The 127,355-nt window shown below is 47.1% G+C and overlaps 1 protein-coding gene and 1 long non-coding RNA gene across 4 annotated transcripts; one reads left to right on the forward strand and one right to left on the reverse strand.

The window, feature by feature from the left end:
* Window positions 1–1,127: 1,127 nt before the first annotated feature.
* On the reverse strand, window positions 1,128–115,731 carry LOC138762281 (anion exchange protein 3-like). Of its 3 annotated transcripts, XM_069935985.1 has the most exons (23): window positions 115,584–115,727; window positions 110,738–110,885; window positions 106,939–107,192; window positions 98,175–98,278; window positions 97,471–97,694; window positions 75,261–75,397; window positions 63,050–63,230; window positions 54,575–54,710; window positions 48,045–48,207; window positions 44,685–44,834; window positions 40,492–40,597; window positions 37,987–38,171; window positions 34,723–34,942; window positions 34,091–34,300; window positions 25,155–25,303; window positions 18,555–18,749; window positions 16,650–16,838; window positions 15,405–15,494; window positions 14,114–14,280; window positions 7,949–8,202; window positions 5,447–5,616; window positions 4,100–4,273; window positions 1,128–1,477 (listed from the first exon to the last, which is right to left on the reverse strand). In XM_069935985.1, exons 1-23 carry the CDS (start codon window positions 115,635–115,637, stop codon window positions 1,400–1,402), a joined length of 3,738 nt encoding a protein of 1,245 aa, XP_069792086.1. In that variant the 5' UTR covers window positions 115,638–115,727; the 3' UTR covers window positions 1,128–1,399. The 3 variants fall into 3 exon arrangements, with proteins under 3 accessions (XP_069792086.1, XP_069792088.1, XP_069792087.1); XM_069935987.1 differs by lacking the exon at window positions 4,100–4,273 and having other exon boundaries at window positions 115,584–115,731; XM_069935986.1 differs by lacking the exon at window positions 44,685–44,834 and having other exon boundaries at window positions 115,584–115,724.
* On the forward strand, window positions 81,485–93,436 carry LOC138762282 (uncharacterized). The gene is made up of 2 exons (XR_011356870.1): window positions 81,485–81,599; window positions 92,965–93,436. It is a non-coding gene; the product is annotated as an uncharacterized lncRNA (long non-coding RNA).
* Window positions 115,732–127,355: the final 11,624 nt, after the last annotated feature.

The following is a 127,355-nucleotide window of genomic DNA, read 5'->3' on the forward strand; positions in this document are numbered from 1 at the left end:
CGGAGACTGAGCTCCTGCTGGGTCCAACCGCCAGCCTGACTGCTGTCAGCTCCATACAGGCACTGAACGGCCCGTTAAAGGAGCCGACTGTGGCTTTATTTAAAATCCCGCGACTGCGTGGTCTGTGCCCAGGATGGCAACGCCTATGAGGGGATTGCAGACTCTGAGGGAGTGAAGGATGCCAGAAAATGGGGACGCCACTCCCCATCTGAGAAGGAGAAGCAGAGGAGACGGCCCATGGGGCAGTGACCACGGCGGCAGACCAGTGAGGGGGCTCAGAGGCTGAGGAACACACAGGCAGTGGGGCTGCTGCTGGGCAGGAACCCACGCAGGCACTGAAGGGTTCTTGACTGTGTCAGAGGTTGGGATCTGGAGCTCGGGTGGCCAATGGTTTGGACTGGACTCTGTGCAGACACTTGGGGAGGAGCTCTAATTTGCTTCTCTCTCTCTGAGTGTAAGAGGCACCCGGCAATTTCTGCTCATGGCGAATCTGTCTGCCTTACAGCAGACAAAAGGCAGTTTCGTGTAATATGACACTGTTCTATAACATGACAATAAAGTGAACTTGAATTCTCTGGAAGGAGAGGGAAGGGAAGGGATTGGTGGAGATGGAAGAAAGGAAACAGAGGTAGAATGACTCGGGGGGGGGGGGGGTGGGGGGTTTAATGGAATCCGGAAGTTGATATTGATGCCGCTTGGTAAGTGTGTGCCCAGGCGGTGGTGTTCCTCCAACTTGCAGGTGGCCTCGGTACAGCACTGCACTCGACCCCAGCATCTGCAGGCCTTCTTATATAAACTCTCCTTGAATCCCCCCCGTCCAACTCCCCACCATCTTTTACAGATTTGCTGTTGATTTTTTTTGCGAAGCGCAGACGTTGATTTTTCTTAATTACATGAAAGGTGCTAGAATTGTAAAGTTATTGTTGTCCAAACAATGGAGTCAGAGATGCAAGAATCTCCTTGTGAATGTACTGCTCCCAAATTCACAGTCATCTGAGGAGTCAAACTCCCAGACAATTATTTAAATCTTCACATTAAGTTTGTGTTTTGGGGGGGGGGGGGGGAGGCAGGGAATTCTCTATTTGACCAACCCAAAAAGTTGCACTTGTATAAAAAAACCATTAGGATACATCAGGAAAATACCATCTTGGTTTTGAGATCTTGGTGTATCTTCCACCAAACAGTGAAATCTCCTGTTGCCTCTTCCAAATCAGGGCGCACCCCTCCCCTCCAAGGCTCCTGCAAAATCTCCTCCTCCCCGGCTCCCAATGTATAGCAGGGACTTGGCTGCCACATCCGCCTCATGCAGGGAAGGGGTGGGAAGAAAAGAGGAGAAGGTAGAGAGCGAAGGGGGAAATGGGGCTGCGGAGGAGGAGAAGGGGGCCGCCTCTGGCTCCTATCACAGGGGCATGTGCATCTCACTGTATTCGTCATGTCCGTCTTCATCAAAGTTTGGGTGCACCTCGTCTGAATCCAGCTGTGGGGAAAGGAAGATTTCAGTCAGTCTGTAAGCCACATTGGAACGGGGTTGCAGTGTTGGGCGGAAAAGAGGCAGTGGGAGTTCAACCTGGATAAGTGCGAAGTGATGTACTTTGGAAGGATGAACTTAAAGGTGGAGACAGATTGTTAACAGTGTGGAGGAACTGAGGGATCCTGGGTAAAACACAGGATTCTGTTGACACTGTGGCTAAGTGAAAAAACACACAAATGCAGGAGAAACTCAGCAGGTCAAACAGGGTCTTTATGTAGCAACGGCAAAGATGCAGAACCAAGGTTTCAGGTTGGAGCCTTTCATCAGGGAGGCATATTGGGGTTCAGGTTCATAGATCCCTCAAGGTTACCACACAGGTTGATAGGCTATTTAAGAAGGCATATGGTATGCTGGCCTTCAGTAATCTGGGGATCGAGTTCAAGAGCCGTGAGGTAATGCTGCAGCTCTATAAAACTCTGGTTAGACTATAGTTCGAGTATGGTGTTTAGTTCTGGTCACCTCATTATACAGGAAGGATGTGGAGAGGGCGCAGAGAAGATTTACCAGGATGTTGCCTGGATTGGAGAATGTGTCTTAGGAGGCAAGTTTAGCAGAGCTGGGACTTTTCTCTTTGGAGCCAAGGAGGACAAGAGGTGATTTAATACCCCTCCCCTACACATAGACATAGACATAGAAGATAGGAGCAGGAGTAGGTCATTCGACCCTTCGAGCCTGCTCCGCCATTCAACGAGATCATGGCTGATCTTAAAGTTCAGTACCCCGTCCCCGCCTTCTCTCCGTAACCTTTAATACCCTTATACTGAAGAAATAGATCTAATTCCCTCTTAAATATATTTCATGAACCTGCCTCTACTGCCCTCTGTGGCAATGAATTCCACAGATTCACCACCCTCTGGGTCAAGAAATTCCTCCTCATCTCGGTCCTAAAGGGTTTGCCTATTATCCTCAAACCATGGCCCCGGGTTCTGGATTTTCCCATCCTTGGAAACATCCCATCTGCATCCATTCTGTCCAGTCCTGCCAGAATTTTATACGTCTCTATGAGATCCCCTCTCAATCTTCTAAACTCCAGCGAGTACAATCCCAATTTGCGCAATCTTTCCTCCTAAGTCATTCCTGCCATTCCAGGTATCAGCCTGGTGAATTGCCTCTGCACTCCCTCCATTGCAAGAACATCCTTCCTTAGATAAGGTGACCAAAACTGCACACAATACTCCAGGTGGGGTCTCACCAAGGCCCTGTACAGCTGCAGTAAGGTATCCTTGTTCCTAGACTCAAACCCTCTTGATATGAAGGCCAACATACCATTTGCCTTTTTAACCGCCTGCTGTACCTGCATGCTCGCCTTCAGAGACTGGTGTACAAGTACCCCTAGGTCTCTCTGCACTTCCCCATCTCTTAATCTATTGCCATTCGAATAGTAATCTGCCCTCCGGTTTGTATTACCAAAGTGGATAACCTCACATTTATCCACATTGTAGTGCATTTGCCATGGATCTGCCCAGTCCCTCAATTTATCCAAATCACACTGGAGCTTCCTGACCCCCTCTTCCACGCACATAACCCCTCCTAGCTTAGTGTCATCTGCAAATTTGGAGATATGACATCCAATCCCCTCATCCAGATCATTAATGTAAATTGTGAACAGCTGGGGTCCCAGTACAGATCCCTGTGGTACCCCACTGGTGACCGCCTGCCACTCAGAAAATGAGCCATTTATCCCAACTCTCTGTCTTTTACCTGCCAGCCAGTTCTCAATCCACATCAATACCTTGCCCCCAATCCCATGAGCCTTGATTTTGGAAGCCAGTCGTTTATGCGGGACCTTATTGAAGGCCTTTTGGAAGTCCAGGTACACCACATCCACTGGCTCTCCCCCATCTATTTTACCTGTCACCATCTCAAAGAATTCCAATAGATTTGTCAAGCACGATTTACCTTTTGTAAATCCATGTTGACTCCGTCCGATCCCTTCTCTGCTAGTCATATGCTCCGCTATTACATCCTTAATAATGGATTCCATCATTTTGCCCACTCCTGATGTAAGGCTCACCGGCTGCTAATTCCCCACTTTTTCTCTACCCCCCTTTTTAAAGAGTGGGGTAACATTAGCTACCCTCCAATCCATGGGTACTGATCCACCCCCCTCTCCTCCATCAACTCTATCACACACACACACCCCTCCCCTCCATACACACCCACCACCCCTCCATTGTCTACATCACTTACACCCCCCTCCCCTCCATCGCTCCATCATACACACCCCCCTCCCCTCCAAGGTCTCCGTCTGTAACTATCACTGCCTTGGAAAAGCAGCCAGCATATTAATAGACCCTCCCAACCCTGGCTACACTCTCTTCCCCCTACCTCCCGTCAGGAAGAGTCTCGAGAACTGTTCCTTTCCCACCGATATCAGAGTGTGGAATGAACTGGATACGGTGAAATTATTCTGCCTTTGATCTGTCCAAAATGATCTCTCTCCGGACCTCCACATTTCTGTCTTGCCTGCGCCATGCATGAGATGACCGGCTGGACTGATCTCAAAACAACCTCTATCTCTGCATCTTGGTGTGGGTGACAATGAGCTGGAAACTGATTCCCACTCACCGCTCTCAGCTCCCCCTCGTGGAAAATCTTCGGAAACAGGTAGCGGCGGGTTGGCACGGTCAAGATGAGGAAAAACGGGAATGCCAGGGAGACGATGGTGGACTTGATAGTCCAGAGGATTATGATATAGATCAGCTGGATGCAGGTGAACAGGTGCATTTTCCACGTCCTCACCTGCAGTGAACCAAGGGGGATGATCAGTGACTTTAGGAGAAGGGGGCAGGGTCCACTCTCTTGTCCACATTCATACTATTGAAGTCAAAAGAGTAGATAACTTCTAGAGCAGTGGTTCTCAACCTTTTTCTTCCCACTCACATCCCCCTTTAAGTAATCCCTATGCCATCAGTGCTCTGTGATGAGTAAGGGATTACTTAAGGTGGGATGTGGATGGGAAGGGAAGGTTGAGAATCGCTGCTCTGGACCCAATTGTTGCTGAAATATTTTGCTCGAGAAAAATTGTCATTGGCCCATTTCCTTTGGAGTTATGAAACCGTGCACATAACGAGTCAATGAGAGACGATTAAAACAGTGGCTTTCAAACATTTTCTTCCCACCCACATCCCATCTTAAACAATCCCTTACTCATCACAGAGCACTGATGGCATAGGGATGACTTAAAGGGGGATGTGAGTGGGGAGAAAATCCATGTGCACCACATGCTCCATCTCAACCTCTTTGTCACCACCTCCAGAAACTCATTTGGCTTCTGCCCTTCACAAAGCTGTGCCTGATGGCCCATAAATGTGATGTTCTTACTCCTGCACTCAGAGCCCTGACCGATGAGGGCAAGTATTCCAAAACCCCACTTCGCCACTCTTGGAACAAAGTACCTGTGCCCCACCCCCCCCCCACCCACTACCCACCCCCAGTCTCTCTGTACTACAACACTTCCCAGGGTCCTGCCATTCACTGTGCAGGTCCTGGCCTGGCTTAACTTTCCAAAATGCAGAACCTCACCCTCGTCAAAGTTCAATTCCCTCTGCCACCCCTTCATCAGCGTTCTTCCTGATTGTGTCCGAGGTTCGGATCTGGAGCTCGGGATGCTGTGAGGCTGTGGGAGAGCTGGAGGCAAGTCCACAGACACACAGAGACTCATTTTGCTTCTCTATGTCTGTCTGTAAGGGGCGCTGGGCAATTTCTGCTTATGGCAAATCTTTGTGTGCCTTACAGCAGATTAAAGTCAATCCTGTGTAATATTACACCTGTTTCATTACATGACAGTAAATGAATCTTCAATGTTCACCGTCCATTTCGCTGTCGTCAGCAACATGGAGGGCCAGTGGTCGGTCGCGTTTAAGGTTTGTGGACCGGCGTGCGGGGAAGACCACTGGCCAGATGTCGGCTCACCTTGGTCACGTAGACGTGGTCCGGGTGGAGCTTTGATGGGATGAACATCAGTAGCAGACGCTCGTACAGCTGGATTCCTGTCAGCGACGTCACCCCCATGTACAGGAAGATCCCGAACAGGACCGCCATCGGGATCAGCCGCAGGATTGTGCTCATGACCACTGAGAGCCCTGCTCGGCAAGGAGAGAGGCACAGGCCAGGTCAACATGGGGCACAGCCGCAGCTCGACCATCCTCGCTACACCCTTTCCCACTCCCCCTCCCCTTCCCTGGGTTGGCCCAGCCCATCAGGGATCGATCACACTGAACAACATCATGGGATCCAGTGGTCTACCTCTTACGTTCTCCCCCCCAGTGGTGAGAGAACTCTCTCTCTCTCTCCAATTCCTTCTCTTTTTCTCTCTTGTTCATCCTCAATCCCTCCCTCTCCCTCTCCTCTCTTTATATCTCCCCTCTCTCGCTCTCTCTCTCTCAATTCCTCCCTCTCCCTCTCCTATCTTTCTCTCTCTGTCACTCTCTCTCCCCGTCTCTCTCCCTGTCTCTCTCTCTCTCTCAATTGCCCCAGTGGGCAACCCCCTCCCCAATGCTGGAGAATCCCCGCGCTCCACCTGATGACATTGGGACCTCTGGCCTTCCTCACAACCTGGAGGCGTGAATTAGAGGGTGAAGCATTGTTGGCTCAGTCAGTCCTGAGATGTGAGTTCACATCCCAGCACGAATGGTGCTGAAACCCATTGCAACAACAAAGGAGGAGCTGGCACCACCCAGACAGGCTCAGTGAATGGGGGTCCCCTATAATTGTTTGGGATTGAGGGTCATCATGAGGGTGGGGGTTGGGAGTTAGTGATGAGAAGTGTGATTGGCGGTCAACTCAGGAGCTGGTCATTCTGAGAAGCTGGCAGATTTTAACATCCAAGTCTTGCCAATGCCGGGAAACCAGCCCTAAGATGGCTGCGGTTGGAGTTTTTGTAACATCTAAATGGAACTGCGACCGGGCCTATTTGTGTTCACAGCTTGTTCTTTAAATTCTGGTGTTTGTAACACTGTTGTTCATTTGAAATTGGGGAGTTGTTCATTGCTGCGATCGGGAGGAACGGGTTTAGGGTTGAAATAATTAATCTTCTAGGTGGGATAGCCTCTGTAGAAAGATGGCCATGCCAGTGTATTTTGGCTGCCTGTCATCGTTTAGATAGTAAGCAATTTATTCCTCATTGTATGCTCAATGCCTTGGATCAACGTGTGTTATGTTCAGTGTGCTGTAGAAATGAACTATGACAACTACTGCCATCCTGCCTGCTGCCTTGGCGTTTCTAAGGTCCAAACTTCTACCAACCCCCTCCCCCTCCCACATCCCCTCCTCCACAGATCTCTGGGGAATCGTGGTGTAAAGATTCGGGGTTTCACAAGAAAATCTGCAGATGCTAGAGTCAAGTGCAACACACAAACGTGCAGGAGAAACTCAGCAGATCGCGCCAAGGGGGGCACCCGTGGGCATTTCCCCCCCAAATGAGGTGCTGTGCCCTCCCCCCCATGCGGTCTTGCCACCAGACCCGCGCCACTCCCTCCCGCGACAGTAGTGTCTAGGTTGACGCACACTAGCGACTCTCCACCCAACCCTCGGCCGCATCACTAGCTTGTGTGATGGAATATTTGGAGATGTATTTGGGAGATAAATTGGTAAAATTAGAGTAGGTTACATATATGCATACACACACTTTAAAACAGATCTTATTTGAAATACTGAAGAATTCATATTCAGTGACTTTACAGAAACTATGGAGAATGCTATGCACATTTCACAAATAGGTGCTAACTGAAATGATGTCATGAAATGAATAGCCCATTGACTTGGATTGAAGTCAGGTCGGCTGTGTTGGATATTTCTGACCTCTTTGCAAAGTGCTCACTCAAAGGTCAATGAGAGGTTTGTTTACCTAAAACAACAGATCGGAGTAGAAGACTAACTCCTATTGTTTTGCTGGAGAAGAAGGGGGGAGGTTTGCAAGTGAAAGAGAGAGAGAGAGACTGCTGAACAGTGTCAGCCAGAAGAAGCTTGTTGGAACTGAAACAGAAGCTCCAGAGTGGCGGATGGCTGGAAGTGCTACCTGTCTGATGTTTCTCTTGGAATAAGAAGAACAGAAAGGTGGTCTGAAAGAAAGAGGTGACCATCTGGAGAACCCTGATGGGGCAAGTTTCATCAGTGAGACATTGAGGTGACTAAAGGTGGTACCTCAGTTGTGGAAATCCTGGAACAACAAATCTCTCTCTGGAAATCTACAAAGAACCTTCCTGAGCAATAAACATTTACCTTTTGAGCACCAAAGCCTGGTGAACTTTATACATTCTGTGCTCAATATAAGAATTGCCTGCAACCAGAGAACTTGGAAGAATGAGAAGTGAGATTGAACTGTGAACATTGGATAAGGAAAGTACAAATTCAAAGGATTATAGTGAAATGGGAAGGCGGACAGAGAGGGAGGTCAGAACCTTGGGGGACACTCACCCACCAGCAGGGACACCACGATTCCTGTGATCCTCTGCTCCTTCACTTCCTCGATCTTAACCTTCTCCCCCGGGGCAGTGCTGTTGCTCATCACCGTCAGAGCGTTGACGTGGGCGATGGTCCTCACCGTGGCTGCCGTTTGCCAGGGGAGACCGAAGATGCCGCAGAAACCACCCCCCACCCCGATGAGGAGCAGGTCCAGGTGGAAGCCTGAGCCTTTGACCAGACACCTCTCCTTCTTGCTCACGATCAGTCTGTTGGGGGGGAGGAGGGGGGGAATTCAACAGCACAGTCAGATATGAGGCTCAACCATAGAAACATAGAACATCGCAGCACAAGAACAGGCCCCTTTGGCCCTTCTTGTCTGCGCCAAACCAATTTTTTGCCTAGTCCCAATGCCCTGCACCCAGTCTATAGCCCTCCATACCCCTCCCATCCATATACCTGTTCAAATTCTTCTCAAATGTTAAAATTGAGCCCACATTCATCATTTCAACTGGCAGCTCATTCCACACCCCCACCGCTCTCTGTGTAAAGAAGTTTCCTCTTTTTCCCCTTTCACCCTTAGCCCATGTCCTCTGGTTTGTATCTCACTGACCCTCAGTGGAAAAAGCCGACCTACATTTACTCTGTCTGTCCCCCTCATAATTTTAAATACCTCGATCAACTCTCCCCTCATTCTTCTACTCTCCAGGGAATAAAGCCCAAACTGTTTAACCTTTGCCTGTGTGATACTACAGATTCTATCACCAATGTGTACATGTACATATGTACAGATGGTCGTGTAGGATGACTGTGATTAGCTGAGAGTGTAGCCACATCTACTGGCAGGTCTTAAAGGATTGCTCCTAGCCAGACCAGGTCATTCTGGACTGGTCAACCCACATGTGATATGCTCCAGTCTTTTAGTTAATAAAAGCCTTGGTTTGGATCAACAAGTCTTTGGTTCTTTCGACGCGCTCTACAATTTTATTAACTAAAAAAAAATTTTGAAGGGATGGAGCATAGGCTACGGCTGGAACGCCTTGACATCGACCCACAGTCAGCTACAGCTTCGAATGACGTCAAGTACTGGGTGAGATGCTTCAATTTTTTTTTAGTTAATAAAATTGTAGAGCGTGTTGAAAGAACCAAAGACAAAGCTCTCTGACCCTGCCGTGATAGAGGACAACCATCGACTACTAATATTGATGACTATGGTGTCCCCGAGAGTCTACCAGAGTCTCAAGGACGTGACCACTTACGCCACAGCCATGAAGGTGCTGAAAGGGCTCTAGGAGCGACCGGTGAACAGGGTCTATGCTTGGTTCAAACTTGTTACAAGGAGGCCACAGCCCGGTGAGTCCTGTGGAGCTTATATTCAGGCATTAAGGGCAATGGGCAGGAACTATGCCTGCGCAGACAGAACTGCTGCGGAGACCACAGACGATCTGATTCAGGATGACTACGTGGCCGGGGTCCGTTCGAATGAGGTGAGGCAGCGCCTGCTAGAGCACGGGGGAAGAAAACCTAGAGGACATGATCCGGATCGCAGAGACGATGGAGGCTGCAGTCATAAGTATGGACATGTACTCTCGGGGCTGGACCCCACACTCTGATGTGAGTAGGATGCCCTCCCTCTACCTTACTACTGCTGCTACGCTGCTTGATGCAACCCAAAAGTGTTATTTCTGTGGGAGGAACAAGCACAGCAGGTCCCAGTGCCCAACGAGAAAAACCATGTGCCAGAAGTGCCTTAAAAACGGCCACTTTGCTATAGTCTGTCACTCCAAAATGGCCGCCGTCAAACACAGTGCCCCGTGTGAAGCCCAATCACCACTCTCCATTTCAAACACATCTTCCTCAGAGCTCTTGTCCAATGAGAGCGAGGATTCAACCACGCGGCAAAGCCTGACATCACGGGACAGAGACAGACGCTGAGCGCGCAAGGTATAGCCCACCCTCGCCGCAATGACGTTCACCCTACCTCATGAAGCAATGGTCGACCAGGCCCCAGCCCCGACTTTAACGGCCGCCGCCGCTGCTGACTGGTGACACGCCACCGCGACCGTCTCTGCCGACCCGGTACCCACTGACACTGCCGACCGGGGACCCGACGCTGCCGACCAGGGACCCGCCACCGCTGACCGCCCCACCGCCAACGGCAAGCAGTGACCCCCCAACACTTACCGTTGGCTGCAGGCAGCAACACCAACTCCTCGACACTGTCTTTTCAGGCCCAACTGTTTGCGTGACGTCATCACACAGAACTCCACTGTCTACATTACAAGTCTCTGCATCAATAACCCTCGACCAGGACTTCCCCCAACCCCTCACAAAAGCAATGGAACTGATTAAAGTGCATGGACACTAAACCAATTGCTTATTTGACTCGGGATCAACTGACAGTTTTATCTGCCCAGACCTGGCCCACCGTTGCGGTCTGGCTATGCTCCCCACTGCACAGAGAATTTCATTGGCGACCAGATCTCTCTCGACTGGGGTAAAGGGGTACTGCGTGGTGACCCTGAAAGTCCAGGGCATCACGTTCACAGACTTCAAACTATTAGTCCTTCCCCATTGTGCGCCCCTGCACTGCTGGGACTGGATTTTTAGTGCCAATTTCAAACCGTTTCCCTGCACTTTGGAGGGCCTCACGCTCCACTCTCTGTCTGTAACCACTCCACCCCGGAAACCTCCTGCCAGTGGCAGCCCGAGCCACCCTCCCCGCGCCCCAGAGCCTCACCTGTAATCTCTCCACCCTCGAGTTGCTCCACCAGCGCTTTTCACAAATCTCACCCCTGGCTGGAAGCCTGTGGCCACCAAAACCCAGCAATATAGTTATGAACACAGGAAATTTATCACAAGTGGGGTGCGTAGACTGCTGGATGAAGGCATTATCGAGTCCATGGAGGGCCCAGGTGGTGGTTGTTAAAACAGGGAGAAGCCGCGGATGGTGGTTGACTACAGCCAGACAATCAACCGCTTCACGCTCCTGGATGCATACCCCCTTCCACAGATCACGGATGTGGTGAATCAGATCGCCCAATACCATGTATTTTCCACTATTGACCTACGTTCGCCCTACCATCAGCTCCCGATCTGCCGAGAAGACCGACCTTTAACGGCCTTCGAGGCGAATGGGCAGCTGTATCAATTCCTCAGGGTACCCTTTGGGGTCACAAACGGTGTCGCGGTCTTCCAGCGGGAAATGGACTGGATGATGGACCAGAACGGGCTGACTGCTACTTTCCTGTATCTGCACAATGTCACCATCTGCAGCCACGACACGGAGGATCATGATGTCAACCTCGAGAAATTTTTTCAGACTGCAACTTGGCTGCACTTGACTTACAATTTCGACAAGTGTGTCTTCCAGACCACTCGGCTCACAATTCTGGGCTGTGTGGTGGAGAACGGGGTGGTCATGCCGGACCCTGAGCACATGCGTCCCCTCATGGACTTGCCCCCCCCCCACACCCAGAAGGCACTCAGATGCTGCCTGGGCTTTTTCACATGGGTTTCACCAATGGGTTCCACACTATGCCAACAAGGCACGGCCACTCATCAAGACCTCCTTCCCCCTGTCAACCAAAGCCAGAGTGGCCTTCGACCGCATCAAATCAGACATCGCTGCTGCAATGCTGCACGCCATCGACGAGTCCATTCCGTTCCAAGTCGAGAGCAATGCGTCTGACTTTACACTGGCAGCCACCGGTAGCCTTCTTCTCCAGAACCCTCCAGGGACCTGAGAGCCTGCACTCCTCTGTCGAGAAGGAGGCCCAGGTCATAGTCGAAGCAGTATGTCGTTGGAGACACTACCTCACTGGCAGGTCCTTTACGCTGCTGACCGACCAACGCATGGTCTCCTTCATGTTTAGCAATACCCAGCAAAGAAAGATCAAGAATGACAAAATCGCCAGGTGGAGAATCAAGCTCTCCACCTTTAATTATGACATACTGTATCGGCCAGTTAAACTCAACCATCCATCCTGGGGTCGGTTCTCAAAGAAGAAGTGAATGTGATAGAACAGATTCTATCACCAATGTGTATATGTACAGATGTACAGCTGGTCGTGTAGGATGACTGTGATTGGCTGACAGTGTAGCCACACCTATTGGCAGGTCTTAAAGGAATGCTCCTAGCCAGACCAGGTCATTCTGGACTGGTCGACCTACATGTGATATGCTCCAGTCTTTTAGTTGATAAAAGCCTTGGTTTGGATCAACAAGTCTTTGGTTCTTTTGACGCGCTTTACAACCTGTAACTCAGTTCCTGAAACCCAGGTAACATCCTAGTCAATCTTCTCTACACTCTTTCTATCTTATTATATCTTTCCTGTAGTTCGGTGACCAAAACTGCACACAATATTCCAAATTTGGCCTCATCAATGTCTTGTACAATTTTACCATAACATCCCAACTCCTGGACTCAATACTTTGATTTATGAAGGCCAATATGCCAAAATCTCTCTTTACAACCCCGTCCACCTGTGATGCCACTTTCAGGGAATTGTGTCTCTGTATCCCCAGATTCCTCTGTTCTACCGCACTCCTCAGGGCCTGACCATTCACCGTGCCCGTCCTTTCTTGGTTTGTCCTTCCAAACTGCAACACCTCACACTTGTCTGCATTAGATTCCATCGGCCATTTTTCAGCCCATTTTTCCAGCTGGTCCAGATCCCTCTGCAACCTTTAAAAACCTTCCTCACTCTCCACAAAGTCTCCAATCTTAGTGTCATCTGCAAACTTGCTGATCCAGTTTACCACATTATTCAGATCATTGATACGGACAACAAACAATAATGGTCCCAGCACCGATCCCTGAGGCACCTCTAGTCACAGGCCTCCAGTCTGAGAAGCATCATCCACCACTACCCTCTGGCTTCTCCTGCCCAGACATTGTCAAATTTAGATAATCACTTCACCAAAAATACCTAGTGTCTGAATCTAATCTCCCATGCAGGACCTTGCCAAAGTACTTACTAAAATCCACATAAACAACATCCATAGCCTTTCCTTCATCAACTTTCCTGGTAACCTCCTTGAAAAACTCTGTAAGATTGGTTAAAAGTGTCTTAGTGCATTTTCACATTACAATTGCTACAGTCTCTCCAACAGCTTATTCCACACACCCACCATCCTCTGTGTTAAGAAGGAGCACATCAAGTATCTTTTAAATCTTTCCCTTCTCCCCTTAAATTTATACTGCCTAATTATGGCCAGTACTCTGGGAAAACGACTGAATTTTCACCTTAACCATGCCCCTCGTGATTTTATAAAGTTCAGCATTCAGAGAGAAGAGTCCCAGTCTTTCCTTAAAACACCTGCCCCCACTCCTGGTAACATTCAGGGAATGTTACTACATAGAGTGTCCAAGTATGGTCTCATCAACATCTGGGTACATCAGTGTCCAAGTGTGTTCTCACCAGTGTCTTTCACATCAGTGTCCATGTGTGGTCTCATCAACATCTGTGTGTCTCACAATGTGTAAATCAGTGTCCACGTATGGTCTCACCAATATGTACATCAGTGTTCACGTGTGGTCTCATCAACATCCGTGTGTCTCACCAATGTGTAAATCAGTGTCCATGTGTGGTTTCACCAATGTCTTGTACATTAGTGTCCACATGTGATATCACCAACATCTTGTACGTTGGTGTCCACATGTGGTATCACCAACGTGTACATCAGTATCCAAGTGAAGTCTCACCAACATCTTGTACCTCAGTGTCCAAATATTTGGAGCGAAGAGGGATGAGAGGAGACTTAATAAAGGTCTACAAGATTATGAGAGGCATCGAAAGGGTGGCCAGCCAGCCCCTGTTTCCCAGGACAGGATCAGCAAACACCAGAGGACATGAGTACAAAGTGAAGGGAGGGAAGTTTAGGGGAGATGTCAGGGGTAAAGGTTTTTACATAAAGAGCTTTGAGTGCCTGCAATGGTTTTCCAGTGGTGGTGGTGGAGGCTGGTATACTAGGGGCATTTAAAGACAGGCATATGGGTGAAGGAAAAATAGAGGGATATGAGGAAGAAAGGGCTTAGCTTTTTTTTTGGTAGAACATTGAGTGCAGTACAGTGCTGTAGTGTTCTATGTTCTAAGTGGTGTGTGATTATTACTGTCAAGATTCTCCTTGAGATGCCAGGGTACGACGACATGGTAATGGAGGAGGTGTAGTACTCACGTGGTGATGTTGGTCTCCATGAAGATAAGGATAAAGAGGAGCAGGGCTGGAATCACCGCTCCAATGATCATCCACAGCGGGAAGTTGTTGTCCACCCCCAGGGGGTGAATGAACCAGCTACGCTTGCTGGGGGAGGTGACGGAAAAATGCAGGGGCACGTTCAGCTTCTGTGGAGGGAGAAACAAGCCAGGCGTCAGGTCCAGGAGCAGGAGGCCACCCCGCCCTTCCTCTCCACATGAATAAAGAGACGCTGGTGGTGCTCAGCAGGTCAGCGGCCATCCGCGGAGAGAGGCGCTCACTCAACGCTACGGCCATGGTCTTCTCTACACTGGTGAGGCCTGTGGCAGGTTGGATGACCATTTCTGTAGGCCCAAGATGGATATCCCAGTCACCAGGCATTTCAATCCCTCTCCACTTCCTCAAAGACTGGTCTATCCTCAGACATATCCATTTCCAGGTTGAGATGAAATCCAATAAGAACAACTCCTGGACAATTTAAATCCAAGGTCATAATAATTGAATTTTCCAATTTTAGGTACCCCTCCCACTGCTCTCTGGTTCCATTTCTCCTCAGGTTTCTCTCTAAAAACCCAGCTCCCGAGGATTTCCCCCCTCTATCTACTTCCCTTACTTTCTGTCCCCTCCAAGCCCCCTCCCTTTACTTTCCCCCGCCCCTTCGTGCACTTCCATAGCACCCCTTCCCTCTTTGGTCTTGACAAAGGGTCCTGTCCCAAGACGTTGACTGACCATCCCTCCCCACGGATACTGCCTGACCAGCTGAGTCCCCCCAGCTCGTCCGTTCACTCCAGCTTCTAGGGTCCGCAGCCCTTCCCTGCCTGTCCTGTGAGAACCTGGCCACATCGCCTCCCATTGCAAAGCAGCCGTTTCGAGGGTCTCGACCCTGGAAGTGGATGCATTCTACTGATATTCGGAGTCTTCTGACTGAGGCCTCAGATTTACCAACATTTACCATCAAGGGCGGCATGGTTAACGTGGAGGTTAGTGCGACGCTGTTACAGGGCCAGTGACCGGAGTTCAAATCTGGCGCTGTCTGTAAGGAGTTCGTATGTGCTCCCCGTGTCTGCTGGGATTTCCTCCGGGTACTCTGGTTTCCTCCCACCATTCCTCCCACCAGTTTGTAGGTGAATTAACTGGGTGTAATTGGGCGGCACAGGTTCGTGTGTCAGAAGGGCATGTCTTAATTAAAGCATTTAAATTATTGAATGGCAGAGCAAGCTCGACAGACCAGATGGCCAACTCCTGCTCCAATTCCTCTGTTATGCCCCTTTACCTCTGTGTAGGTGTCTGGGACTGACGTGTCCACGATTAACATCACCAGGATCGCAATAGGAACCCCAAAATCTCCGATAATCCGTCGTACCTGGAACAGAGGGAAGGCAAGCTCTAGTCACTGTTGTGACACCAAGGACCCTCTTTATTCTTCTCAGCCACAACATTAAATCTTCCTCCCAGCAAACACCATCCATCCGCCCCCCCCCACCCCCCCCACCCCATGACTCATGACCTACTCATTAGCTCTCCACCATGCAGGTGATCTCGACCTCCTGGGAGAGAGGAGAGATCCATCTCAGGAAGATGAAATCTCATCCAGCAGAGGTCGGGAAGGGACTGGGAAATAGATCCTAAGGAATGTTCTGACTTTGTAGAGTCAGTGATGGAGAAAGGCACATAACTAGAATTCAAAATTCCAAGATTCAAGATTCCTTCACAACCATTTAGAGCAGTGGTTCTCAACCTTCCCTTCCCAATCACATCCCACCTTAAGTAATCCCTTACTCATCACAGAGCACCGATGGCAAAGGGATTACTTAGAGTGGAAAGAAAAAGGTTGAGAACCACTGCTCTAAATGGTTGTGAAGGAATCTTGAATCTTGGAATTTTGAATTCTAGTTATGTGCCTTTCTCCATCACTGACTCTACAAAGTCAGAGCATTCCTTAGGATCTATTTCCCTGTCCCTTCCCGACCTCTGCTGGATGAGATTTCATCTTCCTGGGATGGATCTCTTCTCTCCCAGGATCTAATTTATGTCTGAGAAAAGGTAGGGGCAGGAGAGAGGGGAGAGAAGGTGCAGTGTTAAGATTCAAGATTTAATTTATTGCCGTGTAATAAAGCCAGGGCAATATTACACGGAATTTGGTTTCAACTGCCTTAGGAAGACAGATTCACCATTGGCAGAAATTGCCTGAAGCAACTCTTACAGTCAGAGAAAGAGAAGCAAAAGGGAGTCCCCCAGAGTCACCAGCGGTCCGACATCCCCCGCAGCCGCACGGGGTCCAGACCAAACCATCAGCAGCCGAGCTCCAGACTGGAAGTTCCGACACGATCGTGAACCCTTCCTCTCCCTCGCATCCCGGTTCCAACCCCTGGAGCCCCTTCAACCAGTTCTTGAGCCAGTTTCCAGCCATCCGCAGCCTGGTGCGAATCCCTTGACCGAGGTCGGCCGCGCCCCTTAGCCCATGCAGGTTCCTCGCCTCGAGTCGCCCCGCTGCCTGTCATTCCCCACCCATACTTACACTCCCTCCGAGGAAGCGGCTGTTCCTGAACTTCCTTAGGAAGTATGCCATGAGGAAGGTGCTGACCATCAGGACCAGGGATAACAGGGCGGTGTTGGGTTGCATCTGCTTCATCAGCTCCCTCGTGTAATTGGCTGCCATCTCCGAACTGGGTGGGTAGGACTTTAGGAGCGGGTGCTCTGAGAAGACCTAGCGAAAGGGAGGAGAAAGTCACCCATGCACGAAGGCCCACAGCAATCACAGTAAGCTGCAACCCGTGAGGGCACTCCATCCATCTCCCTTGTGCTGGCACGCTAATCAATCAGAACCCACGTTGCCAACCCAGGTTGACAGAATGGTTAAGAGGGTGCACGGTGTGTTGGCTTTCATTAGTCGAGGGGTGGAATTCAGGAGCCGAGAGTGGGGGAGGAAGGAGCAGGAGGAGGAGCGCAGAAATCTGGGTGGACCACACTCGGAGCATCCCGTTCAGTTCTGGTCGCCTCATTACAGGAAGGATGTGGTAAAATACGAAAGACAGCAGACACCGTAAAAACACGGTGCTGGAGAAACTCAGCAGGTCAAACAGTGTCCGTTATGCAGCAAAGATATTCTTTGTAGTATATTTTATTTTCTATTATAATATTCTTTACTGTATAATGGACACTGTTTGACCTGCTGAATTTCTCCAGCGCCAGGATGAAGATGCTTTGGAGAGGGTGCATGGCAGATTTACCAGGACGTTGCCTGGATCGGAGAACATGCCTTATGAAGCAAGGGCGACAGAGCTGGGGCTTTTCTCTGCAGAGTGACAAAGGATGAGAGGGGACTGATGCAGGTGTATAAAATTATGAAGGGCTTAGATCAGGCGGACGGCCAGCATCTTTTTCCCAGGGTGACAATACCGGAGGACATCTGTTGAAGATGAGAGGAGGAAAGTTTAAGGGAGATGTCAGAGCTAAGTTTTTCACACAGAGAACGGTGGGTGCCTGGAATGCATTGCCAGGGTTGGTGGCAGAGGCTGGTACAATAGGGGCATTTAAAAGACTCTGAGACAGGCACATGGGTGGGTGCAGAGAATTCCATAGATTCACTACTCACTGGGAGAAGCAATTCCTCCTCACCTCCATCCTAATTCTACTCCCTGAATCTTGACGCAATGTCTCCTAGTTTTGGTCTCGCCTGCCTGCAGAAACAATATTCCTACCCTGATCTTGTCCATACTTCTCATGTTTTTGCTTGTTTCTTTAAGATTCCCCGTCATCCCTTGAAGCTTCAATCTCTCCTAACTTCTAATCCCATCAGCTCCGGAATCAACCTGGTGAACCTCCTCTCCGAAGCCAGTCAATCCTTGCTCAAGTCAGGAGACCAGAACCGCACGCAGTTTTCCAGATGCGGCCTCACCAGGACCTTGTAGAGTTGCAGCAGAATCTCCCTGTTCCTAAATCCAACCCCTCCAGCAATAAAGGCCAACGTCCCATTTGCCTTCTTGTCGCCAACTGCACCTACAAACCAACCTTTTGTGATTCATGCACAAGCACACCCAGGTCTCTCCACGCAACAGCATGCTGTTCATCATTCACCATTTAAATAATAGTCTCGTTTACAATTTTTCCTTCCAAAGTGGATGACCTCATACTTTCTGAGATTGTACTCCACCTGCCAAACCCTTGCCCACTCACTTAACCTATCTATATTCCTCTACAGACGCTCTGTGTCCTCTACAGGCATCCCTACCTTGTGCAGAATTTGCCCCAACATGATTGCTTTTGTCTAAGCTCTCATTGATGGTGAATGCCTCCACTAAATCTTTCCTGGTCCAGATTCTCTGAGTCTGTTCCTGTACATCTCCCTGTCCATGGCTTCATCATCCTGTAGTGCGGTGTCAATAGCCAAGCCCCCTTTCACTGTAGTTAGGTAGCCACTTACCACGTAGAGGTTTTTCAGGGTCTCGTATATGAAGATGGCGGAAATGAGGAAGGCGAAGATCTCTTGGGTGAAGCGGTAGATGTATCGGACCAGTAGGCTGCCCTCAAAGGCCACCGTGATAAGCACAATGAAGACGAGCCAAAACCCAATCCACACGCGGCCAGTGAGATAGTCAATGTTCTGGTTCTTGCTGAACTGGTGATGGGGTTTGTGTTGTAGGTGGTTGGGAAAGGAGAGGGGGAGGGGTTCAGGATAACGAGAGGAAAAGGTGAAGAGTTAACTTTTATCAGCTGCTAATTTCAAACTCCTCTGCCAACTAATCAAGGCATTTATTGAACAAAAAAAATCCAAGCGCTGGAGGAAGCAGTGGGTCAGGTAGCATCCACAGGGGGAAATGTACAGGCAACATTTCTGGTTGAAACCCTCTGAGCTTCACATGAAGAAGCATAGAATAGCAATGCTGGGGTTCGAATCCCACGCTGTGTGAAAAGAGTTTGTGCGTTCTCCCCGTGTCTGCATGGGTTTTCCCCGGGGGCTCCGGTTTCCCCCCACCCTCCAAAATGTACGGGGGTTGTAGTTCAATGGGATGTAAATTGGGCGGCATGGGGCTCGTGGTCCAGAAGGTTCTTTTCCCCTTGAAGGTAGGAGAGATTGGAACGAGGGGTCATAAGTTAAGGGTTAGGGGGCAAAAGTTGAGAAGTAACATGAGGGGAAACCTCTTCACTCAGAGAGCGGTGGCTGAGTGGAATGACCTTCTGGAAGAGGTGGTTGCAGTAGGGTCAATTTTGTCATTTAAGAGGAGGTTAGATGAGTACATGGATGTGAGGGGGTTGGAGGGTTATGGGCAGGAAGGTGGGACTAGTGGAGTTTCACTTAAATCAGTGCGGACTAGAAGGGCTAATATGGCCTGTTTCCGTACTGTAATTGTTATATGGTTATACGGTTACCATACTGTATGCAGCCCAGAACAGGCCCTTCGGCCAACGATGTTGTGCTGACCAATGTAAATCTACTCCACAACAATCTAACCCTTCCCTCCCTCACACCCATAACCCTCAATTTTTCTTCTATCCATGTCCTTTTGAATGTCACTGTTGTACCAGCCTCCACCACCACCCCCGGTGATTCATTCCAAGCACCCACTCCTCTCTGTGTAAAAAATCCTACCTGACATCTCCTCTAAACTTTCTTCCCTTCACTTTAAACAGATGTCCTCTGGTATTTGCTATTGTTGCCCTGGGTAAAAGTAGCTAGCTGTCCACCCTATCTATTCCCCTCATGGTCTTATATTCCTCCGTCCAAAGAGAAAAGCCCAAGATTAGTCAACCTTTCTCCAATCCAGGCCACATCTAAGTAAATCCAAAAACACAATGCTGGAGAAACTTAGCAGGTTGAACAGTGTCCTTTAAAACGTTTCGGGCTTGAGCCTTTCACCAAGATATGAAAAAACGTCACCAGGCATCTGAACAAAATGGTAAGGGGGAGGGGTGGGGGGAAGACCACAGCCCCAAAGGCAGGAGGTAATAGGTGGAGAAAGGAGGGAGGGCACAGCAGCGAGCAGGGGGAGGAGGGATGGTGAGGTGAAATAGAAAGGGAAGGGGGTGGAGAGCTGATAGAGGAAGGGAAGGGAAAGGGGAAAAAGAGAGCAGGTAAGCAGAAAATGGAGAGGCCAATGTTAATGTCGTGTGACTGGAGTGTTTCGCAAATCTCCTCTCTAAAGCTTCCACGTTCTTTCTGCAATGAGGCGACCAGAACTAAATGCAACTTTCGAAGGAAGAATCGCTCCCAAGTATAGACCAACCATCTGAGAATCCTACTGGGCCAAAACAGGTTTATTTACCCTATCGGATGGCAGAGACCAAGTTCCAGATCCAGGTGACATCTTTTGAAAGATCACGCCAGGTCACGTCCAGATGTGCTTCTCCACACAAAGGGGGAAAGAGCAAAAGAGAAACAGGAGCTGGTTCCGATAATCGAGGCCACTTCCCCTGTAATCTGCCCTTCCCTTCATTTGGTTAGCCTGTGTTCCTCCCCCTGCCAAAATCCTCCCTCCCCTCCCACTCAGACGCCTGCCTTCTCTTTGCTCACACCTTGACGAAGGGCCCAAGCCCAAACCATTGGTCACCCTTTGCTCACACCTTGATGAAGGGCCCAGGCCCAAACCGTTGGTCACCCTTTACTTCCCTTGCAGGCTGCCTGGCCTGCTGAGCTTCTCCACCACATTTCTGTTCTCCTTGGCAATGTTTAAAAGGCATGGAGAAACGCTCACAAACAGGCAGGGAACAGAGAGTATGTAGGCAGAAGTGTGGTTTAAATTGGCCATGTGGTCAACACAGAGCTCGTGGGCCGAAGGGCCTGTCCTTGTGTAACCTTATGTTTCTGTTTTATCACATGACAATGAAAGAATCTTTAATCTGCATTGTTCTGATATCTCAGTTTCTACTCCAAACATCAAACTTCAGCTCCATCCCCAAAATTAACCATGACCCAACCATGTCTGTGTTTGGTCCATTGCCCGCTACATTTTCATAAGAACATGAAATAGGAGCTGGAGTCGGCCATCCGGCCCATCGAGCCTGCTCCGCTATCCAATGTGATCATGGCTGATCCGATGATTGGCTCATCGCCACCCATCTGCCTTTCCCCCATGTCCCTTAATTCCCTGACTATGTAAAAATCTATCCAACCTTGCCTTAAATATATTTACTGAGGTCTCCTCCATTGCTTCAACGGGCAGCGAATTCCACGGAATCACCACCCTCTGGGAAAAGCAGTTCCTCCTCATCTCCGTCCTAAATCTACTGCCGTGAATCTTGAGACAACGTCCCCTCGTTCTGGACTCCCCCACCAATGGGAACAACTTACCTACCATATGTGCTGGTGTATAGGTCAACTCTGTAAGGCACTGACCACTGACCAGCAGAGTGATACTGTCACAATATTTTAATACCAAATTACCCTTTAAAGGTTTTAATTTTACTACCATTGGCTCCTGTTACTGCCCCATTTGAGACCTGTACAGACCCAACAGCGATCGGACTGGGCGGATGGACCCCGTGGGGGAGCGCTGAGACTTTGTTGGACACCCGCAGATTTGTCCCAATGAATGGGGAATACCCCTCAATGTGCACGCATTCTTCCCACTGTCGCCACTTGTGTGGAGGCAAGTCGGGGTGTCAGTGCGAAGAAGGTGGTAAGGTGGGCACAAGGTCTGACCGGGATACTTGGGTTGGAGCTGGGGGGATGGGGATAGGATATGGAAGGGAGGGGAAGATGGCAGCAGTGTTGAGACTTCACTGTCAAGGTTCGGATTTTAGACCCTGGAGTATAAGACGATCCTAATTTTGAGGAGATGTTTTAAAGTTTCGGATCGATCATGTTCTACACCGGCCTATACTGTACCTCCATGGACCTGTCTAAATGACTCCAAAACATTGTGATTATCTCTATTTTGACCACTTCCTTTGGGAGCTCTTTCCACACACCGAGCACCCTCTGTGTGAAAATGTTGCCCCTCAGATCCCCCTTTACATGGTGACAGGATCTGGAAGACATTTCCTACCATGCAAGCAATCACTGCCTGGTATTATTTAGAAGCATTGCCTCAAAACTTTTGTTGAGAAATAACTAACTGGATAATCATTTTGGGTCTGCAATTTTCCCAGGGAAAATTCTTTACCAGAATCCAGCATTGTGGCAAGGAAGCATGGTGGTGGGGATCGAACCCGGGGCTCAGGAGATGGAGCTGCCATAACACCTTCAGGGCCCCGGGATTCAATTGCCACCTCCGGAGTTCGCATATTCTCCCTGTGAGATTCCCCGGTTTCCTCTTGCATCCCAAAGACGGGAGGGAGTCACAGTCCGTGGTAAATTGCCCCGGAGTGTGGGTGAGGGGTGGAATGACATTTGGTTTAGTTTAGTTTATTTATAGAGCACAATTTAAAACAACTCACATTGACCAAAGTGCTGTACAGATCATAAATGACAACTTAACTTAACCAGCTATTCAAAGTGCAGAATAAAACAGGTCCCTGAGGTTTACAATTGAACCTACAACGTGGTAACAATCGCCTCCAAACACATGTGAGTGAAAATACAACTTCAGCCTGGATTTAACGGAGTTAAAGGAAGGGGCTGATTTGATGGAAGGAGGAATATTGTTCCACAGTTTTGGGGGGCCACTATCCCAAAGGCGCGATCTCCCCTGAATTTGCAATTTGAACGCAGAACAGCCAAGCGCTCTAAATTGGCCGATCTGAGGGGTCTTGAGGTGGAGTAGGGCGTTAGGAGATCAGTGATGTAGGAGGGGGCTAGTCCATTGAGGGCTTTGTAAACAAACTGGAGAACTTTAAAATCTATCCTGAGCATACAAGAAGTCGGTGGAGGGAGGGGAGAATAGGGGGGATCTGGTCCCCTTTATTGGCTCCTGTCAGGAGCCTGGCTACCACATTCTGAACCATTTGCAGCCGAGGTAATGATGACCAAATAATTCCTGTGTAAAGAGAGTTATAGTAGTCTAAATGGAAGAAAATGAGGGTGCGGAGAACTTTCTCGAGGTCTTTCGGTGACAGGAACGGTTTGATTTTAGCCATTGTGCGGAGCTGGATAAAACTGGCTTTTATTCTGCATTGACTTGAAGGTGGAATTGAATATCAGACCAAGGGATCTGACGTGTGGTTTAATGAGGGTGGGTAAGTTGCCAAGGGTATTGGTGATAATTTTGGTGGAGGTGGGGGGGCCAAATAGGATGATCTAAGATTTGACTTTGTTTAGCTGCAGGATGTTTCGAACCATCCAGCACTTTGTCCACCAGTCGATGAGGCTGATTATCTTTGCTTGATTGTTGGGTTTCAGGGGTAGACAGCGCTGGGTGCCATCAGCATAGCAGTGGAAGGGGATGCCATGTTTCTGGATGATATGGCCGAGGGGAAGAAGAGAATGGGGCCCAGAATAAACCCCACAGGAAAGGGTAGCAGAGGAGGATGAAAATTTCCCCATGTTGACTGAGAAAGTCCTATCACTGGGGTAAGATTTAAACCAGTTCAGGCTTGTGCCACCTTCTGCCGGAAGCGGAAAAAAGTGGTGTGGGTTGCGGTTTAGGTCCAATTGGCAGTTGATTGTTGGCAGCTACTAGTTGGGAAGGGATAACTTCAAGAATAACTGGGGCAGCACAGTTAGCGTAGGAGGGGACATGGTTAGTGTAGGGGGGATGGTTAGTGTAGAGCGCACAGTTAGTGTAGGGGGTGGTACACTTAGTATAGTGGTTAGTGCAACGCCTTTATAGAGCCGGTGATCAGGACCATGGTTCGAATCCCACGCTGTCTGTAAGGTCTTTGTATGTTGTACTGGGGGTCGTAGGTTAATTGGGTTATTTGGGCAGCACAGACTTGAGGGTCAGAAGAGCATGTTACTGTATGTCTAAATTTAAAAAAAACAGTCCAAAAGACTCCATCCATTAGATTAAATTTTTAACAAGATTCTGTTAGCAATATTCATGGAAATGAGCTGAGTTTTAATTTCACCTGTCTGTCCATGTTACATCTTCTGTTATACCATATGATATAGGAGTAGATGTAGGCCATTCTGTCCCTCCATTCCATCATGAGCTGTTCTATTCTCTTTCTCAGCCCCACTCTCCTGCCTTCTCACTATAACCTTTGATCCTTTGACTCTTCAGATACTTACCAATCTCTGAATTAAATACACCCAATGACCTGGCCTCCACAGCCACCTGTGGTAGCAAATTCCAGAGGTTCACCACTCTCTGTTTTAAATGAGCGTCCTTCAATCCTGAAGTTATCCTAGGCTCCCCTAACACTTTGCCGCATCTACTCTGTCCACACCTTTCAACATTCAAATTGTTTCTCTGAGGTCCCCCTCAGTCTTCTCAGTCCAAGAGCCTTTAAACATTCGTTATACGTTAATCCTTTCATTTCAGGAATCATCCTTGTGAATCATCTCTGAACCCTCTCCAATGCCAGCACATTCTTTCGTAAATAAGGCACGTAAAACTGTACCCTGTATCCACATGAGGTCTCACCAGAGCCTTATAAAGCCGCAAAATCACATCCCTGTTCTTGTATCCTTTCCCTCTACATATGATGCCAACACTGCATTCGCCTTCTTCACCACCGACTCAACCTGGAGGTTCACCTTCAGGGGATCCTGCACAAGGGCTCCCAAGTCCCTTTGCACCTCTGAATTTTGAATTTTCCACACAGACAGCCTTTTTATTCCTTCTACCAAAGTGCACGACCGGACACTTTCCAACACTGCCCCTTCTCCCAATCTATCAAAGTTTCTCTGCAGCCTCTCTGTTCCCTCCTCTCTACCTGCCCCTCCAACTGTCTCTGGACCATCTGTAAACTTAGCCACAAAGCTATTTACTCCACAATATATATGTGTATGACACTCTCCCAGCCAGCACCATGTGGTCTCCGTCCAATCATGGACTGTTGTTCCCTCTGCTCCCACTCCCTTTTTCTCTAACACTTCCCAGTCCAGGAGCGTCCTCTACTCCTCTCTCCACGGATGCTGCCTGGCCATCAGGATATTTCCAGCACACTCTGTGAACGGAGTCGAGTCCGGTGTCACTCTTACGTTGTAAAATGCTTCCTCGAAGACCAGCAGAGGTCCTGTGAAGCCAATTACCAGGAGGGGTTGAGCGCCCAGGAGGGAGAAGAAGATGCCCATCGCTGACGTGGAGACGATCAGCTCTGACACCCCGATCATTCCCTCCGTCTTTGTACCTGAAAAAGATGCAAGTCCCATCATTTGGAAGGATCGAATGCTCTAAAACCTGTACCTCATGGAGACCTAGCCCAGACCCCCATTCTGTCTCTTCCCCAATCCCTCTGTTTCATAAAAACACAAAAAAAGAGGAGCAGGAGTAGCCATTCAGTCTGTTGAGCCTGCTCCGCCATTCAATGTGATCATGGCTGATCTCCACGTACCTGCCTTTTCCCCATATCCCTTAACTCTTCTTCTGTGTAAAAATCTATCCAACGTTATCTTAAATCTATTTACTGAGTTCACCTCCACTGCTTCAATGGGCAGCGAATTCCATAGATTCACCCTCCTCTGAGAAAAGCAGTTCCTCTCATCTCCGCCCTAAATCTAATAACCTGAATTTTGAGGCTACATCCCCTAGTTCCGGTCTCCCCCACCAACGGGAACAACTTACCTACCTCCATCTTATCGCCAAAACACAGAAAGCTGAAGAAGCTTAGCAGGTCAAACAGTGTCCCTTATGTAGCAAAGGTAAGGATACAGAACTGACGTTTCGGGCTTGAGCCCCTCATCAAAGTATCAGAAAATGCCGGCAGGTGTACGAAACAAAAGTTTCGGGGTGGGGTGGCTGGCAAAGGCAGGAGATGATATGTGGAGAAAGGAGGGAGGGGACAGCAACAATGGGGGATGGTGGGGCTCTGTGGGTAAAAGAACTGGAAAGGCAAGAAAGGTGGGGAGGGAAGAGAAGGCGAGCTGGAGGGGGCCCAGCCAGAAAATAAGGTGGTGTTCCTCCAATCTGCAGGTGATCAGGGTGGGACAGTGCACAAGGCCATGGACAGACATGTGAGCACGGGAGTCAAAACGGTTAGCCACTGGGAGGTCGCTGTGGTTGCGAATGGAGTGGAGATGCTGAGCGAAGCGATCTCCTAGCCTGCCTCCGGAGAACGTCTTATGAAGCAGGTTGATAGAGCTACGGCTTTTCTCTTCGGTGCGACGAAGGATGAGAGGTGACTTAACGGAGGTGTATAAGATTATGAGGGCCTTAGATCGGGTGGACAGCCAGCAACTTTATCCCAAGGCGATGACAGCAAATACCAGAGGACATCTAAGAGGAGGAAAGTTTAGGGGACAAGTCAGGGGTAAATTTATTCACACAGAGAGGGGTGGGTGCCTGGAATGCATGGCCAGGGGTGGTGGTGGAGGCTGGTACAATTGGGACATTCAAAAGAATCTTAGAGGGACATGGATGCAAGAAAAATTGAAGGTTATGGGTGTGAGGGAGGGAAGGGTTAGATTGTTGTGGAGTAGGTTTACATGGGTCGGCATAAGATCATGGGCTGAAGGGCCTGTACTGTTCTGGAATCTTCTATGTTCTATGCAACCATGTGGTCATAAAATATATGGATCGGGGGGGGGGGGGCTGACCTTTTGTGAACTGCTGAAGTCAGGGGAGTGGGCTAGAAGGGTTGAACTGCCTCCTTCCCTTCTTCAGAGATATGCCCGCATCAGCTCTTGGTGTCAGCTGATAGTCAGGCAGAGGGTGTCAAATCCTCTCCTTACATACACTGCAATTGCTTCTCTCTCTTGTGTCTCCCCTCGAACAAAGGGTCTGCAACGAAAATCTCTTCACATTTGTTTTGTTATTGTACGCCCTGTGGTATGGGTTGACCTGCCTGGATAGCATGCAAACCAAATGTCTCATGTGAGTTGGCGCATGTGACAAAAGGCAATTCACTTGATTATATCCGCATTGGATGAAAGAGGCCCCAGAAATTAATTCCTTGTAATGTAAGAAGCTGTTCAGCCCATCAAATCCATGCTGGCTTTTAAAGCAGTCCTGTCAATCCCTCTCCTCCACATATTTCCCAAAAATCGATCCTCTTTCGCATGCCCATCGACTTTTCCCAATTGTCCAACCTCCCAGGGGTGGTGTTCAGGAGACAGCCTGGTGTCTCTCTGTACCTGCCTCCTTGGTAGTGTAAGGTAAAAACATCATGAGTTGGGACCGGAGAAGGAGTCACCCAGTACTAAGGAGTAACAGGATGCAGGTGTGACCTTGTACGCTCAAGATAAGTGTGGCAATAACAAGATGATGTGCAGCAGACTAACAGAGAAGGGTAGCAACAGCTTATTCATTGGACAATGTAATGGTATGATAATTTACTAAGTGCGTGTCCTGAGGTATAAAAAAACATCACTTGCTGATATCAGGAGAATGCGCCTTCTCCAACTAACACTGTTAGTTGCAAGTGTTACAATCCGGTAATAAAGAAACTTGATTTCAACTCAGTCTGGTGTCTGACTCACTCATTCTCGAACAAAGCAGACCTAACAGTAGTCACACCCAAACACAAAGGATCTTTCCTCTCTCTCACCATCTTGGATGTAGCCTGCTTCCACCTCCAATATTTCCTGGGATGACAAGTTGAAAGACTGCTTCTGTAGGATTGGATACGGATGGCCACTGATGCAGTCTTCGTTCACAGAATCGTGGAAAGGTTACAAGGCACAAGGCGTTGTGGTCTCCTCAACTTCAGAGAGACGGGACACAGGCTGGGAGATCACTTGGTTGAGCACCTCGGCACTGTCTGCCACAATAGCGTGGATCTCCCAGTGGGCACCCATTTCAATTCCCCATCCCATTCCCTTGACGATATGTCTGTCCATGGTCTCATGTACAGCCAGACTAAGACCACCTACAAATTGGAGAAGCAATGCCTCATCTTCCACTTGGGCACCTTCCAACCAGATGGCATTGACATTGACCTCCAGTTTCAATAAAACATCCTTCCCCTCTTCTTTCTCCTCTCACCTTTCTCCCAGGTCTCTCCCTCTCTCCTTTCAGAGCCAAAATTAATTCTCACCTATCTTCAATTAACCCATTTGTTGGTCTGGATTCCTCCCCCTGCCCATTCTTCAGTCCTTATTCTGACACCTTCTTGTTCTTTGCTTATACCTCAAGGAAAGGCTCCAGCCTGAAATGTCCAACGATATATCTTGATCTCCTGTGGACACTATGAGACCGGATGAGTTTATCCAGCATTTCTGTAGACAAGGAGACCATTTGGCCCATTGTCTGCAGGCTAGTTGGGAAAGAGCTCCCCTGCCTAGCCCCCTCCTTGAGGCATTGGGATCATAATCCTGCAGTTCGATGCTCTTCACGTTCACCCAAGTACTTCAGACATGACAAGGATGTTGCCAAGATGATGTCCCAAACCTCCTGTGAAAACATCTTTCCTCATCTACCCTTTGATCTTCTGCCAACTCTGTCCTGTTGTTTCTGGTCCCTCAAGTTAAACTTCAAGTTTATTGACACATGCACCATGATGCAGTGATGGAGGTTGATTTGCGACCAGTCCAGCTAGATATGCCATGCATAGAACAAAAAGTGAGATACCATACCAAGTGCAGAGTTACAGAGAATAGTCAGTCAGGAAAGAGCAAAGGCAACATATTTTTCACTGGTGTGGGGTTCATTCAGGAGCCTGATAACAGCTGGAACAGGAACTGTCTTTGAATCAGGTAGTGCCTGATTTCACACTCATGAAGCTTCTACCCGATGCGAGGGGAATAGTGTGTGACCTTTATATGGCTTGTATAAATAGAACATGGAACATAGAACACTACAGCACAGTACAGGCCCTTCAGCCCTCAATGTTGTGCCAACCCGTATATTCCTTTTAAAAAAGTACTAAATCCTCCCTACCCCATAACCCTCTATTTTTCTTCCATCTATTTCCCTGTCTAAGAGTCTCTTAAATGCCTCTAGTGTTTCAGCTTCCACCACCACCCCTGGCAAAGTATTCCAGGCACCCACAACTCTCAGTGTAAAAAACTTACCCCTGATGTCTCCCCTAAACTTCCCTCCCTTCACTTTGTACACAAGGATGTTGGGAAACATAGAGACTAATGCAAGGGAGGAACTGAAAGAAATCAGTATCTCTAAAGACATGGTCTTGGGGAAATTGATTGGATTGAAGGCAGATAAATCCCAAGGTCCTGATAATCTACATCCTAGGGTACTCAAGGAAGTGGCCATTCAGATAGCAGATGCTTTAAGAATTATTTTCCAGAACTCGATAGACTCAGGATCAATACCCATGGATTGGAGGGTAGCTAATGTTACCCCACTATTTAAAAAGGGGGGTAGAGAAAAAGCGGGGAATTATAGGCCGGTGAGCCTTACATCAGTAATGGGCAAATTGATGGAATCCATTATTAAGGATGTAATAGCGGAGCATATGACTAGCAGAGAAGGGATCGGACGGAGTCAACATTGATTTACAAAAGGTAAATCGTGCTTGACAAATCTATTGGAATTCTTTGAGATGGTGACAGGTAAAATAGATGGGGGAGAGCCAGTGGATGTGGTGTACCTGGACTTCCAAAAGGCCTTCAATAAGGTCCCGCATAAACGACTGGCTTCCAAAATCAAGGCTCATGGGATTGGGGGCAAGGTATTGATGTGGATTGAGAACTGGCTGGCAGGTAAAAGACAGAGAGTTGGGATAAATGGCTCGTTTTCTGAGTGGCAGGCGGTGACCAGTGGGGTATCACAGGGATCTGTACTGGGACCCCAGCTGTTCACAATTTACATTAATGATCTGATGAGGGGATTGGATGTAATATCTCCAAATTTGCAGATGACACTAAGCTAGGAGGGGTTGTGTGCACGGAAGAGGGGGTCAAGAAGCTCCAGTGTGATTTGGATAAATTGAGGGACTGGGCAGATCCATGGCAAATGCACTACAATGTGGATAAATGTGAGGCTATCCACTTTGGTAATACAAACTGGAGGGCAGATTACTATTTGAATGGCAATAGATTAAGAGATGGGGAAGTGCAGAGAGACCTAGGGGTACTTGTACACCAGTCTCTGAAGGCGAGCATGCAGGTACAGCAGGCGGTTAAAAAGGCAAATAGTATGTTGGCCTTCATATCAAGAGGGTTTGAGTATAGGAACAAGGATACCTTACTGCAGCTGGTGAGACCCCACCTGGAGGATTGTGTGCAGTTTTGGTCACCTTATCTAAGGAAGGATGTTCTTGCAATGGAGGGAGTGCAGAGGCGATTCACCAGGCTGATACCTGGAATGGCAGGAATGACTTAGGAGGAAAGATTGCGCAAATTGGGATTGTACTCGCTGGAGTTTAGAAGATTGAGAGTGGATCTCATAGAGACGTATAAAATTCTGGCAGGATTGGACAGAATGGATGCGGAAGGGATGTTTCCAATGGTGGGGGAGTCCAGAACCCAGAGCCATGGTTTGAGGATAATAGGCAAACCATTTAGGACCGAGATGAGGAGGAATTTCTTGACCCAGAGGGTGGTGAATCTGTGGAATTTATTGCCACAGAGGGCAGTAGAGGCAGGTTCATTAAATATATTTAAGAGGGAATTAGATCTATTTCTTCAGTATAAGGGTATTAAAGGTTACAGAGAGAAGGCGGGCCGGGGTACTGAACTTTAAGATCAGCCATGATCTCGTTGAATGGCGGAGCAGGCTCGAAGGGTCGAATGACCTACTCCTGCTCCTATCTTCTATGTTTCTATGTTTCTAAATCCCCTGGGGTTTGCTGATCCTACCCTGAGAAATAGACACTGCTGTTCACCTTATCAATACCTCTCATCATCTTGTCGACCTCTATCAAGTCTCCTCTCATTCTTCTACGCTCCAAGAAGAAAAGTCCCAGCTCTGTTAACCCTGCCTCATAAGACTTGTTTCCCAATCGAGGCAACATCCTGGTAAATCTCCTCTGCCCCTTCTCCATAGCTTCCACATCCTCCCTGTAATGAGGTGACCAGAACTGAACACAATATTGCAAATGTGGTCTCACCAGAGATTTGTAGAGTTGCATCGTGACCCCTCGACTCCTGAACTCAATCCCTCGACTAATGAAACCCAGCATTCCATAGACCTTCTTAACTATCCTGTCAACCTGTGCAGCAACCTTGAGGGATGTATGGATTTGGACCCCAAGGTCCCTCTGTTCATTCACACTCTGAAATAACTGACCATTAGCCCTGTACTCAGTCTTCTGGCTTGTCCTTTCAGACACTAGGTATCATGAAGAGGTTGTAAAATGGATTCGAAATTGGGTGAATGGGAGAAGCCAGAGAGTAGTGGTGGATGATGTTTCTCAGACTGGAGGGCTATGACTAGTGGTGCCTCAGGGATCGGTGCCGGGACCATTGTTGTTTGTCATCTATATCAATGATCTGGATGATAATGTGGGAAATTGGATCAGGAAGTTTGCAGATGACACTAAGATTGGAGACATTGTGGACAGTGAGGAAGGTTTTCAAAGCTTGTAAAGGGATCTGGACCAACTGGAAAAATGAGCCAAAAAGTGGCAGATGGAATTTAATACAGACAAGTTTGAAAGGACAAACCAAGGTAGAACATACACAGTAAATGGTCGGGTATTGAGGGGTGTGGTAGAATAGAGGGATCTGGAAATACAGGTACACAATTCCCTGAAAGTGGTGTCACAGGTAGACAGGGTTGTAAAGAGAGCTTTTGGCATCTTGGCCTTCATAAATCAAAGTATTGAATACAGGAAATGGAATGTTATGGTGAGGTTGTATTAGACATTGGTGAGGCCAAATTTGGAGTATTGTGTACAGTTCTGGTCATCAAACTACAGGAAAGATATCAATAAGATAGAAAGAGTGCAGAGAGGGTTTACTAGGATGTTGCTGGGTCTTCAGGAACTGAATAACAGGGAAAGGTTAAACAAATTGGGACTTTATTCCTTGAAGCGAAGAAGATTGAGGGGAGATTTGATGAAAGTTTACAAAATTAGGAGGGGTATAGACAGAGTAAATGCTCTTTCCATTTTGATTAGGAGAGATAAATCCGAGAGGACATAGCTTTAGGGTGAAAGGGTAAAGGTTTAGGGGGAACATTAGGGGGATCTTCTTCACTCAGAGAGTGGTGGGAGTGTGGAATGAGTGCCATCTGACGTGGTAAATGCGACTCACTCTTAAGTTTTAAAATAATCTGTATAGATACATGGATGGGAGAGGTCTGGAGGTTATGGAATGGGTCCAGGTCAGTGGGACTAGTGGTATGATCTTTTTGGCTCAGACTCGAAGGGCCAAAGGGCCTGTTTTCTATGTTGTAATGTTCTATGGTTCTAATGTTAGGGTTGACATAAAAACCTTGCAGAAGAACCCTCATCACTGTGGCAGCTATAATGAGGCAATAAACTTGAAATAAAACATTGAGCTGGATTCAAATTCATGATTATTGTCGCATGTACCAAGGCGCAGTGATAGAGGTTGTTTTGCGAGGAGACCATTTCACCATCTCATACATAGTACAGCTGGTTTGTCTCAATACAGAGTGCAGAGTTACAGAGAGGGAAAAGCTGGTGCAGAGCAAAGACAACATAGTTTTAGATAAATCCCTTCAACTTAATCTCTCTGGGTCCTTCATAATTTTATGCACCTCGCCAGTAACAGTCAAGCCAAAGAAACTCTCTGTAACTCTGCACTTTCTTGCTGTACCATGTATGACATGTCATAAGACCATAAGATATAGGAGCAGGAAGGCATTTGGTCCATCGGATCTGCCCCACCCATTCCATCATAAGCTGATCCATTCTCCCACTTAACCACATTTCCTGGCCTTTCCTCATATCCTTTGATACCCTGACTATTTGGGTACCTATCAATCTCTGCCTTAAATGCACCCAACGACCTGGCCTCCATAGCCGCCCGTGGCAGCAAATTCCAGAGGTTCTCTGGCTAAAGAAGTTCCTCCGTTCTTCAATCCTGAAGTTGTGCCCTCTTGTCCTTGACTCCCCCGCCCCCCTACTGTGAGAAACAACTTTGCTGCTGTGCAGGCCGTTCAACATTCAAGATGCTTCTATGAGGATTCCCCCCTCATTCTTCTGAACTCCAAGGAGTCCAGTCCAAGAGCCGTCAAATGTTCCTCATATGCTAATCCCTTCATTCTTGTGAATCTTCTCTGAACCCTCTCCAATGCCACCACATCCTTTCTTAAATAAGGACCCCAAAACTGTACCCTGTACTCTAAGGGAGGCCTCACTAATGCCTTATAAAGCCTCAGCATCACAACCCTGCTCTTACGTCCCACTTCCCATGATATTAAACTTGAACAAGCCCTGCTTATCCAACCTTACAAGGTGGTGACCAGAACTGTACAGCTGTGTGGTGTCTGGATGGAGGGAGTCAGGAAAATGGCCCCAAACCTTCTGGACAAAGAATCCTGACCCAAAACATTTCTCTCCACAGATACTGCCTGGCCTGCTGAGACCTCAAACCTCTGGTTGCTCATGTCTTTCCCCAAACAAATCGTGCTTTCCAAAGTCTTGAGTGAGGGAGGGAAGAGAGAGGGAGAAGGAGAGGGTAAAGGGAGGATTGAGAAGGCTGAGAGGAGGTAGTGAGGAAGAAGACATAAGAGAGAGGATATAGGAAAGGAGTGATGTCTGAGGAAGGGAGGGTATTGGTGGAAGAGAAGGAAGAATCGTCTAGTCTCAGGGAAGGGTGATAATGAGAAAAAGTGAGAGGGGAGAGAAGGGAAATGGGAGGCAGAGACAAGAGTAAGGAGAGGAAGGACGGGGAGCAAGGGAGGGGAGAGGGAGAGTGGGGAGAGAGGAGAGTGGGGGGGGAGAGGGAAGGAAGAGGAAGGGAGAGGGGAAGAGTGGGGGGAGAGAGGGAAGGAAGGGGAAGGGAGATGGGAGAGTGGGGGGAGAGAGGAGGGAAGGAAGAGGGAGAGGGAGGAGAGAGGAGGGCTGGAGAGACATTAATCTGCTGCGATGGGGGGAGGGGGAGGTTACCTAGCAAGCCCCCGAAGGTGATGGCGGGAGAGAGTGCAGCGAAGTAGATGAAGATGGTGGCGGCCAGGCACTGGCAGTTGAAGGCGTCGCGGATGTCACTCAGGTACTTGGGGTACCTCCGCTTGACATCTTGTATCAGGCCCCCAAAGAGAAGGTGGGTCCTTTCCAGAGGGTCATCCTCTTCGTGCCCCGTCACCTCCCTGCACAGATCTGGGGAGGAAAGCAAAGAATGGCTCAAGGCATTTCACAGGCTAACTAACAAGAGTATTGTAAGATAACGGGTCATTCATGGGATAAACCGGTGCAACAGGGGAAAAAATCAGGGGGTAACGATAATTGATTGAATACAGCTGTGGTAACTCTCGGGGTAACTTGGGGTAACAGGGTAGGTCAGGGGCTAACAATAGAGTAATAGTGGGGGAACGTGAAGTAATAGTGGAGTCATTCATCAGGTAAAAGTGGAGAGGAGCTTCACTCTGTCTCTGACCCCAGGAGTGTGTGATGGGATGGTGTGGAGGGAGCTTCACTCTGTGTCTGTCCCTGAGAGTGCGTGACGGGTCACTCTACACATAAGGTGCCAGTTTGGAGGGTCGGTACATCAAGGGTCAACTGCCAGATGTGCTACATCTCACCTTTGATGTCCAACAGGGATTCCTCCTTCTTCAGAGCCTTCTTCTGCTCTCTCTCCCTCCTCTTCCTCAGCATCTCCTTCTGAAAGGTGGCAACGGATCTGAGCAGGTCCTTGCCTTCCAGTTCCAGGGGTGGAATGACAATGCTGCAGTCCAGGAACTCATTGATGGCATTCAGGAGGTCCTGCCGGTCATCAGCCAGGTAGGCAGCCTCGTTGAAATCCTGCACCATGGACAACCTTGAGATCAGCGGGCGCGGAACGGTTGGCAAAAGGCTGTTACAGCGCCAGAGACCCGGTTTCAAATCCTGCACTGCCTGCAAGAGTTTGAATGTTCTCTCCGTGTTTGTGTGGGTTTCCTCTGGATGCTACGGTTTCCTCCCACCGTTCGAAAGTTGCCCAGGTTTAGAAGGTTACTGGCCCACATGTAATTGGGCAGCATGGTCTCATGGGGCGGAAGGGCTTTTCACTGTGCAGTAAGACTATATTTAAAAGAATAATAATAATTGAACATTAAGGGGAGGCTGGACTTGGTTTTAAGATAGAGTTGACGAATGAAGAAAAGATGAGGGGCTTTTCCCAGGGTGGGGTGTTTAATGGGCCTTTTACACAGACAATTAAAACCAGGTATTATCCTCCTTTCGAACATTTCACCTCGCTGCGTAAACACATCAAAGGCAGATCGGGGGGTCTGAACTTACCTGGATTTAATCCTCCAAGGTAGGTAGTCAGAGGTGGAACGTATTGATGTGGGGCCAGTCTAAAAGGGGCAACCCGTTGAACGGGACGGGAAGATGTTGGGTCCAGATAAAGTATTGTTTAACGTTTTCCCACGCTGTTTTAGAAACTGTGCATGTTTTATTCCCATAACATTTTCCCATGCTCCTTTATAAATTGGACAGAGGGTTTGCGATCACACGTAGCTTTTATTCACACACAACTTGTAGAAGAGCATGGGGATGAAGCCAAAAGATTGGGGCACTGCTGGAGCCGCTATAGCAGCAGCCCTGCCGCTGGTGCGGACCCGCAGGGAGTGTGGGAGCGGAGATGCAGCGCTCCTGCAGGGTCCAGCCGACTACTGTCCGCTCTGCACGGGCTTTGAATGGTCCATTGGGGGAACCGACGGTGGTTTTAGTTGAAATCCTGGGACCGCGGGGTCTGCGCCCAAGATGGCAATGCCTATTAATCGGCCATAGCCACGAGGGCTGCAGACCCCAGGGAAGTGGAGAACTGGAGCAGGGCACCAGTAGACGGGAAGATCATGCACTAACTGAGAAGGAGAAGCAGAAGAGGCAACCTGCAGGGATGGTGACCACGGCGGTGAACCAGTGAGGGGGCTCTGGAGCTAAGGGACCAGTGCGTGCAGTGGGCTGCTGGCAACTCAAGGCGAGGAACCCATAGAAGCTGTGGGCTACTGGAAACCGCTGTCAGGAGACTCGCGCCAGGCTGCGGACTGCTGGGGACTGGTTCGAACAGGCTGGAGGGGTACCAGGTATCAGAACTGTAATACAAGAGGGTGCTGAGGGCACTGGAGGGTCCCTGATTGTGTTGGAGGTTTGGATCTGGAGTTCGGGTTGCCAGTGATTTGGACTGGACTCTGTGGGGGCTGCAGAAGCCCTGGAGGTGAATCTACGGACTCGGTGACTCTGGGGCGACGACTATCTCCGACTACAAGTCTGACTGTAAAGAGCACTTGGGTAATTCCTACCAGTGGCGAATCTGTCTGCCTTGGATCAGGCAAAAGGAAATTTCATGTAATATGACATAAATTTCATGTTATATTTACTATGATAACAAATTGAATCCTGAAAATGTTAACGGGTATGAAACCCGTGCGCACACAGTCCGAATCAGATTCTTTCTCAACACAACATCACACTAGGTGCCGACGCTACTGTTCTACACGTCCCGCCTCTTTTGCTTCGGGAAGCTGGCTTGCTTTGTAAAAGGACTCACTGTGCCGGGTTTTCTTCTGTTCTGTGTGAACAAGCAAGCCGGCTTCCAGAGATGGGTCATTTATAAGGCACTAATGTGGCTTTTCAGTGTAAAATGGGCTTAAAACTCATGGGCATAGGTTTAAGGTGGGAGCCTTAACCTGAGGGGTGATATTTTCACCCAGAGGAAGGTGAATGTGTGTAGTGAACTGGGGTTCACTAGAAATGTACTGTACTGACGACTAGTCCCACCTCCCAGCTCTTCCCCTGGGACCCCTTATATAACCCTGGTTTCCCGCCTAAACCCAGAACCCCTCTGAAGCCTGTTCGTGAACCCTACCTGTGTTGTAAGCTAATAAAAGCGTTAGTTCTCCCTCCAATCGAGTGTGAGCTTTTATCTATGCTACAGTGTGAGGAATGAGCCTGCTGGAGGAAGTGGTAGAGGAGGGGACAGTTACATTTAGAAAACTTTGGGACAGGTTGATGGGTCTCGGATCAACACGGCATTTAAATTTAAAATTTCTATTTAGATATACTGCACGGTAACAGGCCATTTCAGCCCATGATTCCGTGCCGCCCAATTACACCCAATTTATCTATAACTCCCAGTAGGTTTCAAACGGTGGGAGGAATCGAGAGCCCTCAGGGAAAACACACACAGACATGGGGAGAACGTGCAAATTCCTTACTGATTGCTGGTGGTGTAACAGCATTGCGCTAACTGCTACGCCAAGCCTGAGCCACCCTTAATTTTTACTGTCGGTATGGTTAGCGTAGCGGTCACCCATCAAAAACTCAGCAGGTCATGCAGTATCCATAGGAAGTACAAGGCAGTCAAGGTTTCAGGCCTGAGCCCTTCATCAGGAGTGTCGAAAATCAGGTCGATGTCTGAATAAAAAGGTGGAGGAGGTGGGAGGAGGAGAGGAGGGGAAGAAGGGGCGGGGGAGGTGACAGATGGGAAGATGGATGAGAACGTGATAGCGAGGGCAAAGGGCTAAGAAGTCCAGCTCTCTGATAGAAGGAAGGGAAGGGGAGGGGAGCTGGAGGAGAAGAGACTGACCGAAGGAAATGGACAGAGCCCCTGGGGAACAATTCAGTATTTGTCAGTGCCGAGATGGAAGATCCCTTCCAATTTGCCGGTGGCCTCAGTTTGGCAGTGCGTGGGTACAAGTGTAATGCTTCCTGCGGTCACAGGGATAGGTACCGAGGGGGCGATTGGTGGAAATGGATGAGTGGACGAGGGAGTCCCGGAGGGACAGGTCCCTGCGGAAAGTGGGGAGGGGAGGGTGCTGGGACCAGCACTTTGTTGAACGCAGGGGCAGCGAGGACTGTACCTTGTCGGACATGAGGGTGGAGACACTGCGGCCGATCTCATGGTAGTCCATGCTGCACTGCGGTGGGCCGAGCAGCACAAAGAGGAAGCGCACGGGGACCGACACCTCCAGCACCGACTCCAGCAGCACGCTCTCACTCAGCCGAACAAAGGCCATCGTCGGCTGCTCCAGAAAAGCCAGGGTCCCTGAGAAAATGAGGAACAGAGGACTTCTGAGAGAGCTCAGGATCGTTAAAGATTTAGTCCCTTCTCCGCACGTCCATTCTCCCTAACATTTATTCCCTGAATGCTTCCAGAGTGGTCTCAGACCTTCAAGGGCTTTTTTCAGTGATCAGAATAAGCCCCCCCACCCCAACCATCAGCTCTAACTTGGCCCCTCTGAGTTCACATACTTTTGAAAATTCCCCTCAGAATCTCAGCTCTTCAGACAATGCGTTTCTCGACGAGCCTGATGAACGTTGGTTACCCTTTGCTTCCTACCCTTTGCTGTGTGACCTGCTGATTAAATTTTAATTTTAGACATACAGCACAGTACAAGGTCATTGCAGCCCACAAGCCAATTGACCTACAACCCCATTTTGTTTTAAAACTGGAACACCCAGAGGAAACCCATGCAGGGAGAACATGCAAACTCCATACAGACAGCACCGGATTCGAACCTAGGTTGCTAACGCTGTAGCAGCATTGCACTAACTGCTACACCGGTAATTTTCAAACATTTTCTTTCCACTCACATCCCACTTGAAGTAATCCCTATGCCATCGGTGCTCTGTGATGAGTAAGGGATTACTTCAGGTGAGATGTGAGTGGGAAGGGAAGGTTGAGAACCACTGCTCTAGACTCAATTGTTACTGAAATATTTGGCTTGAGAAAAATTGTCACTGGCCCATTTCCTTTGGAGTTCTGAAACCGTGCACATAACGAGTCAATGAGGTACGATTAAAACAGTGGTTCTCAACCTTCCCTTCCCACCCACATCCCACCTTAAACAATCCCTTACTCATCACAGAGCACTGATGGTGTAGGGAATACTAAAAGTGGTCTGTGAAAGAAAAGAAAAAGGTTGAGAACCACTGATCTACGCCAACTGTGCCACCACTTTTTAACTGCTTCCGGTCTTCACCATCCCCCTTGCCAATCCTCATTGCCTGTTAGCTTTTCTGAAGGATCTTTGGTCATTGGACCTGGAAGTGTGAGATGGGGGACAGTGCCGAATCAAGATCCTTCAGTCCACCCATCCATGCTGACCCTTTTGCCATGCGTTACTTTAGCCTTTATGTCTCCAGCATAGTGGCCGAATCTGATTCCACCACCTCTTATTTATTGTCATGTAATGAAACAGAAATGTAATATTACACAAAACTGCCTTTAGTCTGCCATGAGGCAGATAAAGATTTGCCCGGCACTCTTTGCAGTCAAAGAAAAAGAAACAAAAGAGAGACCCTTCAGAGTCACTGAGTGTCCGTGGATTCGCCTCCAGCCGCTCCTGCAGCCACACAGATTCCTGTTCAATCCGACAGCAACTCGAGCTCCAGATCCGAACCTCCGACACAATCAGGAGGCTTTCAGCGCCCGAGGCCCTTCAGGAGCCTTTCTTGCCCTCAGCGCACCTCTCACATCCCGGGTCCAAAACCTGGTTCTCACAAGCCGATCCCCGGCAGCCTGCAGCACGTGTGGGTTCCTCACACTGAAGACGCCAATAGCTCGCCATCTGTGTGCATCCTCAGCCATGCAGCTCCTCACTGGTCCGCCACCATGGACACCGTCACGAGGGTTGTTTCCTCTGCTTCTCTTTCCTAACATGGTGGTGGGGTGTGGCGGTTTGATCTCCCCGTTTTTTGGTGATCTGCATCCGTCTGCTCATCCCCTGGAGTCTGCAACCCTTCCAGGTCGCTGCCAAACATAGGTGCTGGCATCTTGGGCCCAGACCCCATGGCCACAGGATTTTAAATAAAACACTGTTGCCCCCTTTAACAAGCCTGTATGGAGTTGTGTTTAGTTGGTCCAGGCGGTTGGACACGCTGTGTCTCCACTCCCCACTCTTCCAGGGTCCACACCTACGGCAGTACTATTGTTACAACAGCTCCGGGAGCGCCACCATTTTATCTCGATGTGTCTGCTTCTAGTTTTATATTTTAGTTTTAATGATACAGCACGGTAGAAGAGCAATGAAACCAGTGCAAACCTAATTATTCCCAATTTACCTGCCAATCATATATGTTTTGGAACGTGGGAGGAAACCAGAGCATCCGCAGGAAACCCACGCAGGTCAAGGAGAGAACGTACAAACGCCTTACAGACAGTGCCAGATTCGAACCTGGGTTGCTGGCGCTGTAATAGTGTCACGCTAACCGCTAAAGCTCACCGTTGCGGCCTGTACTCACTCCCCTGACCGATGAAGGCAAGCGTGCCAGACACCTCAGTCACCACCCCCTCTACCTGAGTCGCGAGGAGGAGCGGAAGGGACCACGCTTGCCGGCTCTCCTGCACAACGGGCGAGACGTACCAACGAGGACGACTGTGGCCTCTGCATTGTCAGGGATCTGCTTTAGTAGTTTCAGCTCGGACCTTGATTTGTGCCTCTCGCTGGTGTGCGCTGCTTCCTGCTGGTTCTGGAGAACAGATTTCAGACACATCACAAGGAAGAAAAGTACCTGACCATACACCGCCTTAACCACCACACACGACAGAACTGTCCAGCACAGGAAAGGGCCTTACAGCCGACATGTCTGTCCTGAACTTAACACCCGACTTAAACTAAAACTTTCTGCCTGCACATGATCCCTGTCCCTCTTTTCTCTGTATGTTCATGTGTCTGTAATCTGGCAGCCCGTTGCAGGCACCCCCCACTCTCTGTGTAAATAAACATGACCTGTACATCTCCTTTAAATTCCTCTCCTCCACCTCCTTAAATGCATGACATTTTAACTTTGTGGGAAAAAAAATCTGTCTACCCTATCCTCATCCCCCTCCCCTCTATCGACTCCTACTTCCTTGGACTCACCTCACCCCGGCCACACTCTCTTCACCACCCACTCCCCCTTCCCATCTGGAAGAAGATTCAAGAGGGTGAGATCACGCACCGCCAGGTTCAAGGACAGTTTCGTTCACGTTGTTATCAGGCTCCTGAATGAACCCCACACTGGTGAAATAATGCTGCCTTTGCTCCGTCTCAACAGGTCTCTCATTGTAATTGGGTCTCATTTGTACTATGTATGAGATTCTAATTATTCTGCATGGCAGTGTCTTACTTTTTAAATTTTAAATTTTATTTACAGGTAGTCCTTGACTTACGACCTTAATTGGGACCCAAAGATTGGTCGGAACTTGAATTTGTTGTAAATGGGGTTCACCCCTCCGCACTTGTCCAAAACAGGTCCTGAGGTAATGTTTCACACAACATTTTAAACAAATGAAACTTTAATGGTAATTTACAGAACATTTAATAAAGGTACACCACGTATGAACTTCAAGTAATTAATAAAGAATCTCAACATATATTCAGAACATTTAATACTAGTAAACATGTACGGTACCCATACTGTACAGTGGTTTTAATAAAGATTCTCAGTATTTCAACTTTAATCAGAAGTCTCTTCATCTGAACCTGATCCCATCGCTGCACTTGTACAGGTGTGGTTCCTCACACATTTCTTCATGGGTTAGGTGGGTAAAACACAGGATTCCGTTGACACTGGTGGGTAAGTGAAAAAACACACAAATGCTGGAAAAACTCAGCAGGTCAAACAGGGCCTTTATGTAGCAAAGGTCAAGAGACAGAACCAACGTTTCAGGCTTGAGCCCTTCATCAAGGTGTGGGGGAATATGAGAGATGTCCGAGCAAAAGGGGGAGGGAGGGGTGGTGAGGGTGGGAGATGATAGGTAGAGGGTGGGCGGACTGCAAGAAGTGGAGGGGGGAATGGAGTCTAGGCTGGGTGGAGAGAGAAAGGTAGGAACTAGAATGACTAGTTAAAGGTGGGGTGGGGAGGGAGAGAGCTGATTAGTGGAATACAGTGAACTCAATGTTCATGCCCTGGGTTGGAGGGGGCCCAGATGAAAAATGAGGTCTTGTTCCTCCAATCTGCGGGTGGTCAGGGTGGGGTAGTGTGAAAGGCACGTGAACTTGAGAGATGGGAAAGGGGTTGATGAAGGACATTTGAAGAACATGCCTAAATTTGTTTCTTTTATTCGTCATAAATTCAACTATAAGAGCTTAAAGCACCCTGAACTTGGCGATCAATCTTGGTGAATCTTTCAACATTCTGGTCCATGCTTTCAAACATTGAGATGGCCTTATTCATTTGTGAAAACACAGTGGATAGCCCCTTAACGGTGAACCTCTTCCGTGGCTCCTCAACATCTTTCTCTTCTTCTTCCCTCTTTCCATCCTCCGCAATGCGTTATTCTAATTCGAGTAAGTCTTCATTGGTCAATTCCTTTGATTCAAGATCTAGTAACTCTTCCACATCTTCAACGTCGACTACCAAATCAAGATCCACGGCAAGCGTCATGATGTTCTCTCTCATCTTGTCAAGCACATCCTCCTCATTCAAGCTTGTGTGAACATAGCGTTTGAAACGTTTCTTTCCAAATTCCACTCATGTATCTTCCTGTAACATTCTTCCGTGCTGCCACGATGTTCTTGATGCAATTAAGAATGCTGTCACCTTTCCAAAAGTCACGTAACAATGTGTGATCATTGTTGCTTGCTGCTATGGCCTGGGCAAATGTTGGGTGATGGTATAATGAGCTTTAAAAGTTGCAATCACCCCTTGGTCCATAGCCTGAACGATGGAAGTTGTGTTTGGTGACAGAAATATCAGATTAACATTGGGATTAAGGTCCAATAAATGAGGGGGCTCTCCAGGCGCGTTATAAGATTAATAGAATCTTGAAAGTGAAACTATTTTCTAAACATTTGGAATGTAATAGTTAGCGAACTGGTCTTCAAACAAGGGCCTAGTCCTCCAGAATTTGGGGTTAAATCTGTAGTGGACAGGCAGGGTGTGCTTGCTAACATTTTAGAATGAACGTGGGTTCTCAGAGCAGTAAATCAGGAAAGGCTTCAGCTTAAAACTAGCAACGTTACCTCCCAGTAACAAGGGACTTAACTTCTATAAATCCTGGCATCACACAAGCTTCTTTATGGATGTACGTTCGTTCTGGCATCCTCTTCCAAAAAAGTCCCGTTTCGTCTACATTGAAGACATGCTCTGGTTGATAACTGCCATCACGGATCAACTCATCCAGACGTTCAATGAACATTTTGGCATCTCCTCCATCAGCATTTGCTGCTTCAACTGAGACTTGTACGTTGTGCAAGCTGTACCTTCTTTTAAATCAGTGGTTCTCAACCTTTTTCTTCCCACTCACATCCCACTTTAAGTAATCCCTAGGCCATCGGTGCTCTGTGATTGGTAAGGGGATGCTTAAGGGTGGTACATGAGTGGGAAGGGAAGGTTGAGAATCACTGCTCTCGACCCAATTGTTACGGAAATATTTTGGAGTAGTGAAACTGTGCACATAACGAGTCAATGAGGGACGATTAAAACAGTGGTTTTCAAACTTTTTCTTTCCACCCGCAATCCCTTACTAATCACAGGGCACCGATGGCATAGGGAATACCTAAAGTGGGATGTGAGTGGAAAGAGAAAGGTTGAGAACCACTGTTTTAAATCTACTAAAACGGCCATTACTTGCAGTGAAGCTCCCACTGTACTCCTCTCTCGCTCGCTCCTACAATGCCTCGAAAAGACTTCTAGCCTTTGTCTGAATCATCCTTAAATTCATTGGCATGTGCTTCTAAATCAGGTCTTCCAACCACACCATTAATATTGCCTCCATCTCGGGAATGGGCCCTTGCTTTTGCTTAGTTAAAACTCTGCTCTTCAAATGTACAGGTCTTCTTACGGCCTCGTGTTTTCTCTCTGGCATCCTTTGAGATCATTGATACAGTGGAATGAGACAACTGTAGACTGCGTGCAACATCATTTCTACCTTGGCTTTCATTTTACCTAGAGAATGGCAACTGTGCACATGGCCCTATATAGTATAGCGCTATGTTGAGCATGTGCAGATGCGTTTTTTTTAAAATTCGGTCATATGTACGGGTGGTCGTAACTCGCGTAGGTTGGAAGTCGAGGACTACCTGTACAGCACAATAAAAGCCATTTCTTTACACACGTGTTGCCCAATTACACCTAAATGTACCTACAACGTTTTGAACAGTGGGAGGAAACCGGAGCTCCTGGGGAAAACCTTCACAGACACAAGGAGAACGTACAAACTCCTTACGGACAGCGCGGGATTTGATCCTGGGTCACTGGCGCTGTAACAGCGTTGCGCTGACTGTGTCCCCAATTTGTACTTCACCTTGGTAGATGTGACAATGAACTTGAACTTGGAAAGTTCCTTGGAATTCACTTAACTAGTGGCCTATCCTGGACATGCAACATCTCCTCACTTGTCAGGAAGGCAAAACAGCGACCACACTTCCTGAGGAGACTTAAGGTGACCGGCCACCATTGTGTCAACTTTCTACAGGAGCTCTATCGAGAGCGCCCTGGCCAACCTCATCACAGTGTGGGTACGGTTGCTGCAGAGAAATGGATTGGAGGTCAATCCACAGGACCATGAGTGGCAGGTAGGATCACTGGACTCTCCCTCCCCACCTTGCTCCACCCCATTAATGTGACCTACCAGTATTGTTGTCTGAAGAGGGCGCGCAAAATCATTGAGGACCCCTTCCACCCCACACACGGCATCTTTCAGCTGCTCCCATAGGGGAAGAGATACAGGAGAATCAGAGCCAGCGCCACCAGGCTGAGGAGCAGCTTCTTCCCACGGGCCCTGAAAATACCAAACAACCAAAGGAACTGCTCACTCTAACCACACAAAACCACTTTATTTATTTTTATAGATCTAATGCTTGTCTCCTCCATATATATTGTGTGTCTTTATGTGTGTTATGTCTGGTTGTGTGTCTGCGTGTTTTGCACCGAGGACCGGAGAACGCTGTTTTGTCAGGTTGTACTTGTACAATCAGATGACAATAAACTTGATGTGACTTAATTACTACATGCAGAGGCATATCTAGGTAAAGTGGTGCCCGAGGGTAAAGCACTAACATTGTCCCCCCCCACCCCCGTTAAAATAACTGCACAAAGAACCCACTGCGCACCAACCATGCCTCCCGACATATGATCAGGTACTGTCACAGGGTGGCTGGTGGGGCTGTCAGTGGGCAGCCGGCGAGCCCGTCATCGTGCGGCCAGGACGGGCTGTGACAGCCCTGCCGGCCGCCCAGCATCTAGCACCTCACTGGGCCACTTCAGCCTTTGGGGCCGCCCGTCGGCACCAGCAGCATAAGGCTGGGCAAAATGGCCATCTTCCCTATCCGTAATTATCCCCCCCGCCCCCACGCAGCTGGAACCGCTCTGCATTTCCTTGGCTGGTGCTGCCATTGCCAAACTGGTTCCAGCTGCGTGGGGGGATTAATGGGCAGGGAAGATGGTCATTTTGCCCATTGGTCCCGCATTGAGCCACCACCAGGTGGCGCTGGTATGCTGGAACGACCCCAGAACGGCGCTTGAGTAAGTGGGATGGAAACAGTTTTGGGCTAGCCCGGCTAGAGACTCGGATATTGGGTGAGCAAGGTGAGGACGGGGCGCCCCCTCCCCTGCAAGTGGTGCCCAGGGTATATGCCCTAGTTGCCATACCCCAGATCTGCCTACATGAAGCACTGAGAGCATCCACATGAACAACAAGGAGCAAGGTTAAAAACTTCTTAGCCTAAAACATTAACTCTCTCTCCCAATAGTTGGGTATTTTCTGTCTTTTCTGTTTTAAATATACAGGGAGCTTCTCTAAAATATGAACCTTCAAATGGCAGGGAGCGTCTCCTTTGGGGCAGTTTGATCTCTGAACAAAATATTGCAGATCAGGGAACATCTCTAAATTGACTAAGCAGTTCAGATCTAGGAGTGAATCCTGAAGCGGAAGATTGCCAGGGAAGGGAGAAAGTTTTAGGGGGAGCCTGGGGGGGATCTTCTTCACACAGAGAGCGGTGGGAGTGTGGAACGAGCTGCCAGCTGGAGAGGCGAATGAAGGCTCAATTTTAACTTTTAAGAGGAATTTGAACGGGTACATGGATGGGAGGAGTGTGGGCTGGGTGCAGGTGAGTGGGACTGGGCAGAAAAATGGTTCGGCACAGACTAGAAGGGCCAAAGGGGCCTGTTCTTGTGCTGCGATGTTCTATGTTTCTATGGATGAGCCTCATATCTGACTGTGCTGTTGAATTTCCCCCCTCCTCCCCCCCAACAGACTGATCGTGAACAAGAAGGAGAGGTGTCTGGTCAAAGGCTCGGGCTTCCATCTGGACCTGCTCCTCATCGAGGTGGGGGATGGTTTCTGAGGCTCTTCGGCCTCAGCTACGGTGAGGAACATCACCCACGTTAATGCTCTGAGCTGTAATGTTCTATGGTTTTATGGGAGTGTCTCCACAGAAATAAAATTTTCCTTAAATCAGCAACTGTCTCCAAAACAAAGACTGGAGACAAAGGATTGTCTCTAAACAACACAAACTTGTAAAGAAGGGTGTCTCACCAAGCAATGTCAACCATATGGCCAAGAAGGGACCAAGAAATGGTCATAATGAGCTTGTTATCTAGACACTATTACAAGAGTCAGATACTTTCTTGCTCAAGCAGATAAAATCTCCTTAACAACTTCACCATCGAGAGCAGACTTGCTGGGGGCACTACGGCATGGGGCGGGAGCTGTTCTGCTCGAGGTCGGGAGAAGCTGTAGAGGGTGGTGGCCGCAGCTCAGAACTTCACACAAACGCCCCTCTCCCTCCACGGACTCCGCCTACACCTCCCGCCGCCTAGGAAAAGCAGCCAACCCACCGAAGGACCCTTTGCACCCAAGACTCATCCTATTCTCCCTCCTCCCATCGGGAAGAAGGCTCAAGTGTGCAAAAGCATGCACCGACAGGATAAAGGCAGTTTCTTCCCCGCAGCCATCAGGCTCCTGAATGAACCCCACAACAGTGTTCCCATCCCTCCCTTGCTTGGGGCGCAAGTCAAGTTTATTGTCATCTGATTGTACAAATACAACTTGACGAAACTGCGTTCTGCGGTCCTCAATGCAAAACACTCAGACACACAACACGTACGGACAAACAATACACATGAAGGACAAGTATTTAATCTATACCAATAAATAAATATTGTTTTGTGAATATGAGACTCTCGGAGGGTGAGTGTGAGCAGTTCCTTTGGTCGTTTACCGTTCTCACTGCCCATGGGAAGAAGCTGCTCCTCAGCCTGGTGGTGCTGGCTCTGAACCTCCTAGATCTCTTCCCCAACAGGAGCAGCTGAAAGATGCTGTGCGTGGGGTGGAAGGGGGTCCTCAATGTACAGAAAGATGTCCTCAGAGTTACAATTTCATTATAACTCTTTACTTGGCTGCATGGATGTTGGAGATAACATACTCAACCCTCTCAGGGCAGCACAGATTGACATAGTGGTTAGTGCAAAACTGTTACATTTGTCTGTGACAAAGACCGAGTTTCGAATCCCGCGCTGTCTGTAAGGAGTTTGTACGTTCTCCTCGTGTCCATGTGAGTTTTCCTCTGGAGGGCTCCAGTTTCCTCCCACCATTCAAAGCGTACAGCGGGTTGTAGGACAATTGGGTGTAATTGGGCACCATGGGCTTGTGGGCCGAATGGCCTGTTACCGTGCTATATGTCTAACTTTAAAAGAAGAGAACCCTTCTCATTGTATCGTGTGGTAAATAAGCAAATTAAAATGAAAATCTCCCATTTCCTGGTAAGTGTGGTCTGTGTGTCATCTTGGGAGGAACAGCAATGAAGAGGGGCATTCAGTCCCGCTCAGTCCAGACCACTACACCACAACCTTGGCCAAGGTTGGCCAGTCATTCAGGATCGGACATTAACAGACCTCCAATCTCTGTGGATTTTAAAGGCCAGCTTCTCCCCCTTCCTGCTCACTGCGAGAAGTCCACCCCAGGGACCGACTCATGGAAAGGTTGGCTCACCTGGACCTCGGGCTCCATGGTAACGGGGACCTGAGGCTCGATGCTCTCCTCTCCATTTGGTGGCTTGTTCTCATGTAGAAGGTGGTGGCCGAGCAGAACAGAGGACACGCTGGAGCTTCCAGAGCGAGGGAAGAAACCTCCTTCCTTCCCGTCGTTTGGGTGGCTGGAACAGAAGTGGTAACTTAGGCAGCAGTTACTGACCCCGCTGAGCAGTCTCACCCTCCCTCCCTTCGCTGACATTCTACCCCAGCACCGTTTTCCATTACCCCCAACCCTTGATTCCCTGATATCCAGAACCCCATTCCCCTAGATCTTTGACTTCCTCATCGGAAGACCACAGTGCGTACGAATTGGAAACAACATCTCCTCCTCACTGACGATCAACACAAGCGCACCTCAAAGATGCGTGCTCAGCCCCACTGCTCTACTCATTATACACCCATGACTGTGTGGCTAGTGTTGTGAGCAAGAGAACAGATTCGATGGGTCTTAAAAGCAAGGACTCTGAACACAATCTGGCAGGAAATTACTTTATTTACAGAAGATGCATGTGGGAAGATCACAACAGGGATAAGGCACACGTGCACCCGCACACACACGCGCACACACACTCACACCCACACCCACACAGAGACACACACAGACACACACCCATACAGACATACCCACACCCACACAGAGACATACCCACACAGAGACACACCCACACACACACACACACACGCGCACACACACACACACACGTGTGCGCACACACACTCACACCCACACCCACACAGAGACACACACAGACACACACCCATACAGACATACCCACACCCACACAGAGACATACCCACACAGAGACACACCCACACACACACACACACACACGCACACACACACACACACACACACACACACACGTGTGCGCACACACACTCACACCCACACCCACACAGAGATACACACATACACACACCCATACAGACATACCCATACACACACATCCACACCTACACACACCCAGACCACACACACACACACACACACACACACACACACACACACACACACACACACACACACACACACTTGACTCAGTGCAGGCACGGCTCTACACTACAAGGGACACTAAGACACTCCCAACCCTATAACAGTGCACACCTCACCAAACAATTTCTCCAGTCCCGTTCCACGGTACTCGGCCTGGAATGAAGCAGGGCAATCCTTCAAAGATGGCAAAGAGGGAGAGCACGTTGCACCCTTTATAGTACTGGAGGGCTGGAGGGTCCAGGCCAGGTCATTTACAGGTGTAAAACGGCTTGGTGCCAGCAAGGTCTAATTGATTACAAAGACCAATGGTGGCCTGAGGCCAAGAGCACTTAAAGGGGCCAATGGTCAGGTATGCACTGATGGGTGGGGCAGGGCCAAACCTTGATTGGCAGGTGGTGTATCTTCTGACCAGGTAATGGACAATGCTGTCATGTGACATCCACGGCCCTCCACAATACACCTAGGCACAAATAAAATGCTATCTACAAATTTGCCGATTACACCACAATTGTGGCAGAATCATAAATGGAAATGAAGAAGCGAACAGGAGGGACATAGATCAGCTTGTTGAGTGGTGTCATAAAAGAACCTTTCACTCAACGTCAGCAAGACTAAGGAGCAGGTTGGGACTTCAGGATGGAGAAATCAGGAGAACTCGAACCAATCCTCTTCCAGGGGTCAGCAGTGGAAACTGTTAAGAACTTCAAATTCCTGGGAGTCAACATCTCTAAAAATCTATCAAGATTCAATTTATTATCATAATAAAATGGTTCATATTACAAGAAATTCGTTTTGCCTGCTGTAAGGCAGATGGATTCACCCCCAGCTGAAATTGCCTGAAGAGCCTCTTACAGTCAGAGAGAGAGAAGCAAAAGGGAGTCCCCCAGAGTCACCGAGTGTCTGTAGATTCACCTCCAGCACTCCGCAGCCACACACAGTCAATCCAAACCATTAGCCACCCGAGCTCCAGATCCCAACCTCCGGCAGGGTCAGGAACCCTTCAGCGCCCTCGGCCTCCTCTCACATCCCAGTTCCAATCCCTTGTACCCCTCCAGCCAGTTCGAGCCAGTCTCCAGCAGTCCGCAGCCTGGCGTGAGTCTCCTGACACCAGTCTCCCACAGGCCACAGCCTCAGTGAGTTCCTCACCTTGAGTCGCCAGCAGCCCCGCCGCATGCATTGATCTTTCAGCCGCAGAGCCCCCTCACTGGACCGCCGCCATGGTCACCGTCCCATGGGTCGTCTCTCTGTTTCCCAGATGGGGGATGGTCTCCCTGTTTTATGGTGCCCTGCTCCAGCCCTCCGCTCCCCCTGGAGTCTGCAACCCCTCGTGACTGCTGCCGATCAGAGGCTCCGCCATCTTGGGCGCAGACCCTGAGGCTCCTTTATTGAGCTGTTCAAAGCCTGTGTAGAGCTAACGGAAGTTGAATGGGCGGTTGGACACTGCGGGAGCACTGTGTCTCTGCTCCTCGCTCCCTTCTGGCAGCACCACCATTTTTTTTCCAGGGGCCTCTATGTCAACACAGTCATGAAGAAGGCTCATCAGTGTCCATACTTGATGAGGAGTTTGGGGCGCCACCAAAAACCAGCCAAATCTCTCAGGTGCACCGTGGAGAGCATTCTGACTGGTCGTATCACTATCTGGTACGGAGGTGCCAATGCACAGAACTGGGAAAGACTGCAGTGTTGTGAACTCGGCCAGCACCATCACGGGCACTGGTCTCCACTCCATTGAGGACATCTACAAGAGGGGGTGTCTCAAGAAAGCAGCCTCTATCCTCAAGGACCCCCTCCACCCAGGTCATATCCTCTTCTCACTGCTGCCATCAGGAAGGAGGTCCAGGAGCCTGAAGACGAGCACCCAGCGGCACAAGGACAGCTTCTTCCCCTCCGCCGTCAGATTTCTGAATGGACAATGATCCACAGACACGGCCTCACTCTCCCTTCTTTTCCATTCATTGATTTATTTTTAAATGTAATTTATAGCAACATTTGCACCTTTAATTACTGTTGCAAAACAACGGATTTCGTGTCATGTTTGTGACGATAAATTCTGATTCTCAGCCTCCACACCATGGGGAAAGAATTCCAAACATTCACTATCCTCGGAATCAAAACAAAGATATTCTTCCCCCTCCCCCCACCGCCCCCCCCCCCCACCCCCGCCTGCTCATCACAGATCTAGAAAGCATGCCCTTCATTCTGGGACCTCAAACCAAGTTCTAAACTCCTCAGACAGAGGAAAATGCCCTCCCTTCATCCAGTCCCTGTTGTATATTTCACAGAGTCATACAGTGTGGAAACAGGCCCTTCAGCCCAACACGTCCACGCAGACCAAAATGTCCCACCCACACTAGATCCCCCCCACCCTGTGTTTGTCTCATATCCCTCTAAACCCATCCAGTCCATGTATCTGCCCAAATGTTTTCAGCTTCAACCTCATCCTCTGGCAGCCCATTCCATACTCCCACCACCCTCTGAGTAAAACGTTACAGTGAGAAGGCTCATTCTCCTGAACCCCTCGATTTGATCCCAGCCCATAACTCTCCCAGGGATCTGAGGTTCCAAAGATAAACCCCCTTCCTTGATTAAATTTAGAACCCTAGAACATTACAGCAAAGAAACAGGCCCCTTCGGCACTTCTAATCTGTGCTGAACCATTTGTTTTTTTTCTGCCTCGCCCCACTGACCTGCACCCAGTACCTCTCCGATCCACGTACCTTTTCAAATTCTTCTTAAATGTTAAAATTGAGCCCACATTCACCACTTCAGCTGGCAGCTCATTCTCAATCTCCCATGGATTTGTTGTTCTCAGAAGAAACCCCCTGAATTCCTGGATTAGATCCCAGCCTGCAACTCTCTCAGGGATCTGGTAATATAAAAACTCCTTCAACTCTTGAATCTGATCCCAGCCTGCAGTCACTCCCAGGGATCTGTTATTCAATCTATAAACCCCTGAACCTCCCAATTAGATCCCAGCCTCTAACTCAGTCACAATGATCTTCTATTCTACACAGAAAGCCCCTGAATTAGATTCTAGAATGAATTTACACTTGGGGATCTGCTGTTTTGATCCCAGCTTGTAAGTCAGTCCCAGGTATCTGTAACTCTGTATATAAACCCCCTGAACCCCATGATTAGATGCTAGTCGGTAACTTAGTCCCAGGTATCTGCAACTCTGTATATAAACCCCCTGAACTCCATGATTAGATGCCAGTTGGTAACTTAGTGCCAGGTATCTGTAACTCTGTATATAAACCCCCTGAACCCCATGATTAGATGCTAGTCGGTAACTTAGTCCCAGGTATCTGCAACTCTGTATATAAACCCCCTGAACCCCATGATTAGATGCCAGTCAGTAACTCAGTCTCAAGTATCTGTAACTCTGTATATAAACCCCCTGAACCCCATGATTAGATGCCAGTCAGTAACTCAGTCTCAAGTATCTGTAACTCTGTATATAAACCCCCTGAACCCCATGATTAGATGCCAGTTGGTAACTCAGTGCCAGGTATCTGTAACTCTGTATATAAACCCCCTGAACCCCATGATTAGATGCCAGTTGGTAACTCAGTGCCAGGTATCTGTAACTCTGTATATAAACCCCCTGAACTCCATGATTAGATGCCAGTTGGTAACTTAGTGCCAGGTATCTGTAACTCTGTGTATAAACCCCCTGAACTCCATGATTAGACGCCAGTTGGTAACTCAGACCCAGGTATCTGTAACTCTGTATATAGAAACAAACCGTGGCCTTCTCTACATCAGAGAGACTGGGCGCAGACTAGGAGATCGCTTCACTGAGCATCTTCGCTCTGTCCGCATCAGTGACACAGATTTCCTAGTGGCCCACCACTTCAATTCCACGCACCACTCCTGTGATCATATCTGTCCAGTGCCTCATGTACTATCCCACCAAGACCACCCGTAAATTGGAGGAACAACACCTGATTTCCCAACTGGGCACTCGCCAGCCGAATGGCATCAACACCGACTTCTCTTTTCAGTTATCTGTTTCTCTAACTCCTGACTTTCTGCCAAATACTTCTTTTTTTCTTTCGCTGAATAACTAATAATTTGGCCTCGTAAATATGCCTTCAATGCATCCCATAAAATAAATTACTCTGTACTGAATTTTTATTTGTACTCAAAAAAGAAACAATTTTCTCTTTAACAAAACTAACAAACTCAGGTTTCTTCAATAACATTACATTAAATCTCCAACAATAAGTTGATTTCAACTTCAGATCCAGCATAAGAAATAATTAACATAGAATGATCAGACACAATTCTACTCTTGTATTCAGCTGAGTATTTCGAGCTTGAAGATGGGCTGATACCAAAAATAAATCTATTGTGGAAAATGAATCGTGTCGAGAAGAATAAAAAGAACAATCTTTTTCTGTAGGATTTAGTCTTCTCCAAATCTCAACTAAATTCAGATCTCTCATCATACATAGATGCCATTTGTACAGCCACCTTCGATTTTTTTATACTTTTCAGAGGTTTGTCCAATAATGGATCTAAAAGACAATTGAAGTCTCCCCCAATTAAAATGTTTTCCTTAGACTGATTTAACGTCAGAAAAGTTTCAGATATAAATCGTTCGTCATCTACATTACGCGCATATACATTCAACAATGTCCATGATACTGTAAAAATTTACAATTCACTATTATAATTCGACCAACTGTTTCAAAAAATGATTCCAATTCAAATGGTATTTTCTTATGGACCAAAATCGCCACTCCTCATGCTTTAGAATTAAAGGAGGATCAAATTACATGTCCAACCCAATCTCTTTCCCCCTTGTCTTCTTTTGTCCAGCTCTGCAACCCCTTGCTTCTCTATTCACAGAGCAATCTCCTCCCTTCCCCTGTTGGCTGGTGTGTCCTCCCTTATCCACCTATTACCTCCTGCCCCCTCACCTCTTGGATTCCCTCAATGCTAGGGTAGCCATCTCTGAGAGGAATGCAAGCTCAGTCTCACCTCTACAAACAAGAGGACAAGAGCTGAGAGTTGGGGGCAAAAGTTTAGGTGCAACACAAGGGGAAGTCTCTTCATTCAGAGAGCGGTGTCTGTGTGGAACGAGCTTCTTGTGGAGACAGGTACAATATTATTCTTTAAGAAAAATGCGGCGATGGATTAAAATGTGGGATCCATATTTAAAATATATGGGTCTTAATATATGTTAATTATGTTATTTTGATTATTTTTATGAACTAATATTTATATATGCTGTTTTAAGATATTTTAATCTTTATACAGGCTCCAATAGTTGTAGAAATAGGATAGTTTAGGATTTTTTTTTTGTTAGGGGGGTTGGGTGGGTTATATTGAGGGATTAATGTATTGAAAAAAATAATTTAAAAAAATGTGGAGAGGTATCTGGATGTAAAGGGTTTGGAGGATTATGGGCAGAATGCAGGTCAGTGTAAGTGTTTTGACACGGACTAGAAAGGCCATGATGTTGTTTCCCTGTTATAATTGTTATATACCTGTGTTTGACCAGTAGTGCTCTCAGTACATGAGCTCTGTCCTCAGCTTTGATCTGGTCTGTGATGACCATGGTTTCCACCACCAGATGGGCAATTCCAGGTAAAGTCTTCTGCTCGAGGTCCAGTAACACCGCACCTGGGAGAGACATGCACACACAGTTAGTACACTCTCATCCAGCGATGGTGTCAACAGTGGATCCCTCGCTCTCAGCCTTCCTCTTTCACCCTCCCCTGTCCGCAGAAAAAAAGAGGCCACGGGAAGATCTAATATCGCCATGGACAAGATGGGGCATTGCTGGCAAGACCAGCTTTTGTCACAAACCCCTGCAGTACCTTCTGGTCAGGTTCCTCTCGCAGATCGTTGGGAAGGGGAGGTGCAGGATTTATCCCCAGTGAGGAGGAAGGAAGGGGAGAGTTAGGATGGAGTGTGACCTTCAGGAGAACCAAGAAGATGGTGTCCCCCCTGCTCCATTCACCCGGATCCCATTTGTCCGTGGCCTCATGCACTGCCAAACCGAGGTCACCTGTACTGAGGAACAACAACTTTTAGGACTGAGATGAGAAAAAAAATTCTCTCAGAGATTGGTGAATCTGTGGAATTCTTTGCCACAGGAGGAAAGCTAGAGACAAAATTGGTCCCTTAGAAAATCAGAGTGGAATACTGTGTGTGGAACCTAGAGAAATGGGGGAGATATTGAACAGTTTCTTTTCTTCGGTATTCACTAAGGAGAAGGATATTGGGAGATGTGGGATAAAAAAAGCAAATTGGGTAAATATGGGGAATATAGAGATTACAAAAGGTGTAGTTTTAAGGCTTTTGAAGAATATAAAGGTGGATAAGTCTCCGGGACCAGACGGGATCTTCCCCAGGACATTGAGAGAAGTGAAGGAGGAAATAGCAGAGGCTCTGGCGGTAATTTTTCAAATGTCATTAGATATGGGGATAGTGCCGGAGGATTGGCGCATTGCGCATGTGGTTCTGTTATTTAAAAAGGGTTCAAGGAGGAAGCCTGGCAACTATCGGCCTGTAAGTTTGACGTCTGTGGTAGGTAAATTAATGGAGAAAATTCTTAGAGATAGTACTTATAAACATCTGGATAGACAGGGTCTGATCAGGAGCACTCAACATGGATTTATGGGAGGAAGGTCATGTTTGACCAATCTGATTGAATTTTTTGAAGAGGTGACTAGGAATGTGGATGAGGGTAGCGCAGTGGATGTTGTCTATATGGACTTCAGTAAGGCCTTCGATAAGGTACCACATGGAAGGTTAGTTAGGAAGGTGCAGTCTTTAGGTATAAATTTTGAGATAGTCAAATGGATTGAACATTGGCTGAAAGGGAGAGGCCAGAGAGTGGTAGTGGATAATTGTCTGTCAGGTTGGAGGCCGGTGACCAGTGGTGTGCCTCAAGGATCTGTATTGGGCCCATTGTTGTTCGTTATATATATTAATGATCTAGATGATGGGGTGGTGAATTGGATTAGTAAATATGCAGACGATACTAAGATAGGTGGAATAGTGGATAATGAAGAAGGTTTTCAAGGATTGCAGAGGGATTTGGGCTGCTTAGAAAAGTGGGCTGAAAAATGGCAGATGGAATTTAATGCTGATAAGTGTGAGGTGCTTCATTTTGGTAAGAAGAATCAGAATAGGACATATGTGGTAAATGGGAGAGCATTGAGGAATACAGAAGAGCAGAAAGATTTAGGAGTGACGGTACATCGTTCCCTGAAGGTAGAAACTCACGTGAATAGGGTGGTGAAGAAGGCTTTTAGTATGCTGGCCTTTATCAATCATTGCATGGAATATAGGAGTTGGGAGGTGATGTTGAGATTGTATAAGACGTTGGTGCGGCCTAATTTGGAGTTCTGTGTGCAGTTCTGGTCGCCTAATTATAGGAAGGATATAAACAGAGTGGAGAGAGTGCAGAGAAGGTTTACCAGAATGTTGCCTGGGTTTAAGCATCTGGAGTATGGGGAGAGATTGGACAGATTGGGTCTTTATTCTTTGGAGTGTAGAAGGTTGAGAGGGGATTTGATAGAAGTATTTAAGATTATGAAAGGGATAGACAGAATGGATGTGGGTAGACTATTTCCGTTAAGAGGAGGAAGGTTTAAAACAAGAGGACATGAGTTAAGAATTAAGGGGCAGAGGTTTAGAGGTAACATGAGGGGGAACTTCTTTACTCAGAGAGTGGTAGCTGTGTGGAATGATCTTCCGGGAGAAATAGTGGCGGCGGAGTCAATTGTATTATTTAAGAAAAGGTTGGACAGGTATATGGATGAGAGGAAGATGGAGGGTTATGGGCATTGTGCAGGGAGGTGGGATTAGAAAGGGGTGTTTGGTTCGGTGCGGACTAGAAGGGCCTAATGGCCTGTTTCCGTGCTGTAATTGTTATGTTATGGTGTGAGGAAGTAGTTGAAGCTGGTTCCTTATCTATATTTAAGAGGGAGTTAGATTTGGCCCTTGTGGCAAAGGGGATCGGTGGTATGGGGAGAAGGCAGGTACTGAGTAGATGATCAGCCATGATCAAAATGAATGGCAGTGTAGGCCAAATGGCCTCCTCCTACACCTATTTTCTATGCTTCTATGTATCACCTCAGCTTCTTTCGCTTCTACCCTCCCATCTACCACATTTACTTGAACAAAAATCAAAATTTTTAGACCAGTTCTTAATGTTAAATTTATGGGTTCGACTATTACATGGGATGAAATTCACTCCAATGCATTTCAGCCGAATCGGCCTAGCTGCTATCCAGACCTGTGTTTACACCTGTGTTCGTCAGCAATTCAACTGCTGTGTTTAAGTATCGTAATTTTCAGTTAATTAATTACCCATTCAGATATACAGTATTTACGGTGAAGTAAGTATCAGTGTACCCTTCCGTATATAAGCGATGGTAGTGTGATACACACAGTAGTGGCTCAGTAATAGGGTAATAGAATAACAGTGAAACACAAAAGTCTGAAGACACCGGGGAAACTCAGCAGGTCAGTGTACTTCGTGTAGCAAAGATAAACCAATGATTTGAGCTTGAGCCCTTCAAGTCTTTCAACTGAAGCAACACTTTGCTTGTGTATCTGTGGGAGTGATCTACTGCATCCGGTGCTCCCGCTGTGGCCTTCTCTACATCGGAGAGACTGAGAGGGGACTCAGAGATCGCTTCGCTGAGCACCTTTGCTCTGTCCACATTAGTGATAGGGGTCTCCAAGTGGCCAATCACTTCAGTTCCACGCCCCACTCACTTGATCACATGTCTGTCTGTCCATGGCCTTGTCTACTATCCCACCAAGACCACCCGTAAAATGGGAGGTGCAAAACTTGATTTTACGTCTGGGCCCTGTCCAGCTGGATGGCATTAACATCAACTTCTCCAGTTTCTGCTAGCCCACACCCTGTTCTCCCACCCTTCCCCAATTCCTGTCTTCTTTCCTCCAGCTCTCCACCCTCTTCCCTCCCCATTCACAGAGCCGTGTTCCCCCCCCCACCACTGTTTGCTGCTGTGCCCTCCCTCCCTTATCCACCTATTACCTCCTGCCTGTGGAACCATGCTCCTCCCCTGCCCCTCCCCCCCCACCCTATTGTTTGGGCACCTGCCGACATTTTGTCCACACCTTTATGAAGGGATCAAGCTTGAAACATTGGTTCTGTATCTTTATCTTTGCTACATAAAGGACACCGTTGGACCCACTGAGTTTCTCCAGCTTTGTTCTACTACAGGGTAATATAATGTTAATTTCAACTGAGTTGCATTCTAACCCGTGACCGTTTACATCTGCAAGCAGCAAACGGACAAAGTGTTGTATAGACAATAGACAATAGGAGCTGGAGTAGGCCATTTGGCCCGTCGGGCCAGCACCGCCATTTTAGATCATGGCTGATCATTACCATCAGTACCCCTTTCCAGCCTTATCCCCATAACCCTTAACTCCGTTACCCATAAGAGTCTTATCTAACTCTCTTTTGAACATAGTCAGCGAATCTGCCTCTACCACCCTCTGTGGCAGAGCATTCCACAGATTCACACTTCTCTGGGTAAAAAAATGCTTTCTCATCTCCGTCCTAAAGGGCCTACCCTGTATTCTTAAACTATGCCCTCTAGTCCTTGTCTCCCCCATCATTGGGAACAAGTAATCAGACTTCACCCTGTCTATCCCCCTGATGATTTTGTAGACCTCAATCATGTCCCCCCTCATCCTTCTAAACTCCAATGGATACAAGTCCAGTTTTCCTAGCCTTGCTGCATATGTCAACCCTGCCATCCCTGGAACTAACCTTGTAAATCTGCGCTGCACACCCTCTATAGCTAGTATGTCCTTCCACAAGTTTGGAGACCAGAACTGGACGCAATACTCCAGGTGGGGTCTCACCAGGGCCCTGTATAACTGCAGAAGGGCATCTCTGTTTCTATACTCCAATCCCCTCTTTATGAAAGCCAACATTCCATTTGCCTTCTTCACAGCTTTCTGAACCAGCCATGATCTGAACCTTCAGTGACGGGTGAACAAGTACACCCAGATCTATTTGCTCCTCCCCACTCCCTAGCTTGTCTCCATTTAAATAATACTCAGCTTTCCTATTACTTCCCCCAAAATGAATAACCTCACATTTGTTCACATTGAAATTCATCTTCCATTTAGCCGCCCACTCCTCCAGCCTGTCCAAGTCCCTCTGCATTTTCCTTACATCCTCCTCACACCCCACACCGCCACCCAGTTTAGTGTCATCTGCAAATTTGCTCATGTTATTTATAATCCCCTCATCCAAATCATTTACATAAATTACAAACAACTGAGGACCCAATAACGATCCCTGCGGCACTCCACTCGTCACATCCTGCCATACTGAAAAAGACCCATTTACTCCAACCCTTTGTTTCCTATCTCTTAACCAATTTCCTATCCATGTCAGCACCTTACCTCCAATACCATGCTCCCTGATCTTGCCCACTAGACTCCCGTGCAGTACCTTATCAAAGGCCTTCTGGAAGTCCAAATACACCACATCCACTGGCTCTCCCGAGTCCACCCTCTTTGTCACATCCTCAAAAAATTCCAGAAGGTTAGTCAAGCATGACTTACCCTTAAGGAATCCATGCTGACTAGCCCTTATACTATTATTTCTGACTAAGTGTTCTGCTATTACTCCTTTTATGATGGACTCCAATATCTTCCCCACCACTGACGTCAGGCTAACCGGTCTATAATTTCCCGTTTTCTCCCTCCCTCCTTTCTTAAAAAGTGGCACCACATCAGCCACTCTCCAATCCTCAGGGACCTCCCCGGAATCTATGGAACTTTGGAAAATGTCGACCAGTGCCTCCACAATTTCCATAGCCACCTCTTTAAGCACCCTGTGATGCAGCCCATCAGGCCCTGGGGATTTATCAGCCCTCAGTCCCAACAATTTACTCATAACCTCCTGCTTCTGGATCCGGATGTCCATTAGATTCCCTACCTCCCCAGTAAAGTTCCCCAAGTCTCTTGGTACCGCATGACCACTACCCCCTAACTGACTATAACCTATATCCTCCTTGGTGAAGACAGTTGCAAAGTATTTGTTAAATTCCTCTGCCATCTCCTTGTTTCCGGTAATAATTTCACCCTTGCCCATTTTCAAAGGGCCAATTTTAGACCGAACCAATTTCTTCCTCTTCACATACTTAAAAAAGCTTTTGCTATCCTCCGCAATATTATCTGCTAATTTCCTCTCGTACTTTATTTTCCCGTCTCTTATGGCTTTCTTAGTTACCCTCTGATGTTCTTTGAAGGTTTCCCAATCCTCTAATTTCCCACTCCGCTTCGCTATCTTATAATTACTCCCTTTGGACTTGATAATGCACTTGATTTCCTTAGTTAGCCAGGGCTGCCATTTGCATCTCCTAGAGCCTTTCCTCCACTTTGGAATAAATTTGTCCTGAATCCTGTGAAAAATGTCCATAAAAACCTGCCATTTTTCCCCAGTTGTCCTCCCAGCTAGTGTATCTTCCCATTTTATTTTGGATAGCTCCTCCCTCATAGCTGCAAAATTCCCTTTATTTAACTGAAGTACAGATGCTTCCGACTTCCTTTCCATTTCCCTTTCTAATTGCAGCTTAAAAGTAACCATACCATGGTCATTATTCCCTAATGGCTCCCCTACATCAAGGTCACTTATTAAGTCTGCGTCGCTGCACAGCACCCAGTCCAGAATCGACTTCCCCCTGGTAGGTTCCTCCACTAGTGCTCCAAGAAAGTATCTCGTAGACATTCTATAAACTCGCTCTCTTGTGTTCCTGCCCCCGTCTGATTATCCCAGTCCACCTTCATGTTGAAGTCCCCCATAACTACCGTATTGCTACCACTTTGACATGCCACTCTTAATTCCTGATTTATACTACTACCGATATCTGAGCTACTTTTCGGAGGCCTGTAAATGACCCTCATTATATTCCTCTTGCCCTTGCAATTTCTTAATTCAATCCAAACAGACTCTACCTCACCTGTTTCAATGTCCTTCCTTTCAAACGCCTGAATCTCATTTCTTACCAACAGAGCTACCCCACCTACTCTTCTTAACTTTCTGTCCTTTCTAAAGGACGTGCACCCTGGAACATTTATTTCCCAATCCTGCCCTTCCCGCAGCCATGTCTCCGTTATTCCGACAATGTCATAACCTCCCATCGCCATTTGCGCCTAGAGCTCATCCATTTTATTTGTAATTTATGGTATTTATGGTATTAAATACCCATTCAGGGATACAGTAATTATAGTGAAGAAAATTCCAGATTTTTTTGGCCAAAAATGAGTGGTTGATTTTCCAAGAAATAACTTTTACACGGGTATATACGGTATTTATCACCTCTTACCTGTCGGCCTGTGATTCTCCCCCCTGCCCCTTCCTCTCTCCTCCCCTCCCTCCTCTCGGTCTGTGCTTCTACCCCCACCCCTTCCTCTCTCGTCCCCTCTTACCTGTTGGCCTGTGATTCTCCCCCCTGCCCCTTCCTCTCTCCTCCCCTCCTACCTGTCAGCCTGTGCTTCTCCTCACTGCCCCTTCCTCTCTCCTCCCCTCCTACCTCTCGGTCTGTGCTTCTCCCCCCGCCCCTTCCTCTCTCGTCCCCTCTTACCTGTTGGCCTGTGATTCTCCCCCCTGCCCCTTCCTCTCTCCTCCCCTCCTCACCTCTTACCTGTCGGCTTGTGCTTCTCCCCCCCGCCCCTTCCTCTCTCCTCCCCTCTCCTCACCTCTTACCTGTCGGCCTGTGCTTCTCCCCGCTGCCCCTTCCTCTCTCCTCACCTTTTACCTGTTGGCCTGTGATTCTCCCCCTGGCCCCTTCCTCTCTCCTCCCCTCCTACTTGTTGGCCTGTGCTTCTCCCCCCCTGCCTCTTCCTCTCTCCTCCCCTCCTACCTGTCTGCCTGTGCATCTCCCCTGGCCCTTCCTCTCTCCTCCCCTCCTACCTGTTGGCCTGTGCTTCTCCCCCCTGCCCCTTCCTCTCTCCTCCCCTCCTATCTGTTGGCCTGTGCTTCTCCCTCCTGCCCCTTCCTCTCTCCTCCCCTCTTCACTCAGGTGCCTGTCTGCTTTTCCTGATTCCATGCCTTCCTTCCTCCAGCTCCCCACCCCCTTCCTTTCCTTGCCCCTATCACAGAGCATCTTTCTCAGCCCTCTGCCCTCTCCCCCATCACCTCTCAGCTCCTCCTGCTGCCAGCGGCATTCACTTATCACCTGTAAGCCTGTGCTTCTTCTCAGCTCCCAACCTCCTTCTCCAGCCGTTTGCCCAATGTTCAGCACTCCTGCTACAGCCCGAAACATTGACTGCCCTTGGCTCTCCGTGGCGGTTCCTGCAGAACTTTGTGCAGGGTGTGGGTTAGCAAATGCCCAGCCGATGCCAGTCACCAGCATGAGGATGGAGAGTGGAGGATCAGGCACTCACCAGCCAGAATGGATTTCTGTGGACGGGAAATCCATGGGGGACTGCGCAGGTTGTCAAGTGTTGTAACTGGACCAGAACAGCTGGACCCTCAGTAATGCACCTGTGATGTTGTCTGGGCTCATCGCCAGGGCTCTCAGCCACATCTTATCGAACATAGAACATTCCAGTACAGTACAGGCCCTTCAGCCCAGTTTATGTAAACCTACACCACAATAATCTAACCCAGTAGTTTTTAAACTTTTTCCTTCCACTCACATACCACCTTAAGCAATCCCAATGTCATTGGGGCTCTGTGATTAGTCAGACAACTGTTGTACTATGTATGAGATGTCTAACTGGTCTGCTCATAAAATAACTGTTGTACTACTACATGTAATGTCTACTTGGATTGCTCATAAGACAATAGTTGTACTATGTATGAGGTGTTTAGCTGTTCTGCTCACCAGACAACCTCTATCAGTGCATGTGACAATAAGCCTCACCTTGGCGAGAGAGTGACCCTGGGTTAGAGGGTCAGCCCTGATGATAGGGGCTGGTGCAAACAGGCGGCTGTTACTGATCCTTACCTTGGGCAATGGTCTTCCTGAGCTCCAGCAGACTGCGGAAGGTCAACGAGGCCACGTGTGGTTTCCCCCACCTGTCTGTCTCAGACTCCACGTCCTCCTCAAACTTGATCCAGCGTGCTGTCTCCTGCCAGGTCATCTCATTGTTCTTGTCTACCACCAGCTCGTTCAGCTCGACGAAAACCTGTGCACAGCAGGGAATCAGCGACGGGGCAGGGGGCACGAGTCAATGAACAAAATCCCTCCCTCCTCACGCTCACTGAAACAAACAGAGACTGCTGGAGGAAGAAAACAGGAGCCAAGGGAGAACAGAATGATCAATGTTTCAGGCTGGACCCCTTTTATATATCTTACATAGGGTGGTCTCGGGAAAACAATAGCAAATACCAGAGAAAATCGGTTAAGGCGAGTGGAAGAAAGTTTAGGGAGATGTCAGAGAGTGGTGGGTGCCTGGAATGTGTTGCCAGGGATGGTGGTGGAGGCTGGTTCATTTAAATCTCATGAGCCCTTCATGACTTTTGCTTCCTGAAGCTTATGTAACGTTCTTTGAAAGACTCTTGAAATGTTTTAAATGCAGACATACAGCACGGTAACAGGCCCATCTAGCCCACGAACCCGTGCTTCCAAATTTGCACCCAATTATCCGACAATCCTTGTACGTTTTGAAGAGTGGGAGGAAACCAGAGCCCCCAGAGGAAACCAATTCGGACACGGGGAAAACGTACAAACTCCTTGCAGACGGTGCGGGATTTGAACCTGGGTTGCTGGTACCATAATAGTTGCGTTAACTGCTACACTAACCATACTGCCCCAATGGATGGAAGAAAAATAGAGGGGTATGTGAGGGAAAGAAGAGGTAGATTGATGGTGGAGTAGGTTTACATAAGTCGGCACAATATTGTGGGCCAAAGGGCCTGAACTGTGCTATGTATCTGTGTAGAAAAGCTCATGGAATGTTATGGAATCACTCAGCAGGCCGGTAAGCCAACCATCTACATGCTATCAAGTAGCCACCTATACTAATCTCATTTGTTTTGTAGCCTGGGCAATTCATGTGCTCATTTGGATTCAACACCTTGGTCCCAACTTGTCCCCCAACTTGTCCCCATTAACCAAGCTGCCACCTCCTTTCTCCGCCACCCCCTCAAGGAGTTCTGTTCCTGATACCAACCACCCTCCAGGTGAAAAAACTCCTTCCTCAAATCCCCTTCAGGTCTCTTCCCTCCTCACCATAAGTCAGTGGTTTTCAAGGTTTCTCTTCCCACTCACATCCCCCTTTAAGTAATCCCTCTTCCATCGGTGCTCTGTGATGAGTAAGGGATTGCTTAAGGTGGGATGTGGGTGGGAAGGGAAGGTTGAGAATCACTGCTCTGGACCCAATTGTTACTGAAATATTTTGCTTGAGAAAAATTGTCATTGGCCCATTTCCTTTGGAGCTCTGAAACCGTCCACATAACGAGTCAATGAGGGACGATTAAAACAGTGGTTTTCAAACTTTTTCTTTCCAACCACATACCAAGCTATCTCTTACTCATCACAGAGCACCTACACATAGGGATTACTCCAGTAAAAACACAGAGATACTGGAGGAATTCAGCAGGTCTTGCGACATCCATAGAGGTAAAGGTATCTTGAAGAAGGGCTCAGGCCCGAAACGTCAGTAATATGTCTTAGGCTTTTATTAGCAAAAGACAGGAGCTCTTCACAGGTGGCCGACCAGTCCGGAATGATCCGACCTGGCTAAGGACACAACCCTTTAAGGCCCAGACCGTAGGCGTGGCTAAGCTCTCAGCCAATCGCTGTAAGCACAGTCTAGATACTGTAACTATATACACTATATACATTGGTGATAGATCTGTACTATCACATATGTCTTTACCTCCTGTGGATGCTTTGAGACCGTCTGAGTTCTTCCAGAATTTCTGTGTTTTTATTACATTCGCGGCATCTGCAGACTTCTGTGTTTTGCTACATCTACTCTGTCCATGTCTTTCAGCATTCGAAAAGTTTCAGTGAGATCCCCCCTCATTATCCTAAATTTCTATAATTACAGCCCAAGAGCCGTCAAAAGCTCCTCATATGATAACATTGCCAGTGAAGAGTTTGCACCCTGAACACTGTTGGGCGTATTTTATGGATTTTGGGCTGCTCGTCATAATTTTCCTATCACGTACCGTTTTTTACATATAGCCTATTTTTGTGATTTCCTAAGATATTTAAAGTGCACTAGTATATTGCCCACAAAACAGACTGTTTTGGTCAGTTCAAGCATGCCTGGGGATGCACTCAGTGCAGGTGCTATACAAATATTGTCTTGGACCTAGGCATGTTTATTCAGGATAGATGCAGACAGGCTATAAAAGCAGCTCACATATACAGATGCTATGCATTACATTGATTATAGATTGAACGTATGTTGATGCACATGTTCCTCAGGCAATAGCAAAGTGAGTATATTTAACAATAGCATTTATTGTCTTCAGGAAGATTCAATACAGCAGAAATGTCTCATCCATGTCACAACAGGTGGGATATATCCTGTTACATTTGTGGCGAGTATACGATTAAGGCTCAAAGATGCAGCATGACTGCACTGATTAAAAAAGCCTATGAGCTCTACTTCGGTTGTAAAATTGGTGATCAAGACAAACCCTGGGCTCCTCACATTTGTTGTGCAACATGTGCAGTGTGACATGCTCCCATTTTTCAGTTCATTTTCATTTTTGTGGGTATGCCACTTTAAAAGAACAGATTTAACAAAAGCCTGCAGGTTTTGGAAAATGACTGTGAAATGGCAGCAGGCTTTGAACAGCATGTTCCTACAAAAGCGCACAACTGCGCATGCGCGAGGAGTCGCGCAGTGCATTCACTAAGGAAAAAGAGAACACCGACGGGAGGGGAGCCTAGCTGAGGAGCGAGCAAACACAGCACAACCAGCTGAGGGATGCCCGACACAAGGGCTCTCAGCTGGAAGGAGAGGAAAGCGACAGGAAAGGGAGTGATAGGAAAGAAGAGCAGCAGCAGGAGGCCCAACAGATGAATAGCCCAGAAGAAGAGGAGCAGCAGCAAGAAGCCAAGCAAGAAGAAGCCCAGCAAAGTGAGGCACGCAGCTCAATAAGAAAGTCAGAAGAGACACAGATACAAGGAAGAGATGTAGAAGACACAAACACAGATGCAGACACAGAAGAAGAGGAAGAAGAAGACCAAGCTCTGCACAGAGAAATAGAAGGTAAAATAGATGGACAGAATATAGATTTTAAAAAATTTCAAGAACAAATGAAAGCATTAAAAGAATGGTTGACATTAGAATTTAGTGAAATGAAAAGAAAAATGAAAAGGTGAGTAGAATAGAGCTGGTCATGACAGAAATAGGGAAAAGATTAGAAAATGTGGAAGAATGAGAAACGGCTATAGAAATGGAAGTGAACGACTTAAGAAGAAAATTGGAAGAAAGTGACAAAAAAGTTAAAGAGTCACAGGAGTTGTTAGCTCAGAAGATGGATAGAATGGAAAACTATAGTAGGCGAAACAACATAAAGATCGTGGGCCTAAAGGAAGATGAAGAAGGCACAGACATGAAGGAATTTATAAAAGAATGGATCCCAAAGCTCCTGGGAATGCCGGAAATGCAGGAAGGAATGGAAATAGAAATGGCACACAGAACACTAGCCCCGAAACCACAGTCATATCAAAAACCAAGATCTGTTTTGGTAAAATTTCTGAGATACACGACAAGAGAAAATATACTGGAGCGGGCAAGAAATAAAATTAGAGAAGACGAAAAACCATTGGAATACAAGGGTCAAAAAATATTTTTTTACCCAGACATGAGTTTTGAATTCTTAAGGAAGAGAAAGGAGTTTAATATCCTATGGAAAAAAGCTTATAAATTTATGTTAAGATATCCATCTGTGCTTAAAATATTTATCCCGGGGGAGCAAAACAGAGTGTTCTCGAATTTGCAGAATCCCTGCAGGACATAAGGAGAGATAAAGAGATGTAACAAGAATGAAGAATGACGATAAAATACATATAAAGATGTAAAAATAATGTATAAGTAAATAACTAAAGAAGGGAAAGAAAAGGGAAGAAAGGAAATATGGGGGGAGGGAAAGAGGGTAAGCTTTGTTATATATGAAGATAAAAGTCTTTTCTGGAGGGGGTTGGGTGGGACAGAATAACAGTCAATGCGAAATCAGTTGACGCTTGCGAACGGGTTCGCAATCCAAATGGAGAGGGAAGTTGTGGTTGCCCAGCAAGGGACAAGGGGCAACTCAGAGGGGGGAGGGACATTTGGGGTTAAGGGAATTTTAGATGTGGGAGTTGTTGAAGTATTTAATGTTTTAAAAATGTTGTCATACATTGAGTTCAAAAAGGGAAAACTGAGAGATGAAAATGGGGAACAGGGGGATGGTGGTGGTGAGGAAGCGGAAATGAGGTATAAACAGAATATGAGATGGCCATGTTGAACTATATGACTATAAATATTAATGGAATACAAAACCAAATTAAATGAAAAAGGTTATTAAATTTCCTGAAAAAAGAAAAAATAGACACAGAATTTGTGCAGGAAATGCATCTAACTGATGTGGAACATAATAAATTGAGGAGAGACTGGGTAGGACACGTAACGGCAGCATCATATAATTCAAAAACTAGATGTGAAGCTATATTAATAAATAAAAATGTACCAATCAAAATAGAGGAGGAAATAATAGATCCAGCAGGGAGGCATGTAATGATAAAGTGTCAGATATATTCAGAATTCTGGAATTTGATCAATATATATGCACCTAATGAAGACAGGAATTTAGAGAATTTATTGAACGCCAAATTAAAATGTACTTTGAAATAAATACGGAATCAGTGAAAGACAAATTTATATTATGGGACGCAATGAAAGCGTTCATCAGAGGGCAGATAATAAGTTATGTAACTAAGATGAAAAAGGATTACAATCAGGAAATAGAACAGTTGGAAAGGGAGATAGTAAATACAGAAAAAGAACTAGTAAAAAGGGATGATATAACAAAAAGGAGAGAATTGGCGGACAAAAAAATAAAATACGAAACATTACAAACGTATAAGGTGGAGAAGAACATAATGAAAATAAGACAAAAGTATTATGACCTAGGAGAAAAAATACACAAAATATTAGCCTGACAACTTAAAACAGAACAAGCTAAAAGAATTGTATTGGCATCAAGGAAAAAAGACAAACAAATTACATATAATCCAATGGAGATTAATGAGAACTTTAAGGAATTTTATGAACAATTTATACCAAACTGAGAACGAGGGGAAAGATAATAAAATAGAAGAGTTTTTAGCTAAAATTGAACTGCCGAAATTGCAAGAGGAACAAAACAAAATAATAAAACCATTTGAAATAGAGGAAGTACAGGATATATTAAAAAAGCTGCCAAACAATAAAACGCCTGGAGAGGATGGATTCCCAATAGAATTCTATAAAACATTTTAAAGAGTTATTAATTCCTCCCCTCCTGGAAGTAATAAACCAGATAGAAGAAACATAAAACCTCCCAGATTCATGTAAAACAGCAATAATTACAGTAATACCAAAGATGGGGAAAGATCCACTAACACCAGCATCGTATAGACAAATATCTCCACTTAATTCAGATTATAAGTTAATAGCAAAACTATTAGCAAACAGATTGGCCGACTATGTACCAAAAATAGTAAAACTAGATCAAACTGGATTTATTAAGAAAAGACGAACAGCGGATAATATCTGTAAATTTATTAATTTAATTCATGCAGTTCAAGGAAATAAGATACCAACAGTGGCTGTTGCTTTAGATGCAGAAAATGCCTTTGACAGGGTAGAATGGAATTATTTATTCAAAGTATCACAGAGGTTCAAGCTATCAGAAAAATATATTAATTGGATTAAAGCATTATATAATGGACCATTGGTGAAGGTGACAGTAAATGGATATGTATCGAACCAATTTAACTTAAGTAGGTCAACTAGGCAGGGATGTCCACTATCTCCCTCACTGTTCGCTTTAGCTATAGAACCATTGGCAGAACTGATAAGAACAGAAAATAAAACAAAAGGGATTAAAAATAAAGGAGAAGGAGTATAAAATCAGTTTATTTGCAGAAGACATCATAGTATATTTAACAGAACCAGAAATATCAATAAAAGAACTACATAAGAAATTGAAGGAGTATGGAGAAATATCAGGGTACAAGATCAACGCAAATAAAAGTGAAGCGATGCCAATGAGTAACGCGGATTATACAGAATTTAAAATAGAATCACCATTTAAATGGCAAAACCAAGCAATCTGATACCTAGGAATTAGATTAGATAATAATTTAAACCACCTATACAAATTAAATTATCAGCCATTAATGAAGAAATTACAGGAAGACTTAGAACATTGGAAAGAATTACCACTAACGTTGATAGGGAGGGTAAATTGCATTAAAATGAACGTCTTCCCATGGATACAATACTTATTTCAATCATTACCAATCCCTTAACAGAGAAATTCTTTAATGAACTAAAGAGAATAATGAAGAAATTTTTATGGAAAGGGGGGAAACCAAGGATAGCATTAAATAAATTAACAGAAAGGTACAAACAAGGTGGTTTGCAGTTACCAAACTTTAAAAGTTATTATAGAGCAGCACAATTAAGGTATTTATCAGATTTTTATCAGACAAGGGAAAAACCAGATTGGACTAAGATAGAGCTCGATAAAATAGGGGAGAAGGTACCGGAACATATACTTTATAAGTGGGATGAAAAGCTGGTACAATATAAAAGCTCACTAGTCCTGCATCATTTACTCAATATATGGAAGAAGATTCACTTAGAAAGGAAGAAAAACAAATTACCAAATACCGAAATTATTATTGACGCAAAATCAACTAATCCCTTTTACAACAGATAACCTTTCCTTTAGAGAATGGGAGAGAAAAGGAACCAAAAGAATAGAAAATTGTTTTTTGGGAAATAATTTATTATCTTTTGAACAAATGAAGGACAAATATGGTATCACTCACGGTATAATGTTTGCATATCATCAACTGAAAACCTACTTGAAGGACAAATTGGGAAGCAGGCTGAGGTTACCAGAAGGAAGCATCTTTGAATATGTGATTACAGACACAGTGATAATTAAAAGATTTATAACAAACATGTACATCAAGCTGCAAGAGAAGGAAAATGATGAAATAAGCTATAAACCCAAACAAAAGTGGGAAAAAGATTTAAACATAAAGATAAAAAATGAAATATGGGAAAAGTTATGCTCTGGAACTATGAGAAATACAATAAACATGAGGTTACGCATGATACAATATAATTGGTTACACAGGAGAGTGGAATTATTTATTCAAAGTATCACAGAGGTTACATCATTGGTTACATCATACCCCAAAAGTTAAATAAATGGGACCCAACAGTATCAGACAGATGTTTTCGCTGTAAGAAGGAAACGGGAACAACAGGACATGCAATTTGTGAGAAAGTGGAAAAGTTTTGGGAAGATCTAAATCAGGTATTAAATAAAATCACAAAAAGCAACATCCCAAAAAATCCAGAGATCTTTCTTCTAAGTAATATAAGAAGTAAAGAATTAGGCCTCAAACTGGATGAAGCACAAGAAAGATTTATTATGATAGCGTTAGCAGTCGCAAAAAAATGTATAATGTCAACTTGGAAATCAGAAGAGAGCCTGAGAATGCACCAATGGTACATGGAAATGAATAAATGTATTCCAACGGAAGAAATAACATATAATTTAAAAAAATAAAGTCACATTATTTGAAAAAATTTGGGAACTGTACATGGAACACAACAGAGAGGGCTTGCCTCGGACCTCCACCCCCTAAAATGATAAAAAGACAAAATGACTTGATCCATTGTGTAAAAGTAGATGACACAGTTTTACTGTTTATTTTCATTGTGTGATGACATTGTTTAATGGTTTTATTGTATTGTATATGTTGAACATTTAATGGGTTTGGAGGGGGGTGAGAAGGGGGGAGGGAAGGTAGGAGGGAAAAAAGGGGAGAAAATGCCACTGTGTATATTTAAGAGGGAAATGTTTGTATGTATTTTGATTGATATGGTTCAAAGTGTGAAAAATAAAAACCCTGGAAATCCCAGGTGTAGAGGCCACGTGACCAACATATTGAAGAAGGAATGCATAGCTTTGCTTGGGGGCCATTTTTAAGGAGACAGCACAGGAGCAAACAGCTCTCTGATGAAGAAATACTGTGGTGGATTGGCCTCATATGTGGTTATAGGTTAGTTATAGAGGAATGAGAAGACCATTCTGTGTCCAAAAAGAGTGAAGATTACTTTTGTTTGACCGACCCACAAAAAGGGTACTGGAAGCTTTGTGTCCCCTACGTCAAAGAAGAGGAGAGTTTTTGTTGGCACTTGTCCAAAAAGGTCATTTCGCTGGAAGCACCTCCACAAGGATTTCATGTGTTACTCAACATTCTGCCCCCCCCCCCCCCACTGAGGTGTAGTGCCTTGGGGTACTCCGCACGTGTGTACACACACACACACACACACACACACACACACACACACACACACACACACACACACACACACACACACACACACACACAAACACACACACACACACCAGTACATTTATGCATAGTTGTGGGTTAAGTTAGATAAAGTTTGGATAAGTTAGTTAAATTAGAAAAAGTGTTATGGTTTATTAATAATTAAAAATATTATTTTAAATATAACACTGGCTGGGCTAACTTTTGTCACTGCTGTCCAGTTAGTAACAGCAGTCAGGCTAAGAGCTTGGCTCAGAAGTACATTATGTGATTAAACATGCTAAATTCAATAAAATTTAATGTTTCTCCAACTGCCTACATGATACAGCAAATCTGAAAGTATCTTTCAATTCAGCTTGAAGTTGTCTATCATAATCCCCAATTTTTTTTCAGGAGGCAAACATTTTGAAAAAATTTGTTGTCCAGTGTAATCCTTTCATTCCCCGAATCATCCTTGTGAACAATCTGATAAGAGAGGTGGGACTGTGAGACAGGGGTTGGGGGGGTGGGGGGAAGGTTGCTACATAAGGTGCATGAAGCAAAATTCAGGAAGGGCTCATGAGATTTTTATTGTAGCCAGAAAGGAACAAGAGCTAGAAGGGGGCATGAGAAGACCTTGGCAAGTAGGATTAAGGGAATTCCGAAGGCATTCTGAACATACATGAAGTACAGAAAGTTGACACGAAGGAGAGTAGGACTGGTTAGTGATAAGGAGGGAACCTGTGCTGAGAGGCAGAGAAAGAAGGAGGGGGATGTCCCCCTAAATCAATATTTTCCTTCAGTGTTCACCAGGGAGAGGGAGCTTGGTGAAGGTCAGTGTAGAACAGGCAAATGTGCTGGAGGATGTTGAGGTTAAGAAAGAGGAAGCGCTGGATCTTCTACAAAACATTCGGATTGCTGCGTCTATCAGGGAGGATGGCTGGGTGCAGGCAGATCCCCAGATTATGACAGGGTTCGGTTCCTGGCATCTATTCCCAACTCAATTTGTCTGTTTGTCAGAAATGAGGAAAAAAAAACGGAGTGTGGGACCACCACAAGGAGACCTGTGGACAGATGTGGGAAGAGGGCCTCGTGACTCAGTGAATCTGGGCCTAATGCAGACTTTTCAGAACAGCTGTTTTGCTGTAATCAATGAGAAAGGATCTGCATTTATCTTACTCCAACAAAGAAACTTCTTGATCTCCAATGTTTTGTTATAAAAAAGGGTCCTTTAATTAGTAGTAGTGCTTCCTGTAAATGTTGAACGTTAAATGGGTTTGGAGGGGGGTGAGAAGGGGGGAGGGAAGGTAGGGGGGAAAAAAAGGGGAGAAAATGCCACTGTGTATATTTAAGAGGGAAATGTTTGTGTGTATTTTGATTGATATGATTCACAGTGTGAAAAATAATTTTAAAAAAAGAAATCGTGCTACCGAATTGAATAGACCAGGAGTGGCCAAACTACAACCCCCCTCCCCAGGCCAACTGTGGTCCGTTTCCCATTTTTAAGTGGCCTGGGGAGAATTCTAAAAATAAAATGGAATATGGTCTAACAATAATTCTAACAATAAAATGCAACTTGTACATTGCACTTCTTAGTTTCAACACTAGATGTTGCTGCCATTCTGAACAACTACTAGACCGACTGTTGCAATGTTACTCATCAATGAAAACGTTTACCTCAGTTAAAAGAAATAAAGTTTACCGCAGTTGATTAAACACAGCAGAAAAGAAAAGATGGAAAATAGCAAGGGAGTGTTGAAAATTTCAGACGCTGTGGGAAAATTGATCCTTTTTCATGGGGAAGTGTGTTTGTTTGATTCGCAAGGAGTCTGTTAACTTTAATAGCCTATCTACAGATTTACACATTGGATCATGACTGTCGAGGTGGACACTTGGACCACGAATTGTTTTCGCTGAGAGTCATGGAGGAATGTTGTCCCTTCCTTGCTCTTTCCTCCTGTTCTTATTTTGCATCCAGGTAATTATTTTGCTCTGCTTTTTGAATGAGAGTTTTATTGTATTCATTTAAATTAAATTTAAGCGCAGCAGATACTGAAATGAAACACCAACTGAACATCGATAAACCACTGGAATGTCAACAGTTAAACTGTTCATTTGTGACGTATTGTTAGTTTGATAGAAAATGAATTTACAACAGTACAGGAGATATCTGGTCTTAAATAAAGTTTTTTTTGGAGTGTAACTGGTTGAAAACTGTTGAGCTTAATATTGTTTGGCCCATGACTGTGTATGTGACCCACAACCAAAGAAATTTGACCACCCCTGTAATAGAGCGACGAGGAGGAACTTCTTCTCTTAGATGATCGAGAATGTTTCAGAAGTTTTGAGTTCAGACACTTGTGGAGGCTCAGTCACAGAGTATAGATACGTTGAGACAATCATTTCTAAGCGGGAGAGAAAGAGGCAGAGAGCTAGAAGGAGGGTGGAGGGTTGAAGCCAGGAGGTTGTTTCTTTGTGTGATTTGGAAAGCCCTGACGTTATCCAAATGGAGTTAAAAAATGAAGTCTCCACATGCTGGGGTCAAGTGCAATGCACAAATGCGCTGGAGAAACTCAGCAGATCGCGCAATGTCCACAGGAGGTAAAGATATATCCCTGATGTTTCGGGCCTGAGCCCTTCCTCAAGGTACGAGTAAAAGGAAGGCAGTCACCTGGGAAAAAGGGAGGAGTCCAGACCAACAGACATAAGGTGTTAACTGGATACGATGAGAGGACAGGAGAGAGGAAAGGTGAGAATTCAGTGGGGAGAGGACTCTGTGAAAGGAAGCAGAGGGAAAAAGAGAATAGAGAGAAAGAGATAGAGCTAAAGGAAAGGAGGTGTTGGGCAAGACAGTTGGTGCATGTTTCTGAATATGAGGTGATGTTCGTCCAATTTGTGGGTGGTCTCAGTCTGGCTGTGCAAGAGGCCATGGTTATCATTGGGAGATACCCTGTCATTGACGTGGTCAGAGCCAAGGTGCCTAACAAAGTGATCACCCAGTCTATGTCCAGTTTCTCCAATGTAGAGGAGACCACCAGATGCTGTTGATGACTCCCGCAGATTCACAAGTGAAGTGTTGCTTCACTTGGAAAGGCCGTTTTGGGGCCCTGAATGGTGGAAAGGGAGAAGGTGTGGGCACAAGTGGAGCACTGCCCTGCAGTCACAGGATGGGTATCAAGGGGAGCAATTAGGGATGAGGGAGTGGTCCCTGCCGAAGGGGGAGAGGGGAGGGAAGGAGATGGGAAGATGCGCCTGGTGGTGGGATCACATTGTAGGTGGCGGAAATGGTGGATGTGTGGGACTCGTAGGTGTGAGGGAGGAGGGGGCCAGGGCAGGTGTGTGGGAAATGGAGGATTCCATTCTTCCCTTCTCCCCAGCCTTTTAATTCAGGTACCTGCCTACTATTTACTCCTACCTTAAGGAAGGGCTGAGGCCCAAAACGTCGCTAATAAACCTTTACCTCCTTTGGATACTGCGAAGCCTGCTGAGTTCCTCCAGCATTTCTGTGTTTTTACCAACATGCTAGTTACTCTTCTCTTCCCACAGACGCTGCATGACCTGCTGAGTTTCTCCAGCACAGTTGTGTGTTGCATGCTGTCCGAACGCCCGTGCAAACGGGAGACTTTGCGGAGAGACAGAGTGGGGAGGAAGGCAGCAAGGAGTTAGGTACCTCGTGGGGTTTGCGATCGAACTGGTTCTTCTTCATGCTGGGCAAGGACATTTTGCTGCTGCTTTTATTAAATTGGCTTCGCGAGGGTTTCTTGACCAGATGCCGACGAACCCCAGGGTTGTCCTCAAACCGGTGGCCTGTGGATGAAGAATGTGGATAAAAGGTCAATGTAGGACTGGTACAGGCTGTAAAAGGTCCTCAGTCTCCTCACACTCACCTACACTGATCACACCCCCTGTTCACACTAACCCACACTGATCACACCCCCTGTTCACACTAACCCACACTGATCACACCCCCCGTTCACACTGACCCACTCTGATCACACCTCAATGTTCACACTAACCTACACTGATCACACCACCACATTCACACTAACCCACACTAATCACACCACCATTCACACTAACCCATACTGATCACACCCCCTGTTCACACTGACCCACTCTGATCACAACTCCTGTTCACACTAACCGACTGATCACAATGCCCTGTTCACACTACTTCTGGAACATCTGGGCACTACAGGCACCTCTGCTACTCAGGTATTTATTGCCTATAACTCTCCCTTCATCACCATCGTCCCAAACTTTCCAAAACTTTGGGATCACAGCACCAAGTGTCCCTTTCTGAAAGTGGATCATTGAATTCCTACCTTACAGACCACAGTCAGTGAAAATGGGGATCGTACCCAACACCGGCACCCCACAAGAATACAAATGGAGTCCCCATTACATTCCCCCTGCACCCAGCACTGTTCAACTAAACACCATTCCATCTTCATCTCCAAATTCACCCATGACACAGGACTCATGTGATAAGAATGAGATGAAAGGGCTAGTGGTACGGTGCCACTGCCCACATCATTGGTGCTGATGTTGAGAGGGTAGTTAGTGCCACATTGCCACAACTGTCAGGGAAGCAATAGCTTTCCTCCCCTCCTTGGACACCCTCTACATCTCCCGCTGCCTAGGATAGGCAGCCGATACTCTGAGGGACCCATCACACCCCAGACATAGTTTTTTCTCCCTCCTCTCATCTGGGAGAAACCACGCATCAACAGGCTGAAAGCCAGTTTCTTCTCTGCAGCCATCAGGCTCCTGAATGAACCCCATAACAGTGCTCTCGTGCTCCCCTTACTTGGTAGTAATCAATCCATTTGAACCCCATCATCTGTAGATGTGCTCTTACCCTTCTATTTAATATGGCTCTGTGAATGTCAGAATTGACTTGGACTGGTATGGGGACACCAATACCCCTGAGCGTAAAGCCCTGCAAAAGGTAGAGAACCCAGCCCAGGAGATCGCAGGCAAAACCCTCCCTCACATCTACAGGGAACACTGCCCGTCGAAGACCAGCAGCAATCATCAAGGATCTGCCCCACCCAGCACACGCTCTGTTCTCGCTGCTGCCATCAGGAAAGAGGTCTCGGTGCCACAAGACTCACACCCACCAGGTTCAGGAACAGCTGCTCCCCCCCCCCCCCACCCCCCACCCACCATCAGACTCCTCAATGACAAAATCAATCAGGGACTCATTTAAGGACTCTGACGTGCACTTTATTGATTTTTTTCCTCTCTGTATTGCACAGTCAGTTTGCATCTCTTTATGTTCACGCTGTATACAGTTTTTTTTGCACGACCTATAAGTGGTGATTCTGCCTGGCCCACAGAAAAGGAATCTCAGGGTTGTATGTAATGTCATGTATGTTTTCTGACAATAAATCCGAAATCTGAATCTGAAATCTAACTGCTCGCAGAAGTACCCTTTTCACTGTACCAGGTAAGATTATACCAATAAGCCTGAAACTTGAAACCTCCACTGATTCCAACATTCTCCTCACCTCCCCCTCCCCCCAGATTCACCCCACACACAAGCACCAATTAACCTTCCGAACTGCACGCCTTTGGGATGGGGGAATACTGTGGTCCAAGTGACAGCGTGCAAACTCCACCCTGACAGTGCAGGAGGACAGGATTAAACCCAGGTCCCTGCAGCGGTGAGGCAGCTCTGAAAATAACAGAGCCCGGAACACCCTTTACCCAGTCCCAGAATACCTCATGTTTCAGCGGAGGAAGACCGCGTTAATTTCTCGACTCAGAAAGTGTCGAGGACAGCGATGAGAGGTGAGGCAAGGATCTGTCAAGGCTGCGCTGAGTTTTTATTTACAGACCACCAGAGGTCTCTGGCCCATCTAATGCAAGCCATGGCAAAACCCCATTCCCCACTAATTTGGCCTACGTTCTATTCTTCCCAAATTCCCATCAAGTTCAAATTCAACTTATTTATCATCCGATTGTACCAGTACAACCTGGATCTTCTTAAAAACATCAAGATTGATAAGACCCCAGGGCTGGACGAGATACAAGAGAAACACGCTAGGCTGCAGATGCTGTGATTGTAGTAAACACACTAAAATCCTACAGGAACTTACAGCCGGTCTATTCAGCACCTATCGGAGACAAACATGCCGACGTTTCGGGCCTGACCACCTTCTTCAAGGAAAAATCAGGAAAGGCAGAAGCGGGAAATCTCAGAAAGGCAGAAGTGGGAAATCTCAGAAAGTCTAAGGATTCAAACAAGTAAAACGAGATATACCCCAGGTTGCTATGGGAAGGGAGAGAAGAGATTGATTGTGTCCTCCTTGGGCACAGGGGAGGTGCTGGAGAATTGGGGAATGGCAAATGTAGTCCCCTTGTTTAGAAAAGGTAATAGGGAGAATCCTGGGAATTATAGCCCGGTGAGTCTTACGTCAGTGGTGTGTAAACTAACGGAGAGGGTTCTAAAAGATAGGATCTATGAGTGTTTGGAGAAGTCTAGTCTACTCACGGCTAGTCAGCATGGTTTTGTGAAGGGAAGGTCGTGCCTCATGGGCCTAATTGAGTTTTTTTGAGGAGGTAACAAAAGAAATTGATGAGGGTAAGGAGGTAGATGTGGTCTAGATGGATTTTAGTAAGGCATTTAACAAGGTCCTCCATGAGAGACTCGGTTCAGAACGTCATGAGGCAGGGATCAATGGAACCTTGACTGTGTGGATAAAAATTGACTTGCCTGTAGAAAGTAGAGAGTAGTAGTGGAAAGAAAGTATTCTTCCTGGAGATCAGTGACTAGTGGAAAACCACAGGGATCTGCTCTGGGACCCTTTCTCTTTGGGATTTTTATAAATGACCTGGATGAAGAAGTAGAGGGATGGGTCAGTACATTTGCAGATGACATGAAGGTTGGTGTTGAAGGTTGTCTTAGGTTACAACAGGGCAGAAAAGTGGGAGATGCAGTTCAATCCGGATAAGTGTGAAGTGATGCATTTTGGAAGGTCAAACTTGAAGGCAGAGAACACTTAACAATATGGAAGAACAGAGGGGACCTTTGGATCCAAATCCATACATCTCCCAAGTTTGTCACACAGGTTGATAGGAAACTTAAGAAGGCCTATGGGATGCAGGGCTTCATTAATCGGGGGATTGAGTTCACGAATCATGAGGTAATGTTGCAACTCTACAAATCTCTGCAAAGACCCCACTTGGAATGTTGTGTTCCGTTCCGGTCACCTTGTTACAGGAAGGATGTGGAAGCTACGGAGAGGGTGCAGAGGAGATTTACCAGGATGTTGCCTGAATTGAAAAATACGTCGTACAAGGCAAGGTTAGCAGAGCTGGGACTTTTCTCTCTGGAGCAAAGAAGGATGAGAGGAGACTTGATAGAGGTCGACAAGATTATGAGAGGCATCGATAGACTGGACAGCCAGCACCTGTTTCCCAGGGCAGGATCAGCAAACATCAGAGGACGTGTGTACAAAGTGAAGAGAGGGAAGTTTAAGGGAGATGTCAGGGGTAAGCTTTTTACGCAAAGAATTGAAAATGCCACATGGATGGGTTACCAAGTAGGAAGGGCTTAGTTTTAGTTTTTTTGGGGTAGGTTTATGTAGGTTGACTTAATATCATGGGCTGAAGGGCCTGTAATGTTCTATGTTCTATAAACCGTATTAAAATAAATATTATTAATAAATAGTGGAGTCATGGGGAGTTGTTTGAGCAGTTTCATTAGTCGTTCATCATCCTCACTGCCTGTGGGAAGAAGCTGTTCCTCAGCCTGGTGGGGCTGGCTCTGGTCCTCCTGTGTCTCTTCCCCGACGGGAGCAGCTGAAAGATGCCGTGTGCGGGGTGGAAGGGGTCCTCAACTATTTATCGAGCCCTCGTCAGACAACGATCCCGATAGATCATTGATAATGTGGAAGACCCCAGGGATTCTCTCTGCTGCCCTTATGGTCCTGTGGATTGGCCCAGCGTGGGCCCGCCTGTGGAATGGTGCCTGCTTTTCCAGGTAACAAAGGCATCTACAGATCTGGAGAACTGGAACAATATACACAAAGGTGGAAGGGTTGCGGTTCGCAAGGTCCACAGATGCTCTGTGTCCTGCTGAGTTCCTCCAGCATTTATGTGTGTGGTTCAAGAGCCTGCTCCTGCTTTGATTTCCTGATATTTCCCTGTTACTAGCTTTGCCCATGTTTTTGGGAAGTACCTTTTTCCCAGCTCAGGAGTTAGCAAACACATGAGCACATGTGTACAAAGTGAAGGGAGGGAAGTTTAGGGGCAAGTTTTTTTTTTACACAGAGAGTTGTGGGGGCCTGGAATGCCTTGCCAGGGTGGTGGTGGAGGCTGGAACACTGAGGGCATTTAAGAGACTCTTAGTTAGGCACGTGGATGAAAAGAGAATAGAGGGTTATGGGGTAGGGAGGGTTTTTTTAAGGAATATATGGGTCGGCGCAACAACAAAGGGCCAAAGGGCCTGTACTGCGCTGTAGTGCTCTACCTTCTTTGTCGTGAATATTTTACATACCTGGAAACTGAGTTCCTGGCACCCAGCTTCTGACATCACCAGTAACATAATACCCACAATCGCTGGCTTATCCCGTGGTGAACCAGCTTTTAGTAACACCGAAAGCTCACACTGAGCGGAATTATTAGGTAAGCCACATCTCCTGTCACCCCGAGCATCCTTCCCCAAAATTAACCTCGGGCAGGCTGCCAAACTGAGTGGTATGAGAGTTATCACGTCGTATAAGGTCAGCCCTCAGCCTCCTCGAGACCAGGGAGAAAAGTCCCAGCCTCTCCAAATAACTCAAGTCCTTCCGTCCCAGTAATTTCCTTGTGAATTATTAGCTTGTACCCTTCCCAGTTTGTTGATATCCCATGTTCAGGTTCATTTGTTGTCATGAACGTAGAAGCATAGAACACTGCAGCACAGAAACCAGGCCCTTTGGCCCTTCTAGTCTGTGCCAAACTATTTTTCTGCCTAGTCCCACTGACCTGCACCTGGCCCATATCCCTCCATACCCCTCCCATCCATGTATCAGTCCAAATTTAATTGTTGAAACCCACCATCTCCATCGGCAGCTCGTTCCATACTCCCACCACTCTTTGTGTGAAGAGATTCCCCTTAATGTTAAACAGTTGTCCCCTCTTTTGTAATTCTCCCCCAAGAGAAAAAATTCTCCCCACATCCAACTCAACATGAATCTGATAATATTCCCCTTCCAAACACCAGTGGGTAGAAGCCTTATCCCCTCAGAAGACAACCTGCAGAAGAAGGATAGTTGACCCATATTATCACAGCAACCTTCACCCCACCATGGTCTGTGCTGACCTACCCTAATTCAAATATGGATCAGCTTGCCCAGGAAGCGTGCGCGTCTGCCTACCTCCTTCCGACGGTGAACCACAAGGAAATCCAAGGGGTGCGGGTGTCAGTCAAGGCAGCTATCTCCACGATTCTCACACACAAGGAAACACAACCACTGCCCACTCATTGCTACTGCGCAGTTTGAAGGAAGCAGCCAGCAATCCCACAAACACTGAACGTGACCTGCCTCTCGGATCTGGAAATGTTGATTTGGGGATTAACCGGGCGAAGACCTTCCTGCTCTTGCTCGAAGCTATGCCAGGGGTTGGGGTGGGGTGGAGGGGGAGGTGGGGTGGGTTTCTACCAAATCCACCTGGTTGCAAAACTCGCTGGCTCATTGGCCAAGAGGGACTGCAGGAGACCTGAGTACGGTGAAGCATGCCAACTTCAACAGCCCTGCTCCTTGCCCATCTCACCAGCTCATGATGCCTCCAACAGTGTGGTGTGTGAAAGATGGCTGCCCGACCTTATACATACTTGCCTCAGTATCTTGACTGTGTCACCCATTCATCTGATGTCATAATGAGCCGCTGAATTGTCAAGGCAGTGCATGTTTACAACACTGGTTTTGGTGTGACCTTCCAGACTTCCCTGCCTGTTACCAGCACTGATGAAGATCGGCTGTGGGGAAAGTTTGGTTTGATTCAAAGACACAGCATGGTAAGAGGCCCTTCTGACCCACATACCATCCATGTGACCAACTAACCTACATGGGTTTAGAAAGGTGGTTAGAAACCAGAGCACCCGGGGGAAACCCACACGGTCACGGGGAGAATAAACTCCTTACGGACAGCACTGCAATGGCATTGAGCTAACCGTGCAGCCCCACAGTTCTACAGGGGTTTTGGAACAGACTAGGTAATCGAGATGGGCCACAGGCATGTCAGACAGCATCTGCGAAAAGCACCAGGCAGTCGATGTTTCGGGCTGAATCTCTTCATTAAGAACAGCAAGAACCAGGCGGACACCCGAATAAAAAGACAGAAAAGCTGGAGGAACTCAGCCGGTCACATAGCATCCATAGGAGAAAAAGATATTTTCAAATGTAATTTACAGCACGGTAACAGGCCATTTTGGCCTACAAGTCCATGCTGCCAAATTTACATTCCCTTAACCTGCACCCCCGGTTTGTTTCAAATGGTGGGAGGAAGCTGGAGCCCCCAGGGAAAACCCACGCAAACACGGAGAGAACGTACAAACTCCTTACAGACAGCATGGGATTCGATCCCCTGTCCCGATCGCCGACGCTCTAAAGGTGTTGTGTTAACTGCTACGCCAACCGTGCCGCCCTGGAATTGCGTCCTGAGCCATTCTTGTCTTGAAGAAGGGTTCAGACCCGAAACATTGGTGGCACTTCCTGTGGAAGCTGCAAGACTGGCTGATTTCCTCCAGCAATTCTTTCTCTGATCAAGATGGCAGCATCCGCAGCTTCCGTGTTTCACCGGGAGTTTGCCTGGATCGCAGATTATCAGCACTGGGTGAGTTTGAACAAACTTGTATTGTTCTCCCTGGAGTGTCAGAGTCTGAGGGGACACCTGATAGAGGTGTATAAAGTTACGAGAGGCATTGATGGGGTGGAAAGACAGAATGTTTCTCTCGAGGTATAAATGTCAAGTACCAGATTTAAGGTGAGAGGATGGAAGTTCCAAGGAGATCACAAGATATTGGAGCAGAAGTAGGTCCAGTGAGTCTACTCCACCATTCTAATCATGAGCTGATCCATCCTCCCACTCAGCCCCACTCTCCGGCCTTCTCCCTGACTAATCAATCTCCACCTTAAATACGCCCAACGACCTCCCTTCCACAGCCGCCTGTGGCAACAAGTTCCACATTCTCTTGACTATTTTTCCACATCTCTGTTTCAAACTGACGCCCTTTAATCCTGAAGTTGTGTCCACTGGTCCTGGACTCCCATCTACATGGGAAACATCCTTGCCACATCTATTCTGTCCAGACCTCTACAAGGTCCCCTCTAATCCTTCTGGACTCCAACGAGTACAGTCCAAGAACTGGCAATCGTCCCTCATATACTCACCCTTTTATTCCTGGTTTCATTCTAGTGAATCTTCTCTGAACCCTCTCCAATGCCACCACATCCTTTCTTAAATAAGGAGCCCAAAACTGTACCCCGTACTCCAAGTGAGGTCTCACCAGTGCCTTATAAAGCCTCAGCATCACACCCCTGATCTGATACCCTATTCCTCTGGATATGAAGGCCATCACTGCATTCCCCTTCTTCTCCACTGACTCAACCTGGAGTTTAATGTTCAGGGGATCCTGCACAAGAACACTCCCAAATCCCTTTGCACCTCGGAATTTTGAATTTTCTCCCCATCTAAATAATAGTCGGCCCGTCTTTTCCTTCTACCAAGGTGCCTGACCGTACACTTTCCAACACTGTATTTCAATTTGGGAGGCAACTTTTTTTTAAACAGAATGGTAGGTGCCAGGTATGCGCTGTCAGGGAAGTTTAAGGCAGGGGGCAGAAGGATGCAGGGCACATTCAGGAGAATGGGATTGGACTGGCACCATGGTCAGTAGAGGCTCGGTGGGCTGAAGGGCCTGTTCTTGTGCTGCCGTAGGAAGTTGAGGGGAAATGTAAATTGTTGGTGCTAAGTCTGGGGAGTGAAGCGTTAAAACCGGAGAGAGGATGCTGCAAATGAGCAGGGCTGATGGAGGCGGGCGCTGACAGGGTCTTTGTATCAATATAGCAGTGTGACCTTGCCTCGCTGCGTTTGACATTCACCCATTTCTGAACCATCAATACTACTCCTATACTTCCCTTGGTGTGTGGACTCAATCCAAAAATGAGCAATTAATTGGATGTTGAAGCAGAAAGGGTTGTCTGAGCTGGATCGAGCGAGGTTGGCTGATGTGAAGAAGGAAAATTACAATTCTGAGGGGGATTTGACAGGGAGGGGGTAGAAGGTGATTCCTCAAGGGAGGAGACCGGGATGGCAGGGGAATATGCTCCAAAAAAGTGTGTGTGTGTGTGTGTGTGTGTGTGTGTGTGTGTGTGTGTGTGTGTGTGTGTGTGTGTGTGTGTGTGTGTGTGTGTGTGTGTGTGTGTGTGTGTGTGTGTGTGTCCACATATATAATGTGTGTGTGACACTTTAAATGTATATGTGTGTTTGGGTTCATGTAAATAGCATGTTCACACAACAGGGTCAAGAAGGTGGGAGACAACAAGAGTTCAACATCCTCCTGCCACGTTAAATTTAACACTCAAGAACCTCAAAACCACGCAGGACATATCAGCCTGCTCGATACACACTCCTTTTCCACCCACCCAATCACTCCCCCACTCACTCCCTCACACCCATCCCCTCACTCACCCACTCACTCACCCACCACCCACTCACTCCCTCACCCACTCAGCCCCCCCCACCCACACTCAGTTTGTACTGTCTACAAGATGCACTGCAGCAACTCCCCAAGACTCCTTAGACAACCCTTCCACACCCAGCCTCTCTACCAGCTAGATTGCTTGGTTCGGTAGATGCAAAGCATCAGACCAGAAATCAATACAGAGGATCATCAAAACCGCCAAGAACATCACTGGGGTCCCCCTTGACTCTACTGACCACATTCACTGTTTAAATAGGGCTCAAAGAGGGCACAGTTAGGGTAACGGTTAGTGTAACGCCTTTACAGAGCCAGCGATCAGGACCAGGGTTCGAATTCTGTGCTATCTGTAAGGAGTTTGTATGTTTTCCTCATATCTGCATTGATTTTCCCCGGGTCTCCAGTTTCCTCCCACCGTTTGAAACATACCGGGTGTGTAGGTTAATTGGGCATGGACTCGTGGGCCGAAATGGTCTGTTACAGTGCTATATGTCTAAATTTAAACGTAATTTTTGAAGACCCTTTCCATCCAGCACACGGTATCTTTGACAATACCATCACGCATGCACACACAGACATGTACATACATGTACACACACTAGCCTGTAGCAGAAGCAGACACACACACCCCTCATAACACCAGTTCATTGTCCAGCTCACGGAGAAGCTGTCCTTGCTGGGACTCAACCCCCCTCTCTGCAACTGGTTCCTGGCCTTCCTAACAGAGAGACCACTGTCTGTCCCGGATGGTAGCAGAGTCTCGAGGACCATCACACTGAGCACTGGTGCACCTCAGAGCCATGTGCTCAGCCCACTCCTGTTCACGCTACTGACCCTTGACTGCATCACCAGATCCAGCTCCAACAAGGTCATCAAGTTTGCAGATGACACAGCAGTCGTCGGCCTCATCAGCGACAATGATGAGTCACATGACAGGGAAGAGGGGGAAAATCTCGTGAAATGGCGCGAGAGGAACAACCTGGGTCTCAACGTGGACAAGATGAAGGAGATGATCCTGAACTTCAGGAGGACCAGGAATGACCACCCTCCACTACACATCAACAACTTTATAATGGAAACAGTGGAGAGCATCGAGTTCCTTGGAGTTCACTTAACTAGTGACCTATTGTGGACATTCAACATCTCCTCACTTGTCAGGAAGGTGCAACAGTGGCTGCACTTGCTGAGAAGACTGAAGAGAGCAAAGCAACTGGCCAACATTATGACAAGTTTCTGAAGGAGCTCTATTGAGAGTGTCCTGGTCGGCTGCATCACCGTGTGGGTACGGGTTCCTGCTGAGAAATGGATCAGATGTCAATCCACAGGACCATAAAAGCGGCAGAGAGGATCACCGGAGTCTCCCTCCCTTCATTGACGTGATCTACCAAAATCGTTGTCTGAAGAGGGTGCGTAAAATCATTCTGGACTCCTTCCGCCACCGCACACAGCATCATTCAGCTGCTCCCGCCGGGGAAAAGATACAGGAGGATCAGGAACAATTTCTTCCCATGGGTAGTGAGAACGCTGATCGACCAAAGGAACTGCTCACACTGACCCTCTGAGACTCTCATTTGTACAAAGTGCACATATGAATACTTGTCCTGCATATGTATTGTTTGTCTGTATGTGTTATGTCTGGTTGTGTGTCTGTGAGTTTTGCACCGAGGTCCAGAGAACACTGTTTCGTCAGGTTGTACTTGTACAATCAGATGACAATAAACTTGACTTGAATCTTCCTCTTTCCTCTTCTGACCCACCTTCCCGACTCTTTCTTTCCACTCCTCTCTCTTTCACTGTCATTCTCTTTCCTCTCCCTCTTTCTCTCTCCCTCTTCCCCTCTTTCTCTCTCCTCTCACATGAATTTGACGACTGATGAATGTATTGGTGAAATTGATTTGGAATTGCTGAATTGGGCCGTCAGTGACAGCTCACTGCCCTCAGGCCTCGGACAGAAGAATGAATGCAGGGCCTTTGCATGAGCACGTCAGACAGCACATCTGAACGTGTACACGGAAGGGTGTGTGTTTGTGTGAGCATGAAATTATGTGAATCCGTGTATTTGTGGTGCGTATGCCTGAGTACATGTATGTATGCAATAGCATGTGTGTGCGCACGCATAGTTAGGTGCATGTACATGGATATGTATGTGCTTTTGTGTGCATGAACAAGAGCATGTGTATACATTACATGTGTCAAGTTTATTGTTCAAGTACAACCCAACAAAACAGGGTTCTCTGGTCCTTGGTGCAAAACACTCAAGTACACAACAAGACAGAACTCACATCCAGCCATATGATACGGTAAATAGATATTGTTTCACAAATATGAGAGTCTCGGAGAGTGAGTGCGAACAGTTCCTTTGGTCATTCACCGTTCTCCCTGCCCATGGGAAGAAGCTGTTCCTCAGCCTGGTGGGGCTGGCTCTGATCCTCCTGGATCTCTTCCCCAACTGGAACAGCTGAAAGATGCTGTGTGCAGGGTGGAAGGGGTCCTCAAAGATTTTACGCACCCTCTTCAGACAATGATCCCAGTAGATCAAATTGATGGGGTGTAGGTGGGGGGGGAGGGAGACTCAAAGAAAAAAAAAGTGTGTTTGTGTGTGTGTGAGAGAGAGAGAGTAAGAAAGTCGAGAGGGAGAGTGGGAAGAGAAGGAGGCAGAGAAGAAGAGAAAGAAAGAACAGGTGGTGGTCCAATTGACCATTCAGTCAATGGTGACCCTGGGATACTGTTGGTGGGGGGTCTGCTGAAGGTAATGCCATAGACAGTCCAGGTAAATGGGTCAACTCCCTCTTGTTTGAGATCACTGCCTGACCCTTAACGTGGTCAAAATATAACTTGCTCCTTCTCAGCCTGTATCTACGTGTCACGTAGATCTTGCTGTATGCAAGGAGTTTCAAATAGAATTGAAAGTCATCGAATCTACTTGCTTATGAACCAGTTGAGAACACTGGGTTATACACTGCAGCAGTGTCCTGCAGCTGAGATGACTGATGAACCAGAACTATCTTGCAAGGTGTCATCCAAACCACTGGGGAACTTATCACCAGACACCAATTTGAGAGGACTCCTTGATACCAACCCTCTGATGTCTCACCTCATTGCTAAAATTCACCTCTTGGATCCAAGTTTGTATCGAAGTCTGGAAATTAGTGGCATCTCAGCAAAACCCTGCTTTGGTTAATTTGGGCATCATGCAGACATGTGAGCTGAAGTTCCCGTGTTCATAAGAACATAAGAAATAGGAGCAGGAGTCGGCCATCTGGCCCATCGAGCCTGCTCCACCATCCAACGAGATCATGGCTGATCTGATCATTGACTCAATTCCACCCACCTGCCTTTTCCCCGTATCCCTTAATTCCTTTTTTATGTAAAAATCTATCCAACTGAATCTTAAATCTGTTTAATGAAGTCGCCTCAACCACTTCCCTGGACAGAGAATTCCACAGATTCACGACTCTCTGGGAAAAACATCTCCATCTTAAATCTGCTCCTCTGAACCTTGAGGCTGTGTCCCCTAGTTCTGGTCTCACCTACCAATGAAAACAATTTTCCTGTCTCTATCTTAATTTTATATGTTTCTATAAGATCTCCACTCATTCTTCTGAATTTGAGTGAGTATAATCCCAGGTGATTTAGTCTCTCCTCAAAGTCAACCCCCTCATCTTCTGTGTTCAATAACCTAGCTGGAAATGTAGGCTTGATCCAGGAGGCTGGGCACCAAAAATGGGGAAAACAACACCCCCCCCCCCACACCCCGAAAAGGAGAAGCAAGTGAGGAGCTCACAGGCTGCAGGCTGCTGCCGACTTGCGGCCAAAGGACTCACACAGACTAAGCTGTTTGCGACTTGCACTCATGGGAACCAGGTATCGGAACTGGGATTCAAGAGAGTGCTGAAGGCAAGAAGGGATCCCGAAGGGGCCTCGGGCATGGAAGGCTTCCTGATTGTGTCGGAGGTGTTGGATCTGGAGCTCGGGTGGCCGAATGATCGAACAGGAGCGTGTGCAGCTACAGAGGCTGTGGAAGCAGCTGGAGGCAAATCCACAGACACTCAGTGACCCTCCTTTGCTTCTCTTTCTCCTCTTGCTAGGGGTGCCGGGCAATGCTCATGGCAACTCTTTGTTTGTCTCACGACAGACAAAAGATGAAGTATACCATGTATATTATTATGTCACAGTAAAAGGAACCTTTAAACCAGTGGTTCTCAACCTTTATCTTCCCACTCACATCCCACTTTAAGTCATCCCTATGCCATCAGTGCTCTGTGATTAGTAAGGGATCCCTTAAGGTGGGATGTGGGTGGGAAGGGAAGGTTGAGAATCACTGCTCTGGACCCAATTGTTACTGAAATATTTTGCTTGATTAGTAGAGGATTGCTTAAGGTGGTATGTGGGTGGAAAGAGGAAGATTGAAAACCACTGTTTTAATCGTCCCTCATTGACTCGTTATGTGGATGGTTTCAGAACTCCAAAGGAAATGGGCCAATAACAATTTTTCTCAAGCAAAATATTTCAGTAACAATTGGGTCTAGAGCAGTGATTCTCAACCTTCCCTTCCCACTCACATCCCACCTTAAGCAATCCCTTACTAATCACCGATAGCATAGGGATTACTTAAGGTGGGATGTGAGTGGAAAGAGAAAGGCTGAGAACCACTGATTTAAACCTTTAAATGGAAAGGATAAATAGACTGGGACTTTTAGCCCTGGATTCTAGGAGGATGAGCAGTGACTTTATAGAGGTTTGTAAAATCTTAAGGCAAATATTCATGGCCTTTTTCCCTAGAGCAGGTGAATCTAAAACTAGATTCAAGGTGAGAGGGGAGAGATTTAAAAGAGAGCTGAGAGGCACCTTCTTCACACAGAGGGTGGTGGGTGTGTGGAACAAGCTGCCAGAGGAAGTGGTAAAGGTTGGGACAATTGTTGTGTTCAATAGATATTTGAAAAGTTGCATGGATGGGTAATGTTTAGAGGGGTATGGACTGAACACAGGCAAATGTGTCCACGGTGATTAGCATGTACAAGATGGGCCAAAAGGTCTTTTCTGTGCCACACAGAACATTACAGCACCTACAGGCCCTTCAGCCCATGATGTACTGGCCTATGTAAACCTACTCCATACCAAACTAACCCTTCCCTCCCTCATACCCCTCAATTTTTCTTGCATCCACATGCCTGGCTAAGAGTCTTTTGAGTGTCCCTATTGTACCAGCCTCCACCACCATCCCCAGCAACGCATTCCAGGCACTCACCCCTGTCTGTGTGACATCTCCCCTAAACTTTTCTCCCCTCACCTTCAACAGATGTCCTTGGGTATTTGCTACTGTCACCCCGGGAAAAAGGTTCTCATAATCTTATAGAGCTCTATTAAGTCACCTCTCATCCTACGTTGCTCTAAAGAAAAAACAGAACTGAACGCCATACTCCCAAGTGTGGTCTAACCAGAGTTTTATAGAGCTGCAACATTACCTTACGGCTCTTGAACTCAATCCCCCGACTAATGAAGGCAAGTGCACCGTATGCCTTCTTAACCACCCTGTCAACTTGCAATCTAGTCGTCACCTTTATTTATCGTTCATACCATGCTCGCACGGTTAAGACAAGATGGCGTTTCTTCAGGACCACAGAGATTTACATAAATAGAAGTTAGAATAGAAGTTAAACACATAAAATATTAGGACTTATATTGTAAGAGTCTCCTTTACCAAGGTACTCTATGCACATAAGTTCTGGGAATTCAGGAGCCTGATGGCTTGGGAGAAAAATCTGCTGCCCAATCTGGACGTAAGGGCCTGAGTGCTACGATACCTCCTACCAGATGGCAGGAGAGAGAACAGTTTACGTGAGGGGTGTGTTTATTTCCTTTCGCCTGTATCGTGTGTTGAACAGCTCCATCATGATAGGAAGAGAGACCCCAGTGGTCTTTTCCACTTACTTCACCATCCTCTGCAGGCCCTTGCGGTCTGAGGAGGTGCAGCTTCCAAACCAGGTGGAGATGCAATTGCACAGGATGCTCTCAATACATCCTCTGTAGAATGTGGTGAGGATGGGGAGGGGGAGATGGACTTTCCTCAGCCTTCCTCAAACTCATCAACTGGGTCATCTGGTTTACAGTGGCCGGTCCTCTCTTGTGGCCCCATTGAGCCCTGGAAAAAAGCTCGATGCCCAGCACTGATTGTTGGACCACATTTTCGGCAAAACTAAGGAATTGACTGTGAACGTCAGGAGGGGGAAATCAGAAGAACATGAACCAGTCCTCATCGAGGGGTCAGCAGTGGAAAGAGTTAAGAAACTTCCAATTCCTGGGGGTCAACATCTCTGAAGATCTGTCCTGGTGCCTCCGTGTCGATGCAATCACAAAGAAGGCTCATCAGCGGCTAGACTTCATGAGGCGTTTGAGGAGATTGGTATCTCACCAAAGTCTCTTGCAAATTTCTACAGAGCATTCCCACTGGTTGCATCACTGTCTGGTATGAAAGTGCCATTCCACAGGACAGTAAATGGTTATGAATTCAGCCAGTGCCATTACAGGCACCAGACATTACAAGAGGCAGTGTCTCAAGAAAGTAGCCTCTATCCTCAAGGGCCCCCACCACCAGGCCACGTCCTCTTCACTCTGCTACCATCAGGAAGAGGGTACAGGAGCCTTAAGATGAACACCCAACGGCATGAAACAGCTTCTACCCCTCCGCCATCAGATTCCTGAACGGACAATGACCCACAGACACGGCCTCACCTTCTCTTCTTTTGAACTAATTTATATGTAATTTACACCAATATTTTCACTGTGAAACTGCCTCAAAACAATGAATTTCGTGACATGTTTCCTGATGATAAATTCTGATTTTGATTCCTTGGCTGCAAAATGCCACTGGGTAGCATCAAAATCAGCAAAAGTTCGGCAACAGGTACAAAATGTTACCTTGAGTGAAAAGAGAACAAGTTGTTAAAAACCTTTGGTTAACTAACCTGCGCTGCCCAATTTATACCCAAATTAAACGAAAACCACTGGAGCAGAAACATGGAGAACGTAGTAAGTCCTGGTGCTGTAATAGCAATGCACTCTCCGGTACGCCAACTGTGCCGTCTAAACCAGATGATATATTCAAAAAGTGAAGGTCAAAGGGGACTTGGGAGTCCACATGCAAGATTCCTTAAAGGTTCACTTGCAGGTTGAGTCGGGATTAAGGAAGGCAAATGCAACGTTAGCGTTCCTTTCAAGAGAAGAATATGAAAGCAAAAATGTAATACTGAGGCTTTACATGGGGCTGGTGAGAACACATTTGAGGCGTTGTGAGCAGTTTTGGGTTCATAAGTAAGGAAGGATGTGCTGGCATTGGAGAGGCGGTTTACAAGAATGATCCTGGGGATGAGAGGGTTAACATATGAGGAGTGTTTGATGGTTCTGGGCCTGTATTCCCTGAAGTTGAGAAGAATGAGGCAAAATGTCATTGAAAGGGCTGGACGGAGTGGACGTGGAGATGTTTCCGATGGTGGGAGAGTCTAGGAACAGAGGGAACAGCCTCAGAATAAAAGGACACCCATTTGGAACAGAGATGAGGAGGAATTTCTTCAGCCAGAGGGTGGAGAATCTGTGGAATTTGTTGCCATGGGTGGTTGTGGAGGCCAAGTTATTGAGCAGATTTAAAGCAAAGGTTCTTGCTTAGTAAGCGAGTCAAAGGTTATGGGAAAAAGGCAGTAGAATTGAGTTGAGAGGGAAAAATAAATCATCCATGCAGACTTGATGGGTTGAAGGGCCTAATTTGCTCCAACGTTTTCTGGTCTGATGGGGTGATGTTCAATTCCAGAGCATTCACCAAAATGACAAAAGGTTAGCTGGCATAAGACTACTTACAAGAAGCCTCCCCATTGTTGTAGAGACAGTTACTAATCGACTCCCAAAGGTCATAATCCTCGAAATCAAGGGCAAATTCTTCAAAGTCTTCGTTTCCAATGGGTTCGAAGGCACCCACGGCAGGAACCTTGGTCTCATCATCTTCCTCAATGACCATCATTTTGAATCCGGAGGAAGGTGAAGCCTGGGCATCAAGAACAAGTGGCCACACACTGGGGGAGAGAGCCAGTTGAGGTGTAACCGCGTGACTTGGTGACGCGGAGTCCCGATGTGTCGCAGTATCAGTGAACAAGTGGGGAGAGGCAATTCCTCACCGCATGCGGATACACGCACTGCTCTGGGTATTTGTCCCCAGGGCTATCGATCCACTTCCATGACGTCAGTCTCCAATCCATATTTTCCCTCTCAACTGAGGGAGAGCAATCCAGTGTTGTTAACTGATAACCCTTTGCTAACCAAGCCTCCCAGCCTTGATCGAACCAACCCTCAAACTAACCAGACCTCTAAATAACCACCTTGAACTAACCAAGTTTGTAACTGACCAAATCTCAAACTAAATAACCAAGCCTTTTATCAACCAAACCTTATACTAACCAATTCTTCAATTAACCAATCACTGAACTAACCAACCCTCTGTCTAAACACCATTCACTAACCAGGTCTCTCACTAACATCCCCAACTAACCAATTCGCTAACGATCTTTTGGACTAACCGACCTTCAAACCAACCAACCCTTTACATTTTTTTAAGAGACTAAGAAGTTTGGCATGTTGCCCCCCCCCCCACCAACCCCCCTCCGCCACCCCCCTCCCCCCTGTCCTTCTACAGGGGAACCATCGAGAGCAGAAACAGCGGGGGATAGGAGCTGCTCTGCTCAAGATCGGGAGAAGCTGCAGAACGCACCTCAGAACATCACTCAAACTTCACACTCCTCCATGGACTCTGTCTACATCTCCCGCTGCCTGAGAAAGGCAGCCGACACACTGAAGGATCCATCGCACCCCCGGACACACTCTCTTCTCCCTCTTCCCATCGTGGCTCAAGAGTGTGAAAGCGCACACCGACAGGCCTCCCTGCAGCCATCAGGCTCCTAAATGAGACCCACTACAGTGGTCTCACACTGCCCTTGCTTGGTGCTAATCAATCTTCCTCCATTGCCATCCTATGATCTGTAAATTGCATTCTTTACACAGTGATATGAATGTTAGAGATAACCTGGTGGGCTTCTCGTAGAAGAATTCTTCACACTGTTCTAGTCAATTGTAGGTATTTTGTGACAAATAAACAAACTTCAAAACTTGCAGTATATAAAATCATTAGGGGGCATAAATATGGTGAATGGTCAGTTTTTCCCAGAGTAGGAGACTACATTTCACCAGTCAGTCCTGTCCTTTCTGAGAGAACTTTCACATTACGTTAGCTAACACCAACTGGCACAGATAAAGTCAGAGTTTGACAAACGAAACAGGCCCCCTCGGCCCAACTCACTCATGTCATCCAAGTTGCCTGTCTAAGGTTCATAAGGAAGACTCTGGGAATGAAAGGGTTATCATATGAGGAGTGTTTGACAGCTCTTGGCCTGGACTCATTGGAATTTAGGAGAATGAGGAGGGATCTCATTGAAACATTTTGAATGTTGAAAGACGAGGACAGAGTAGATGTGGAAAGGTTGTCTCCCACAGTGGGAGAGTCTAGGACAAGAGGGCACAACTTCAGGATTGAAGGGTGTCTGCTTAGAACAGAGATGTGGGAAAATTTCTTCAGCTATAGGGAGGTGAACTTGTGGAATTTGTTGCCACAGACAGTTGTGGAGGCCGGGTCATTTGGTGTATTTAAGGCAGAGATTAATAGATTCTTAATTAGCCAGGGCATCACAGGTTAAGGGGAGAAGGCCAGGCAGGGGGTTGAGTGGGAGAATGGATCAGGTCATGATTGAATGGCGGGACAGACTCAGTGGGCTGAATGGCCTATTTCTACTCCTGTGTCTTATGGTCTTATTAAACTTTCCCAATAGGTACCTGTCTGAATGTCTTCTAAGTGTGCTGGAGAAACTCATCAGGTCATGCAACGTCTACCAATGAATGATATGTGACTTGCTGAGTTTCTCCAGCACATTTGTGTGTTGAAATCAACCCCAGCATTTGCAGTCTTTTCATTCCGCTGCCTGCTGCAAAGTCTCTTGGAGGGATGCCTCCCTTGAAGGAGTTCTCCTCTGGTATCTGAAGGGACATCTGTGAGAGTCCTCCTCGGGTCTTTCTGCTCCCCCTCCCCAAAGCTTTTTATTTAGGCACCTGCCTGATGTTTTTTTTTATTCCTGACTAAGGGTCCAGCCCCCAAACGTTGGTTATCCTTCATTTCCCATGGATGTTGCGTGACCTGCTGACTTTCCCCCAGCATGTTTGTGTATTGACCTTCACCCCAGTGCCTGCAGACTCTCTTGCTTCACTTGTAAACATTGTAGTTGGCCCCACTTCTCCTACTTCATCTGGCAGCTCATTCCACACACCCACCACCCTCTGAGTGGAAAGGTAGCCCCTCAGGTCCCCTCTCACCTCAAACCTGTGTCTCATCGGTTTAGTTCAGTATCACATCCAACTTTAAGTAATCCCTATGCCATCAGTGCTCTGTGATTAGTAAGGGATTGCTTAAGGTGGGATGTGGGTGGGAAGGGAAGGTTGAGAATCACTGCTCAAGATCCAATTGTTACTGAAATATTTTGCTCATTGGCCCATTTCCTTTGGAGTTCTGAAACCGTGCACATAACGAGTCAATGAGGGATGATTTAAACAGTGGTTTACAAACTTTTTCTCTCCACCCACATTCTGGCCATCCATACCACAAGATGACGATAGTTCCTTTCAGCTAGTTTGTGAGGTTTGATATGAAGATACCCCACTCCTCAGAAAGGAACAGCATGTGCATGAATGGATTTAGGTGAGTAGGGGGTTCCACAAGTCCAGACCCACCCTCTCGACATCCCCTCCCGGATTTGGTGGCCTGGTGAGGTCCAAGACAGCTGGGGGAAGTTCTGTGGCAGTGAACAGCCAGACCAAGCTTCAATGCAAGGCATGCCCTTTCCGTGCTTCATGGCGTGTGTTTGTCAGATGGCTGTTGACCCCACGAGAGGGTTGGTCCGCCCTTTATCAGGTCTTGCTTTTCATCCTGCAGGGTGTCTAGCCCCCCCCCCCACCCCCGCACCAGGAATGCCTGGTGTGGGAGCCGGTTTATCCGTCGACCACCTGACTATGCGACAGGGTTGCATGGTACCAGTAGCAATCTGATGAGTGACCTGACAATTCACCACCTTAAGTAACCCCTTACCAATCACAGAGCACATAAGGCTCTGATTACTTAAGGTGGTATGTGAGTGCAGTGCCGGATTAATCTAGTAGCCAAAGTAGCATATGCTACTGGCCCCACATCATTGCGCAACTGCAAGCCAGCACTTCATGCGCTGCTGTCACACTTCCCCCTCCCACACATGGCTGTGCATGCAGGTAAGTGCCCTTCTGCCACTTAATTTGTCCTCCATTTGGGGGTGTGGGGCCTACACCATGTAAGGTCTACACCCCAAATGGAGGATAAATTAACGGCCAAGGTTCATGTGTTTTAATATTTTTGTGCATTTTTAAAATTTAGGGCCCCTTTATAATGTATGCTACAGGCCCCGCACTAGCTTAGTCCGTGGAAAGAAAAACTTTGAACACCACTGGTTTAGACTCTGGAAAAAAAATGATGGTGATCATTTACTTCTTATCATTTTATAAATCTCTGTTAGGTCACCACTCATCCTCCTGCAGGCAAAAGAAAATATTCCCTGCCTATCCAGCCTTTCAACCCCGAGTATATCCTTTCTGCACTATATTTCCAGGTGAATGACAGGCGTCCAATAACTGGGGACCACAGCTGCTCACAGTATCCTGTATGGTCTCACCACACCCTCATCCAGCTGTTCAGCAATGAAAATCCCATGATAAAATCAGGAAAGCCCGACATTGTTCTGTACAATGTTAACAACATAGGAATGGAATTAGGCCATTCAGCCCATCAAATCTTCCCCACCATTCCATCATGGCTGATTTACTATCTACTGCAACCCCATCCTCCTGCCTTCCATCCCATGACCCTTGATTGCCTTCCTGAATAAGAACCTATCTACCTTAGTCATTAATATCCCCGATGACTTTCCCTCCACAGCTGCCCGTGGCAACAATTTCCATAGATTCACCCCCCCCCCCCAACCCTGGGGTACAGAAATTCCTCCTCATCTCTGTTCTAAAGGGATGTTTTTATATTCTGAGGCTGTGCTCTCTGGTCCCAGACTCCCCCCACCACAGGAAACATCCTCTCCACATCCACTCTATCCAGGCTGTTCGGCATTTGATAGCTTTCAATGAGATCCCCCCCCCTCCTCATTCTTCTAAATCCCTTGAGTACAGCCCCAGAGCCATCCAAAGCATGTAATAACCCTTTCATTCCAGGGACCATGCCTGTGGACCCTCTCCAATACTAACAGGTCCTTCATCTGACATTGAGCCCAAAACTGCTCACATTACTCCCAATGTGATCTGACCAATGCCTTACAAAGCATTAACATTTAATTTAAATGTAAACATTCAGCATGGTAACAGGCCTCTATGGCCCATGAGCCCATGCCGCCCAATTACACCAAATGACCTACAAACCTCGTATGTTTCGAACAGTGGAAGAACAAACTCCTTACGGACAGTGCGGGATTCGAACCCAGGTTGCTGGCGTTGGAACAGTGTTGTGCTAACTGCTACACTAACCGTGCCACTCATCCCTCCTTTTATATTCTATCCCTCTCAAAACGCATGATAGCCTGGTGTTAGTGGAGGGATAGCAGGCTTTGAACAAGCGATATGAGGTTCTAGATCAGTGGTTCGCAACCTTTTACTTTCCACTCATATACCATTTTAAGTATTTCCTATGCCATAAGTACTCTGTGATTAATAAGGGATTGCTTAAGGTGGGATGTGGGTGGAAAGAAAAAGGTTGAAAACCACTGTTTTAATTGTCCCTCATTGACTCGTTATGTGCACGGTTTCACAACTCCAAAGGAAATGGGCCAAGGAGAATTTTTCTCAAGCAAAATATTTCAGTAACAATTGGGTCTAGAGCAGTGATTCTCAACCTTCCCTTCCTACCCACATCCCACCTTAAGCAATCACTTACTAATCACAGAACACTTGTGCCATAGGGAACATTTAAAGTGGTATGTGAGTGGAAAGTAAAAGATTGGGAACCACTGCTCTAGATGCATCACCCTGGATGTTCTCATCACGTGCGACCTTTTGAGGGCTGGTTCCTTACTTTTCATGTGCTCCAGATCAACCGTGGCCAACATCTGTGCTTCTGCCTCGTCTGTTGGTACCTTCTGGTACACGGCAGCCCCTAGTGCAGTCATACTCCCGATACACACTCTCTCCCGCAGGTCGTAACTTGTCCGCTGGCCGCTCGCTGTCCGGTGTAATGAATTCCGCTTCACATGGCTGTTTGAAGAGACATCCGGGGTATCCGAGTAAGGTTTCGGACAGCTGAGTAAGAGGCAGGGTCTAAGTTCAGATTAGCATGTACTTCTGAATTGGATAAGTAGCTGCGGGCAGTGAGTGTCCTGCCTGGGTACGTGGGACAATGACCCTGGGGTAAATGGGAGAAATAACTCCCAGAGTCACTGCTTCCTGGCGTAATAGGAGAGATGATTTGCAGTCACTTTCCACTGGGATAAATGGGATTGAGGAGTCCCAGGATCACTCTGCCCAGGGGTAAATGAAGCAGTGACCCCTTAGTCTCTCAAAGTTCTGTCCCCAAATCTAACAAGGACACGTAGCCGTTAGTGGCACATTTCCAGGCATCTCTAATCTCTGCCACTCATCTCAGTGCCAGGGCAGTGACAATCACCAGATATGGATCAGGGCAGGATGTCTGGGACTGACAGGGGTACCCTCATTGCCACTGGCACCCGCAGCTGAGGTCAGAGCTGTCTCTGCTGGACACACGGTGGGGCTACGTCTGACCTTGCAGTTTGTGCTGAAGGTGTCTCCAGGGGTCCTGCGCAGGGCTCAGGTAACTGTTCCTCACTCAGGAGGGACTCCATTGATTCAAGCGAAGCAAGGCGGAACTGGTAGAGGCAGAGAGGCATGCTGTCAGGGGGGCTACAAGGAGATATCTCCCACTTCCCCCATCCCACACCTACCCATCCTCTCCCACATACCATACAGTATCACACAGTCCCGCATCTTTCAAACAGCCCCTACAGTTTGTAACACACTCCAGCAGATGTAATTCAATATTTAAAGCCCATAAACCTCTGGATTAGATCCCAGCCTGCAACTCACTCCCAGGTATTGGTAATTCTATATACAAACCCCTTGAACTCCTGGATCAGATTCCTAATTTAGTCCTAGGGATCTGTTATTCCACATATGAACCCTCCACTGCATCTGTTCCCGAGATGAGGTCTTCCAGTCCAGATCTTCCGAACTGTCTGCCTTCTTCCACAAACGTGGCTTCCCCTCCACCACCATCAACTCAGCCCTCACCCACATCTCCTCCATTCCCCGCTCATCTGCCCTGGCCCCCTCTGCCCCCAGACACAACAAACATAGAATCCTCCTCATCTTCACCTACCATCCCACCAACCTCCACATCCAATACATTATCCTGCGGAATTTATGGCACAACAGGATCCCACCACCAGACAAATCTTTCCCCTCTCCTCCCTTCTCGGCCTTCCATAGGGACTACTCCCTCCATGACACCTTCTTGAACCTCATCCATCCCCACCTATCGCACCCTCCCCCCCCTAATGGCACCTTCCCCTACGGCTTTAGAAGATGCAACACCTGTATCCACAGCTCCTTCCTCACTGCAGTCCAGGACCCCAAACCGACTTTTCAAGGGAAGCCACACTTCACGTGTATCCGCAGGACTGATTTACTGCACCCGGTGCTCCCTTTGTGGCCTTCTCTACATCGGAGAGACTGGGAGCAGATTGGAAGATCGCTTCACTGAGTATCTTCGCTCCGTCCATACCAGTGACAGAACCTCCCAGTGGCCATCCATTTCAGTTCTGTGTCACACTCCCAGACTTACATGTCTGTCCATAGCCTCATGTACTGTCCCACCAAAACCACCGGTAAATTGAAGGAACCACACCTGATTTTCCATCTGGGCCCTCTCCGACCAGATAGGATTAACATCGACTTCTCCGGTTTCTGTTAACCTGCTCTCCTCTCTCTCCCCTATCCCTTTCCAGTTCTCCCTCCCCCTTCTCCCTCTATTCATCTAGCCATCCCTCCTCCACTCGATTGCTGCTGTCCCCTCCTCCACCTATCACCCCCACTCTTTTGTTTGGATGCCTGCCGATATTTTCACACACCTTGATGAAGGGCTCAAGCCTGAAACATTGGTTATATACTTTTTTCCTTTGTTATATAAAGTACCCTGTTTGACCTGCTAAGTTTCTCCAGTGTTGTGGTCTTACTTTAACCACGGTGTCTGCATTTTCATGTTTCACTATAAACCCTCCAACCCACCTGCCAAAACCTTTCAATTAGAATCCAGCCAGTAACCCTTCTCCTCGTTGTCAGTTAATGGATATTTCAACCCCTTCGGTTTCTGCAGCACAAACTAAGTCTGGCTGCCGTGATCCACAGCCAGGGTAGCCCGGTGGTGCCCGGTGTGGGAGGGGTGGAAGGGCACGGTGCGGCTAACGACAGCAGTCACAATACACAAAAGTCACAGTAGTACAGGCATCCGGAAAGAAGTGACTCATAGCTGCTTCCATCCTCCCTCCCACGCTGTTCGCAGGTCAGAGGTGAGTGACATCACGCTACTTCCAACCAAGCAGAGCCAACGGTTGATTCTAGAGATACCAGAGACCGCAGATGCTGAAATCTGGTGTACTGGTCAGCAAGCTCCAAACCCTGGGCCTCTGCAACTGGATCCTTGACTTCCTCATTGGAAGATGGTGTGGATCGGTAACCTCTCCTCCCTACTGACAATCAACACAGGCACACCTCAAGGCTTAGCCCACTGCTCTACTCTCTCTACACACACGAATGTGTGATTGGGCAGATTTCAAAAGCCACCTACGAATTTGCTGACGACATCAGCAGAATCACGGACGGCAGTGAGGAAGTGTGCAGGAAGGAGATATATCACAACAACAACCTTGCGCTCAACGTTAACAAAACTAAAGAACTAATTGTGGACTTCAGGGAGGGGAAACCAGGAGAACGCAAACCTGTCCTCATCGAGGGGTCAGCAGTGGAGAGGGTCGAGAACTTCAAATTCGAAGAAGGTTCTATTTTGGTCCTGGTTTCATCTCATTTCATCTTCTGCATCTGCTGTTACGACTAATAATTCTACTTTATTGAACTTACATCGTGGAACGAGGCAGGGATGCCCTCTCAGTCCCCTCTTGTTAGATTTAGTTCTAGAACTGCCAGCTATGAGGTTCATGATTCTGAGAACACCTCTGGAATTTATAGAGGGGGTGCCGTTCACAAGGTCCCCTTATATGCGGATTTTATATGTCTCAAGTCCGGAAGTATCTGTTCCTTTTATGTTCTCATTTTACTATCACAATTGATTGAACTCATTGTTACAAAAAAGGGCAGATTTTGGGGGGGATTTTATTAGAGAACAAATACAGTTATTCCGTGAAGTAAACTTGAACTCTGTGAATGATAAATTTGAAAGATGGGATGCTTTGAAAGTTTTACTTCCAAAATCAAGAACGAGTTTATGAAAGAGGTAGAATAAGAAATAACGGTTTTCGAGGATTGTTGTGAACAAGGCCCGACTGATGTTATTTGAACGCTTGAGGAAGAAAATTTGGAACCCTTAGTACAGTAATACACTTTTTTGTTTCTTTCAATTGAGAGGATATTTAAGGGAAAAATTAGGTCCAGCGATGATGCTACCTATTTGTAGTGAGGTGGAAACTCTTACTAAGACAGGAAATACTAAGAAATTTACTTCTGCAATGTATCTTTTATTGCAAACGGGGACTATTAAACAGGGGGCCTGGAAATCTAGACAGAAATGGGAGCTGGGTTTGAAAATTACAATTGATGAGTGAAGATGGGGTTGCATCTTTGTCAAGACTATGTGACAAACACTTTTAATGTAAGATATAGATTAGTTCAGTGTAATTTTTTACATTGACGCCACAAAAATTGAATAGAATAAAATTACCATCACAATTCAGTCACTTTTCAGGGTATAAACTAAACAAGAGTGAACTCTTCCCCCGAATACTAAGCCAATCTCCCTTTGAATAAGAATAAGTTTACTTACCTAGGAATTGTAGTCACCAAAATCCACAAACGTTTAGTTAAGGAAATTTTTTCTTAATTTATTAAAACAATTTAAGCAGACACTGTCCAGACAGTCACCTTTCTCTATTTCATGAGCTGGTCCTATTAACTCAATTAAAAGTGATTATTTTACCCAAACATTTTAATGCAATTCCAGTCTTCATCCCCAAGTCAGTTTTTTTTTATTCCCTTGATTCCATTATCTCTTCCTATATTTGGCAAAACAAACGGCCTCAGCCGAATAACTCATTTAAGAAAGAGTTGGATAAGTATATGGATGGGAGGAGGATGGAGGGATATGGGCAGATAAGTGGGATTAGAGGAGGGGACTTGGATCAGTGCGGACGAGAAGGGCCAAATTGGCCTGTTTCCGTGCTGTAATTGTTATATGGTTATATACGGTTATATGGATTAACCTTCGCTTGCAGAGATCTAAAAGGAATGGAGCTTGACTTTGCCGAATTTCAGATACTATTACTTGTTTGGATTCGATATTTTAATAGATTGGTCTGCCCGGTTTGGATCGCTTTGGAGTTGAGGTCGGCTGAGCAGTTTTCTGTTCTATCCTTTCAGGGAGTGGCACTTCCTTTTTCTTTAGTTAAAGTTAACAGAATGATCTACAGCCCGGAAGTAAAACATTTCTTATGTATATGGTTTCAATTTAGGAAACTTTTTGATTTAAAGGTTTTTCCTTATCAAGTTTTATATAATCTAATTCAAGTTTTATATCACCTCCTTCACTATAGGATTCAACATTGGTCAATTGGTGTGATAATAGTGTTCAGTGTTCTTGAGACTTATTTGTTGACAGTGGTCGTATGTCCTTTGAACAGTTTAATTTACCAAATTCACATTTTATTAGATATTTGCAGATCAGAAATGTTATAACTATGTAACTACTACAGCCCAGAAACAGGCCATCATGGCCCTTCTTGTCCATTCCAAAACACTTACACTCTCCTAGTCCCACTGACCTGCATTCTGCCCATAACCCTCCATACCCTTTCCATCCATGTACCTCTCCACATTTTTCTTAAAAGATAATATTGTACCTCCTTCCACCATGTCTACCGGAAGCTCCTTCCACACAGACCCCATTCTCTGAGTGAAGAACCTTCCCTTTGTGTTGCACCTAAACTTTTGCCCCCTAACTCTCAGCTCATGTTCTCTAGTTTGAATCTCCCCCATCCTCAATGGAAAAAGTCTATCCACATCTACTCTATCTATCCCCCTCAACATTTTAAAGACCTCTATCAAATCCCCCCTCAGCCTTCTACACTCCAAGGAGTAAAGCCCCGACTTGTTTAACCTTTCTCTATAGCTTAGGTGCTGAAACCCAGGGATCACCCGGTGAACCTTCTCTGTTCTCTCTCTGTTTTGTTCGCACCCTTCCTGTAGTTCGGTGACCAGAACTGCGCCCAATATTCCAAATTTGGCCTCACCAATGCCTTGTACAATTTTAACATGACCTCCCAACTCTTCTACTCTGGACTCTGATTATAAAGGCCAGCATTCCAAAGGCCTTCTTCATGACCCTCTCCACCTGAGATTCCACCTTTAGAGAACTGTGGACCATTATTCCTAGATCTCTCTGTTCAATAACATTCTTTAATGCCCGACCATTCACCATGCATGTCCTATTTTGATTAGTCCGACCAAAATGTAGCACTTCACACTTGTCAGCATTAAACTCCATTTGCCAACTCTTCTAACTTCTAACTTGCCCAAATTTCTCTGCAAGATTTGAAAGCCTTCCTCACTATCCACCTACCTTAATATGCATGGTTACTAATCTAATTTACCTCCCCCTCATCTAAATCATTAATATATATTACAAACAACAATAGACCCAGCCATTGACCTCCAACCCGACAAACAGTTCTCCACCACCTCCCTCTGGCATCTCCCATCCAGCCACTGTTGAATCTATTTTCTTACTTCCATATTCACACATAACAATTGAACCTTCCTAATTAACCTTCCATGTGAGACCTTGTCAAAGGCCTTACTGAAGTCTGTAGAGACAACATCCACCACCTTACCCTCATCAATTTTCCTGGTAACCTTTTCAAAAAATTCAATAAGATTTGTCAACCATAACCTTCCATGCACAAATCCATGTTGACGTTCCTAATCGTACCATGTCCATCCAGATAATTATATATACCATCTCTAAGAACATTTTCCATTAGTTTTTCCACCACTAGTTTTCTAACTCAGATGGAAAAACTGTATATGGTTCTTAAATTAGTTAACACTTTTTCACTCTATGCTCAACATTCTCTTATACAGTTCAAGGTTGTACGTCGGATTTACATGTCTAAAGACAAATGATCCCGCATATTTCCTGATTTAAATCCACGATGTAACAACGGGGAAGCAACCTGGATACACATATTCTAGTCCTGTCGAGCTCTTGAACCTTATTGGAGGGAGATTTTTTGTGTTTTTTGTCAATAATATTACGTGTTAATCTTGAACCTAATCCTTTAATGCAGTGGTTCTTAACCCTTTCCTTTTCACTCACATAACACTTTAAGTAATCCCTATGCCATCGGTGCTCTGCGATGAGTAAGGGATTGCTTAATGTGGGTGGGAACAAAAAGGTTGAAAACCACTGTTTTAATCATCCCTAATTGAACATTATGTGTTCAGAACTCCAAAGGAAATGGGCCAATGACAATTTTTCTCAGGCGAAATATTTCAGTAACAAACGGGTCTAGAGCAGTGATTCTTAACCTTTCCTTCCCACCCACATCCCACCTTCAGCAATCCCTTACTCATCACAGAGCACCGATAGCATAGGCATTACTTAAAAGGGGATGTGAGTGGGGAGAAAAATGTTGAGAACTACTGTTTTAATCGTCCCTCATTGACTCGTTATGTGCATGGTTTCAGAACTCCAAAGGAAATGGGCCAACAACAATTTTTCTCAAGCCAAATATTTCAGTAACAATTGGGTCTGGAGCAGTGATTCTCAACCTTCCATTCTCACTCACATCCCACTTGAAGCAATCTCTTACTAATCACAGAGCACCGATGGCATGGGGATTACTTCAAGTGCGATGTGAGTGAAAAGGAAAGGGTTGAGAACCACTGATATACGGCTTTGTTTGGAGTGTTAGATGGTTTTAACAAGCCACTTTCTTCATCCGATTCATCCGATCATCAAGTCATAAGATTTACAACTATTAGGGCACGAAGAGCGATCCAACTGAGATGGAACGATCCTGTTCCATCCACTAGTACTCAGTGGTCATGTCCCATCTTGTTTTAATTTGGAAAAGATCAGATGTTCCGTGTTGAACGCTAACTCTAATTTTCAGAAAATTTGGAGGCTTTTTATGGACTAGTTTTGTTCTCATTAACTCTGTTTGCCTTGATCATTGAATGTATTTATTTCTGTACATTTTTTCCTTCAGTTAGTAATGTTTTATACTACTTTTAATTTTATGTCAAACATCCCAGGCATTTTTCGGTAGGGGGTTGGGGTTCTTTCATTGTTTTTCTCTGTCGTTCTGACAACATTGTATGGGGAAGGGAAATATTGCTATTATTTTATTTTTGAAAATGTACTTATATTCTTCATATTTGGTAACCTTGTGTTCTCTGTACAATGTGTGCATGTTCTATCAAACTCAATAAAAAGATTGAAAGAGAGAACTTCAAATTTGTGGATGTCAACATCTCTGACGATGTATTCTGGGGCCTTCATGTTGATCCAATCATGAAGAAGGTTCACCAGTGGCTATACTTGGTTTGGAGTTTGAGCAGATTTGGTACGTCAACAAAGATCTGTAAACTTCTACAGATGCACCAGGAAGAGCATTCTGACCAGTTGCATCACTGTGTTGTTCGGAGGGGCCAATGCACAGGACAGGAGATGGCTGCAGAGGGTTGTGAACTCAGCCAGCGCCAACACAGGCTTCAGACTTCACTCCATCGAGGACATTCTACAAGAGACGGTGTCTCAAGAAAGCAGCCTCTATCCTCAAGGATCCCCACCAACCAGGCCATACCTTCCACTCTGCTACCATCAGGAAGGAGTTACAGGAGCCTGAAGACAGACACCCAGTGGACAAGGACAGCTTCTTCCCCTCCGCTGTCAGACTCCTGGACGGACAATGAATCACAGACACTACCTCACTTTTTAATACAGTAAAACCCCTGCTATCTGGCACCTATGGAGATTGGTAGATGCCAGATAAGTGTTGCTTGAGACGCAACTGGAAACCTAACCACTAGGTGGCGCCAACTTTAAAGTTTTGTGTTTCTTACCTATTTTTTTTGCCGGTTGCTTAAATTCCGCATAGTAGGGTTTTTCTATAGTGTATTTACGGAAATATAATTCACTGCAGTTTTGCAAATGTAATGTGTGATCCTGCTGGTGCACAACAACAAATTCTGTGACACATGTTCATGACAATCAACCTGATTCTGATTCTGGAGTCAAAAAAACCCCAATTTCCTGGAGGAACTCAGCGGATCGAGCAGCATCCGGGAAAAGAATGGTCGATGTTTCGGGTCAGAACCTTTCTCCGAGACGATTATTTTTAAATTTAGACATACAGCATGGTAACAGGCCCTTTTGGCTTACGAGTCCGTTCCACCCAATTTACATCCCATTAACCTCCTCCCGGGTAGGGTTTCAAAGGATGGGAGGAAACCAGAGCCCCTGGGGAAAACCAACGCAGAAATTGGTAGAACGTGCAAACTCCCTACAGACGACATCGGATACGGACCCCGGACTTGATCGCTGGCGCTGTTACGGTGTTGCGCTAACCACTATTTATTTCCATGAATATTTTTGCTTTTCCCTATTACTGTTTTTCTCTCTCTTTTTATCTGTTCTTTTATGTCTCTGGGAAGCTGCAGCGAGTACTTGCATTTGTGCAGTGTCCCCATGGATGTGGCGGTAAAGAAAGAAGTAAAATACAAATGTCTGCAGACACTGTGAAATGAAGTTAAAACACGACGCTGGAGAAACTCAGCAGGTCCAAAAGGGTCCTTTATATAGCAATGGTAAAAATGCAGAACCAACGTTTCGGGCTTGAGCCCTTCATCAAAGTGTGAGCAAAATGTCGGCAAGTGCCCAAACAAAATGACGGGGGGGAGTGGGGTGTGGGGGGGAAACACAGGCTGATAAGCACAAGGTAATGGGTGGATAAGGGAGGGAGGGGCACACCAGCAAACAGGGGGATGGCTCTGTGAATGGAGCAGGTAGGTGGTGGGGAGCTGGAGGACAGGGCTGGGGGAGGGAGAGAGAATGAGGGGCCCACAGGCAGGAGGTAATAAGTGGTTAAGGGAGGGCACTGCAGGAAAGAGGGGGTGGCTCTGTGAATGGAGAGGGAAGGGGGCGGGGACCTGGAGGAAAGGAGATAGAGGAATGGGGAGGGAGGGAGAGCGGGGAGTGGGCTGTGACGCTAAACTCCATTTACTCAAAGGGCAGCCTCACCTTTGGCGAGTCATTTATTTCCTCACTCGCCGAGAGCTCCTTGTCCTGGGCGTCCCCCTCCGAGCCCCCCGCCTCCTCCTCGTCCTCCTCCTGGATGGTTGGCGTCACCTCCGAGGGAGGCACTGACGTCTTCTTCTTCTTCCTCCTCCTCCTCCTCCTGCGCTCTGAGTGGAGTGGCTTCCGCCTGAAGCATATGTGCGGTGGCAGGCGCGTGGAGAGAGGATGGTGGATGTGGAGGGAGGTGTGTCGGTGATCTGGAGATGACATGGAGTTACAGCCCACAGGTCATTCAGTCCCACTGTTCTATCCAAGCGCTGCAACACCACACACACTCCTCCCGCCCTACTCCCTCTCCCCATCGTCACCACGTCCCATTTTCCTCATGTGTTCCAAATGGAGACCATCAACTTGTTGCCACAGGTGGTTGTGGAGGCCGGGCCATTGGGTTTAGTTAAGGCAGAGATTGATAGGTTCTGGATGAACCACCTACCTGCTCAAAGGTTACAGGGAGAAGGCTGGGCAGTGGGGCTGAGTGGGAGAATGGATCAGCTCATGATTAAATGCTGGGACAGTCTCGATGGGCTGAATGGTCTATTTCTGTTCCTATGTCTTAGGATGTTGCCCGGACTTCATGAACTGAGATACAGGAAAAGGATAAACAGGTTAGGGCTTTATTCCCTGGAATGTAGAATGAGGGGAGATTTAATGGAGGAATTGAAAATTAAGAGGGGAGAGACAGAGTAAATGTAGGTCGGTTTTTTCCACTGAGGGGAGGTGAGATACAAATCAGAGGACATGGGTTAAGGGTGAAAGGGGAAAAATTTAGGGGGAACATGAGGGAATTTCTTCACACAGAGAGTGGTGGGGGTATGGAACGAGCTGGCAGCTGAAGTGGTGAATGTGGGCTCAATTTTAACATTTAAGAAGAATTTGGTGTGGACTGGGTCCAGGTCAGGAGGACTAGGCAAAGAAAAATGGGTTGGCACAGACTAGAAGGGCCGAAGTGGCTGTTTCTGTGCTGTAATGTTCTATGTTTTTATGGTCTTATCAAGGACATTTTGTTTCCTGCAATTATCAGACTCTTAAATGGATTCTTCAATGGTATAAATGATGCCCTACCCATAGATCCCTTCTCCCTCTAAATACTCTAGGTACTTTCACCTATTCTATTTTAGTCTTGATAAAGGTTTCCGACCCAAAATGTGGACTGATCATTTCCACGTATGGATGCTGTCAGACCTCCTGAGTTGCTCGAGTGGTTCTTTGTCTGTTCGAGATTCCAGCATCTGCAGCATTTGTGCCTCTCCTCTCCTCTGTCTCTACTCTACTCACCCCTCCCCCCAAACCACTAGGCTATGTCGACCTCCCAGTGGCCACCCATTTTATTTCCCTGTCCCATTTCCTTGAGGACATGGTCTGCACGTGGTCACATGCAGTGCTGGACTGAGACCACCCGCAAATTGGAGGAACGACACCTTGTCTTCCGTCTGGGCCCCCTCCAACCAGATGGCATTGACATCAACTCCTCCAGTTTCTATTGAAATACCCACGCACCCCCCCATCTTCCCCGTCTCCTTTCTTCTCTCTCTCATTCTCACTTCCTTTTTCCCTCTATCTCCTTTCTCAAAGCCAGAATTAATCCTCATCTTTCCTCTTATCAGATCCAATTAACACCTTTTGTCTGTTCGGCTGGACTCTTACCCCTCCCATTCTTTCACCTTTCTCTCTCAGTCTTTACTGAGTCGCCTCCCTGGTTTTTACTCATACGTTGAAGAAGAGAGGCCGACACGGTTGGCGTAGTGGTTAGCGCATCACCTTAACAGCATCACTGGAGGGGGGAGTGGGCGGGTTCGAATCCCACGCTGTCTGCAAGGAGTTTGTATGTTCTCCCCGTGTCTGCGTGGGTTTTCCCCTGGGGCTCTGGTTTCCTCCCACTGATTTAAAAATGTTCCAGGAGTTGTAGAATAATGGGGTGTAAATTGGGTGGCACAGACTCGTGGGCCTCAATGGCCTGCTACCGTGCTGTATGTCTAAATTTTAAAATTTTTAATTTGAAGGGCTCAGTCCTGAAACGTTAGTTCTATACCGTTACCTCCTATGGAGACCAGCTGAATTCCTCTAGCATTTCTGTGTGTTTCTACCGCAGCTGCCAGTGGAAACAAACTCCCTGACCCACTTTCACAATTTAATATGTCTCTAGAAGATCTCACTTATGCTTCTAAGCTCCAATGAATATCAACCCAGGCAACTCCATCTCTTCTCATTCGCCAACCTCTCCGTTTCTCAGCACCTAATAGCCTGAATACGCCTGGATTTGTCTGATCTCGGAAACTAAGCAGGCTCAGGCTTGGTCAGTCCTTGGAGGGGGGTCTGCCAAGGAACACCAGGTTTTTGGGAGGGGCGCTGGACAAAGTGGCCACTCTCTGCCTGCCTTACGGTTAAAGAATTTCATGTAGGTTACATTCTAAATGTAGTCACGTTACTATAATGGAACCTTCACCTTTACCTTTTTCCAAAACCAACCCAGTGAACCTTGTCCACACTACCTCCAGAGTTAGTGAATCATTTCTCAAGTTACTGACCTCTCTGCCAACAAATCCAGCTCCTTTCATTTTACACAATCGCAGCCTCTCATCATTTTATGTATCCCGTTGAAATCCAGCTCTATCTCCCCCCCCCACCCCACCTCTCTCCCACCTCCTTTGTTCCTCCCAGTGCAGACTTCAGCTCCCATGCACCCTGCACAAGTTTGTTATCCCCATTTAATGGGAGAAACTTTAACAGAGATCGTCCTGCTCAGAAAGTGGCCAACCTCTTGGAAGTCCAGTGAAGAGTTTCCTTGTTCTCTTGGCCGAAACACTCCTACCGCAGTTATAAAAGTAGAAAATTCTAGATTAGTCAGCATCTGTTTGAGAGAGAGAGAGAGCAAGACTGCTACTGGTTCAGGTCAAAGACTGCTCATCGGGACTGGGAAATATTGAGAGTTCAAACAATTTCAAATTTTTTCTGCTGCTTTTAACATCTTTTATCTGAAAGGTCATCGAGCTGAAAGGTTGCTGGATTCTCTCTCCACGGTGGCTGTCTGACGTCCTGTGCAGCCCCAGCAATTTTTGTTTTTAATTTGCTTACTGCTATGAACTTCTTGTAACATGGAGGGAGACCAGTCAGCTCATCTAGTCCATGCTGGTTCCCAGTGGACAAATCCCATTGATTGCAACCCCTCTCCGGGTTTCCTGAAGACCTGCAACATCCTCCTGCCCACACACACACACACACACACACACACACACACACACACACACACAAGCACGCACACACAGACGCAACACATGGACACACAAAAATGGATGCAAATGGACACATTTGCATGCACAATCGTAAACATACATACACATGCATGCGTACACCCAACATGCATGTGCATGTACATGCACACATGGAATTGCACAAGCTCAGACACACACATGCACACACAGACAGAGTGACGTACACATGCACACTCACAGAGAAACATGCACACACACACAAATTCATGGACATGCGCACACGCGCGCGCGTGCACTCACACATGGACACACATACACTGACAAACATATAGTTGATACAACCAGATACCACCCACATAGGCATGCAGACACATACAGATACGCTCACACCCTGATAAACACTGACTCTCGCACGCATGCATTCTCACAAGCATGAATGAAGGTACACTGACTAACAAGCAATATGTACAAACAGGTTCACATGCGCTTGTATGACACAGCTCTGTTGGCCATCGACACACACACAGACTCACATTCAAAGTCCCTCTCATTGTAGGTGCGTTCGGGTTCCTGTGGGGGCCTGTCACTCAGCAAGTTGCCCAGGTACTCAACTGCCAACAACTGGTCCAGTTCCTCCTCCTCCTCTTCCTTCACGGAGGCTGTCTTCTCTTGCACATCTTCCTGCCCAAGGATAACCGAAGGAAATGGCAGTTAGTGCAGGAATATGGTGCTGAGGTCAAACGTCAGCCATATCTGGCTGAGGAGGGAGCAGCCCCACACATTCAGGTTTATTATCATCTGACTGTACATTTACAACCTGATGAAACAGCGTTTCTCCAGATCAGGATGCACTCTCAAAGGTTCACAATACACAGCTTATTATAATAATTGCAGGATAACAAGCTGTTTGTAGCAGGGCCAGCCAAACTACAACACCTAGACCCTTTGCCCATTTCTACGTGGCCTGGGGTGAATTCTAAAAATAACATGGAATATGGCCCCTTAGAACATGGTCTCTAACAATAAAATGCACCGTATGTGTATTGCACTTCTTAGGTTTAACACTAGATGGCGCTGCCATTCTGAACAACTACTAGACCGACCGTTGCAATGTTACTCATCGATGAAAACGCTTACCCCAGTTGATTAAACATGCCAGAACCAAACAGAAAGGGAATGCTGAAAATTTCAGACGCTGTGGGTAAATGGATCCTTTTTCATGGAAGTCAAGGGGAAGTGTGTTTGTTTGATTTGCAAGGAACCTGTTAACCTTAATAGCGTATCTACAGATTTACACATTACATCATGACCATTAAGGTGGACACTTGGATCATGAACTGTATTCGCTGAGAGTCACGGAGGAATGTTGTCCCTTCCTTACTCTTTCCTCCTGTTCTTATTTTACATCCAGATATTTATTTTGCTCTGCTTTTTGAATTAGAGTCTTAAAGGAGTTTTATTGTATTCATTTAAATTAAATTTAAGAGGTGCAGATACCAAAATGCTGACTGAACATCGATAAACTACTGGAATGTCAACAATTAAATTGTTCAGTTGTGACGTATTGTTATCTTGCTCGAATTTGACAACACAGGAGTTTTCTGGTCTAAAATCTCTCATTTTTCTTGGTTGAAATCTGCCAGGCTTAATATTGCTTGGCCTGTGACTCCTTCTGTTTCTCTGTATATGGTCCACTCCCCACTCCCCCACCCCCGGTTTAAAGCCTTTGTTAAATGCCATTAAACCAAGAGGTAGGACCCTACGGAGCAGTGCAGTGTCTCCACTCCCCCAGCTCTCCTGGGTCCACACCAGCGGCTGCACAGCTGTTATAGCAGCTCTAGCAGCTCCCCGATGACTTTAAATGTATATATAGAGAGAGTCACATATGTACATGAAGATCTAATTTAAAATAAATATTTTGGGGTAATTTACTCACTTAGCGGATACTGTTCATCCATGTCCCAGCCTGGCCATCCTGATTTAGATGCTCCTGTACCTTCTCCCTGATGATAGTGGGTCAAGGTTACTGTGTGCTGCATGGAGAGGGCCCTCAATAATTCCTTGAGGCCTTTTTAAGTATCGCTCCCAGTGAATGCACAGCACAGAAACAGGCCCATTGACCCATCACATCCATGCTAGCCCTTCTGCCATCTACATTATTCCCACTCCCTTATGCCTTTACCTATTTACGAGCCTGTCTAACACCCCCTTGAATGTTGTTGACTCCACCACCTACTCCAGTACTGTTCCAGATTCCAGAAAACATTACAGCATTGAAACTCTTCGGCCCTTCTAGTCTGTGCTGAACTTTTTTTTTGCCTAGTCCCATTGACCTGCACCCAATTCATAGCCTTCTGTACCTCTCCCATCCACGTACCTGTCCAAATTCCTCTTAAATGTTAACATTGAGCCCACATTCACCTCTTCAGCTGGCAGCTCGTTCCACACCCCCACCACTCTCTATGTGAAGATGTTCCCCTTAAACTTTTCCCCTTTCACCCTTAACTCATGCCCTCTGGTTTGTATCTCACCTCCGCTGTCTATCTCCCCATAATTTTAAATACCTCTATCAAATCTTCCTTCATTCTTTTACGCTCCAATCACTTTGTCTGAGAGTCTCACCTTTCAGATCCCCATTAAAACTCTTTCCCCCTTCCCTTCTGTCTTTGATCTCCCTTTCATGGGTAAAAAGACTCTACCTAACACTAACTCAAGAATGGAAGGCGACATGTGCCTGGAGGTGGAGAAGGTAGGGGAGGTCCTAAGTGAAAACTTTGCTCCAGAGAAAGGGGGAGGGGCCTTGGTCAGTGGCGAACAGGCTTGTGTGCTGGAGCACGTCAAGGTTAAAAAAAAGTGGAAGGACTGGCACAGGTGGCTTAGCAGTTAGCGCAACGCTATTACAGCACCAGTGGCCGGAGTGGGTCCGAATCGCGCGTTGTCTGTAAGGAGTTTGTACATTCTCCTTGTGTCTGCGTGGGTTTTCCCCGGGGGCTCCAGTTTCATCCCACTGTTCCAAAATACATATCGGGGTTGAAGATTAATTGGGCGGTCAGGTTTGTGGGCCAAAAGGGCCTGTTACTGAGTTGCATGTCTACATTTTAAAAATATTCATTTTTAAAAAAAATTAGGATTGATAAGTCCTTGGAACCAGACAGGTTGTACCCCAGGATACTGCAGGAAGTGAGAGAAGAGATAGCTGGGGCAGTAGCTATGATCTTTGCATTCTCCCTGGCCACAGGGGAGGTGCCAGAGGTTTGGAGAACGGCAAATATGGTCCCCTTGTTTAAAAAAGGTAATCGGGAGAATCCTGGAAATTCTGGACCGGTGAGTCCTACGTCAGTGGTGTGTAAACTAACAGAGAGGATTCTTAAAGATAGGATCTAAGAGCATTTGGAGAAGTCCCGTCTACTCAAGGATAGTCGGCATGACTGTGAAGGGAAGGTCGTGCCTCACGAGTCTAATTGAATATTTCAATGAAGTGACAGAAGAAATTGATGAGGGTCAGGTGGTTGTTGTGACATATATGGATTTTAGTAAGGCATTTGACAAGGTACCCCGTGAGAGACTCGTTCAGAAAGTCATGAGGCAGGGATCAGTTGAACATTGGCTGTGTGGATTAAAAATTGGTTTGAAGGAAGAAAGCCGAGAGTAGTAGTAGTATTCTGCCTGGAGGTTGGTGACTAGTGGAGGGGTCGCAGGGATCTGTTCTGGGACCCCTGCTCTTTGTGATTTTTATAAATGATCTGGATGAAGAGGCGGATGGATGGGTCAGGAAGTTTGCGGATGACACGAAGGTTGGAGGAGTTGTGGATGGCGCTGAAGGTTGTCAAAGGTTACAAGAGGATATAGACAGGATGCAGAGTTGGGCAGAAAAGTGGCAGATGGATTGGCAGTGTGAGGGGATACATTCAGAAAGGTCAATTGAGAAGGCTGAGAACAGCGTTAATGTTCGGACACTTAACAGCGTGGAAGAACAGAAGATAAAGTCATACAAAGAAATGCCACGGCTGTCAAGTCGAGAAAGAGAAGCAGAGAGAGTCCCTTCAGAGACACTAAATGTCCATGGATCCCACCACCTCATCTGATGCCGCTTCCTCCTGCGTCCCCATGGCTTCCATAGCCGCATGGCCCTCTGTCTGGTCCAGTGGTGAGCCTGAACTCCAGGCATCCAAGTCTCCCTCCTCAGCTTCTGGTTCAATCAGGAAGCCCTTTGGGAGCCCTGCACACAAATGGATCCCACACCCAGTCCCTGGCCCCCACAGGCCGGACTCCAGCACCCCGCGGCCTGGAGTGAGGCCTTTGGGCCTCTGTGGAGACTTGTCTCTCCCAGGCTCTCCCCCACTCTGGGCAGAGTGGAGGGGGAGGGTGGGGGTGTTCTCCCACTCTGGTGCTCAGTCTGCTGCTTTTTAAATTTAAATTTAATTTTTTAATTAAATTTTAAATGTTGACATGCATCTTGGCCCTTTCAGCCCATGAGTCTGTGCCGCCCAATTACACACCATGGACCTAGAATCCCTGGTACATTTTGAAGGGTGGGAGGACCCAGAGGAAACCCACACAGACAGGAGAGAGAACGAGCAGACAGCAGTGGATTCGAACCCGGGTCACTGGCACTGTAGCAGTGTGGCACTAACTGACGCTGACTGTGTTTGCTTGGAGTACACACTCCTCATGGTCCTGAATTGCCGAGATGTGGGCAATGCCATCCTGGATCTGGAACTTTGACCATCTTTGTTATCAGGAAAGGTCCTACCACGTTTCCAGCTGGTGGGACATTGTTCCAGGTCCATCCCTGACCCCACCCCCACCCCAGGGGAAGTGGTCCCACACAACCACAGCTGTCTCCCTGATATGCCCTCTGTGGCCTTCCCCTGCACCCTCTCCATCTCTTTGCCCTCGTCCGCTATCTGGACACACCCTGCTGGCCCATTCGCCATGTGCTGTGGAAGTCTTTTGCCCTGTGGGAGACCTCTCCTCTCCCCCCCCCCCCATCCCTCTTTACATCAAGGATCTGGTATGGGCTCAACATGTCCTGGACCACATCTCACAGGTCTGGAGGAGTCTGTGCTACATCAACATTTGGAGTGCAAGAGGTTTCAGCGCCTCTTGAATCTTCAAAGGGGGTGTTCCTTAAGTTCTGACTTCCCTTGGGAATTCCAACCAGAGAGGGGAGGGAACATCCGAGCAGCCTGCTCCTGGATTCCCAGAGGAGGGAGTAGACAGTGTCCGCTATCTCACTGGAGAGATCATCCAGAATGAACACAGCAAGTGATTAAGAAAACCCTTGTTTAAGTGGAGTTCCCTCTGTCCCATCACAATAACCCCTGGCCCGTGTCCAGCAGATTAGCCCTGCCCATTCTCAACTCTCTCACTACTCACCGCTCGAGCGCATGTGGGGACGTTTGCCCATTCCCTGGTCCCGCTGGTTGCCATGGTCACGGTGATGGCACAGAGAGATCGGGGCACTGCCCACTCAGCCGTTCTCCTTCACTGTTGTCTTCACCACAAACCTTAATGGTGGCATAACCTACAGGGAGAGAGAGAGAATGTGTGAGTGAGAGGGGTGGAGAGGGGGAGAGGAGTGAGAGATATGAGGAGAGAGGGAAAGAAGGGGAGAGAGATGGAGGGGGCGAAGGGAGAGGAGAGGGGAAAAGGGGAGGAGAGTGGGGAAGGGGTGAGGGAGGAAGAGAGGGAGAGGAGAGAGAGGTGAGGGAGAGTGGGAAGGAGACAAGAGACAGGAATACAGCAAGGAGGTAGTGAGAGAGAGAGGGAATGAGGGAGAAAGAGGGGCAAGAAAGAGAGAAACAGGGGAGACTGAGGGAGAGATAGATAGAGATGGAGAGAGAAGTGAGAGAGTGGTGGATGAGAGAGGGCGAGACAGGAGGACAGGGTAGAGGAAGAAAGGAAAAAAATTAGGAAAGGAATCGATAAGATGAAGGCAGGAAAGGTGTTTCCTTGGACAGAGGTTCGAGATTCAGCTGAGTGGGCTTTGGATGGAGATGAGGAGGAACTGCTTTTGCCAGAGAGCATTGCATCTGCCTGGGGAACCAGCTAAGGCAACCTCATTAAATATACCTAAGCCAGTGTTTGATAGATTTTTGTGTTGCATTGTAAATTGAGGCTTACAGCGAAGAGGCAGGGAGGTGGAGCTGTGTCCACGGCCAAATCATTAGGTATATTTAAGGCAGAGGTAGATGGGTTCTTTATTAGGAAGGGAATCAAAGGTCGGGGAGAAGGCAGGAGAATGGGGTTGACATCTAAATTAAAAACACGATGCTGGAGAAGCACAGCAGGTCAAACAGTGTCCTTTATATAGTAAAAGATAAAGATACAGAACCAACGTTTCAGGCTTGAGCCCTTTGTCAAGGTATGGAAAAATCTCGGCAGGTGTCCAAACAAAACAGTGGGGGAAGAGAAGTACACGAGATAATAGGAGGATAAGGGAGGAAGGGGACACCAGAAAAGGAGGAGGAGGGTGGCTCTGTGAATAGAGAGGAAATGGGTGGAGACAGGGGGAAAGGGAAGGGAGGGAGAACGAGGAGTGGGCTAGCAGGAACCAGAGATGTCGATGTTAATGCCATCCGGTTAGAGAGGGCCCAGACGGAAAATCAAGTGTTGTTCCTCCAATTTATGGGTGGTTTTGGTGGGATAATACATGAGGCCATGGATGTGTGGCAGGTAGTCATTAGTATAATAGGAGTCACTAGGGTGGTGTAGCAAGAGATGCTAGGGTGGTGTAGCAGGAGACACTAGGATTGAGTAGCAGGAGATGCTAGGGTGGTGTAGCAGGAGACACTAGGATTGTGTAGCAGGAGACACGGGTTGTGTAGCAGGAGACACTAGGATTGTGTAGCAGGAGACACTAGGGTTGTGTAGCAGGAGACACTAAGGTTGTGTAGAAGGAGACACTAGAGTTGTGTAGCAAGAGACACAAGGATTGTGTAGCAGGAGACACTAGGATTGTGTAACAGGAGACACTAGGGTTGTGTAGCAGGAGACACTAAGTGTATGTAGCAGGAGACACTAGGATTGTGTAGCAGGAGACACTAGGGTTGTGTAGCAGGAGACACTAAGGTTGTGTAGCAGGAGACACTAGGGTTGTGTAGAAGGAGACATTAGGTTGTGTAGCAGGAGACACTAGGGTTGTGAAGAAGGAGACACTAGGGTTGTGTAGCAGGAGACACTAGGGTTGTGTAGAAGGAGACACTAGGATTGTGTAGAAGGAGACACTAAGGTTGTGTAGCAGGAGACACTAGGGTTGTGTAGAAGGAGACACGGGTTGTGTAGAAGGAGACACTAGGGTTGTGTAGAAGGAGACACTAGGGTTGTGTAGCAGGAGACACTAGGGTTGTGTAGCAGGAGACACTAGGGTTGTGTAGCAGGAGACACTAGGGTTGTGTAGAAGGAGACACTAGGGTTGTGTAGCAGGAGACACTAGGGTTGTGTAGCAGGAGACACTAGGGTTGTGTAGCAGGAGACACTAGGGTTGTGTAGCAGGAGACATGGGTTGTGTAGAAGGAGACACTAGGGTTGTGTAGAAGGAGACACTAGGGTTGTGTAGAAGGAGACACTAGGGTTGTGTAGCAGGAGACACTAGGGTTGTGTAGCAGGAGACACTAGGGTTGTGTAGCAGGAGATACTAGGGTTGTGCAGCAGGAGACACTAGGATTGTGTAGAAGGAGACACTATGGTTGTGTAGCAGGAGACATGGGTTGTGTAGAAGGAGACACTAGGGTTGTGTAGCAGTAGATACTAGGGTTGTGTAGAAGGAGACACTAGGGTTGTGTAGCAGGAGACACTAGGGTTGTGTAGCAGGAGACACTAGGGTTGTGTAGAAGGAGACACTAGGGTTGTGTAGCAGGAGACACTAGGGTTGTGTAGCAGGAGACACTAGGGTTGTGTAGCAGGAGACACTAGGGTTGTGTAGCAGGAGACACGGGTTGTGTAGAAGGAGACACTAGGGTTGTGTAGCAGGAGACACTAAGGTTGTGTAGAAGGAGACACTAGGGTTGTGTAGCAGGAGACACTAGGGTTGTGTAGCAGGAGACACTAGGGTTGTGTAGAAGGAGACACTAAGGTTGTGTAGAAGGAGACACTAGGGTTGTGTAGCAGGAGACTCCAGGGTTGTGTAGCAGGAGACTCTAGGGTTGTGTAGCAGGAGACACTAGGGTTGTGTAGAAGGAGACTCTAGGGTTGTGTAGCAGGAGACACTAGGGTTGTGTAGAAGGATACACTAGGGTTGTTTAGCAGGAGACACTAGGGTTGTGTAGCAGGAGACACTAGGGTTGTGTAGCAGGAGACACGGGTTGTGTAGAAGGAGACACTAGGGTTGTGTAGAAGGAGACACTAGGGTTGTGTAGAAGGAGACACTAGGGTTGTGTAGCAGGAGACACTAGGGTTGTGTAGCAGGAGACACTAGGGTTGTGTAGAAGGAGACACTAGGGTTGTGTAGCAGGAGACACCAGGGTTGTGTAGCAGGAGACACTAGGGTTGTGTAGCAGGAGACATGGGTTGTGTAGAAGGAGACACTAGGGTTGTGTAGAAGGAGACTCTAGGGTTGTGTAGAAGGAGACACTAGGGTTGTGTAGCAGGAGTCACTAGGGTTGTGTAGCAGGAGACACTAGGGTTGTGTAGCAGGAGACACTAGAGTTGTGTAGCAGGAGACACTAGGGTTGTGTAGCAGGAGACATGGGTTGTGTAGCAGGAGACACTAGGGTTGTGTAGCAGGAGACATGGGTTGTGTAGCAGGAGACACTAGGGTTGTGTAGCAGGAGACATGGGTTGTGTAGCAGGAGACACTAGGGTTGTGTAGCAGGAGACACTAGGGTTGTGTAGCAGGAGACATGGGTTGTGTAGCAGGAGACACTAGGGTTGTGTAGCAGAAGACATGGGTTGTGTAGAAGGAGACACTAGGGTTGTGTAGAAGGAGACACTAGGGTTGTGTAGAAGGAGACACTAGGGTTGTGTAGCAGGAGACATGGGTTGTGTAGCAGGAGACACTAGGGTTGTGTAGCAGGAGACACTAGGGTTGTGTAGCAGGAGACATGGGTTGTGTAGCAGGAGACACTAGGGTTGTGTAGCAGGAGACATGGGTTGTGTAGCAGGAGACATGGGTTGTGTAGCAGGAGACATGGGTTGTGTAGCAGGAGACATGGGTTGTGTAGCAGGAGACACTAGGGTTGTGTAGCAGGAGACATGGGTTGTGTAGCAGGAGACACTAGGGTTGTGTAGCAGGAGACGCTAGGGTTGTGTAGCAGGAGACACTAGGGTTGTGTAGCAGGAGACACTAGGGTTGTGTAGCAGGAGACATGGGTTGTGTAGCAGGAGACATGGGTTGTGTAGCAGGAGACACTAGGGTTGTGTAGCAGGAGACATGGGTTGTGTAGCAGGAGACACTAGGGTTGTGTAGCAGGAGACACTAGGGTTGTGTAGCAGGAGACATGGGTTGTGTAGCAGGAGACACTAGGGTTGTGTAGCAGGAGACATGGGTTGTGTAGAAGGAGACACTAGGGTTGTGTAGAAGGAGACACTAGGGTTGTGTAGAAGGAGACACTAGGGTTGTGTAGCAGGAGACATGGGTTGTGTAGCAGGAGACACTAGGGTTGTGTAGCAGGAGACACTAGGGTTGTGTAGCAGGAGACATGGGTTGTGTAGCAGGAGACACTAGGGTTGTGTAGCAGGAGACATGGGTTGTGTAGCAGGAGACATGGGTTGTGTAGCTGGAGACACTAGGGTTGTGTAGCAGGAGACATGGGTTGTGTAGCAGGAGACACTAGGGTTGTGTAGCAGGAGACGCTAGGGTTGTGTAGCAGGAGACACTAGGGTTGTGTAGCAGGAGACACTAGGGTTGTGTAGCAGGAGACACTAGGGTTGTGTAGCAGGAGACACTAGGGTTGTGTAGCAGGAGACATGGGTTGTGTAGCAGGAGACACTAGGGTTGTGTAGCAGGAGACATGGGTTGTGTAGCAGGAGACACTAGGGTTGTGTAGCAGGAGACATGGGTTGTGTAGCAGGAGACACTAGGGTTGTGTAGCAGGAGACATGGGTTGTGTAGCAGGAGACATGGGTTGTGTAGCAGGAGACACTAGGGTTGTGTAGCAGGAGACATGGGTTGTGTAGCAGGAGACACTAGGGTTGTGTAGCAGGAGACATGGGTTGTGTAGCAGGAGACACTAGGGTTGTGTAGCAGGAGACATGGGTTGTGTAGCAGGAGACATGGGTTGTGTAGCAGGAGACACTAGGGTTGTGTAGCAGGAGACATGGGTTGTGTAGCAGGAGACACTAGGGTTGTGTAGCAGGAGACACTAGGGTTGTGTAGCAGGAGACACTAGGGTTGTGTAGCAGGAGACACTAGGGTTGTGTAGCAGGAGACATGGGTTGTGTAGCAGGAGACACTAGGGTTGTGTAGCAGGAGACATGGGTTGTGTAGCAGGAGACACTAGGGTTGTGTAGCAGGAGACATGGGTTGTGTAGCAGGAGACATGGGTTGTGTAGCAGGAGACACTAGGGTTGTGTAGCAGGAGACATGGGTTGTGTAGCAGGAGACACTAGGGTTGTGTAGCAGGAGACATGGGTTGTGTAGCAGGAGACATGGGTTGTGTAGCAGGAGACACTAGGGTTGTGTAGCAGGAGACATGGGTTGTGTAGCAGGAGACACTAGGGTTGTGTAGCAGGAGACACTAGGGTTGTGTAGCAGGAGACACTAGGGTTGTGTAGCAGGAGACACTAGGGTTGTGTAGCTGGAGACACTAGGGTTGTGTAGCAGGAGACACTAGGGTTGTGTAGCAGGAGACACTAGGGTTGTGTAGCAGGAGACATGGGTTGTGTAGCAGGAGACACTAGGGTTGTGTAGCAGGAGACATGGGTTGTGTAGCAGGAGACATGGGTTGTGTAGCAGGAGACATGGGTTGTGTAGCAGGAGACATGGGTTGTGTAGCAGGAGACATGGGTTGTGTAGCAGGAGACACTAGGGTTGTGTAGCAGGAGACATGGGTTGTGTAGCAAGAGACACTAGGGTTGTGTAGCAGAAGACGCTAGGGTTGTGTAGCAGGAGACATGGGTTGTGTAGCAGGAGACATGGGTTGTGTAGCAGGAGACACTAGGGTTGTGTAGCAGGAGACACTAGGGTTGTGTAGCAGGAGACATGGGTTGTGTAGCAGGAGACACTAGGGTTGTGTAGCAGGAGACATGGGTTGTGTAGCAGGAGACACTAGGGTTGTGTAGCAGGAGACATGGGTTGTGTAGCAGGAGACATGGGTTGTGTAGCAGGAGACACTAGGGTTGTGTAGCAGGAGACATGGGTTGTGTAGCAGGAGAGACTAGGGTTGTGTAGCAGGAGACATGGGTTGTGTAGCAGGAGACACTAGGGTTGTGTAGCAGGAGACGCTAGGGTTGTGTAGCAGGAGACATGGGTTGTGTAGCAGGAGACATGGGTTGTGTAGCAGGAGACACTAGGGTTGTGTAGCAGGAGACACTAGGGTTGTGTAGCAGGAGACATGGGTTGTGTAGCAGGAGACGCTAGGGTTGTGTAGCAGGAGACGCTAGGGTTGTGTAGCAGGAGACGCTAGGGTTGTGTAGCAGGAGACATGGGTTGTGTAGCAGGAGACATGGGTTGTGTAGCAGGAGACACTAGGGTTGTGTAGCAGGAGACACTAGGGTTGTGTAGCAGGAGACACTAGGGTTGTGTAGCAGGAGACATGGGTTGTGTAGCAGGAGACACTAGTGTTGTGTAGCAGGAGACATGGGTTGTGTAGCAGGAGACACTAGGGTTGTGTAGCAACAAACAAGTACCATGGTCCCATAATAACCCTTCCCTATAACACCTTTTACTATAATTACCCTGTCAAAAATTGCTAGAGCTTCTGCAAAATTCTGGCGAATACCATCACATCTCATTTTGCTACTTTCTGCCTGTGCTTTTACACACGGCCAGTGCAATCTTGCTGCTTTTTTACTCTGACCTGCTGGGCAATTATCCTGCACAATGGTAGCCATGGAAGGTTTGACCAAGTCCCGGCAGAGTGTCTCCCAGCACTTTGTATTGCCAGTGGCTCACTGAAGCAGCCGGCCCTCATGCTAGGCTGGAGATACTGGCTGCCTTCACCTGTAACCCGGAACAGGACATGCCTCAGAGTTTAACGGTCTTAAAGTAGCACAGACATCGTGGAACAGTTGTTTGTCATTGACCTTCCCCTAGCCTGCATGGCAAGTCATGGGAAAATATGTCAAAAGGCTTCTGAATGCTTCAGAGAGCAACTTGTGAGTGACATTGTCGCTCCTCCTCACAATAAAACTCGACAAAAGTGGACAAATAAAGCCTAGTGTAGTGGACTAAAACCAGCTATTCAGCAGGCAGAAGGGCTATTAACTGTGTCAATGAACTAGGACACCATTCATTCAGGGTGGGGGGGGGGGGGGTCACTGTGTAACTGTAGGGTCATTGTTTATTCAGGATGGAGGTCCGTTTGTAGCTGTAGGGTCATTGTTTATTCAGGATGGAGGTCCGCATGTAGCTGTAGGGTCATTGTTTATTAAGGATGGGGGTCCATGTGTAACTGTAGGGTCATTGTTTATTCAGGATGGAGGTCCGTATGTAGCTGTAGGGTCATTGTTTATTCAGGATGGGGGTCCGTTTGTAGCTGTAGGGTCATTGTTTATTCAGGATGGGGGTTCGTGTGTAGCTGTAGGGTCATTGTTTATTCAGGATGGAGGTCTGTTTGTAGCTGTAGGGTCATTGTTTATTCAGGATGGGGGTCTGTGTGTAGCTGTACGGTCATTGTTTATTCAGGATGGAGGTCCGTTTGTAGCTGTAGGGTCATTGTTTATTCAGGATGGGGGTCCGTATGTAGCTGTAGGGTCATTGTTTATTCAGGATGGGGGTCCGTGTGTAACTGTAGGGTCATTGCTTATTCAGGATGGGGGTCCGTATGTAACTAGGGTCATTGTTTATTCAGGATGGGGGTCCATATGTAGCTGTAGGGTCATTGTTTATTCAGGATGGGGGTCCGTGTGTAACTGTAGGGTCATTGTTTATTCAGGATGGAGGTCCGTAAGTAGCTGTAGGGTCATTGTTTATTCAGGATGGAGGTCCGTATGTAGCTGTAGGGTCATTGTTTATTCAGGATGGGGGTCCGTGTGTAACTGTAGGGTCATTGTTTATTCAGGGTGGGGATCTGCATGTAGCTGTACAGAGTCACTCTTTGTTTGGGGTGGGGGTCCATATGTAGCCGTACAGAGTCACTGTTTATTCAGGGTGGGGGTCTGTGTGTAACTGTAGGGTCATTGTTTATTCAGGATGGAGGTCCGTGTGTAACTGTAGGGTCATTGTTTATTCAGGATGGGGGTCCGTATGTAGCTGTAGGGTCATTGTTTATTCAGGATGGGGGTCCGTGTGTAACTGTAGGGTCATTGCTTATTCAGGATGGGGGTCCGTATGTAACTAGGGTCATTGTTTATTCAGGATGGGGGTCCATATGTAGCTGTAGGGTCATTGTTTATTCAGGATGGGGGTCCGTGTGTAACTGTAGGGTCATTGTTTATTCAGGATGGAGGTCCGTAAGTAACTGTAGGGTCATTGCTTATTCAGGATGGGGGTCCGTTTGTAGCTGTAGGGTCATTGTTTATTCAGGATGGGGGTCCGTGTGTAACTGTAGGGTCATTGTTTATTCAGGATGGAGGTCCGTATTGTAAGGTAAAACATCATGAGATGGGAATGTGTAAGGAGTTACCCTGTGCGGGGCTGTAACAAGATGTGAATGCATCCTTGTACTTACAAGATAAGAGAGACATTGATGGATTGAGAGGCAGGAAGCTAGCAGGGAAAGGATAGCAACAGTTTTAGTCATTGGACAAGTAATGATATGATGATGTTCTAAGCACGTATCCAAGGGTATAAAAAATCACCATTTTGCTGATAACGGCAGAATGCATTCTCCGACTAACATGGTTAGTTGCAAGTGTTACAATCCGGTAATAAAGAACAAAGAACCCTGATTTCGACTCAGTCTGGTGTTTGTCTCACTCATTCATGAACAAAGCAGACCTAACAGTATGTAGCTGTAGGGTCATTGTTTATTCAGGATGGGGGTCCGTATGTAGCTGTAGGGTCATTGTTTATTCAGGATGGGGGTCCGTATGTAGCTGTAGGGTCATTGTTTATTCAGGATGGGGGTCCGTGTGTAACTGTAGGGTCATTGTTTATTCAGGGTGGGGATCTGCATGTAGCTGTACAGAGTCACTCTTTGTTTGGGGTGGGGGTCCATATGTAGCCGTACAGAGTCACTGTTTATTCAGGGTGGGGGTCTGTGTGTAGCTCCACAAAGTCATTGTTTGTTCAAGGTGGTGGGTCACTATGCAAATATTTTTTACTGTGGAAGTCACTAGCAGTGTGCCAGAAGTTGAAGGGTCTCAGGGAAGGGAAGTGAGTGCAGTTACTAAGTTAAGGGAGAAGGTGCTAGGAAAAATGAACGGTCTAAGGGTGGACATGTCTCCCAGACCAGTTCGATCGCCCCAGCAAGCATCGCAAAAATAAACGTTTGACTTCTTCCAAAGGAAGTCTCTGCCTGTTACCATTTCAAACATTTCCTTCAGCAATCCCTCCCTTCCCAGCCAACATTTCCATTCATCAACTAATGCTCGAGGGCCACAGAACTGTGGACAATGAATGCATTGAAACATGAATTCTAAATATTCAAATGAAACAGTAAAACTCTGATCATCAGTATCAGGACCCACCCCGCCCCACTTCTTACCCTGTCACTTTCCTCCAGGTCTGTCTCTCTCTTCCTAACTCCTTTTGCACAAGACATGATGAATCAGTCCCTCTCCCCTTCTCCTATCCAATAAAACCCCTTTGGTTGGTCTGGATTCCATTCCCAGCTGGCACTATCTGAATTCGGAGACTTTCAGAGGTTTCCTGCCTCTGGCTCAATCTCCTTATTCCTTGAAGAAGGGCTGAGGCCCGAAACATCAGCAATAGATCTTTGCTTTTTATGGACACTGAAAGACTGGCTGAGCTCCAGCATTTCGGTCTGTTTTTAACTACAATCACAGCGTCTGCAGACTTTCGCGTTTCACCAGGCTCAGAAACAGCTTCTTCCCATGGGCAGCAAGAATGCTGAACGGCTGACTGAACCGCTCAAACTAACCATGCAAGATTTTACTATTTATTTATTTTTATATATGTGTATTGGTCCTACGTATGGTTTGCTTGTCTAGATGTACATTTATGTCTGTGTGTCTGCATGTTTTTGCAGTGAGGACCAGAGAATGCTGTTTCATCCAGTTGCGCCTGTAAAGTTGGATGATCAATAAACTTGTAGTTTTTATCCAATCAACATGTTGCTGGGAGTTATATTTCTCTCGTGATCTTGTCCCCCTCTGTAAGATCTCCCCTCATCCTCCTGCGCTCCAAGGAATAAAGCCCCATCCTGCTCAACCTCTCCCTGTAGCTCAGCCGCCAACCCCCCCCCACCTGAGTCCCGGCAACATCCTTGTAAATCTCCTCTGCACCCTCTCCAGCTCCTCAACCACATCTTCCCTGCAGCACGGTGACCAACACTGAACGCAATGCTCCAAATGTGGCCTCTGTCACATCTTGTACGACTGCAACATGAACCCCCCCCACCAACTTCTGTACTCGGTGCTCTGACTGATGAAGGCCAATGTTCCAAAAGCCTATTTGACCACCCTACCTAACTGTGACACCACTTTCAAGGTACTATGCAGCTGTACTCGTAGGTCCCTCTGCTTGTCAACACCCTCAGATCTCTCTCATTCACTGTATAGACCAGGGGTTGGCAAAGTTGTCTCTATTGACTCCTGGGGGTCGATGAGACTATCCAAGGAGTCGATAACTGCCGGAAGAGCTTGATGGTTTAAAAAATTTGCTGACTCCTGGTGTAGATCCTACCTGCGTTAGACCTCCCAAAACGTAACATCTCACATTTCTCTAGATTAAATTCCATCACCCATTCCTCTGTATACCTGGCCAACCGATCAAGATCCTGCTGCAAAGTTTGGAAATCCAGCTACAATACCAGATACGGCAGGGTAACCCACAAACTTGCTGATCACATCATGTTGATGTCGAACAGCAATGGCCCAGCACCGAACTCTGTGCCACACCAGAATTATTGGGAAAGATTGAATAGGTTAGGATTTTATTCCCCAGAGCATCAGAAAATGAGGGGAGATTTAAATCAGAATTTATTGTTTTGAACATGTCTTGAAATTCATCACAAAATTTGATAGAGATGTACCATATTATAAAGAGAGGAAATGCAAGCAAGCAGGCTTTTTCCACTGAGGTTGGGTGAGACAAGAACCAGAGGAGATGGGTTAAGGGTGAAAGGTGAGATGTTTAAAGGGGAACATGAAGGGGAACATCAGGCAGAGAATGGTGGGGGTGTTGGACAAACTGCCAGCTAAGGTGATGAATGTGATATTTAAGAAAAATATGGAAAGGTGCATGGATGGGAGGGATATGGACTGGGTGCAGGTCATTAGGACAAGGTAAAATAATAGTTTGGCCCAGGCTAGAAAGGCCAAAAGGGCCTGTTTTCTGTGCTGTAATGTTTTTTGGTTCTAGCAGAATTTCTGCCCTGTGGCGAATAATTACTGTAGAATCTCAGTGGCTCCAGTAGCATACGTGAGGTGGGTGGTGGAAGGAACCACTGATGTTTCAAGTTGAGACCTTGCATCAGGCAGAGAGGGAAGATATCCAGTAAATTTAATTTGTTAAACTTAGACATGCAGCATGATAACAGGCCTGTGCTGCCCAATTACACCCAATTGACCTACACCCCCATACATTTTACTGAAGGGTAGGAGGAAACTTGAGCACCCAGAGGAGCCCACACAGACATGGGGAGAATGTACAAACTGCTTACAGACGGCGCAAGATTTGGACCCCGGTTGCGCTATCCAGTACACCAACAGTGCCGCCCAAGTATAAAGCTTCAGTGTAAGGGGGAGAGGGGTGAGACAGGAGCAGGAGATTGATGGGTGGAAGGAGACTGGGGGAGGGTGAAGGTGGAGACGGGAGGGGTGGGGGAGGGGTGTGGTGATACAAGGGCTGCCAGGCCTGGAATGCACTCTGTCCCAATGGCCATCCTGAGTTCCCTTCCTGTTCCTGAACAACCTCAGCTGTCT

This window comes from Narcine bancroftii, chromosome 4 (genome assembly GCF_036971445.1).
Source record: "Narcine bancroftii isolate sNarBan1 chromosome 4, sNarBan1.hap1, whole genome shotgun sequence".
In the NCBI taxonomy this organism is placed as follows: Eukaryota; Metazoa; Chordata; class Chondrichthyes; order Torpediniformes; family Narcinidae; genus Narcine; species Narcine bancroftii.

Coding starts and splice junctions, on each gene's coding strand:
- LOC138762281 (XM_069935985.1), bottom strand. CDS start 115,637: ATGGCAACCAGCGGGACCAGGGAATGGGCAAACGTCCCCACATGCGCT. Junction 40,598..44,684: donor CTCTTCAGACAACAATACTG/GTAGGTCACATT, acceptor TCTGTTCTCCAG/AACCAGCAGGAAGCAGCGCA. Junction 8,203..14,113: donor ATGGAGACCAACATCACCAC/GTGAGTACTACA, acceptor CCCCCCCAACAG/ACTGATCGTGAGCAAGAAGG.